Below are 144,179 nucleotides of genomic sequence, written 5' to 3'. Positions count from 1 at the left end.
AGCTATTCTGCTGCCTGGAGGAACTGGTTGACCTTCACGGAAGCAAGGGGTCGGATGGATGGTTGCCCGGAGGAGGTTTTGGTTCTTGAGTTTGTAGCATCATTGATTCAGCAGGAATACTCTTACAGTTATGTGAGGAAAACGCTGGCGGGCATTTCTTTTTTCTGCCGCCTGAAGGGTTTCCGAGCTTGCACAGCATATTTTTCAGTGCAACAGGCACTGAAGGGGTATAGGAAAGCAGTAGCTGTGGTGGATAGCAGGCGTCCTATTTCAATTGAGCTACTGGCGGATATTTGTAGGGCAACCTCTGCGGTTTGTGTATCGGATTATGAAGCATTGCTTTTCAGAACGGCCTTCGCCTTGGCCTTTTTTGGGGCGCTCCGTATTTCCGAGCTACTACCTTTATCAAAGAAGGCTGATGGCGGCCTGTTATTTGACCAGGTGGTGGTTGGCCACGCAATGATTCATATTTGGTTACACCGCTCGAAGACGGATGCTACGGGGAGAGGAGTGGGAGTTACGCTTAAGGCCCAGCATAACGGGGGAGTGTGCCCTGTGGCATTGGTCAAGCAATATTTGGGAGTACGGCCGGGAGGTAGTAGGCAACTTTTGATTCATGTGGACTCTGTCCCGCTCACGAAGTACCAATTTGATTTCATACTGCATAAATGTTTAATGTATTTGGGTTTGAAAGATTTTAAGTTCTCTTCACACTCTTTCCGGATGGGAGCAGCCTCCGAGGCGGCCAGGAAAGGGTTTTCAGATGGGGTAATAAAGAATATGGGAAGGTGGAGGTCGAATTGTTTTAAATTATATGTGAGACCTAATTTGTTTATTTAATCCTCAGGTTTGCAGCGCACAGTTTGGATTATAGGACACTCCTTCATTTATTGGGCAAGGAAGAGAGCAGCGCAACATATTTACAGTACGAATTTAGCAATGCCTCCGGAATTTAAGTTATATTGGAGAGGAATTAGAGGCCTACAGTGGTACCAGCTTTATTTTTACCTGTCCAGGTTGTTTCAGATATGGCCTCGCCCATCCATATTGATAGTTCACGCTGGGGGTAATGATTTAGGTAGTGTTAAGACTCTGGATTTATTATTTAAAATTAAGCAGGACTTGCATTTATTTTCTCTTTCGTCCCCAGGAACTGTGGTGGTTTTCTCAGAAATAGTTCCTCGTCTTCCCTGGCTGTCCTCGTCACAGAGGAAAGTTATGGAGAAGATGAGGAAAAGGGTTAATAGGGCCATGGAAAAGTTCATGCCGTCTATTGGCGGGCTATCATACCGACATGTCGATTTGGAGGGAGGTATTCAAGGTCTTTATCGCCAGGATGGAGTTCACCTGTCGGATGTCGGTATTGACATTTTTAATGTGGGACTACAGTCTTGCATAGAGAGGGCCGCGGTGGTGGGGCAGGGCTGTCCTTGATTCTCAAGCCCGGCTGGTGGGGACGTTGTTTTCAGATGGTTATTGATGTTTATTTTGCTTGAGTTGTGTAGAACTGAGCAATTACAAGTTTATTTGGTATTTGAGTATTTATACAAGCAATTAAATGTTTATGATTTCAATTATATTAAACCAATAAAGATGGCCGCAGCCTTTTCTTGCCAAAGAACTGAGTCATGGTTATTATTTAATAAGGTTAATAAGTTTTATGTGAGAATGTGGCCTACAATTCCATATATAAGGGGGCACAGTATGTGGCCACTTGTGTGGAATTTTGGCCACCCCACCTGTAAGCAGTTAAGGTTTAGATTCATAGGGTTGCTGTGGTTATTATTAGGCATTTATGTGGTTAAATTATACCTGGCTAGAGGTAACAGGTAACGGCCAATCAGTTATCAAGGAATATTCCAGTGGCTGGAGCAGAGGCTATTTAAGTTTGGTGCAGTCTGGAGTTCTTCCCTTTGCACCGAAGAGCACACCGAGGAAAGTTCCCGCCCCCCCTCCCTTGTCGCGTGCACCTTTATGTGGTCGGGTCACCCTGGTATCTCAGGGGGGACGTTGTTTTCAGATGGTTATTGATGTTTATTTTGCTTGAGTTGTGTAGAACTGAGCAATTACAAGTTTATTTGGTATTTGAGTATTTATACAAGCAATTAAATGTTTATGATTTCAATTATATTAAACCAATAAAGAGTGCCGCGGCCTTTTCTTGCCAAAGAACTGAGAGTCATGGTTATTATTTAATAAGGTTAATACGTTTTATGTGAGAATGTGGCCTACAATTCCATAGGTTGTTCAACAATAAAATTACCTTCCACAAATGGCAGCCTCCACAAGGGGATTAGAAGCAAAATCCAGCAGGAGCTAAAGAGTATAAAAGAGAAGAGAGGCACCTCTAAGGCTCCTTTTCCACTGCCGCGGCTACGAAGTCATGCTACTTCTAGCGCGACTTCATAGTGAAAGTTGCTTGCGGCATTCAGTGCGACTTGTCCCTCATTATAGAGCAGGGGTGTCAAACTCCACTTCCATCACGGGCCGCATCAGCATTATGGTTTCCCTCAAAGGGCCGGTTATATTTGTAAGATTAGATGTCCAGAGCAACCCACGCCCCCTTACACCCTTACATCACAATGCACCCCCTTACCAGAGGGTGGATCTGGGAAGAAGTGCAGGGTCTGGAGGAGAACCAGAGAAGGGCTGGAGTCAGCTTCCAGAGTCTGCTGAATGCTGAGACCAGGGGAAGCAGAGGCAAGGTGGTGTTGCTGCTGCAGAGAGGTGCAGGATCTGTAGGATCCTCTCTGATGCAGACTGCTGAAGAGGAGGGGGGCAAAGACAAGCCTTTCTGCAGCTTCACAGAGTACTGCAGGATCTGGCAAAGGAGTTCTGTCCTCTCTGCTGCCGACTACAGAGAAAAGGTGGGGGCAGAGACAAGGGGGCTGCAACAGCTGCATGAGAGGTGCGAGGGCCACATGAAATGGCCTGGGGGGCCCCATTCGGCCCGCGGGCCTTGTGTTTGACACCTGTGTTATAGAGGGAAGTCGCACTGAAGTCGGCTCAAAAGTAGTGCACAAACTACTTTTGAAGTCGCCGCAACTGAAGTCGCGGCAGTGAAAACGGGCCGAATTGAAATCAATGGCTTTTGACTTGCTGTGGGACTTGACATGTGTCAAGTCGCAAAGCAAGTCGCACTAGTGGAAACCGGCACTAAGTGTAACAATATGGTTACATTTAAATAAAAGGTACAACATTTAGCAACTCACAAGGTTGATGATTAAAAGAGGCACATCTAAGTATGCAGGCATCCGTGGTAAAGCTGTCCACATAGACCATCCTCCTCACCGCCGGCTCTCACCACTGTCAGTCTGCAATCTTGACCGGGAAGACTAACCTGCAGTAGAGTGATCTGAAAGCAAGGCTTGAATCGCTCGTGGAGCGCAACGTGGAAGGGATGATGTCGATGGCAGTGCGGAGGACGGTCTATGTGGGCAGATTTACCTAGGATGCCTGGATACTTAGATGTGCCCGTTTTAATCATCAACCATGTGAGTTGCTGAATGTTGTACCTTCATTAACCACTTACTGACTGCCCGCCGTCGATTTATGTCGGTACTTTGACGCTAAATACTGGGGTTATGGCAGCAGATAGCTGCCATAACCCCGGTATTTTTGGAAATGGCGGCAGTCCTCTTTCAGAGAAGGGTGGTCCCTACGGCAGATTCGCCGCGGGATTACCGTTATGGTGCGGCAGGAAAGGTGCACCCACTGCTTCCCGGTCGTTTTCCCCCGCTTACCGGACCGACTGGCAGCAGGGAAAATTATCCGGTCCGCGCTCCTCACAGACAGGAAGTCGAGTGAGGGAAAGATGGCCCCCACTTGACTCTTTGGTCTTGGAGGACCAGAGCGACGTCAAACGTCGTCTCCTAGCAACCGATTTAAAGAGCCAATTTTTTTTCTTTTTGACCCCAGATCTCACAATAAAGAGGTCCTGTCATGATTATTTCTATTACAAGGGATGTTTACATTGTTTTTAATAGTAATAAAAATGATCAAAAAAAATATTATTTTTTTTTTAAAAACTGTAAAAATAATAAATAAAATAAATAGGAAAATTTTTTTTAAAGTGATCTGTCCCCATTAGCTTGCGTGCAGAAGCGAAGTCCCACCCACATATGTAAACAGTGTTCAAACCACACATGTGAGGAATTGCCACGATCGTTAGAGCGAGAGCAATAATTTGAGCCCTAGACCTCCTCTATAACTCTAAGCTGGTAACCTATAGAAATTTTTAAAATATCACCTATGGGGATTTTTAGGTTTGTCGCCATTCCATGAGCGTGCGCAATTTTGAAGCATGACATTTTGGGTATCTATTTACTCGGCATAACATGATCTTTCACAATATAGAAAAAAAATTGGGCTAAATTTACGGTTTTCTTATTTTTTAATTCAAGAAGTTATTTCTCAAAAAAATTGAGTTTCGAAGACTGCTGCACAAATACGGTGTGATAAAAAATATTGCAACAATCTCCATTTAATTCTCTAGGGTCTCTGCTAAAAAAATATATATAATGTTTGGAGGTTCTAAGCAGTTTTCTAGCAAAAAAAAATGATTTTAGCTTGTAAACAACAAGTGTCAAAAATAGGCCCGGTCCTTAAGTGGTTAAATGTAACCATATTGCTACACTTAGGCCCTGTTCACACCTAAACGTATTTCAGCTCATAAAACGCTCATCTCTGAAGTCTCAAAACGCCCAACAAGCTAATTTTTAATGCCCCCTGTTCACATATGAGCGTTTTTGATGAGGCTCTTTACCAATGTGATCGGCTGTGTCCAATCACAACATTTACAACCCATACTGCACTGTTGAACGCTATGGAATCAGTTGTTCTCTAAAGGCCCGTACACACGTACCGATCGTCGGCATACAAACGTCGGTGGACGAAGGATCTGCCGATTGTACGCGTGTTAGTATGGTGCCTCCGACAGATGTCTGCGCACAATCCGCGGACAAAAGTCTTTCTTGCAAACATGAAAATATTTGTATGCCGACACCAGAACGGACGATTGTTCGCCTGTCAGTACACAATTCTGCCGACACACAGCTACAAATCCCAACACGCATGATCAAACCAAATGAGTTCCCGGAAGAATTTTCTCTAGTAAACTCAACATTTTATTCAGAAAGAACTTTCGGCTCGCGGAAGTCCAAGAAATAGGTGAAATGCGGAGCACATGCTCATCTTGATAAATGTGAGAAGAAGGAAGATGCTGCTCATAATGCCATACTTTTCTAATAAAAAGGCATGTGTTCTGTTATGATGAAGATAATGTTTGTCTATTCTATCTGTTCTATCAAATTTTAGAATTAAATAATTTGAACTCTTCACCATTATTTTTGTATTTTCACACCAAAGATCTAACTATTGATATGACCCTTTATTCTTGTATGAATTAATGTCTAAAACATATTTTTCAGGTTATGCACAATATTAAACATGTTAACAAATTCAGATAGGCCATTTTTTATTTTCAATTTTCTTTATTTTTTGGATCTCAGCAAAAAAAAAACAAAGCAAACATCAATACTTTCCGTATAACTAAACATAAAAAAGGTCCATTTGGACAAAATTAAACTAGAAACTGGCAAACAGGGGTAAAATAAATAATAGGGGGTTACAAAAATTAAAGTTGCTGGTAACTGAAATCAGGTTGCCATGAGGGCAGGTTTGGATCCTGCTGGCCATATTGCCACTGGCCATGTGGCATTTGGCGAGGTGGTGGGTGTTGTGGAGGTGGAGGTGGAGGTGGAGGGCACGGGTGCTCCTGGCATGCATGGCTGTGCTCATTAAGTATGCCGTTTTCAGCCTTTTGCAGCACATCGAGGATGATTTTTCTGGCATACTGACACTGCCTGAGGTCCACCTTATCTAAAATTTTTGCCGTCATGTTGCCGAAGGACTCATTGGCCTCCGGTTTCCGACGTAGGGCTATGGTGGCCTCCTGGATAAACTCGTCGGTGATGTCATCCACGTGCTTCCTCTTTTGCCTCCGTTTGGCAGGAGGAGGTGGTGGTGGAAATAGTTCCACAGGCTCCTCAGGCTCCGCAGGCTCCCCAGGCTCCTGGCTGCAACCTGGCTCCTCCTCAGTGACACTTCCCTGTTGATGAAATGAACAATTGATTAGAATGTTATAGTGTATATAAAAAGTCATGTTTGTTATATTATTGTGAACAAATAGCAGACTTTACATACAGTGGCATATCTAGGGTCTCCAGTGCCCTTGTTGAGGAGCTGTATTTGGCAACAACCCCCCCCCCCCCAAGATCAATGTAAAACTGTAACCCACCCCCCCAAAAAAAAATTAAAGGGCATTAAAAGTTTCTAATTTGCCCCTTGTTTGCCCAGTGTAGAGCTCTCTAGTGGGCAATCATTGTCTCAGGTGTGAAAAAGAAAGAGAGGGTTGAGAGCTAGAGAGAGGGAGAGAAAGAGGGGGTGTGAGAGAGAGAGGAGGGGGTTGCAGAGAGAGAGGGGCCTGAACTTGCAGAGGACTTGATGTAGGGCATTGAGGGTGAAGCAGTGCAGGGAAACATGAATAAGGAAGCCACCTGCCTTGCTGACCCAGAGTGAGAGACCAGAGACATGGAAGCAAGGATGGATGGATCATTTGCAGGAGCTGTTAGTTTTGTATTAAAAAAGGTTGAGCCAGAGGAATGCTGAGGCTACAGCAGTGTTTGTTAGGACCAGAGGTGTGCTGGGGATGCAGCAGTGTTTGTAAGACCAGAGGTGTGCTGGGGATGCAGTGAGAGGCAGTCTCAGTCTCCTGGTCTTTTGGCTCAGCTGCTCTCAATGTTTTACACCTGCATGAAGCTGCTCTCAATGTTTTACACCTGCATGAAGCAGCTCTCAATGTTTTACACCTGCATGAAGCTGCTCTCAATGTTTTACACCTGCATGAAGCTGCTCTCAATGTTTTACACCTGCATGAATCCGCCTGCAAACTGGGGGTTCTGGGGTGTGCAGGCTGAGTGGATTGTTAAAATAAACAATAAAACAATGCCAATGTTTTTGTGACCCACCCCCCTTGGCCTGCGCCCCTGGCGGTTGCCTGTCATGCCAACCCCTTGCTATGCCCGTTTACCTAAAGGGTCAATTATGGTTTAGCTTATAATTTTGTTACATGATTACATTTTAGCAGACAATATATTGTGAAATGCCATACCTGAGTAAAACTCTCCTCCAGGAAATCCTCATCCTGGCTTGGATCTACAGACACTGAGCCCTCTGCCGAAGTCGAAGGCAGCGTAGAAATTGACGGCCTGGATTCCATGGTGTCTGCCAGGAACCGCATGTTATCAAAGTACCACAGCCGTGGTACATATACATTCCGTGCCCCTGCTCCAGACTGGGTGGAATCTTCTATTTTTTTTAACTCCCGCCTGTAGGCAGTGCGAATACTGTTTATTTTTTTGCGGATATAATCAAAATTTGCCCCAGGACAGACGGGCTTGTAGAAGGCCACCAAATGTTCCATGGCCTGTTTTCTGAGTTTTCTATTTTTATAATCTGCGGACTTGACTTGCCACAAACAGGGCAGTTGCCTGAATTCATCAATGAAACTGATGAGAAAGTTGTGGGTGGTGAAATTGTCCACCATATTGCAGGACAGTATATGCCTGCAAGACACAAAACAACACAAAACATATTAAAATAGCATGTATTTTGGCACATAATAAAGATATTCCTAATAAAAGCTGTATAGGGCCCAAAACACACACTTTCTATTAAAAGAGTCGTACCTTTGTTTGTGGGGAAAAGTCGTGATTCGCCGCTCGATCGTGCTCCAACTCTCGATATGTCCGCTAGCGAATCGTCGGCCGAACGATCTGGCGTCCTTTAAATACAGCGCAGGCGTCAACTCCTCCTCCAGTGGCGGGCTTGTGCAGGGGTGTGTACGTGCCGAAGATCAGGCCTACATGCGACACTCACACCTGAAGCAGAGGAACAATCTTTTAATCAAGAAGAATGTCTGAAAGATCTCAGAGTTCATCAAGTGGGGGCCGAAGTGATTGGGCCACCAGAAAATCAAGGGCTACACCCATGTCAAAGCCAGAAATGGTGGAGATGGTCTCCATTTTAGAAAAAATGGATTATGATGGCAAGTTGGCTAATTACGAGCGGCCCAATGCCAGGAAAGATGGCATCATGGACAAGGTGGTGGCCTGTTTGGTCAAAAAATTCGGTGTCGAGCGATCGAAAGATCAGATTCGGAAACGGTGGTCTGACCTCAAACACCGTGAGCAGGATCAGCTTTCCCAAATCCATCGGATTTTGAAAAAAAGTAAGTTTTATTTTTTCTTTATTTTTTTAATCATGCAATATGTTTTTTATAATTTGGTGTATGTTGTATTAACATGTCTAGATTATAATGTCTATGTAAAAAGTTAGATTACTCATTTTAGTTGTCATGTCGTGATTTGATCGATCTATTGTTGATGTTTTAGTATATGACATTAAAAGTCAGGAAGCCATAGTTAAAAATATATGTATTGTGTTGCAACGAACGTTCTTTCCTGCACAAATCTTCTCAGCAAACATTCCTATTAATCACAGATTATTATTCAAACCTTTAAATAGGAGAAAAACGTAAACTCCGTGCCAAACTATGGGAAAGGAGGAGGAGAGGTCTGGCAGCTCCATCGGCAGTTGCCGAACAAGATGAGGACATGGGCACAGAAGGTGGCACAGATTCCACTAAAGGTAATTGGTTCCTATGCACTGTCAAACATTAATGTACCATATTTTTCGTAGATAACCATGTACATGTCTTCATATTTGTTACTAAAAGAGCTATCAAGCAGGGCACCATGTCCTAACAAATGTACCTCTTGTGACTTTTATGATATGGCCAATGTTTTGTATTATGTAGATGAAGACATTATTCCGGAAATAATCCTGGTGGAGCCAACAAGTGATGAGACACCAGAGCAACAAGAAGGTTGGTAGTCACAGATTTTTGTGTAGTGGGATCATAGAAATATGTGTATTTGCAATGATTGTTTAACCTTATATTCTTGTATTCCCTTACAAATTTACATTGCAGATGTTGCATCATGCCAGGATGTGGCATCCCCAGCCAGGTCAGAAGCCCGATCTCCTGGCAACTTGCCAAGCAGCATGGAAGCCAGTTCCGAAACTGTGGAGGAACCAGGACCAAGTGTCCAAGAGCCAATTGTGTGCCCACGTAGGTTTTTGCAGAATGATTTTTATCAGTGTTATTTTTAGCCTCCAATTTACAACACTAGTTCCCTATGGGAGCCTCTTTATTTGAATGGAAGTCGCACCGTAAGTCGGATCAGGATGCTCTGACTTGCGGGGCCACTTGCGTTGTGAAGATTTTTGAGGGGGAACTACACCAAAAAATTGAACAACCCACCGTGGGTGTCCCCCCAAGTTCACAACCAGGCCTTTTGTGTGTGGTATTGAGTTTGAGGGTATGCCCACAACAAAAAGACAGCGTGGGTTACCCCCAAAACCCCTACCAGACCCTTATACAAGCATGCAGCTTGTCAGGCCAGGAAAGAGAACGAGCAAGCGGACCAAACACCCCCTGGACCACAGCAGGACACATGCCCTCAACATGGGGGGGTTTTGTTGCTTTGGGCCAGGGGGCCTCTGCACCGCACACCCAAAAGCACCTTACTCCCATGTAGAGGAGGACAAGAGCCTCATCCCCACAACCCTGTCTGGTGGTTTTGGGGGGTCATGCGGCCAGGGGGTTCCTAGGACTTTGGAAGCAACCTTTAACAAAGGGTGGCCCCCAGATCCCAGACCCCAATCCCTATGTGAATGGGTATGGGGTACATAGTACCCCTACACATTAACCACATAAATGGAAGTGTATGTGAATAACGACAGGAGACGTTTATGAAATGTTCTTAAATATCTTCATCCGGTCTTCTCCACTCTGCTCTTTGGATCTTCTCCTCTCCACTCTTCTGCTGTCCAATCTTCTGCTCTTATGTTGTCTGCTCTTTTGCCCTAGGCTCTTCTTCTTCCTCCTGTCCTCCTCCGATGCTGTTGCCGTGCATTCTGCCCGTCTCTGGTCTCTGCATCTTAATATATATACATTACGACCATGCCCTCACAATGACGTCATCATGCGTTCACACCCCTAATAAATCTATAGTAAGCTCAGGAGACCGGCAGAATCATCAGCAACAGCATCGGAGGAGGACAGGAGGAAGAAGAAGAGCCTAGGGCAAAAGAGCATAAGAACAGGGTAGGTATTAACTCGAGAGGAATTTAAGATTACCTGGACACCAAATGTTTCTCTATTATTATGACCTCATGTAGGTGATTCACATTGACTCATTTTTTTTTATTTTTTACAGACCATGTTTTACATAGTTGCACATTAGCCAAATTGACCCGTGAGGCTCTACAATGCTGCGCAGACCTGGAACAAATAAAGGAGACTGCAACGGCATTACAAATCAAAATGCGCAATTTTGTGGACATGATTGGCAAATTTTAAGCCACAATTTTACTACGTTTTTAATGTTTGTATTGGGATGTTCCTGATGTTACAAATTTTTTATAATGTTTTATGGCATTTTAATTACACTCAGATGTTAAAGAGTGTACCCAAGTTTGGGAAAAGCACTTTACAACACCCTAACCCTAACCCTAACCCTGTGAATGTTTGATACTAAAACGTTTTTACATTCAACAATGTGTGTTCAATTCTTTATTAGACTTTCGTTGGGGGGTCGAGGTCTAAAGCTGTGTAAAGAAGCACTAAATGTATGATGGCTGTCCTATTCCCATATTTACATGTTAATGAAAGCATTTTGGACACTGCCATATGCGAGTTGCTGGAGGTGTCAATGAAATGTTAAAGATACCCCCAGTTTTAACGCATATCACAGTGCGATCTGACATTTCACACAGGATCGGATCACACAAGTTTGAACGATTGTGCGATCCTATCCTGATGCGGCTGAATAAATGCATCATGTGCGACTTTTGTGCGAGTGCAGTGCGAATTGAGCCATACAAACTGTATAGCTGATTTTCGCATGAACATCTGATCGCATGTAATAAAGGAGCAGTGCGCTACGATATTACATGCCATCAGATGTGCAGTGTGAATTGAGACATACACTTTGTATGGCTACATTCGCACTGAACACGCATACAAGTCGCACATGACCCTTTATTTCTGATGTATCTGGATTGGATCGCACAGTGCTTAACACTTGTGGAATACAATCCTGTGCAAAAAGTAAGTGGCGGGTCACCCTTATGCAATGCTGGAAGGCTGCAAAGTCGCAGACTTCCCGCATCGCATAAGTGTGACTCAACACTCAAGGTACTAGCAGTCCTAGGATTCAATATGGCATTGATATTGCCAGTAGCAATCAGTGTAGGGAGATCAGTGTAATCTATAGTGTATTGCTTGTTCGTTGCTCTAGTTCACTTTCCATTACCTATATATATAACACTTTGAGATGAACAATGATCAAGTTTCACATAACACTGACATATCCTAACATTGGTGGGCAGTGAGAAGGATGTCATAAATGAACACAACATAACAGGTGTAGGTACTTTGTTAATACCCTAATGTATTATATGAAATATATAGTATGGGCAACTTCTGGACAATGAACACCAATGTAAGGTGACATTAGATGAACCTTGGGTGTGACCTAGTTCTCAATGTGACAGGGTTTGTGTACATTTTGTGGGGTGCAGAAGGCCCTTGTATTTACACCACTGGCTAAAAAATAACACATGGCCATCATCACTTTGGATCAGCTGGTGAGAGACTACAGTCAAGAAACACACTGATGAATGTATTAACCCTTCCAAAGTCACACATATATAACACATGATTAACCCAAATAATTGTGTTTGGCATATGTGCCCAAATGATTATAATCCACAATACAGAATCATTGCAATTTTTGTTTAATGTGTTGAAAAATAATATATCTCTGACATTTATCTTGTGTGTCCAATCTTTAACAAGATTAATGGGTGTGTGACAGTGATTGCTGCCAGGACACAGCTCCTCTCCCCACGAAATAGTCCAGATATTCCTGGCGGATCTGACGGGCCCTGTGTGATGCCAATGCGGACCGTCCAACTTCCATTGACGGCATGGACTCCACTTGGTTAGAAGGTTGGGCCTCTCCACTTGTACCTGGCATAGCAGGGTCAGTATCCAGTTGCTGCAATACATAATTTTGTGCATTCCTGCGTAGGAAGTTGTGCAAAATGCAGCAACACAAGACCACATTATCCACTTTGTACAATGCCAGGTTTATGGACGTCAGGAATATCCGGAACCGGTTGGCCATTATCCCGAAGGCATTCTCCACAACTCTGCGAGCTCTGGACAACCGGTAGTTGTAAATCCTTTGGTCTGGGGTGAGGTTCCTCTGAGGGTAGGGCTTCATGAGATGCTCCCCAAGCGCAAAAGCCTCATCTGCGATAAACACAAAGCTCATACCCTCAACAGTTTGCTCCCTGGATGGCAGGTTCAGAGTGCCGTTCTTTAGACGACGAGCGAACTCCGTCTGATCAATAACTCCCCCATCCGAATTGCGGCCATTTTTGCCAATATCCAAAAAAATAAACTCATAGTTTGCATTAACTATGGCTAGCATGACTATACTAAAAAAACCTTTATAATTATAAAAAAATGTGCCGGAATTCGGAGGGGGGACAATGCGGACGTGCTTCCCATCAATAGCACCCCCACAATTGGGAAAATTCCACTTCTCCAGAAATTGATCAGAAATCTCCAGCCATTGCTCTGCGTTTGAAGGAAACTGTGGGGAAAAAATAAAAAAAATAAAATTAGTGCTTGAGCACATCACATTATTAATTACACACACAGTTGTCTGTTAAATGCTTATGCAACTTGCTAAAAAAATATACAACAGGAAGGCAAAGGTTTGGATATGGGGATGTAACATCTACATACATTTATTTTCAACCTCCTATTGTTCTTATATTGTAAAGGGCCATACACACTAGAAGATTCTCTGAAGACTTTTTCGTGCAGATTTACCTTTTCTATGTAGTGCAAGGGCCTACCAGATTGCATAGGATTTGAAAGTGTTTGTTGGACCTTATATTATTTGGTTTTGGTAAATCGGAAGGATAAATTGTTCTGACAATCTTCTAGTGTGTATGGCCCATTATACTCACCAGCTAGAGCTGAGATTTACAAACTACGGCCATCCAGCTGTTGCAGAACTACACATCCCATGAGGCCTTGTAATTCTCTGACATTCACAGACATGACTAGGCATGATGGAAATTGAAGTTCGTGAACAACTGGTGGGCCATAGTTTGAAGACCTCTGAACTTGAGCTTTGGTATATGCTGACTTTGAGATTTAGCATGTGGGTGGGGGATGGGTAAGTAAAACTGGGCATTTATACATCAATAAGGGCTTGTGGTCAGTGAAGGTTTTAACATCATTACATAAACATACAGAATCATAGGTGGGAATGGATGGACTGATGTATTTTAGATAAATCATTAACTAGGTACTAAAACATTGGCCAAGGAATAATTGTTTGAGGGAAAGCAATAAAATTAGATAAATTCGACATACTGTTAACAGGCAATGCGTTTAGGGACACATAGGAGAGAATGGTGGGGTGGTTAGTGGGTAATTTTACAAATGGTTAAAGATAATCTACATCTTTACTACTATGTGCATGCGGACAGAGGGTAGTTTACAAATAATGGCCTGTGTCAATTGCTGTACATCCAAAAACATCATAATTCAGGTGAAACTAGTAATACATGTAATGTAATGTAAAAAATCAAACATACCTTGATATAGTCCTTCTGCAAGACCTTGATGATGGCAGAGCAGGTCTCAGGGATGATGACTCCAAGCGCTTGGGGGGAGATGCCTGTGGTGAACTTCAGATCCTGCAGGCTTCTCCCTGTTGCAAGATACCTCAACGTCGCAATTAACCTTTGCTCAGGAGTAATTGCAAGCCGCATACAAGTATCCTGCTTCAGAATATAGGGGGACACCAGGGCAAGAAGACGGTAAAAGATGGGATCCGTCATCCTCAAATAATTCCTGAAGTCATCAGGATTATTTTCCTGGAGCTCCCTCAGCAAGGACATATGAGAAAATTGATCACGGTTAAGCAACCAATTTTTCGTCCAGGAGGTCCGCTTCTTCTTCCTATTGCTCGTACGTCGTCTCAGAGCCAAAACTCCAACACTAACGACAGCAACGGACGAATTCACGGTCGCCATAATAAATTCTCGAACGATGTCTCGGAAAATAGCGAAATGTCGTCAACCAAACAAATGCTACCGAAATCAGCGCGAGATGCCCAGAAGGGTCACGGCCAAACACTCACTTCCTCTTTTGTAGCGGCGAACGTGCGTGGAACGTAGTGACGTCATTTTCTGTCGGAAGACAAATGTCCTGGGCAAGTTTAGAGCACTTTTCAACAGACAAACAACAAACACACCAGCCGCGAACATTTGTAGGACGTTCCGTCGGCCGACGATCGGTACGTGTGTACGGGGCTTTACTCACAACAAGCAAACAGATTATAGTGTATGTAAAAATAAAGGATATGGAGGGGAATTTACCATGACTGGAACAGCCAGAATCTGGAGCAGCTGTTTATGCCAACCAATTAGCTTCTAACTTTTCAAAGCTTAACAACTACTTCACGTGGGCACCAGGGGGGCAGCGGTTTTACGGCCCGAAGTAAAACGATAAAAAAGGTTTTTAAACTTTTTTACAAATAAATATCTGAAAAATGTGGTGTGCATTTGTATTCAAACTCCTTTACTCCGATACCCCTAACTGAAATCTAGTGGAACCAATTGCCTTCAGAAGTCACCTAATTAGTAAATAGAGTTCACCTGGAATTTAATCTTAGTAAAAATACAGCTGTTCTGTGAAGCCCTTCGAGGATGTTAGAGAACCTTCTTAAGCAAACAGCATTATGAAGGCCAAGGAACACACCAGACAGGTCAGGGATAAAGTTGTGGAGAAGTTTAAAGCAGGGGTAGGTTATAAAAAAATATCTCAACCTTTGAACATCTCACGGAGCACTATTCAATCCACCATCCGATAATAGACAGTATGGCACAACTGCAAACCTACCAAGACATGGCCTTCCACCTAAACTGACAGGCCGGGCAAGGAGAGTAATAATCACAAAAGCAGCCAAGAGGCCCGTGATAACTCTGGAGGAGCTGCAGAGATCCACAACTCAGGTGGGAGAATCTGTCCACAGGACACCTATTAGTTGTGCACTTCACTGGCCTTTATGGAAGAGTGGCAGGAAGAAAGCCATAAGAAGTCCTGTTTGCAGTTTGCGAGAAGCCATGTGGGGGACACAGAAAACGTGGAAGAAGGTGCTCTGGTAAGATGAGACCAAAATGTAACTTTTTAGCCTAAATGTAAAAAGCTTGGTGTGGCGGAAAACTAACACTGCACATCACCATGAAACATGGTGGTGGCAGCATCATGTTGTGGGGATGCTTTTCTTCAGCAAGGACAGGAAAGCTGGTCAGAGTTGGTGGGAAGATGGATGGAGCCAAATACAGGCCAATCTTAGAAGAAAACCTGTTAGAGACAGTAAAAGACTTGAGACTGGAGCGAAGGTTCATCTTCCAGCAGGACAACGACTCTAAACATACAGCCAGAGTTACAATGGAATGGTTCAGATCAGAGCATATTTATGTGTTTGATTGGACCTATCAAAGTCCAGATCTAAATCCAATTGAGAATCTGTGGCAAGACTTGAAAATTGCTGTTCATAGACGCTCTCCATCCAATCTGACAGAGTTTAAGCTATTTTGCAAAGAAGGATGGGCAAAAATGTCACAATAGATGTGCAAAGCTGGTAGACATCCCCAAAAAGACTTGCAGCTGTAATTACAGTAAAAGGTAGTTCTATAAAGTATTGACTCAGGGGGGCTAAATACAAATGCACGCCACACTTTTCAGATATTTATTTGTAAAAAATTTTGAAAACCATTTATCATTTTCCTTCCACTTCATAAATTATGCGCCAATTTGTGTTGGTCTATCACATTAAATGCCAAATAAAATACATTTACTTTTCTGGTTGTAACATGACAAAATGTGGAAAATTTTAAGGGGTATGAATACTTTTTTAAGGCGCTGTATGGTATAACAATGTTGTAGCATGGACATTTCAATCTATATCATGCATGGTGACTAAAGATCACTCCCATAGCTGGAGTGTTTTAATCAGCTGCCAAATGTGTTCAGTATAAATTTGGATGAATATCAAAGTATAAACTCCGCAAATGATATTCCCCAACCAGCTGACAAATCTATTGGCACTTTTCCACTGCAAGTACCGGCTCGGCTCTACTCGACCTTGCTTGGCCCGGTTTGCTTTTCCACTGCTGGTACCGCATGGTACGGTGTTGGAACGGTTCGGTACGGTATGGTTTGCTTTTCCACTAAAGTAGTACTAAGGTTAAGTGGGTGGGATAACAACGATTCTCTGACCAATCAGTGGCTAGTAGTGACTGCATGCAAAGGATTGTGGGATATGGTACCGGGTATGGTACCTCTTGGAACCACAATCGAGGTGGTACTGTTTTTGAGAGCCGTACCGTTCGGAAATGGAAATGCAATGGAAAAGCGCTGCCGTACCGTACCGAACCGTTCCTACACCGTACCATGTGGTACCAGCAGTGGAAAAGCACAAAAGGGAGCCGAACCGTTCGGTTCCATGCAGTGGAAAAGCGCCATATGAGATTTGTATGCTGGTAAGCAAATCATACTCAAAAGTAGAGGAACTTGTAGAGGTCCAGAGGAGGAGTCATGCATCCGATGAATAAACAATAGACTGTATTTATGTAGCAGATCCACATAGACACAATGGAGTTTAAAGTCACAGCTGATTTTTGTTTCTGAAGAAGAAGTGTGACTAATTTTGCACTCTCTAGCTTTAGTAAATAAACCCCAGTGTGTGGCAACAGTCGTCCTAGGGAATGCAAAGCAACTGGTTTGAAAAATGCATCATGTAGTAAATTATAGCATATTATAGTGTATACAGTCAAAGGTAAGTTAGCAGCAGAAACAAAGCTTTTCTATAAATGTGTATGCTGAAATCAAGCAGGAAATTGCAAATATGCAGCACACAGTCTATGCTCCGATGATGACAACAAGAACGCACAGTGATATGGCATAACATTAGCAGAGAAGCCTTCCGAGATCGCTCTGTCAATTAAGGTGCTGTGCAAGCCTTTTAAAGATCCATGCATAGCAGTGCACATGAAGCAACAGATACGGTATATAAAAAGCTTAAAAATAAAATAAATACTGGGTCTGGCACTGCTAAATGTTAATCCTTACTATGACAACATACTATTGATATCATTACAAGTGTAAAAGAAAAAGAAATACACTTGTCGCTAAAAGAAAATTGTATGTGACACTGTATGTATGTGACACAGAAAAAACTGCTACACCTGCTCCATTACAAAGTGTGGCAATCACCCATACCTTATCTGAGGTATAGAAATCAAGTGTAGATTATATAAAAAAAAAATTCTAATTATGTGCTGTAATCCAGTGTAACATGAATTGCAACATGTGTACACCACTATGTAATGAAAATACTAAAAACGTCTAAAAATGTTTGAGATATATAAAGTGACAAGTGCTGACAAAGGTGCACAAACTACAAAAAGCAAATCTGTGACTATATGACAAGCAATAATATATACAAATACAAATATATAAAGTGACAGGTGCTATATTAAAGCATTCTGCGGAACTTCAAGAGTCTGTATCAAAATGAAAACAATATCATATGCAAAAAAAAAGTCTTCTAAAAATAAAGGGACAAGTGCTCTTAAAGGTGCTTCAAGTGACATAGGTGGTGCTCCACAAGCCGTGATCCCCTTACGGTTCCACACTCACCAGAGCTCAGTCCCCTCTAGGGGGGTGACAGGCCTTTCAAACCACTAGCTCCGACCGGGTTAGCCTACTCAGGATCCACAGCCAGATGTCACCTTAAATACCATAAGGGGAGCACGGCTTGTGGAGCACCACCTATGTCACGGATTTCACTTGAAGAGCACTTGTCCCTTTATTTTTAGAGGACTTTTTTTGCATATGATATTGTTTACATTTTGATACAGACTCTTGAAGTTTCGTGGAGCACTTTAATATAACACCTGTCACTTTATACATTTTGTATTTGTTAGTGCTTGTCATATATGTCACAGATTTGCTTTTTGTAGTTTGTGCACCTTTGTCAGCACTTGTCACTTTATATATCTCAAACATTTTTAGACGTTTTTTGTATTTTCATTACATAGTGGTGTACACATGTTGCAATTCATGTTACACTGGATTACAGCACATAATTTGAAATATTTTTTTTATATAATCTACACTTGATTTCTATATGTCAGATAAGGTATGGTGATACCACACCTTGTAATGGCGCAGGTGTAGCAGTTTTTTTCTGAGGGTCACATACACTTGTTGTTAAAAGATATTTTTTTTAATTTTCCTTTTACACATGTAATGATATCACTAGTATGTTGTCATAGTTAGGATTAACATCTAGCAGCGCCAGACCCAGTATTTATTTTATTTTCACTTTACTTTTCCCTAATTGGGTTAGTAATTGGGTAGGCAGCAGCTATATTTTAATTCCACATTCTATCTCCTCCTAAACTATTCCCACTACATTGCGCGGGACTTCATTTCATTACCCTGTGGTATAAAGAGCTTGCCTGGGCAGCTAACACCAAGAACAGGTCAAACAAGAGTGCAATCTAGTAACCTGAATATAGCAATTGACAGATGGAGACTTGCATACATTTTATTTTGGTGCATTTGATCACCAGAGCGAGTCAACATGAGCATACAGTACCTTTATATCGTAGCCCTATTGGTCTCTTCTGTTGTAAATCTTTCTCCCTGCCTGTCAGCATTATGTATGCTGAGCCATGTATGTGCAGCTCAGCACACATTTATGGCACTTCTCTGTTGTGACTGAGTTGATTATTTACTAAAGGAAAATCCACTGTGCACTGCAAGTGCACTTGGAAGTGCAGTTGCTGTAGACCTGAGAAGAAGATCTGAAATAAGGGGAAGCTCTGCTGATTTCTATCATCCAATTATGTGCATGCAAAAATGCTGTTTTTATTTTCCTTGCATGTCTCCCTCGAATCTACAGGGACTGCACTTCCAAGTACACTTGTAGTGCACAGTGGATTTGCCTTAAGTAAATAAACCCCTATGTGATATAATTGCACTACAGCCAAAGCGTCTGAACCTGCAAGGAAAACAGAAAAACTGCAAGCGCACATGACAGATTGGAGTGCTGACACTGCAGCTCTGGAGGGGACTGCTTGCCAGCTAAGTCTGGGCAAAGCTCCTGGGCCCATTTGTTTTTTTGAGGTTTAATTAAGTGAGGCTTTCAAAGTATATGTGCTGGATAATCTAAAGAAGAATGTACAATCAAGAGGAAATGTGTGGCCAGCAAACCTCCATTCAGATCAACATGTGTATACTCACCATTACTATTCCCCATCCAATGTTGATGGCAGTTTTGTTTCACAACCCATTCCAGCTAGCACTGTAGCGGAGTGCCCATTTACACACATGCCCTATGAACTCCCTGCCCCACATTTTCCTGGGGTCCAGGACAAACCAGAGAAGGCATGTTCCTCAGCAGTTCAGACAAGCCACACCTGAAAGCAGTCAGGCAGGTGATCTGTAGCCAGGTAAGAGGCCCTCTACTGTCTGATTCTGTGTGCTGGCAGCCAGGTAGGGGCCCAACAGCATGCAGCTTCTCCAGAAGACCCACCCACTGTGGGGATCCTGTTCCTGATTGTTACCGGATTGCTTCAGTCCCAGTGGGGTGGTCCTTTGTCCCCAGAGCTGGGATCATTTCAGCACCCGTGTTACCAGATCTACCCTAGACATCTCAGTGGAGGGCTCGGTTTAAAAAGATAATCACCAGTAGTTGACGGTTTTACTGAAGTAATGACTGTCAGCTAGACCCCTCTTGGGTGACAGAGCCTTAGGACTCTTACATTTGCATTAGCCCTCTGAAGAGTAATTTCCAGTGGACTGCTCCTTAGAAGGTGTTTGACAGGGGTTGAGGAGACGTTATGTTGCCACCTCACTGCCTGTTTTGACCTATAAAAACCCACACCACTGCACCACAATGGTGTGCACTGCATGCATTTGCAGCATGCCTATAGTCATTTAAGTGGGTCATGTTCAGCGGGCACTACTGCCCACTAACCGCAACAGAGAGATTGTTTTTGCAATAATGCAGAGCATTGTGGCATGTGTACAACCCCATCCAATGTCTTAGTGGCTTTAGAGGGAGTGGTTGAGGAAGGGGCGCTAAAATGTGGATCAACCGTGTGGTTTTTATTACCCTCAGGGCCGCCATTAGAAATCATGGGACCCCTTACAACCTACCTGAGAGGCCCTTCCAGGGAATGTAAGGGGTGGGCCCAGTACAAGTCTGGTGGACTGCACCCACGACCAGACTCATCCTGGTTCCTGCCAAACCAGAACCCCTACTGACCCAGTGGGGCCCGTTATGGGCACGTTGGCTGTTCCCCTCTATCAGCAGACCTGCCTCCCCCAACTGCAAGTGTAAATCAGGCTTTAGGGCTTGTTTAGACCAGATGCATTCAGGTGTGTGTTTTAAACACTGCAAAATCACAGTCCAAATGCATATGCAAGAAAAATGAATGTACAGTATTTCAACGAGCCTAGTGTATACTACTGCAGTGTTTTCATGTATGTTTAGAAAAAGTAGAGCGTGCTGCATGAATAAACATGAACGAATATGATCGTGTGAAAATCTCCATTTGGCTTACCAGGAATGGTATTTCCAGTCTTCCAGGACAGCTTACTTGTGAGGTGATTGGCTGCCCCTATACAGCAGGGCTTGACAAATTTGCTTTGAATCTAGGAGCCAGTTAAACAAGTTAGGAGCAAGTTTTTTTTTTTTTTTAACCTTTTGCCTACTGTTTACTTTCACCCCCTTCCTGCCCAGGCCAATGTTTAGCTTTCAGCACTGTCGCAATTTAAATGACAATTGCGCGGTCATGCAGCACTGTACCCCAATAAGATTTTTATCATTCTTTTGAGACAAATAGAGCTTTCTTCTGGTGGTGGTGGTGGTATTCAATCACCACTGGGATTTTAATTTTTTGCTAAATACGTGAAAAAAGGCTGAAAAAGGGGGGAAAAGAAAAAAAACTCTTTCCTAAACTAATTTCTGTTATAAAATTTTTCAAAAAAGTAATTTTTCTTCTTCACTAATGTGCAGTGATGGGCACTGATAGGGTGTACTGATAAGGCAGCACCAATGGGCACTGATAGGTGGCGGCACCGGCTCTCCAGTGGCAGTCAGAGCCTGTCCAGGGGGGAACCTGTGAGGTGCTGTCCAGCCCAGGGTCATTGCTGAGCCCGTTCAGAGCCGCCAGTTCCTGCTCCAAGGAGTTTCTCCGAACAGCTCGATCTAGACCAGCGCCCAGTGAGAGGGAAGAGAGATCCTCACAGGAGACACTTCCTGCCAGGGGCTCTGCTCCTCCTCTGCCCCTCCTACTACCCTACAGCCCTGCATTTGCCCTAACCCGCCCTTCACAGTCCCGCCACTCTCCTTCTTTAACTTGCCCCTCACAGCGCCGCCCTTCACTACCCCTAGCATCAGAAAACACACATGACACCTGCCAGGCTGCCCGGCAATGTTGCGCCCCTTCATGCTAGCCACTGGGGCTGACAACAGCCCAGGCACCAGGCTGCATTTTCTAGTCGCCATGGCAACCTGGCACCTGGGATTGGTCGAGCCCTGCTCTAGAGGAAACACACATCAGAAATATTTTAAAAGGCTCCTCCAATTTCTTTCACTTCAGTTGTTTGAAGTGAAAAGAAACTTCCAAAAGAAAAAACAAACATATTCCAGTAAAAAAAAAAAAAAAACATACAAAAAAGGAAAGACACTGGGATCCACACCTACATGCATACAGACCAACAATATTTAACTAAGGATTGGAATATGGGCGTTGTCCTGGAACATTCCTGAAGTACCATTACGAGCAAGTCTAACTGAGGTTTTTCCTCTTCATCTTCCAGGACAGCTTGCTTTAGAGGATAAACAAGGATTCCATATCCTAGGGAAGGACTAGGTTGGGGAGCACCTGGACTCGATAGTGCTTAACAAACGAATGCGAAGAAGACCAAACTGGCTCCTTGGATATTTGTTCCCATGAAGCTCCTGTTCTTTCAGGCCAATGATGTGGCTAATGACCCTGTAGAGCGAGCTCTAACCTGCATAGGGGGCACCTGACCTAAATATCTGTATTTCCAGAGAATCACGTGTCTAATCCATCCAGCAATGGAACTCTTGGACGCTTTTGAACCCTTCCTAGATCCACTAAAAAGAAAAAAACGTGTCATGTCACCTCCAAGTAGTGAAGCCAACATCTCCTGACATCAAGAAAATGAAATCTTTCTCTTTCTCTTTATTCTTAGAAGAATTGTAAAAGCTTGGCAAAACTACCTCTTAGGATCTTTGAAATTCTGTAGAAATCTTAGGTAAGTATAAGGGATCCAGTTTAATGAAAAACCTATCTTCTAGGATCGCAAAAAAGGGTTCTTTGCAGAACAGGGATTGCAAGTCAAAAATCCCTCAACCTGAAGTGACAGCTAATAAAAAAGGTAATGTTGAATGTCACTGATTTCAATCTAGCCTCCCCCAAGGGCTCTCTGCTTAGGGCATTGTGAACTAGAGCTAGATCCAAGGGAGGCACCTTTTCAGTTGTTCTTGGGGTACACCTGACCCTGGCTACGACAAACCTTTTTATCAAAAGGATTCTCAGCCAGCTTCTCATCTAGGAAAAACAGATAGGGCTCCGACCTGCACTTTAAGGTTACCTGTATAATAAACTTTGTCTACACTGTTTTGGAAAAAAAATATAAAATGCAGGGATTAAAAAAAAAAAAAAAAAAAAAAAGGAATCAGCTCCCATCCTACTTTGCCAGGATTTACAAATCTTACCATAAATTTTCCTGGTGACTAATTTACAGCTTGCAAAAAGGGTTTCAATTACTTTGTCAGAACAATCTCTTAGTTGAAGGATGCACCATTCAACCTTTAAGCCCTCAAATGGAAAATCCAAGGGTTTAAATCCCAAAACCGTCCCTTAACAAAAGCCATTCTTTCAATCCGGCGGTACCCAAGGAGGAGCCACTGACAGTACCTTTAAGGCAGAGAAACCAGCTCCTCTAGCGCCAGCAAGGTTCTATTTGAATTAGATTTGCCTGTTCCTGTATGTTCTTTTGAATTATTAGTGGCATCAAGACAAACGTCAAGTAGGCATATGCTAGGCTGAACGCCCATGGAAATGTTAGCGCCTCTGTCTCTAGCGCCTCCATCTCCTTTTCTAGCAAAAAGAATGCCGTCACCTTCCTGTTTGGTTTTGATGCAAAAAGATCTACTACAGGGACTTTTTTTGGTAATCTCGAAGACGTCTGTGTTTAGTTCCCAATTAGTGTTATAGATCTTTACTCGGCCCAAATAAACTGCCAGAATATTCACTGTGCCTTTGATGTGAGCCACTGTGATTGAGGAAACGGTCTTCGCTGCCCAACCTATTATCAGACAAATCAAGGATAAAAAGGCTGTCAGAGGGTGCCACCCTGTTTGTTGAGATATGCCACCACTGTGGCATTTTCTGTAAAGACCAAAACCTTCCTTGCCCGGATTGTTGGCTCCAAGGCTTCCAAGCGCTCTGCCTACAGCTAGGAATTCTCTGTAATTTTACAACTGAGCTGCCTCTTCCTGTTTCCAACTCCCCTGAGCATGCCATTCTCCCGAACGGGCTCCCTAACCCCAAAGACTGACATCAGTAGTAACTTTTACTGGCAATGCCCTGTGCCCAAGGTCTCCATATGCCTAAATGCTGAGGATGTTCCCACCAAGACAGGTCCAGAGAAATTTTATCTGGGATGGGAACCATCAGATTAATAAATTTGTTCCAGGACCTAAACAGAAAAGCCTGAAGGGACCTGGAGTGCAGCTGTGCCCAATGTACCCCTGATATTGCTACCATTGTTAGAACTAATAACTGCATGCCTTTGTGCATCAATGTTTGGGGGAATAACTTAAATGTCTGAACTGAGATTTGTTTCCTTACTTTCTCTTCCGTCAACAAAATCTTTTGCTGAACTGTGTTTATCTGGTAAACCAAAAAAAATTCAAGGAGAGGGAAGGGACCAGATTCAACTTTTCCTGGTTGACATTTCAGAGCCTGATATATTGGGACATGCAGCTATGCGTCCTGAAAGTCCTTGGTAATCATATAAGCATTCTGCAATAAAAGATTTCTCCCTGTGTAGATATTTTACATCTCAAATTTCCTGAACACCAGAAACTGGTTTAGTAATTTTAAGTTTATAATCATATGAAGTTTTCCTGAAGGTTTTTGGACCAGGAACACGTGAGAATAGAAGCCCTGTGATTTCTGCTCTTCCCGAAACGGTACAACAACTTGTTCCTTTTCGCGCTGGAAAACCAACTCTATCATTGCCCGATTTCTCTCTCGGTCTCTCAGCAGCCGCGTGAGAATAAAAAAAATTTTCATGGAGGGGGAATACTGAATTCAAACTTGTAACCCATTCTTATAATCTGTTGGACAAAGACACACCCTCCTTCACACAAGAACAGAGCTGTCAATCAGCTGGAGATCCCACCTGGAGACCGGAGCAACCAGCTGGCACGTCCTTAAGTCCAACCTTAAATCCTTGCATCTACAGAAACCCAGGACCTAACACTAACCTACAGTGGCGGCCCGTCCATGGGGGGGGAGCAGGGGCGTCGCCCCCCCCTATCTACATGCAGTGCACCGGATGCATGGATTGCAATGTTTTTTTTTTTTTTTTTTTAAGCACCTGATTAGAGCCAGAGGCTCTAATAGGCTTCGAAAAAGGGTGGGCCCGGGATGCAGAGCACTGCGCCCTGATCCCACCCAGTTGTGTGACAATAGCGAATGAATATTCGCTATTGCCACACTGATTCTCCTCCCCGCCAATCAGGAAGCGGGTTCTGAGACCTGTTTTCCAATTAGCCGAAAGGAGAAGGCATGCTATTGTCCAAGAAGAGGGGAGGAGACAGCCGTCGAGAAGGGACATGGAGGAGCCTGAGGGGGAAGCCGCCGTCTGTCATTCTGGAGGAACAAGGTAAGTAAACTGACTGACTGGCGGGCGGGCGATGTGGTGGTGCAGGCTGGAGTGATATGGGGGGGGGGGGGGGGAAGTCCGTCTCCCCCCCTCCCCTCCCACCCTGACTGATGGAGCACTAGCCACCACTGCTAACCTATCTAGCCCTGTAAAGAGGAAATCAGTATACATACCTTTTTTGAAGCCGATCGAACCCGATCCCACGCTGAGCGGTCAGCTGCAACTTCGCTGTGGAGGCGGCTGCAGAGGACACAACTGACAACAGAAGCACAATAGCAACTTTATGGGTAACATCACTCCCCATTCATTTCATAGCCATTGTCAGCTGTGTCCTCTGCAGAGCTTCCGCCACTGGAGACCGGATCGGCTTCAAGAAAGGTATGTATACTGATTTCTTCTTTCAGGACTAGATAGATTAGTGTTAGATTGTGCATGTCTATAGATGCAGGGATTTTAGTGTTAGAGTGGACTTACACTTTAAGTCTGGCTAGATCATATCAGGCTGGTCCCTTTTGCAGGTAAATATATGTAAAACAATAAAAATAAGTACCTTTACTGTTTAAAACCCAGTAATACACAGTCTCGTCCTGCTCTGCACATGCTCAGTTACTCTCCGAGTTTGTAGAGGCCGATCTGCTGACAGCTAGAAATGGGCTAAGGCGTGTTTGAGCTCCTAGTCCCAACGCACCTTCCTGATCCCGTCAGGAAGCCGACACTGCTCACCACTAATCACAAGCAGTAAAACATTTCCTGGTCCGCAGCTGCACAGACCTGGAAATGTCTCAATGCCTGTGATTAGTAATGTCCCATGTCGGCCTCCGAATGTGGGGGGGATTTGTGCAGAGAAGAGGAGTGGGAAGGTGGGGGGTTTGTGCAGAGAAGAGGACTGGGAAGGTGGGGGGTTTGTGCAGAGAAGAGGACTGGGAAGGTGGGGGGGGGGGGGAATTTGTGCAGAGAAGAGGAATGGGAAGGTGGGGGATTTGTGCAGAGAGGAGGACTGGGAAGGTGGGGGGATTTGTGCAGAGAAGAGGACTGGGAAGGTGGGGGGATTTGTGCACAGAGGAGGACTGGGAAGGTGGGGGGAGATTTGTGCAGAGAGGAGGACTGGGAAGGTGGAGGGATTTGTTTGGAGAGGAAGGCTGGGAAAGTGGGGATATTTGTGCAGAGCAAAAAGCTGGGAGAGTGAGGGAAATTTAGGTGGAGAGAATAGCAGGGAGAGTAAGGGGGATTTAGCTGAAGAGGAGGGCTGGAAAAGTGGGGGGGGATTTGTGTGGAGAGGAGGGCAGGGAGAGGAGGATTTAGCTGGAGAGGAGGGCTGGAAAAGTGGGGGGGGGGGGTTTGTGCAGAGAGGAGGGCAGGGAGAGTGAGGGGGATTTAGCTGAAGAGGAGGGCTGGAAAAGTGGGGGGGATTTGTGTGGAGAGGAGGGCAGGGAGAGGGGGATTTAGCTGGAGAGGAGGGCTGGAAAAGTGGGGGGGGGGGGGTTTGTGCAGAGAGGAGGGCAGGGAGAGTGAGGGGGATTTAGCTGAAGAGGAGGGCTGGAAAAGTGGGGGGGATTTGTGTGGAGAGGAGGGCAGGGAGAGGGGGATTTAGCTGGAGAGGAGGGCTGGAAAAGTGGGGGGGTTTGTGCAGAGAGGAGGGCAGGGAGAGTGAGGGGGATTTAGGTGGAGAGGAGGGCAGGGAAAGTAAGGGGGATTTAGCTGGAGAGGAGGGCTGGAAAAGTGGGGGGGATTTGTACGGAGAGGAGGGCAGGGAGAGTGAGGGGGATTTAGGCGGAGAGAAGGGCAGGGAGAGTGAGGGGGATTTAGGCAGAGAGGGGAGCTGGGAAAATGGGGGGATTTGTGTGGAGAGGAGGGCTGGGAAAGTGGGGGGATTTGTGCAGAGTGGAGACCTGGGAGAGTGGGAGGTTTTGTGCAGAGCGGTGAGCTGGGAAAGTGGGGGGGATTTGTGCGGAGCAAAGAGCTGGGAAAGTGGGGGGGGGTTTCAGAGAGGGGATTTTAGCAGAGAGGACAGCTGGGGTGGAAATTTGTGCAGAGGAGAACTGGGGAGGAGGGAAGCGTTGTGCAGAGGTAAGAGCTGCAAAGGGCAGAAGTCCGGTTGTGCGAAATGAGAGCTGTGGAGGGTGGGGAAACAGGGGGTGCAGAGGTGGATCATGGGGGGTGGCAAAGGTGAGAGCTGTGGATTGGGGTTAGCTTTAGATGGGGGTGCAGAAGGGAGGCAGAGATAATATGGATGAGGGTGCAGAGGTGAGTTGTGGACGGGGGGGGGGGGTGTAAGCTGTAGTTAGAGGGGTGCAGAGTTGAGATGATGATGGGTGGGGCAAAGATGAATTGTGGATAGGGGTGCAGAGTGGAGCTGTGAACAGGGGAAAGAAGAGGTGAGCTGTGGATGAGGGTTGCAGAGGCTAGGTGTGGATAGGGGACACAGAGTTAAGCAAACAGATAAGCGGAAGTGAGGATTTGATGGTTACTATTGGGGGGATACTTGAGGGGGGATACCAGGGAAATTTTCTGGGGGACAGTAAAGCATACAGAGTTAGTGACCAAGAGTATGTATTGTATGGCACAGCGTGCAGGGTCCAGTGGTGAGAATTTTGTAACACCTTGTATATTACATACTCAGAACCGCTATACTCTGTATGCTGTGCTGTATGTTACATATTAAAGGCCTCTGGATGGTACTCCTTAATGCTCTACTCGGAACAATGGCTTTTGATTACACACTCCTAAATCCTGCACTCTGTATGCTGGACTGCATATTACATACTCTTTACCACGACTATCTGTGTGCTGGGCTTTATGTTACATATTTCTGACCCCTCCACTGCACTCTGTACACAGGGCTAGATGCTCCATATTTCTGAGAACAAGGGACGCTTCGCATTCAATGTAAGTACTATCCTGTTTGCTGATTTTCTGCGCCTTGTGTGATATTCACTGCACATAACTGCACAATAAACACTTTTGAGCCCCGTGTGTTATGAAGTCCTGTACTTGTGTGTTACACATCCCTGAACCATGTGCCGCCTTGTGCGACACGCAGTTCTAAGCCTCCATTTATTATTTGGGGCCGCTGTACTGCTCTCCTCTAGGGAAGGCGTGTCAGGGGGGTGGAGTTTGGGCGTGATTGAGGGTGGGTTTGGGCGTGGTTGGGGGCAGGGATTTGGGCGTGGTTGGGGGCAGGGATTTGGGCGGGGAGAGTGAGTTCCTGCACCTATTTTCTGAGAAAAAAAGCCCTGAAAATGACAGTTAGCAATCCCGACACTCCAGAAATGTAACAGTTTCTGAAAACGTTAAACCGATGGGTTTAGGCTACATTCACACCTGAGCGTAGCGTTTTTCACGCGTTTTTTACCGCGATTTTACCGCGATTTTTGCGGCGTTTTTTACCGCGATTTTACCGCGATTTTTACCGCGATTTTTGTGCAGGCGTTTTTAGATTGAATAGAGATCAATGGAAAACGCCTGTAATCTGCCCAAAAAGAAGCTCATGTACTTTTTTGAGCGTTGGGCGTTTTTTATACAGCGTCAAAACGCTCAGATGTGAACAGGGGCCATTGAAATGAATAGGATTTGTCTTGTTGGGCGTTTTGAGAGCTGATCCTAGAGCAGAAAAACTCCCCAAAAACGCCCCAAAACGCCTACATGTGAACGGAGCCTTAAAGAGGTTGTAAACTCAGGAAAAAAAACAAACAAACAAACAAACCCTGCAAGACAAAGGCATAATGAGCTAGTATGCATTACTTACCTTAGAACGAAGCCCCGTCACGGACCCCCGGACACCGCTGCGGGCGCTGACATGATCCCACGGCGTCTCTTCCGGGTTCGGCGGCTCCGGCGATGTGATTGGCCGGAGCCGCGATGACGTCACTCCCGCGCATGCGCGCGGGAGCAATTTTCCGGCAAGCTGCCGGCAAGGGAAGCTGAAGGTCCGCCTGACCTTCAGAGTGCATGCGCCGCTCGTGCGAGCAGCTGCATGCACTGCAAATATCTCCTAAACCGTGCCGGTTTAGGAGATATTAATTGTACCTACAGGTAAGCCTTATCATAGGCTAACCTGTAGTTAAAAGTTAAAAAAATTGTGATACTACCACTTTAACCACTTGCCGACTGCCTAACGCCGATCTACGTCGGCAGTCAGCCCCTCACAGGCAAAGTGACGTAGGGCTACGTCACTAGCTTGTAAGGGTCTAGGGAGCGAGCGCGCGCCCCCGGAGGCGCGCTCCCGCGTGGTCACGGACCCCCCCCGCGCGTGTGACCAGCGGACCCGATGTCCGCCGGTCACTCGGCGATCGGCGGGGGAGAGGGAGAATGTCAGGCAGCTTGTGTAAACAAGCTGCCTGTCATTCTCCTCGCTGTAAAGACACTGATAAAACGGATCTAGTATGTAGATCCGTTGATCAGTGTCCTTACAGCTCAAGCCACAGCCAATCACAGTAGAAAGCACGCCCCTAGGGATACACACAGCCCCTCCCTTCCAAATAAAGTTAACCCCTTCACAACCAGTGTATTTTTACAGTAACAGTGCATATGTATAGCACTGATTACTGTAGAAATGTCACTGGTAACCCCAAAAGTGTCACAAATGTCAGTCAAGGGTCCGATCTGTCCGCCCCAATGTCGCAGTACCGCCAAAAAAAAATCGCAGATCGCCGCCATTACGCGTTAAAAAAAAAAACAACAAAAATGACAAAAATCTTTCCCTTTGTTAGTAAACGCGATAACTTTTGCGCAAACCAATCAAAATACGCTTTTTGCGATTTTTTTTTACCAAACATAGGTAGCATAAAACAAATTGGCCGAAAATTTTAAAAAATTTAGATTTTTACTTTTTTTTTGGGGGGAATTTCATATAAAAAAATGTGAAAAATATTGTTATTTTTGCAAAATTGACGCTCTTTTTTTGTTTATAGCGCGTGATCAAAAAATCGCACAGGTGATCAAATACCACCAAAAGAAAGCTCTGTTTGTGGGAAAAAAAGGACGCCAAATTAGTTTAGGTACAGCGTTGCACGACCGCGCAATTGTCCGTTAAAGTCACGCAGTGCCGAATCGCAAAATACCCCCTGGTCAGGAAGGGGGTAAAATCTTCCGGGGCTTAAGTGGTTAAAGAGGTTGTAAACCCTTTGTTTTTTTTGTTTTTTTTCACCCTGAAAGACAAACACATAATGAGCTAGTATGCACGCATACTAGCTCATTATGAAATACTTACCTTATAACGAGCCCCCGCCATGCCGCCCGCTTAGCTGTATGACGGACGACATTTCCAGTCGCCCGTCTTCCGGGATCGCGGCATCCGGCCATCTGATTGGCCAGAGCCGCAGTGATGTCACTCCCGTGCATGCGCGCGGGAGCCGACGGTCACGGCACGGAGTTCTGAAGGAACGGCACCAGCGGCTGTTCCTTCAGAGCGCATACGCCAGTGATGTCACTGGATGCATCTAAAGTAAATATCTCCTAAACGGTGCATGTTTAGGAGATATTTACAGTACCTATAGGTAAGCCTTATCATAGGCTTACCTATAGATACAAGTGTCAGAGGAGGGTTTGCTTCCTCTTTAATTCAGCTTTATGATTTACTGCTGTGCAGGGGCTCTGGGCTTCAGAAAAATGGCCTCCAGCAAGAAGACACAGGAGCAATGCTGGAGGCAATTGACAGCACATGCTAACTTTGGTAGCATAATTCTTAATGTGGAATGTATGTTCCTTGCTGGATAACATTATAGGTTGTTATGGGTACTGTATTCCCTGCCTGATCACCCATCCAGTCACTCTGCTCAGCCCATGTATTCGGCGCTCTTTAGTAAACACATGAGATAATTCCCGGGCCTACATGCAGTGGCGCTCTCTATCTCTCTTTATATCACATCTATATATGTATTACCTGCACACTTCATATACAAGACGTCCCCCGAGACACACCAACATCTCCCCCTCAGATACAGCGCACGGTCCTCCTAGCACCTGGCACAGCGAGCTCACTCATTGGCGCAGAAGACTGCGGGTCATCAGTTGCTTAGCGCAACAACAGCAAGTGAAAGCCGCTGCTAGGCTGTGATTGGACAGAAACATCCCACCATTCAACGCGGCCTGAAGCAGCCCATGTTATTGTTGTTATGTGAACTACTAGCCAATAGGAAGCGGGCCTTCTAGAAGCCCCCGCCCAGGCTGACTTCACTGCATGTAACTCAGAGCTAGTGAGACAAAAAGAAGAAAGCAGTCGGGAGAACTGGGCGTAGGTGAGTCGGGTGTATTGTCCTAGGCGGGGTAATGTGTTCATTATAACGGGGGGAGGAGGGCACAGCTGTCCGGGGACTACAGACCGGCCAGTGTCTCAGCCTTCCAACTATTGCCTAATAAGGCTGCTGGAGGGACAGTGAGGCGCTCTGTGACAACACACAGTGACTGGGCTGGGAACAGTCATGGTCAGCCTCTTATTAGTCCCCCCCACCATGTCCTCTGTACACCTCACATTGTATATCTCCAGGGACAAGGTGTGCTCACCTCTGGGGTCTGACCTTTCCATACACCTCAGGAACTTCGCTCCCAGACACCATTCTCACCAGAGCTAACGTGTCTTTTTTTACTCAGCATGCAATACGTGTGAGGAAAGCTTGGGCACCTTTTCAGGCATTGAGTTTAATGCATTTTGGTAAGTTTCCTAGCTGCATTTGGGATGCCATTCCTAATTAATGACGTTTTTTTCACGTGCAGAAAAGGGTGTGCTTCCGAGCGCCTTCCTAAAAAGGTGTGAACAGAGCGAAACGTGCATTTTTGCATGCATTCTGGGAACACGTAAAAAAAAAAACACGTCATGCTTGTGTTGCATTGCTTGTTAAAGTGATTGTAAAGTCTTGTTTTTTTCCCGTATAAAAATAACAAACATGTTCTACTTACCTCCTCTGTTGCAGTGGATTTGCACAGAGCAGCCTGGATCCCCCCCTCCTTGGGATCTCGTCTGTGATCCTGGCCCCTCCTCCTGGTACGTGCACCCACAGGAAGCAGCTTGCTATGGGGGCACCCAATCCCAGTCACAGCTCCTTCTGTCCATTCAGATACCAAACCCCGACCCAGTCCCCTCTCCTCATTGGCTAGCTGACTTTGACAGCAGCAGCCATTGTGTCTAAAGCCCCGTACACACGTACCGATTGTTGGCCGAACGATCGGCCGTCTTTTGTCCGGTGCTGTCCTGTCGGTTGAAAAGTGATAAAGACTGCACACGAATTTTGTCGGCCAACAACAGCCGACTGCAGAAGTGACATCATGTGATGGTTAACTTTCCGTGTGTTTTTTTTCTTCTCTGAGCATGCCCAGTCTTGCTCATCTGCTGTTTGTCGGCCGAATTCTGTACTGACTGACGAACAATCGGCCGTTCTGGTGTTGGCCAACAAAAATTTTAAAGTCTGCACGCCAGATTCTGTTCGGCCGAAAAGTCGCAGTCGGTTGTCGGAAGCATCATACTAACAAGCCGACAATCGGCCGATCGGTCAGTGGCCGAATATTTTACGGCCGACAATCGCTACATGTGTACGGGCCTTTAGCCAATCAGGAGGGAGAATCTCGGAGGGCTGAGACACTCGTGGACAGAGAGGGACCTCCGGTAAGTATTGGGGGGGCTGCTGCACACAAAAGGCTTTTTATCTGAATGCATTATCGGTGTGATTCCTGTTCAAAATTATAAGCAGTTCCCCGCACCACATAGTGTGAACCGGGGTTTAAAGCGTATTTCCACTTTTCCAGCCTAATTGGGATAACACTTAGTTTATATTTCTTACATGTTCCCATTATCATAGCAAAACTTCAAATAAATAAATACATTTCTGGTTATGTTTTTAAAGAGGAAGTAAACCCTCCCCTGCAACTTTTACCTATAGGTACTGTAAATATCTCTTAAACATGTACCGTTTAGGAGATATTTACCTTAGATGCATCCAGTGACGTCACTGGCGCATGCGCTCTGAAGGAACGGCCACTGGTGCCGTTCCTTCAGAACTCCGTGCCGTGACCGTCGCTCCCGTGCGCATGCGCGGGAGTGACGTCACCGCGGCATCCGGCCAATCAGATGGCCGGATGCCGCGATCCCGAAAGACAGGCGACTGAACATGTCGCCTGTCATACAGGTAAGCGGGCGGCACAGCGGGGGCTCATTCTAAGGTAAGTATTTCATAATGAGCTAATACTAGCTCATTATGTGTTTGTCTTTCAGGTTGCAAAAAATAAATAAAAATATTAATGGGTTTACAACCTCCTTTTTTTTTTTTTTACTTACCTAAATTCTATACATGCTGTCCCTGCCCTGTAATATTTAGGAGGGGGCTGTGGAGTGTCTAATGTAATCACCTCTGTCTCTATGGTGCTCCTGGTTCTTTATTATCTGTTGTAAACTAAATTTGAACACTGTCCTAACAAAAGGTACGATGTAACAATGAGGTATAACCCTGTGTAGGGGGAAAAGACACTATGTGGCAATACAGTAATTCTTAGAATCAGCTATGACACCTTAGAAATATCTAAAAGGTAAGATTTGTTTTAATTTTTGTAGGTATGTGTGAATGGGAACACATAAAAAACATAGTGAATGTGTTTTGTCAAATTTTACTGCAGAAGTGGAAATACCCTTTCAGCTCCCTATTTGGTATTGGCTTTGATAATGTGAGCAGATTCCCATTTGTTATTTCTGCCCAGTAAGGCACGCAGCACAGTCGGTAAAGCTTCTGCACATTGTCCTTATCGGGTAAGTGGACAGTATAAGAAGACCTGTCTTTGCTAGCCAGGCTGTAACAGGTTTGAACTTTCAGATTCCAGTGACGGTTGGGAGTGTCCTATTTGAATCTCATTGGTAGCATTGTGTGGAGAGTAGGGAGCTGTGACACGTTTATAAAGGAGGGAGAAATGACATGTCATCGCTCTTACAGGGTGATAAACTGTAACTGTCAGAGCTGTTACCTCTTTGTGGGCCTCTCTAATGAGGGTGTTTTGTATCTGTAACTCTAGACAGGTGTCCGAGTTGTTTGTCCCGGTTTCCTTGCTTTGATGGGGTTGTTTGAGGTCTAGGTTGTTTTGGAGATGTGAATTGTACTGACATACGTGTTCATGTTTCAGATGTGGATGTGTGTTGTTATAACCGCTAAGCCTATACAGAGAGGAGGAGGAAGAAGGCAGAGGCTGTTTAGTGTGTGTTTTTTTTTCCCCCATATTTGCCTATATTTTGCTTTACGGAAGTACTTTGGTTTGGTGTTTTTTTTGTCATTTTACATCCAGCTGGGAAAATAAACACTTGTAGGCTGTGTAGTAAAAGAGTTTGTTGTAAAAAGGTCATTTCTTTTGAATTATGAATATAAATATGGTATAAAAACAAATCTAGTAAGTGATCTTTTTGGTTTTTTATTGTTTGTGCTCTGTGAGTCAGCATTTCTGTGCAGTAAAGCTGCCAGAATACTAGATAAAGCTTGCTTAAGTCATTAGGGAGAGTGCAGTGTGCTGTATATAGTTTATAAAAGAGATGATTCACATATCTGCAAATGCTTATTTGACGTATTTGGTCAAGCAGCTGTTGCTGATCCTTTCTGCTGAGAGGCATAGATGCCTTTAGCTACAATAAATATTCCTGGCAAGGAGTTGGAGATGGTGAAATCATAGGAAACAAGTCTGGGTTAAAGCGGAGTTCCGGCCTCGGGGGTGAAATACCCCCAGGACAGTCAGGGTTAGTACATTCTACAATAGATAGCCTCTGTACTGTCCCGTGTCACACTTACCTTTTAGAAGAAATAATTAACTTGAAAATTTCTTCTCCAGCGCTGCCATCTCAGATCTTCCGTGTCCTCTTCTCCCAGAATGCACCGGCCCTGCTTGTCACTTCCGGTGCGGGTGTGTCATCCCTCCACAGCTTCTGGGCATGCCCAGAAGCTGTTTAGCAGGGAATGAGGCGCCCGCACTGGAACTGACGAGCGGGGCCGGTGCAGGCGCATTGATTCCTGGAAGCGATGACGTTCAGCTCCCAGGAATCAATGCACGGAGGAAGCTGCAGAGGGAGGAAGCGGAAGAAAGGGGAGTATATTTTCTTCAATAACAAGGTAAGTAAACAAAAAAAAAAAAATCGTAACTATCCATTTGTTTTTCAGGTGACCTAGAGCAGTGGTCATCAACCCTGGCCTACAGGGCACACTAACAGGCCAGGTTTGCAAGATAACTGAAATACATCCCAGGTGATATAATTTGCTGCTCAGTGATTGCAGTACTCTAGTCTGCATCTCCCCAAGGTAATACTTAAAATCTGGCCTGTTAGTGGGCCCTGAGGACCAGAGTTGAGGACCACTGACCTAGAGCAAACGGATGGCCCAAAATCAATTATGTCGATTTTGAGGCCGGAACTCCGCTTTAAGGGATGATGTTAAAGTACAGCTAAAGCCATCTAGGCTTCATGTACACTTGGCTATGATGTACCGCGGCCACAAGAAAATGCAAAATGCGGCAAAACCAATTTTATTGCGCTTTGTGTTTTACCACATCCAGCAGTCAAAATGTTCCTATCCAGAACACTATTCTTCCACGTTCAGGAGAGGGAGGTTGAGGTAGGTTGAACCTCCCCTAACTGCAGCAGCTCCTATACTCTGGTAAAAGTCTGTGTACATTGACACAGGCTTTTATAGAGTTTAGTTTAGGAGCTTTGGCAAATAAAACGCCAAACGCTCCTAAGCTCAAGTTTAGGAGTTGTAGTGTACATGAAGCCTAACATTGGCGAGAGTAGTGAATGGTTAAAGTGCATGTTACTTCAACATTTCATATTTCTGAGATGTCTGTTGCACCATGTACTTAGTGTATGAAACTTATTGTGCTTATACACTGTGTGCACAATTATTAGGCAAGTCAGTATTTTGACCAAATCCTAATTATTATGCATATTGTCCAACTCCAAGCTATATAAACTTGAATGCTTATTGGATTTAAGCATATTAAGTGATGAGTATTTGTGTACTGAAAGAGGGTGTGGCCTAAGGAGATCAACACCCTTTTTCAAGGTGTGCATAATTATTAGTTAGCTTCCTTTTCCTCAGGCAAAATTGTCCAAAAAAAGAGATTTAACTGACACTGAAAAGTCAAATATTGTAAAAAGTCTTTCAGAGATATGCAGCACTCTTGAAATTGCTAAGATATTGAGGTTTTAACCGAACCATCGCAAGAAACATGTTTAGAAAAAAAGATGCCAAATAGCTGACAAAGTTTTGAGAAGAATCAAACATGAAGCTACCAGGAACTCAGAGCCGGTTCACACTTGTGCGGATGCGCTGATCGCATGTAATTCGGAGCGCACTGCTCCTTCATTACATGCGATCTCTTGTGCGGATGCGAGTTCAGCCATACACTTTGTATGGCTGAATTCGCAGCGCATCCGCAGCAAACTCGCACATGAGGCATTTTTTGAGCCGCCTCAGAATCATATCGCACAGTGGTTCACACTTGTGCGATCCGATTCTGTGCGAACTTGCAGATCGCTCTGCGATATGCGATCAAACTGAGGGTGTCGTTAACATTTAATTGACACCCCCTGCGTATCGCATATGGCAGTGTGAACTGCCAGATGTGCGGATGCGGTGCGGGATCACGCTGCATATTCGCAGCGTTCCCGCATCGCACAAATGTGAACCGAGCCTCAGTGCTGTCATATTCCAGAACTGAAACCTACCTGGAGTACCCAGGAGTATAAGTTGTTCAGTACTCAGAGACATGGCCAAGGTATGGAAGGCTGAAACCGACCACCACTGAACAAGACACATAAGTTAAAAACGTCAAGACTGGGCTAAGAAATATCTGAAGACAGATTTTTCAAAGGTTTTATACTGTAGACTGATGAGGAGAGTGACTCTTCACGGGCCAGATGCATGTGGCCTTTGGCTGGATCAGTAACAGGCACAGCGCTCCACTTTAGCTCAGACACCAGCAAGATGGAGGTGGGGTACTAGTATGGGCTGGTATTATTAAGGATGAGCTACTTGGACCTTTTCAGGTTGAGGATGGACTCGAAATCAACTCCCAAATCTACTGGCAGTGTTTTTAAACACACATTCTTCAAGCAGTGTTACAGGAAAAAGTCTACATCTTTCCATGATATTTATGCAGTCAATGCTCCACTGCGTGTATTGAAGTAGCCAGTAAAGGCCTTAAAGATGAAAGAATAATGAAATGGTCCCTTCCTCACCTAAACCCTATTGAGAACCTGTGGGCCTTTCTTAACCACTTCTAGACCAAAAGATTTTCCCCCTTAATGACTAGGCCATTTGTTGCGATTGGGCAATGCGTTACTTTAACGGACAATTGCGCGGTCGTGCGACGCTGTCCCCAAATAATATTGATGTCCTTTTTCCCACAAATAGAGCTTTCTTTTGGTGGCATTTGATCACCTCTGCGATTTTTATTTTTTTGTGCTATAAACAAAAAAAGAGCATTTTTCACTTTCTGCTATATAACATTCCCAAAAAAAACAAATTTAAAAATCTAAATTTTAGGCCAGTTTTCTGGTACATATTTTCGGTAAAAAAAGCGCAATAAGCGATTTGATTGGTTTGCGCAAAAGTTATCGAGTCTACTAACTACGGAAAATATTTTTAATTTTTTAAAAAAAGTTTTACTAGTAATGGCGGTGTTCTGCGATTTTTAGCGGGACTGCGACATTGCGGCAGACAGATCGGACCCTTAACTGACATTAGTGACATTACTACAGTAGTGACATTACTACAGTAATCAGTGCTATAAATATGCACTGTTACTGTAATAATGACACTGGCAGGGAAGGGGTTAATACTGTGGGTTATCAAGGGGTTAACCACTTTACCACCGGAGGATTTTGCTGTCTTGCGTCCAGGCCACTTTTTGCGATTCGGCGCTGTGCGACTTTAACTGACAATTGCGCGGTCGTGCGACGCCGTACCCAAACTAAATTTACGTCCTTTTTTTCCCACAAACAGAGCTTTCTTTTGGTGGTATTTGATCACCTGTGCGCTTTTTACTTTTTGCGCTATAAACAAAAAAAGAGCGTTTATTTTGAAAAAATAACAATATTTTTAACATTTTTTTTATATGAAATTCCCCCCAAAAAAAATGTAAAAATCAAATTTTTTTTTAAAAATTTTTGGCCAATTTGTTTTCTGCTACCTATGTTTGGTAAAAAAAAATCACGATAAGCGTATTTTGATTGGTTTGCGCAAAAGTTATTGCGGTTACTAACTACGGGAAAGATTTCTAACGCGTTATGGCGGCGATCTGCGATTTTTTTTTTTTTTTTTTTTTTTTTTTTTTTTGCGGGACTGCGACATTGCGGCGGACAGATCGGACCCTTGACTGACATTTTTGACACTTTTGGGGGTACCAGTGACAATACTGTAGTAATCAGTGCTATATATATATATATGCACTGTTACTGTAAAAATGACACTGGCAGTGAAGGGGTTAATTTTATTGGAGAGGGAGGGGTTAATGTATGCCTGGTGCTTACTGACCTGTGGGGAGGGGGAGGTGACTGAGTGACAGAAGGACAGATCGGATGTTCAGCTATGCTGAACACTCCAATCTGTCAGTCCTTGTCACTTAGGAGATCCACCCGCTCTGTTTACACAGGTGGGCGGATCTCCTCACTCGATTCCCCGACGATCGGGGAAGAGCGGCGGCGATCGCCTCTGCTCCTCCCCTGGCCCGACTCCCGCTGTGACTGAAAACAGCGGTAGCGCGCCTCCGGGGGAGGAGTCCAGCGACGTAGGTCTACGTCGGTGGACGGGAACGAGCCACTGTGCCGCAGTAGCAGCACAGTGGCTGGGGGTAAAGTGGTTAAATGTGAGCCTAGGGGAGTGATTCTAACTGGGGGCATGGCTTGTGAAATGGTCATAGAGACCTGCGATCCTACATAGAAGGATCATAGTCACTCTGTGATCATTCCAGAGAGAACAACAGTCAGCTGTGTTTACAACAGCTGACCGTTCTTCTCTCTCAACGGGGAACGATCGCGGGTGTCAGGCGGCAATTGGACCCCCAGTCTCCCCGTGCATCCGAGTCCCCGCTGCCAAATGAGGGCGGAAGCGTGCCAGCGGCTGCATGCACTCGCCCCCTAGCTGCAGGTGTGCGACCGACGTATACCTACATCGGTTCGCGCAGAAGGGGCTGCCTGCCGCAGTATAACTGCGGCGGGCGGTCCTTAAGTGATTAAATGGGAGATTGAGGCCTCATGTACACTGCTGCTGATAAACTGACTTTTAGGAGCAGTTGAGTGTTTTTTTTTTTTTTTTTTTTTTTTTTTTTTCAGCAGGCCTAAACTCTGTTATCTTATCTGTCCATGTACATGAGTTTTTTTTTTTTTTTTATATAGTAGTTTAGAGGCAAAAAAAAATGCGTTCAGGACAGAGGTTTATTGGCATTTGAAACGCCAAATGATTGTAACCGCGTGCAAATAAGGCTAAACGCGGTATAAACCATTATAGGCGTTTTCGTTTATTTGCGTTTCTAATAAGGAAACATTTCTGATCATTTGCAATAGGAAAAAACAGACTTTCCGGGGGGGGGGAGATATTTTTTTTTTCTCTATCGTCCATTGACAGATGCAGCTCTTATGCTTCTTATACCATAAGGCTATGCTGCCCCCTACTGGAGTAGTACAAGGCAGTGAAAAAATGTACTGACACGCCTACAGGGGCTGTCCTTCATTGCATAACCCCCCACACACACTCTTCCACAAGCCAGTTTCTTGCTGCCTAGTGAAGGAGTAGGACCTAGGTTTCCTGCTGGGACTTCGGTCTCAGTTTTTTTTTTTTTTTTGAGAATATTGGGACATATCTCTGCCTTTGTTATCTCAGAAGGTTGCCTTTTTGGTGGCTATTACTTCTTCTCGCAGAGTGTCTGGTTTGGCGGCATTTTCCTGTCGTTCCCCTTATTTGGTCGTCCACAGAGATAAGTGGTTCTCCGACCTAATCCGTTTTATCTTCCTACGCTGGTGTCTAATTTCCATTTAAATTAAGACATTGTTTTGCCTTCACTCTGTCCTAAGCCTTAAGCATCCCAAGGAAACTGCCTTGCACTCTCTGGATGTGGTTCAGGCAATTAAGGTTTACCGGTTGGCCACAGAGTCCTTTAGGAAATCAGACTTTTTTTTTTTTTTTTTGTCCTTTGACAAAGTCCAAATGGACAAGTCTATTGACACCCGCCCCTCTGTTATGGGGATGGTTTGTGTCTTCTTTTTCACTGCTTGCTACGAAACTGGCTTGTGGCAGAGTGTGTGGGGTTATGCCTAGAAGGACAGCCACTGTAGGTGTGTCAGTGAATTTTTTCACTGCCTAGTACTACTCCTGTAGGGGGCAGAATAACCCTATGGTATAAGAAGCCTAAGAGCTGCATCTGTCAATGGACTTCAGAGAAAAGGATTTTATGGTAACTTCTTACAAAAATCCAGTTTTCCTGCATTGTAGGCTTTTGGGAGGGTATAGTGATCACTTACAACCTGTTATCTGCAAAAAATGCTTCCAAACTAAAACGTTTATGAACACCGGTAAACCCGGCATATAAAAGTGGTAGAATTGAATGTCCTTTACTAGCTGTCAAGCTCCAGCATTCAGAAAAGGTTTTCCAATGTCCACCTTACGGTGAAGGAAAACAGTACACCTCTCTGAACAGTGTCTGGGAGACTGAGGTTGCTGCTGCACAAAAAGTTGATCATCAACAGATCAAGAAACTGACAGACTCTACGAATGGAAGGCTTATACTGGTATTGAAAGAAGAGTGTCTTTATTGGTCACTGTTGTGTTTTTTTTTTTTTTTTTTTTTTTTTTAAATGTTTATTTGTAAATTTTGAGTTTGCTTATTATTCTCACTTTAACAGATGAAAATATTTTAGTTTTTAATTCAGTTGCATAATAAATCTGCACCCTAATCGTTGCCCAATATTTGTGCACACAGATATTGTCCTAAGAAAGCCAAAACTTCCCTTTTTACTTTCTTAAATAGTCAGGTTTGAGGTTTATAAATCTTTTAGATTGGCCGAGAGCACTGTAGTTGAAAGCACTGCTCTTTGTATTGCTTCCCCTCTGCTTTTTTTTTTTTTTTAATTTCAAACTGATCATGCTAGACATGGATGCTCATTCATCCCAGCATGGTCAGTGTTTTTCTTTGCGTTCTACTTGGGAGCACAACCTACCTATAACCCATTATGCAGATTGGACAAAAATGCAGTAATGCCTTGTGCATTATCGTTAGCTCTTTATTAACCCCTTCCCACCGACAGTACACTTATATGCGGCTTCACTGTACTGGGCTTTTCTTTGTGGAGCCGCATGTCTGTTTTTCGCGCTGGGAGCGCGCTCCCAGCACAGAGACTGGAGTTTAAGTGGGATCCCCGGGTCCTGTACTAACAATTGGGAGCTCCCAGTTCCCAGTCACCTAATCGCTATGATAGCCTCTGATTGGCTATCACAGTGATCAGTCACTGTGAAGCCCGTCCCTTTTAATCTCTGTGAATGGAGAGGATACATTGTATCTCTCTCTCTTTATGCAGAGAGAGATAAACAGATAACAATGTGTTTAAGTGCCGGTTCACACTAGGGCGACCTGGTCGCCTCACAGGTCGCTGCAGGTCGCCTCCCATAGGGAAGCTGCGGACCCGTTCTAATAGGAGCGACACAAGTCGCTCCGACCTAGAAAAAGGGTCCGGAGCTTCTTTTGGGCGACTCGGAGGCGACCGCCATAGACTTCAATGTTATGAAGTCCGTGGCGGCCGCTCCGAGGTAGCGTCGCTGCAGTGTGAACCGGCGCTAAAAAAATATATATAAAAAACAAAGAAGCGGGAAAATTTATTTTGGGTTGGTCTTTGGTGGTAGGTTATGGTACATTTAAAAAAAAAATGAATACAGTAAACCCCCCTCCATCGCGGGGGTTACATTCCGGACCCACCCGTGAAAAGTGAAAATCTGTGAAATAGAAAGACCCTATTTAAATACACTCTAGGCATGTTTTTATAACTTTCACTGTACTTTTAAAAACATTTTAAGGTCTTTAAACACACTTTTAAAACAATAGAAACACATTTAAACACCTAAAAGATACTAAGAGACAGAGCAAGAGCTATGGAAAACACAAAAATATTTAATTAGCAATGATTTAATTAGTAAAATAATATTAATAGGTCTACAGAAAAAAAAAAAACGCAATATACCGGGACCACAAAAACTGAACCGCGATATAACGGGGGTTTACTGTATATTTTGTTTACTATTTTGGTCCAGTTATTTTCTTCAAAAATCATCAGGGGAATGTCCATTACCATTTACTACCAGATGAAAGTCTGGTATAATCCTAGCACATGTTAAAATTGTGTTTAGGCATTAACATTTTGTTTTGCCCTTTAGGCCTCTTTCACACGAACGATCCGTTCAGATCCGCCTGTCAGTTTTTTAGGCGGACCTGATCGGATCCTCCATGCATCCCTATTGGGCAGCGGATGTCAGCGGAGACATGTCCGCTGACACCCGCTACCATCCGATTCGGATCCTGTCCGTGAAATCCAGACAGATGGAAACCCTATTTTCCATCCGTCCATCCCCGATCGGATGAGAACGGACAGGCGGTCTGTTCTCATCCGATTCCCCCACAGAGAGCAGCGGGGATCTGACACCTTCGTCTCCGTACACAGAGCAGAGACGGAGCTGTCATCCCCCTGCTCAGCAGGGATCAGCGGATCAATCCCCCCCCCCCCCGCTGAGCAGCATGGAGTCCGCCAACGGAGGTGTACTGTGTGAAAGGAGCCTTAGGCATGAAAGAGTTAAAAGATATCATATGAATTCGACTCTCAAACCAAAGTAGAATGATAGCGTATCAAAATTACAGAGTCCAGAAGTATGCCCTCGCACCTCATGGGATTGTGCGGATGACAAAACCAACTGACCCTTTTCAGGGGTCTGGCCCCCTTCCTTAGAGCAATGACACCCCCTGCACCGCTAATGACTGGAAAGATGTGTACTGCTGTTTCTCTGTCTCCTGCTGACACTCCCCCCTGCAGTCTCCTCCCCTCACCTCTTTAAAGTGGCATTAAACTTAAAGTGGAGTTCCACCCTATTTTTATACTTACCTCCATCTTCTCGCTCCGGGTCACCTGAAAAAGAAATGGATAATCGCATATTTTTTTTTTTTTTACTTACCTCGTAGCGAACAAAATATACTTACCTTACTTCCTTCTTCCTCCTTCCTCGGCCGCGGCCCGTCGTCACTTCCTGGCTCTGCAATGATTCCTGGGAGCTGGACGTCATAGCTCCCAGGAATCATTGCGCCTGCACCGGCCCCGACGTCAGTTCCGGGTCGCGCGCGTCATCCCCTTCTAAACAGCTTCTGGGCATGCCCAGAAGCTGTGGAGGGGTGACGCGCGCGACCCGGAAGTGACGTCGGGGCCGGCGCAGAGCATCGTGGGACCACAGAAGGCGGAAGAAGACGCCGAAGAGGACGCGCTGGCTTCAAGCTGCCCACATCTGAGATGGCAGCGCTGGACAAGACGTTTGCAAGGTAAGTATTTCGTCTTGCAGGTAAGTGCAACCCGGGACAGATCAGAGGCTAGCCATTGTGGAATGCACTAGCCCTGACTGTCCCGGGGGTATTAAAAAAAAAAAAAAACCAAATCCAGGGTGGAACTCCGCTTTAAATGCAAACCTTTTTTTTTTTTTTTTTTTTTTTTTTTGCATCGTACCAATTCTTAAATGTGATGGCTGTGTATGTTTTCTTGACAGGGGTCCTTTGAATTGTTAACTTTTATTTATTTATGTAAAACCTTTATCCCAAAAGGAAAAAAATCAGTTTGCTGTAACTGCTTAAAAAGTGTAAACTGGAGATTGGTTTCAGTTTGTTAGTGTATCTAAATCTACCCCCTGTGATCCAGAGTGGGGGCACTCTTAATGCAAGAGATGTGTTAATGGGCAGATCAGAAGTTGAAAACAGAGAGTAAAAGCCTAAAAAAAAGAAAATGAATGCAGGCATCACATAAGATTTTGTAAGTTTCAATATTATAATAAATGTTTGCTTTTGGGTTTATTCCTGCATTAGGTTCCTTTTGCAGCTGAGAGCGTAGGTCATGTGATCACCACCTAAAAAGATGAAAAAATGTATTTATAATTTGATATACATACCGGTATATGCATTTCTATTTTAAACTGAATGGGTTGTTTTACAAGGTGAGGGTTCACATATACTTTAAACTCCAAACAAACCGAGAGGGTGATACAGACTGCAATAATGAAAACAAAAATGAATAGTTGAAGGAAAAAGAGCGCCACACCAAAACTGTATCCGTCCAAAGGTCTTTTATTGTAATTTCTCTGTCGCTCATTGACAGACGTAGTCTTCTTGATTCACAAGAACTGGGTTATGGTGTCTCCGCAGGAGTAGGACTAGGCAGAAAAGAAAAAACGTTCTGGCTCCACCCTAGGGGCAGTCCCAGAGGGTATATCCTCCCTCTCTCTGCTACAAGGCATCAGTTTTTTTCTGTCTAGTCAGGAGTAAGGACCTAAGTTCCTTGCTGGGATCTCTGGTCCTGGCAAGATTTTTTTTTTTTAGAAAAAATATTTTTTAGGTAGTTTTTCTCCAGTGTTTTTTCCTGTGAGATCTTCAAGCAAATACGCCGGACAGGGCGACACTAGTGGTCACCCCAGCCGGCCTACGAGCGCGCGCAGACCATTGCATTGCGCTTGGTCGGCCGCGACACATTCAAGTAAGTATGCGGGGCCAGGCGACGGGCTGGATGTTGAGATCCAGTGGTCACCCCGGTTTCTGCCTACGAGCGCGTGCAGACCAGAGCTCCGCGCTGGGTCGGCCGCGACGGAGTCCCATTGGAGGGACTGACCTTGCGAGTTAAAAGTCTCGCTTGGACGCCAGGAACCAGAGAGTCGAGGCGTCCGGAATGGTCCACAACCCCCCACCCCGGTGGAGAGGGTATTGTGAAGAGAGGGTGCCTGTCGGTTCGGTATGGTGAGTAAACGTTCCCTTTTTTCCTCGTTATGAGGCAGTATGAATTATGGGCCCCTCCATACATGGTCAGTATCTGTCTGACACTAAAAGTCCCCCTTGTAAATACAGCATGTGTTTGGTGGGAAGTGGACTTGGTTTGAGAGCTAACACTCTACCCAGCAGACTGTAGTATTACAGCAGACATAGGAGGTATAATCCTACCTTAATTGTAGTGTACCTCCTGCAGAACCGCCATTTAGCAGAGATGCAGGTGGATGTGCTGGGAAAAACGATTTCGGCAGTCCGCCGCCATTTTGCCGTAGACCGGGTGCATGAATGTCCTCAGGTCACGCCGGCCGCCATGTTTTTGGAGTCTATTGTCTCCTGTATGGGGACGGCCATGTTTGATGAGCCCAGCTACCTCGTGGAGAGCTGGGAACGCCGGAAGGCGTACACAGGGGGCGGAGCCACGTCCTTCTACCCGGGAAAACTAACACAGCTCTTTCCAGTCTGTAAAAGACAGACGCTGACTGCAGTTGGTTGGAAACTTCTCTGCATCGGGTGGTGAGCCTTGAGGGTCCCTCTCTCTCTCTGTGGGGATCGAGAAGCAGGTACTCTGAGGGGCGCTATTGCGCTAGGGGGATACACATAAAAAAAAAAAGAGGTATTTTTTATTTAAAAAAAAAAAAAAAAGTTTTTGTTTTTTCTGGCAGAGGTGTCCTGAATTAACATGGACCCTGCCACTCATGTATCTCCACCGGATCCCCTCGAGGTGTCTGCAGGATCCTCCAGCACCCCTCTGACGGTTGAATCTTGTCAGCTATTATGGAAACTTTTGTGTCCCGGGTGGAAGTGGCTTGTCAGGGACAGGGCGCAAGAAAGCGACCCCCGCCTAACCCCTTATTATCTGAAACTTCGGATTCAGAATCTGAGCCTATTTCTGCAGTTGCAGGTACTTCATCTGGGATTAGTGTCTCGGGTACTGTCTCTTCAGACAGTGAGGAGGATGTTTCGGCATCAGCCATAGCCCGAGAGGAAGCGTTGGTAAACGCACTCATTGTATCTGTTCAAGAAACCTTAAGATTACAGGGTATTCCGTTGGAAATAGCTGAAACTGAAATCCCCTTTGGGACTAAAAAATGCATCAAAGTAGCGAAGGTTTTTCCATTGCCCAAATGTTTTGGCAATCCAATCAAAGAAGAATGGAGTCTGCCAAAACGCACTTCTGCTATTTCTAAACGCATTAACAGGCGTTCTCCGTTTGAGGAAACCCTCATTAAGAAATGGACAGAACCACCTGTGGTGGATTCACCAATTGCTAGATTGAATAAAGCCACGGTTATTCCTTTAGAAGACGCTCCGTCTTTTAAAGATCCAGTGGATCGGATAGAAGCTATGTCTCGCACCATGTTTTCCTTGATTGGATCAGCTTTCAGACCAATAATTGCTATTGGACTGGTTTCGCAGACTGTAACTGAATGGACCAAGTGGTTGCGCCGGGACTTAGAAGAAGTCCCTCAGGCGGTATCAGATTTGTTGGAACAAATGATACAGGGGTTACAGTTTGTGTGTGATGCGGCGTTAGACGCCACTCCATTATTGGCGCGAGCATCAGTTTCAGCAGTGGTTCTCAGGCGTACACTGTGGCTAAAAGGGTGGTTAGCCGACCAAGGTTCCAAAAAAGCATTGGCTAATATCCCCTTTTTAGGAGAGCGTCTATTTGGAGCCAACTTAGACGAGATCATTAAGGATCTCACGGGAGGAAAGAGCACCTTTTTACCGCAAAATGTTAAAGGTAAAGGACCTCGTCAAAGATGAGGGCCTTCTTTCTCTGCTCACAAAAAGTTTTTTCGTCCCGCGGGTGAAAAAATTAAGTCCTCCAAAGCTCCTTCAGGAGGCTTCAGGGGACGTTGGTCGGGCAAGCAAAAGCCCGCCCCCTCCAGACCTGAAGATAGATCGTCCAAAGCCTGAAGGTGCGCTCCCACCCATAACTGGGGTGGGGGGACGTCTTCGCCGGTTCCCGGATCCATGGCTTTCCAGAATCCCGGACAAGTGGGTTTGCGAAGTCATAAGGTCAGGGTACAAGATCGAGTTTCGATCTCTCCCACCGGCGCGATTCTTCCCTTCCAATACCCGACTATCCCCGGATCGTCTAGAAGATCTGCGGAGAGCAGTCACGGATTTACTACAACAAGGAATGGTAGTCCACGTTCCTTGGACAGAACGTTTTCAGGGGTTTTATTCAAACCTATTTACAATACCCAGGAAAGAGGGCAAAGTGCGTCCAATTCTGGACTTAAGGGCACTCAATTCCTTTCTCAACATAAGAAAATTCAAGATGGAATCCATTCGCACAGTAGCAGCCTTCCTGCATCCAGGGGATGTCCTAGCGTCCATAGACATCAAGGACGCCTATCTTCACATTCCCATTTTCGCAGGACATCAGCGGTTTCTACGCTTTTCCGTAGAAGAGAACCACTATCAGTTTGTGGCATTACCTTTCGGTCTCGCCACGGCTCCTCGGGTCTTCACGAAGGTGTTGGCCCCAATGCTGGCACTACTGCGCCAAAGAGGCATATCGATTCTAGGTTACCTAGACGATCGCCTGCTTCATGCAGAGTCTCCTCAGACCCTGCTACAAAACATAGAAATTACTATAATTTCTTTACAGGAATTCGGGTGGCTGGTGAACCAGCAAAAGTCTTTTCTGGTTCCCACCCAGAGGCTCGAATATCTGGCTCTAATTCTAGACACAATCAGGACAAGAGTTTTCCTTCCGGTAGGGAAACTCCGGAAGATTCAATCAGCAGTCCAGTTGTTACTATCCAACAGCTGGTCTTCTCTTCGAACTTGCATGAGGGTTCTGGGGTTGATGGTGGCTTCCTTCGAAGCAGTCCCATTTGCCCAGTCCCATACCCGAATTCTTCAGCAAGCGATTCTTCTCAGATGGAATCGGAATCAGGAATCCCTGGACAATCGGATCCGATTGAGCAAACAGACCAGAGAGTCTCTGGTCTGGTGGCTTCGGTCTCCGATGCTCAGCCAGGGAAAGTCATTTCTGCCAATGTATTGGATGATAGTGAACACGGATGCCAGTCTATCCGGATGGGGAGGAATTCTCGGTCAGTTATCTGTCCAGGGACTTTGGTCCCTGGAAGAATCCAGGTTGCCGATAAATGTATTTGAACTGAGAGCGATCAGACTTTGTCTGATTCACTGGGCCGAGCAGCTCCAGGGCAGCCCGGTTCGGATCCAGTCGGACAACGCCACGGCCGTGGCTTATGTCAATCACCAGGGGGGCACCAAGAGTGTCCGAGCGGCCAAGGAAGTGGCTTGCATTCTTCGCTGGGCGGAACGATTTGTTCCAGCGATCTCTGCGGTGTTCATTCAGGGGGTGGAAAATTGGCAGGCAGATTATCTCAGCCGTCAGACTCTGGATCAGGGGGAATGGTCCCTCCATCCAGAAGTTTTCCACCAGTTGTGCCTACGTTGGGGCACCCCGGATGTGGATCTGTTGGCATCACGATTCAACAGGAAAGTACAGAGATTCGTGGCTCGCTCCCGCGATCCTCTAGCAGAGACCGCAGACGCACTGATCGCCCCGTGGGGGCAATACCAGCTAATGTATGCCTTCCCTCCTCTCGGGTTACTGCCAAGACTTCTTCGCAGGATAGAGGAGGAAGGAATTCCAGTAATCCTGGTAGCTCCGGACTGGCCTCGCCGAGCGTGGTACGCCGACTTGGTCAGACTGGTGGCGGACGTCCCGTGGAGACTTCCTCTCAGGGAGGACCTACTGTCTCAGGGACCGATCTTCCATCCTGCTTTACGATCGCTGGCTTTAACGGCCTGGCTATTGAGACCCAGGTGCTGAAGGACAAGGGATTGTCAGCTTCAGTTATTCCTACTCTAGTTAAAGCAAGGAAAGCGACTTCCAGAAAGATTTATCATCGCACATGGAAGTCCTACATTGCATGGTGTGAACCTCTGGGGTTCCGTCCACGGTCTTATTCGGTTAGTCGAATATTAGCTTTTCTGCAACAAGGGGTTGAGCAGAAACTGGCCTTGAGTACTATCAAGGGTCAGGTCTCAGCATTAGCTATCTTCTTTCAGAAGCCTTTGGCTACTCATTCCTTGGTGCGGAATTTCATCCAGGGGGTGCGACATCTGGCTCCCCCAGTGCGCGCGCCGTTACCACCCTGGGATCTTAATTTAGTATTGTCGGTTCTTCAGAAACCTCCCTTTGAAGATATTAGGGAGATTCCTCTACCTACGTTGTCCCAGAAGGTGGCCTTCTTGGTGGCTATCACTTCTGCACGCAGGGTGTCAGAACTGGCCGCATTATCCTGTTGTTCCCCAGATCTGGTGGTTCATAGGGATAAGGTTGTTCTTCAGCCAAATCCATCCTTCCTTCCTAAGGTGGTTTCAAAGTTTCATTGAATGAGGACAGTGTATTGTCCTTCCTATGTCCTTAGCCCAATCATCCTCGAGATGCATGGCATTCCTTGAATGTAGTTCGGGCGATCAGGATATATTTGAATACTACGGATTCAATTTGTAAGACGGATTCACTGTTTGTGATCACGGATGGCCCTAAGAAGGGGTTGCCTGTTCTGCTGCGACCATCTTTAGATGGATCAGACAGACGGTGGTATAGGCTTATATTATCTAAGGGTCGGGATCCCCCATTCCCTGTTAAGGCGCATTCTACTCGGGCGCTTAGAGTTTCCTGGACCTTCCGCCATCAGGCGTCAGTGGTTCAGGTTTTCAAGGCGACTGTTTAGTCGTCGGTTCATACCTTTACAATATTGTATAAGGTTTATGTGATGGCATCGTCAGATGCCTCTTCTAGCCGCAAGGTTCCTGCAGGCCACTGTTTGAGGAGACTGTTGGTCTACCTCGAGGATTTGTAGGGTAGGTCTCATCTGTTTACTCGATGAGTCCTTTGATACTTCTGGTTGGCTCCGGTTGGGCCTTCTAGATTGGATTTTGATTTCTGTCAATCTCACCCCTCATTTGTGGCACTGCTTCTGGATGTCCCAGTTCTTGTGAATCAAGAAGACTACGTCTGTCAATGAGCGACAGAGAAAATCGGATTTTTGTAAGATCTTACCGTAAAATCCTTTTCTCTTAGCTCATTGACAGACGTAGTACCCGCCCCTCTATCATTGAGTTGGGTTGGGTTAAATTCTCTGTTGCTGCTTTGTGACAGAACTGATGCCTTGTAGCAGAGAGAGGGAGGATATACCCTCTGGGACTGCCCCTAGGGTGGAGCCAGAACGTTTTTTCTTTTCTGCCTAGTCCTACTCCTGCGGAGACAACATAACCCAGTTCTTGTGAATCAAGAAGACTACGTCTGTCAATGAGCTAAGAGAAAAGGATTTTACGGTAAGATCTTACAAAAATCCGATTTTTTTCCTTCACATAAGCTAGGAAAAGCAAACCAAATCATTGCAAACGTCAGTTTTCATCAGTTATGCCTCTGGTGATTCTTAAGCCTAGTATAGCACACACGGGCCAAAAGTCGGGCGGCAAAAGCCGGTTCAATAGAAACTGGCCGACATTCGGCTCTTATGTACTGGAGTCGGTCCGTCAGAAGCCAGTTTGGTCGGCTTCTGTTGAAGGGGCATGACTGAAAAAGGTCTACGGATCTGCTTCCGATCAGCGATCTCAACCAATAGCTAAGAGCGCTGACTGGAGTGTTCTGGTGGGGGTGGGGGAAGGAAAGAAGGGAAAAAAACTACTGGTGTGTACTAGGCTTTATAGACAGTAGTGGACATTGAAAATGCAGAAATGATCTGACTGCTCTCTTGCACATCTCCCTATCTGAATACAATAACATAGCAGGAGAGATCCCTGCATCTCACATTGCTGTCAGATTTATTTTGTTCAACTCGCTGCTTAAATAAATAAAAAAAGTGTATATTCAGCTTATAGAGGGATTTTCCTCATGTTGGAAAGACCACTTTCTATTGAGTCTACAGGACAGGAAGAAAAGGGAAATCTTTCTGAGACACAGATAAGAAAAAAAAAAAAAAAAAAAAACTGACAGTGTTTGAACTCTCCCCAACTCTATCCAAACTAAAAAAAAAATGAGTTGGCTTTAGATTAACTGTTTGCTGCCCCACAGAGATATACTGCGCCAGGGCGGCTCGGCTGCATATAATGACCTAGATCTACGTGAACGCGGGAGGAGCGGGCACGATCGCCGCCGGCCTTCCGCAATTTTCCTCTAGTCCAGAAGAGCGGCCTGCCTATGTAAGCAAAGCAGGCGGCTCTTCTGTCACACAGGCACAGAGAGATCCTGTGTTTCAGCTAAGCCCACAATTAGTAAGCACAAATAGGCAAACAGTTAACCCTTTGATCACCCCTAGTATTAACCCCTTCCCTGCCGTCAGTGTCCTACAGTAACAGTGCATATTAAAGTGTCAAAAATGTCAGGGGTCCGATTGTCCGCCGCAATGTCACAGTCCCGCTAAAACTTGCTGATCGCCGCCATTACTAAAAAAAAAAAAACGCTATAACTTTTGCGCAAACCAATTAAAATACGCTTTTTGGGATTTTTTTTTTTTACCAAAAATATGTAACAGAATACAAATTGGCCTAAACTGATAAAAAAAAAAATTATTGGGAATGTTTTATAGTAGAAAGTAAAAAAATATTGTTTTTTTTTTTTTTTTTTTAAAAATTGTCGCTCTTTTTTTTGTTTATAGCGCAAAACCGAAAAATCGCAAAGGTGATCAAATACCACCAAAAGAAAGCTCTATTTGTGGGAAAGGACATCAATTGTATTTGGGTATAGTGTCGCACGACCGTGCAATTGTTAAAGTAACGCAGGGCCAAATCGCAAAAAGTGGCCTGGTCATTAAGGGGGTAAAACCTTCCGGAGCTGAAGTGGTTAAAGTCAGAGACTGTAGATATGATGTGGGAAAGAGTGCGAGGCCGCACACTGCCATAGGAGGTAGTCAGAGGCAGTGTGCAGGCGACTCTGCAGGAGGTGGCCATAAACAGCAGGAGACAGTTAAGGCCCCTTTCACACATACGGTCCGTTCAGTTCATCAGTTCAGACACGTCAAAATGTATCCGTTTTTCATCCGTTTTTTTTTTTTTTTTTACATCCACTACCAATGCAAAAACAGATGAAAAATACGGCATTCATCCATTCCAAAAAACGGACATTGACGGAAGCGGATGTTAACGGATGATCATCCGTTTTTACATAGAGATGCATTGATGTCCGTTTTTCATCCATCCATCATTTGATTTCGGAATAGAAGCTGAAATCTGGATAAAATAAAAGCTTTAATTTAAATATATTCCTCAATAGCCACAGATTATATAAATCCACTTTGTGTGCATTAAATACCTTTGCAAACCCAGATATTACCTTGTGAAAGTAGCAGTGACCCCAACATTGTGCTGTACATAGCCTGTGCACTGATCAGAGCTGTGGGAGGGACCAGCAGGCCCACCCACTACATGCTGCCTGCAGACAACTATAGGAAGTGGTGGATACAAGTCCAGTCACTCAAGTCTGCACAAGGAGAGAGCAGCAGTGACCAGTCTTTATTACAGGAAACTCCTGCCCAGAGGCAAATTCTTACTTTTTACTGCACAGATCTGGAAGAAATAAGCACACAAAGATTCAAGTAAATCCGGCCGCAGACTAAGCGATTTTCTTTCCTGCAACCACTGACTGGGTTGATAAGGGGGGAATCCCTCCCATGGAGGCAGAGCCATTGTGTTCTTCTGGCGGGCAGTGGGGGAAAGCCATCTCTGCCAGGAGAACACTGATTATTGCTAGCGGCTATAACAGCTAATCTCATGTAAAATCCAGCAGGCTGGTTGTACCTAAGTTGATCAGTTCAGCTTTGAAATGGACACAGAACGTTTTGGACTTATTTACAGTTATATCTGTCTCTCTGCTGAACTAGTTGACTTATGAGATCACTCTCCTACCTTCTTGCCACGATTACAATATTACTGGACCTGCTCCAGTCCTGAGTCAGTGACAGGCATGTCACCTGTATCACCCAGGCATTAGCAGCTGATGGGTGGTTTCAATGCCCATTGTTCCAGGGGACCTGATGTTGCAAATTGGCAATTGCAGCTAGGAGCACTGGTGACAACACTCAGTGCAAGCAAGTATGGCAGTGCCACATATAAACCACTTCCTGTACAAATTATGTTCAATATATGGCTTCTAGCTCTGGGGCACGCATCGGGTACTCTCTGACTACTGTGTGCCTTGGACACAGCGCATCACATCGGCCCTTTACCATGTAATCGCTGTGTTCAATCACAGATATAATGTAAACTCAACAGGTCTTTGCATTTAAACATCTCTCTTCCCTCACACAGAGACCGCGTTTGAGGGAAGGAGAGCTGAGTCTGTGAGGGGAGCAGTGAGTACAGTGTTTTACAGTGCTACGCAGTGTCTTGATCATCAGTGCACATTATCCGTGCCGCCTCATCAGTGCAGCCTCAACAGGCTTAGGCTGGGTTCACACTGGTGCGATGTTAGACATCACATGTGATTCGCACCACACTGCTGTGCAGATTACATGCAATGTCTGTGTGATGGGAATTCATCCATACACATTGTATGGCTGAATTTGCATCTTATTTGCACCAAAATGGTGCAGGACCCTTTTTTTTTTTTTTGGTGTGCACTGGAATTGGATAGCATGGGTGTTTACACTCATGTGATACGATTTCTGCACCATTTGGCAGTTTGCACTGCGATCTGTGAACCAATATGGGATCATTAACTTTGCATTGACACCTGCAGCAGTTCGCAGATGTCCGTGTGAACTGCCGGCAGGTGACATCCAATGCAGGAACCTGCGCTGGAATCATGCTGGTTCCTGCATTGCATATATGTGTACTTTAATTGTAAAGCTTTATCTTTATGACAGAAGGATTTACATCCCAGCATAATTCCAGCTAAACTGTCCTTATTCAGGTTATATTTACCGTGGACTTTGGTCAGAAAAACACAACTATCTTAGCATACTTGGCTTGTCTGGGTTAATGTCAGGCTGGCAGTTGTTCTGCACTTAAAAATATCTGTGCCCCGATATCTGATAGCCAGAGCAAATGTACCCAATAACTGCCTGCTGCTGAATGTATAACTACAATGTATAAATAGTTCCTGTGTGTACACAAATGGGAGGTGGTGCTGCTGCCCATTTTTGGTTTTGTAAAGGCAGTAATTACTGTATTACCTGTTGAATTAGTACTAAATGCTCAGTGTTTTTACTATAATCACTTTGCTACCAAAGCTGTTTTTGTACACGTTAAAATACACATTTTAGGCCTGAATATTAACCACCGCAAACTTTCAGTGGGCTGTAAAAGTAATGAAATAGCTTTAAAGCCACCCTAAATCACTTCAACTTGAAAGCCCATCACACGCTGATCAAATTTAAATACAGTCCCTGCCTGGAGCGTTTTTAAAATCCTAGTCTAGCAGCTGCTGTTTCTAAATGGTGCTGGTAGAAAGTGGTTAATGTATTCACTGCATTAAAGCGGAGTTCCACCCAAAAGTGGAACTTCTGCTTTAAGGACTCCTGACTCCCTGACATGCCACATTTGGCATGCCATTTTTTTTGGGGAGGGAGCGGGTACCTAGATTTGACAGATTTCTCCTCTCCCCCTCCCTCCCTGCAATATTCTGGGACATGTCACAGGTCCCAGAAGATTGCCTGGCCATTCATGACGCGCAGTGCCCACCTGGCTGTGAAGCCGCAAGCTGTCCCAGCCGGGTGCCCACACTAGTGATGCCAGCGCCACCAAGAGGAGAGGGAGAGGATCAAGGCTCCAGCCTGCCGCTTCGCTGGATTCTGGGACAGCTGCTGACTTTTAATAAACATAAATATGGTTGGAACTCCACTTTAAGGTTAAAAATGCCCCAGTGCTTGTGCTACCAACCTTTTGTCCCCAAACACCTGCCTGATGTCCTGTCCTGTCACTTCTGCCAGGTTCTCCATGATCCACACTGTTTCCCCATACTTCCTGGTTGAAGAGGGGAGGTGAGGATAAGGGGTTGATAGGCTCATGCATCTGTCAGGAGTTAAGAATAGGGAGCAGGAGGTTGCTTGCCGGGCACTTTGTGTTTCAGTGGATGCAGTCTGCATCGGATGGGAGAAAGCATGCACTGGTGTCGCCTTTCCAGTTAGCTAGGCAAATGAGACACCTGCAAATAGGGGTGGAGGGAATGGTTCATGGGCTGGCCAGGCAACCAGGAAATTTTTTTTTTTTTTTTTTTTTTAAGGAAGCTGACTCTTCATTATATGTATTCCTAGACTTCTTGAACTTACCCTCACAGACCACTTTATTAGGTACACCTTGCTAGTACGGGGTTGGACTCCCTTTTGCCTTCAGGACTTAGTTCTTCATGGCATAGATTTAACCAGGTGTTGAAAACCTTCCTCGGAGATATTGGTCCATATTGACATGAAAAAAATATAAAAATGAAGGAACACTATCATTGTTTAACCACTTAAGCCCCAGAAGATTTTACCCCCTTCCTGACCAGGGGGTATTTTGCGATTCGGCACTGCGTGACTTTAACAGACAATTGCGCGGTCGTGCGACGCTGTATCTAAACAAATTTGGCGTCCTTTTTTTCCCACAAACAGAGCTTTCTTTTGGTGGTATTTGATCACCTGTGCGATTTTTTTTTTTTTTTTTTTTTTTTTTTTTTTATATCACGCGCTATAAACAAAAAAAGAGCGTAAATTTTGCACAAATAGCAATATTTTTCATGTTTTTTTTATATGAAATTCCCCCAAACAAAATGTAAAAATCAAAATTTTTTAACATTTTCGCCCAATTTGTTTTATGCTACCTATGTTTGGTAAAAAAATCGCAAAAAGCGTATTTTGATTGGTTTGCGCAAAAGTTATTGTGTTTACTAACAAAGGGAAAGATTTTTGTCATTTTTGTTTTTGTTTTTTTTTTTAACGCGTAATGGCGGCGATCTGCGATTTTTTTTTTTTTTTTTTTTTTTTTTTTTTTTTTTTTTTTTTTTTTGCGGGACTGCGACATTGCGGCGGACAGATCGGACCCTTGACTGACATTTTTGCCACTTTTGGGGTTACCAGTGACATTTCTACAGTAATCAGTGCTATACATATGCACTGTTACTGTAAAAATACACTGGCAGTGAAGGGGTTAACTTTTTTGAAAGGGAGGGGCTATGTGTGTCCCTAGGGGCGTGCTTTCTACTGTGATTGGCTGTGGCTTCAGATGTATGAACAGTGATCAACGGTTCTACATAGTAGAACCGTATGATCATCCTTCATACACAGGGGAGAATGACAGGCAGCTTGTTTACACAAGCCGCCTGACTTTCTCCCTCTCCCCCGCCGATCGCAGAGTGACCGGCGGACATCGAGTCCGCCGGTCACACGCGCGGGGGGGTCCGTGACCACGCGGGAGCGCGCCCGCTCCCTAGACCCTCACAAGCTAGTGACGTAGCCCTACGTCACTTTGCCTGTGAGGGGCTGACCGCCGACGTAGATAGTCGTGCGGCGGTCGGCAAGTGGTTAATTGTTACAAAGAATTTAACAGAATATGTAAAAAGGAAATCAAGGACTCAAAAATTCAAAATGAACGACCGATTGCAAAAGGTAGGACAAACCCCAAAAAATTCTTCAAATATATTAGTAGTAAAAAAGGTTAGGTCTGAGCATGTAGGGCCTTTACAAAATAATCAGGAGTGGCTGGGGACAAAGAGAAGGCAAATTTATTAAATAATTTTCAGCTCTGAATATACAAAGGAGCATGAGCGCACGACTATAATGGGGATGGTACTGACACAGCCCCAAATGATCCACAATGGCTCAAAAGTGATATGGTCGAGATATATTTAGACAGACTAATGCCCCGTACACACGTGCAGATTATCTGAAGACTTTTGTCTGCAGATTTACCAAAACCATATAATATGAAGTCAAACCTAAACACTTTCAATTTGTATGCAATCCGGCAGGCCCTTGCACTACATAGAAAAGGTAAATCTGAAGACAAAAGTCTTCAGATAATCTGCATGTGTGTACGGGGCATAAAGCCCCGTACACACGCACAGATTGTTGGCCAACTGATCGGCCAACTTTTGTCCAGTGTTGTTTGTTGGTTGAAATGTGCTCTAGACTTGCACTGGACTTTTGTTGGCCAACAAAAACCAACTTCAGAAGTGATCTCATGTTCTGGTTGACTTTCAGTGTGATTTTTCTTCTCTGAGCATGCCCAGTCTTGCTCATCTGATGTTTGTCTGCCGAAATCTGTACTGACTGAGGAACAATCGGCCGTTCTTTGTTGGCCAACAAAAATTTTATAGCAGGCACACCAGATTTTTTTCGGCCGAAAATTCGCAGTTGGTTGTCGGAAGCATCATACTAACAAGCCGAAAATCGGCAGATCGGACGTTGGCCAACAATTTACGGCCAGCAATCTGTGTGTGTGTATGGGGCTTAAGGGTGGATAAAGCGCCTCCACCCACTCATCCTAAAAGAATTGAGCGCTGTAATTTCAAAGCCTTTGTTTCTAATTTTTAGGGACTTGTTAAGGACTGGAATAGTACCACTGGATTGGCGTAGGGCCAATGTGCTGCCTATATTTAAAAAGGGATCAAAGTCTTTACCAAGTAACTATAGAACTGTTAGTTTAACTTCTATAGTCGGGAAGATACTGGAGTGTTTAATAAAAGACCACATAGATGAGTTGTTGCTGGAAAAAAATATTTTATGCCACAGACAGCACGGATTCATGAAAGACAGAAGTTGTCAAACAAACTTGATTTCTTTTTAAGAGGAGGTTAGTAAACATTGGACAGATGGGTGGCTGTGGATGTAGTATACTTGGATTTTGCTAAAGCGTTCCCCACACACGGCTAATGTGTAAGGGAAATATCAGCTTGTAAATGGATACAAAATTGGCTAAAAGATAGAATTCAGAGAGTAGTGGTTAATGATTCTTACTCTGAATGGTCTAAGGTTATCAGTGGTGTACCCCAAGGTTCAGTGGTGGGACTCTTACTTTTTAATATCTTTATAAAACATATAGGGTCTGGGATTAAAAGTAGCATTTCAGTCTTTGCAGATGACACCAAGCTTTGCAGTGGAATAACTTCCTTACAGGATGTCTTCAATTTACAAGCTGACCTCAATGCACTGTTTCATTGGGCAATTATGTGGCAAATGAGGTTTAATGTGGATAAATGTAAAGTTATGCATTTGGGGGCTAAGAATATGCATGCATCATACATACTGGGTGGAGTAGAACTGGGGGAATCCATAGCGTAGAAGAATTTGGGTGTTCTGGTAGATCCTAAGCTTAATCACTTCCATACAGGGCAATTGCACCCCCTTCCTGCCCAGACCAATTTTCAGCTTTCAGCCCTCTCACACTTTGAATAATTACTCAGCCATGCAACGCTGTATCCAATCAAATCTTTTATCATTTTTTTCAAACAAATAGAGCTTTCTTTTGGTGGCATTTAATCATCACTGGGTTTTTTATTTTTTGCGATATAAGTGAAAAGAGTGAAAATTTTGAAAAAAAAAAAAAAAAAAACTTGTTGTTTTAGTTTCTATTATAAAAGTTTGCAAATAAGTAATTTTTTTTTTTTTTCATAAATTTGGGACAAAATTTATACTGCTACCAATCTTTGGTAAAAAATAACCCAAAATAGTGTATTATTTAGTCTGAGTGAAAGTTAGAGTCTACGAACTATGGTGCCAATCATTGAAAATTGATCACACCTAATCACATCTGATGTGCCGACGGCCTATCTCATTTCTTGAGGCCCTGAAATATCAGGACAGTACAAATACCCCCCAAATGACCCCTTTTTGGAAAATAGACATTCCAGGGTATTTAGTAAGAGGCATGGTGAGTTTTTTAAAGTTGTAATTTTTTCCCACACTTTTTTGGAAAATTGGGAAATTATTATTATTTTTGGGTTATTTTTTTACACAAAATTGTCATAACAGGTTATTTCTCCCACACAGTATATGCATACTTGCAATTACAACCCAAAATACATTCTGCTACTCCTCCTGAGTATGGCAATACCACATTGGTGAGACTTTTACACAGCCTGGCCACACACACAGGCCCAATATGCAAGGAGCACCGTCGGGTGTTCTGCGAGCATAAATTAGACATATAATTTCCTAAAGACCTATCACACTTTTGAAGGCCCTGGAGCTCCAGGACAATGGAATTACCCACAAAATTACCCCATTTTGGAAAGCACACACCCCAACGTATATTCTATGAGGCATATGAGTTTTTGAACATGTCATTTTTTTTCCACAAGTTTTTTTTTTTTTTTTTAAATGTGTAAAGAAAATGAAAACATATTTCTTTTACACAAAGTTGTCAATTTATAAGATATTTCTAACACATAGCATGTACATAGCAAAAATTACCCCCCATAATACATTCTGCTACTCCTGAGTATGGCGATACCACATATGTGAGACTTTGTCACAGCATAGCCACATACAGAGACCCAACATGCAAGGAGCACCGTCAGGTGTTCTAGGAACATAAATTGCACATAATTTCATTACAACCAATCGCACTTTGAAGGCCCTGGAGCACAAGGTCAATGGAAACCTGAATAAACACCCCAACACCTAATCTAGGAGGCATGGGCTGCAGACAGGTACTCAGGTATTCTGATGGGCTGCAGACAGGTACTCAGGTATTCTGATGGGCTGCAGACAGGTACTCAGGTATTCTGATGGGCTGCAGACAGGTACTCAGGTATTCTGATGGGCTGCAGACAGGTACTCAGGTATTCTGATGGGCTGCAGACAGGTACTCGGGTACAGTGATAGGCTTTAGAGGGTACTCTGATGGGCTTCAGGGAGGTACTTGGGTATTCTGATGGGCTAGAGACAGGTACTCGGTATTCTGATGGGCTAGAGACAGGTACTCTGTAATCTGATGGGCTGCAGATAGGTACTCGGGTACTCTGGGCTGGAGACAGGTACTCGGGTACTATGATGGGCTGGAGACAGATATAGAGCAGCGGGAATGGGCGAAGATTAAGGGGGGATATGATCAACATGTATAAAACCAAAAGGGGTCCATATAGTGAACTTGGTGTTGAGTTGTTCACTTTAAGGTCAACACAGAGGACAAGAGGGCACTCTTTACGTCTAGAGGAAAACAGATTTTGTCTTCAAATACGGAAAGGTTTCTTCACCGTAAGAGCTGTGAAAATGTGGAATAGACTCCCTCCAGAGGTGGTTCTGGCCAGCTCACTAGATTGCTTTAAAAAAGGCTTGGATTCTTTCCTGGGTGTACTTAATATAAGTGGGTACTAATATTTATTCGTAAAGTTGATCCAGGGAATATCTGATTGCTTCTCGGGGAATCGGGAAGTAGTTTTTTCCCCTGCTGCAGCAAATTGGATCATGCTTTGCTGGGTTTTTGGCCTTCCCCTGGATCAACTGTGAGTATAGGATTATGTATATGGGATTGTATGGTTGGGTTTTCATTACTGTTTTTTTTTTTTTTTGTTATTGGTTGAGCCAGATGGACTTGTCTTTTTTCAACCTGACTAACTATGTAACTATATATACTCAATTCAAAACTGATAATGGAGAAAAGACATGCACATCTGTGCAGTGCTTCTGCTTTTTCATCTAAGCCTTGCTGTACCGCTGCACCAGTTTACTCCACTCCATAGTGTCAGCAATCTGGTGATCTGGGACAGTCTTAGCTCATGTATTTGCAAAGAGGTATTTCAAAACACACCCACAAAAGGTTCCTTTTTCTCTGTCATAGGCTAATGTTCTGATGTTCATTTAAGAAATGGAGAGTAAAGCTGGCCATACATGGGTCAAAACTCAGTTCAGTAGGAATCGGCTGAATTTCGATCCATGTATGGCTGTTCCCGTTCATAAAGAGTAACTCTATCAATCGGCTTGTTGGTAAATATTTGCTTGATCAACGCATGCAGCCTATTGGCTGCCGCATGGATCAGTCTATTCTGATGGAGAGGGAGTCCCGCTGTCAGAATATAAAGACATAGTAGGGAGGATTCCTGCATACTTAGCAGATATGTGGATGGGGAAATCGGTTCAGTTTTTTTTCAGTCAGGTGATTGAACAAAAACAACTGAAACATGTATGCGCAGCTTAAGTTAAACAGTATGGGCTTCAGGGTACAGACCCATCCTTCACACATATGGCAATTTCTCTGAAATCTGGCTGCCTTGTAAAAGAGAGCTTCCTCCCATGTGACAGTGCCCAGGCACCACTCTCCAGTCATTTTGCATTTTTTAAGTAGTAGTAAAGTCTGTATTTAAACTTGTACCCTTGGTAAGCTTAGAATCAAGCTTCTCTTTAGGGACAGTGAATATCTCCTAAATGTGCACTGTTCAGAAGATATTCATGACGTCACGTGTGCATGCACAGTGACTCTCTGCAATTAGGGCATACAGTATGCCGTACAATGCATAGCTCTGTTCCGCGGCTCCCGCGAGCATGACTACATTACGATTTTTGTCAAAGACCTGCAGGGGGCCCATTTTATTTTCTTTTTTGGCAGTTTACTACTGCGTTAAGTCAACAGAGGCATAACCTGCCCCCTCCACTAATGATTTTGATCACTGCTTAAGTGTCAGTTCACACTAGAGCGATGTCAGACATCGCATGTGATTTGCACTGCTCTGCAAATTGCATGCTTTGTCTGCGCCTTGCAAATTCAGCCATACAAATTGTATGGCTGAATTTGCATCGCATTCAGACCTAAGTCACGCAGGACCCTTTTTTGGTCTGCAATAGAATGAATGGGTGTTCACACCTTTGCGATCCGATTCCTGTACAAATTGACAGTTCGCACTGCGATATGCAAACTAATCTGGGGGTGTCGTTAACTTTGTATTGACACCCCAGCAGTTCGCATATGGCAGTGTCAACTGCCTGCAAGTCGGGTTCGATGCAGGAACCCGCAGTGGATTCACAGGGTTCCCGCATTGCACCAGTGTGCACCGGCACTAACACAGATGGTGTAATCGGGGCAGAGTCTAGGTAAAGTAATACCTTCCTGGTGATTGCTTACACCTCCAGTAATGTCGTACATGGTGTGATGGAGTAGATAACAAATATGGCATAAGAAAGTGCTACATTATTCAGAACTGACAGCTTTTGCGCTGTTTGAAGAACAAAGTTGCCTGAGTCTATGGGGTTGATTTACTGAGAATGGAGAGTGAAAAATATGGTGCAGCTGAGTGGTAGCCAGACAGTTAACTTCAACTTGTTCAAGTAAGCTTTGAAAAAACAACAAAAAAAAACTGGAAGCTGATTGGTTTCTACGCACAGCTTTTGCACTTTCCAATTTAAGTAAATCGTCCCCTGTGTCTGCCTTAATTTGGAATGTTATATGGTTAATTGGTGAAGTTTTCAGTATATCATGACAGTTCTGGTTTAATTGAAACCAGTTCAGGTTTTGTGTGGTGTGACAATACTCTTTATACAACCCACATTTTGTATTTACTTTCATTGCCGAGTAAAGGTAAATATAATGAGCTTAGGCAAACAAAAAATGAAAGCTGATAACTGTAATGATACACATGTAGTCAGACTTGTTTTTGTTGTACTCTGTATACTCGTCTCTGTGTACAATATCTTTACCTAGAGTACAAAGACAACTAGGAGACCTCAGGCAAAGCCTTCAGACAAATGTATGTAACTAGCCCTTCCCAGCAGTAAAAGAAAATAAGCTCTTAGCAAACAACCTGGGACAAAAGGTGAAAGAACTTTAGGTAAAAGTAATGGTTATATTGCAGGCATGTAATTGCTGCAATAAAAGTAATGCATTAGCCTTTGCTAAACCAGAACCCTAGCCCATGGACAGTATTGTTTCTTCTTACTGGACCTCATCATCGCATGTAAAAATGGTATTTAGCTAGTATTCCCTTTTGGATTGGGTTACATGTTGAGAGCTTGTTTCCTCACAGTACTGTCTCTGTTTATTTGATAAAAGGAAAACTCTAATAGGGTCAGTTTTCTCTTAACCTCCTTAGCGGTATTCCCGAGTGTGGCTCGGGGTTAACTTTCAGTACCAAAAGCGGTAACCCCAAGCCACACTCGGGATTACCCCAGAATGTTACTCACCTTCCCTGTGATTCCCCCGCTGTCCTCCCGGCATCCCCACACACTCTCCCTGCTCTGTGCACGGCCGATTGCCGGCACTTGCCTTCCGGTTTCCTTCCCTGCGAGCGTTGCGACGCAGGGGGGTGGAACCATGGCAAATTCAAAAGTTTAAATACACAAATGACATGATACAAAGCTGTGATCCTAACGGATTACACTGTATCATGCCATTTCAGCACAGGATTGCACCTGGTGACTTTTCCAGTGCCCTGCCTGTGCTTTTCCAGTACTTTGTGCCTGGAAATTTTTGAACTTCCGGTTCCCTTCCCTGCGAGCGTTGCAACACAGGTGGGTGAAACGGGCGGCAATTTCAAAAACGTAAATACATTAATTGAGAATGACCATGGTGTCCAAAAAGCGTTCTTTTTGTGCAAAAGCGCTTTTAGACTAACTGGAAAACAGCAACAGCTAAAAGTGCTTTTGCGCAAAAAGAACGCTTTTTGGACACCATGGTCATTCTCAATTAATGTATTTACGTTTTTGAAATTGCCGCCCGTTTCACCCACCTGTGTTGCAACGCTCGCAGGGAAGGGAACCGGAAGACAGATGACGGCATCGGCCAGGAGGACGGCGGGGATCATAGGGGAAGGTGAGTTTTTAAATATAAAACAACAGATTTCCATGCAAAAGAATGTACCGCTTTTAGCACAGAAATCTGAACATAATCAGACCGCCAGGGAGGTTAATCTAACAATGCATAACAGAGGATTCACAGAGCACTATGCATTAACTTAAGCACCATTACAGCAGAGTTGCTTTCTTTCAGCCACATTTGTCTGATTGACCTCCATGCTCCTGCATGAACAAATATTCATCCATAGTTAAAGCACATTGGAACAATCATTTTGACATCATATGATTCAATTGCAAAAAAAAAAACCCACAAGGAGAAGGTTTATAGACCTAATTTGCAGTGTCCAGATTGGAAACCCTGTAAGATGGGTTTAAAATTGATAGCCTCATTCAAGCCTAGTGGGTGGGTGGCCTAAAGGTATAATATCCACTGTAGTTCTTTCTCCAATAAGGTCTTATTAAGATCCTCAACTCTAGGATTGGGGTGAATCTAATCGAGCGCTAAAAATCTAACAATAGGGGGAGTGTCCAGATGTACCAGGCACTGTGTCTGCCAAGTGGTAAATCAGGATTTTGTTAGTGCAGTTAATGTGTCTGCTAATTCTTTTTCTGAATTCGAGTTTTGTCTTACCGACCATAAAAGCACCCACAATTGCAGGAAAGGAGGTATACAACCCCAGTGGATCTACAGTTGACAAAATGCCTTGCTTTGAACTGCTCCCCATTAGGTAAGACAATAGATTTCCTAGTATCCAGAAATTTGCATTGATTGCAATCCCCGCAGGTAAAGATCCCTAGGAATTTACAACTGTCCTTTCTGTTTGGTCTGAATTCACTATGGACCAACTTGTCCCTGAGTGAGGGGGCTCGTCTAAATGTGACAAGGGGTTGTGAGGGTACAAATTGAGATAAGGAAGGATCTATTTCAAGAAGATGCCAATATCTGCTAAGGATTTGTTTATATTGTTCATGTTGGGTTGTGTACTGGGTTATAACCCTAGTTTTATTGTCTTTGTTGTCCTACTTTTTTGAAAAGAGTAATTCACACCGAGATTGTGACTTTGCTTTCTTATAGGCTCTCTTAAGGGTCCTCATTGAAAACCTTTTTTTGAGGAGTCTAGTTTTTATAATATTAGCCTCAAATTGGAATAAGCTATCGGTAGAGCAGTTTCGTCGAGCACGAATGTATTGCCCATATGGGATGGATGCAATAAGTGGTGTGGGGTGAAAGCTGGATGCTTGAAGTATTGTATTGCTAGCTATTGGTTTTCTATAGAGCTGGGTATGTAATTGACCATCATTGGCCCTCTGAACAGTGACATCCAGAAAGGTGATGGAAGTAGCGCTGTGTGACATAGTGAATTTCAAATTGAATGGATTGTCCCTATTGATGAATTCAAGGGAATGCATCCAATAAGGGAAGGGGGCCATCCCACAGCATGAAGATGTCGTTAGGGCGTGGCATATGTACATCGATGCATCATCATCTGAAAATAGTGTCTATTCCCACTCCCCCAGGTACAGGTTTGCATAAGTGGGGGCACAACAGGTCCCCATAGCAACACCCTGTACCCGGAGGTAGTGGGAACCCATAAATGAGAAGAAATTGTGTCTAAGGACAAAGTCAATAGAATCTAATACAAAGTAGTTAAAGAGACAGTCATATTGGCTCTTTTGTGACCGCACATGTTGGACAGCCGCTATCCCCCTGTCATGAGGAGTTGTCTAAGATAACAACATTGCCACCTTTGTCAGATGGTTTAATGGAAATTAATTGGTTGTTCATGAGAGAGTGTAATGCCTGCAAATCATCATGTGTGAGATTAGTTGTGGGCATTAGAAAGATTTTTAATTTGTTGTATATCATGGGGAAACTAGTTTCAAAAAATGTATACACATTGGTATTGGAGCTGGGGGGGGGATAGGTGGATTTCTTTTTGTATTCAATGGGAAGTAATGGAGATGTATTGTCCAGTGACATGATTTTCAACCTCCGCCAAGATGGTATCTAGGTCAATGGAATCAATTAAACTACCAGGCTCATTTTCTTCCAATAGAGCGGTTAATTGATCAATCGCCTCTAAATATTTTTTGAGTATATACAAAAGTATCATCATGTTGTTTTTTAGAAAATGAGCTCTTTAACAAGGTATTTCTAACAAACCAGTGCGTGTCTTTGATTAGTTGAAATTTGTTTGTTCGTGCCGTAGGGAAAAATGTTAATCCCTTGGAAAGGATTTGTTTTTCTGCTTGTGTGAGATTTTGTGAAGATAAATTAACTACCTTCATTACATTTTGGGTGAATGTGTTTGGTGTTTTCTTGGTGAATGGTTTGATGCTCTTTTGGTGCAGGGGTGGTTTGTTTTTGTGTTTTGATCTTTGTTTAAAAAATATTTCTGTGAAATAGATGCAGAGTGTGCATTAGGCTAAGTTTACATGTAGGTGATTTGGGGAGTTTTTCTGCTCTAGAATTAGCTCAAAAAACGCCCAACAAGACAAATCCTATTCATTTCAATGGCCCCTGTTCACATCTGAGTGTTTTGACATTTTAAGCAAAGCGGCCAACGCTCAAGAAAGTACAGGAGCTTCTTTTTGGGCAAATTACAGGCGTTTTTATTTTTTCCATTGGTCACTAGTCAACCTAAAAATGCCTGAAAAAATGCCTGAAAAAACGCCTAAAAAACGCCTGTAAATATCAACGCCAAGATGTGAACGTAGCCTTAGAGCCACTTGTACCTGAATGTTGTGAACTTCTCTTGTTATGATGTAAATCCTGACCGTATGTTTTAAAGTTTTTCTGTCTGGTGGCTGAGGATGAGACAGTGTTGTCTGTATTTTAGATTGTAAGCTTTAACGAGCAGGGCCCTCTAGTTCCTCCTGTTTTGAACTGTATTGTAACTGTATTGTCTTCCCTCACATTGTAAAGCAAACTGTTGGCGCTATATAAATCCTGTATAATAATAACAATAATTCAAAGTGATTTCTGCTGTGTCACACATTAATTTCACAGAGCCTGCCTTATGAACTACAGAGATGCTGAGAGGAGTTTTAGGAGAAATCGCTGCTTGCAGGCAGCAAGGTACCATGGGATATGTAGTCCTTAAAAATTGGACTTAAACAGCAGAGGAGAAACTGTGAAGCATACAGACAATCCAGCAGACAGGCAGCACTCACAACATGAAAGGCGATTTTTCAAGGAAGCTTACATCGGGTTGTCAAGAATAACGGTTATTTGTGCTGATATTATAACATAAAAGTGTTTGTTGTGACCATATAACTACTTTAACCCTTGGGGGGGGGGTCCTGGGCATAGTTCGACCTCCGGGCATAGTTCACCCTCTGGGCATAGTTCACCCTCCTTGGTCCTGTTAGTTTGTGTAGTGGGAGTGCTCCTAACCATGCCTGGGAACTCCTAAAACTTACCATTTGGAAGAGGTGGTCCAGTATAGTTGCTTCAGTGTGAGTGCAAACCATGACTTATGCCCCGTACACACGTGCAGATTATCTGAAGACTTTTGTCTGCAGACTTACCAAAACCATATAATATGAGGTCAAACCTAAACACTTTCAATTTGTATGCAATCCGGCAGGCCCTTGCACTACATAGAAAAGGTAAGTCTGCAGACAAAAGTCTTCAGATAATCTGCACGTGTGTACGGGGCATTAGACCCAGGACTTCTCCATAGATCGTTGTTGTCTGCTTGGCATAAGTGTGCCCGGGAACATTTGCTTATAGCTGAATGTACAGACCAAGTAGTTTGGCTTTAAAGGTACTACCCAATATATTTCATGCTAAATTCTTCTAAATTTTTATTTTTGCATGGTTTCAGCATATGCAAAAAAAAAAAAAATTAAAAAAATCTATGCCTGGGATTCAGCTTTACTTTTGTAGGATGAAAAATATATTCAAAATAATGGAATAGTGTCTTGAACACTAGAAACAATAACAAGTCAGGTGATGGTGCAGATGTTAGGTGAGTTATATTCCCTCCAGTGTAATTCCTGTTACTTCCATAAATAGCTGGATGATCTCACCATCCCTAGTGACAGGACTGGCTGACTTAGTACATTAGCTCATGGTGATTACGTTGCCCTTTCTGATGATCTTGGAAAATCTGCTGTTTGTAAATCTCACTCAATTTTATGTTTGTTTTTTTTTTGCTCTCTTTGTTTAAAAATGAAACTGTAAAATACAAATTTGTGTTTGTTATGTACTGAAAATAGATCCCATCTTGTGTTGATTATAAATATTAGTCATTCTGGTTGGAGAGAGATTTATATCAGACATTAGCATAGTTCATCAGTCTGACCAACAGAAAAAGTGTGTCATATGAGATCTTGTGCTTGTTCTTCCTCCTCTGAAGAATAACAAGGACATTCTTACATTCTACCACTAGAAAAGATGTGTCTGATCACTGTACAAGTGATTAAAACTCCTATTGATATAGGAAGAACAGCAATCTCTATGTGGGAAGGGCACAGCTTTGCATATATACTGTAGTTTATCAGTGTGCCCATTTGTATCTGTTTAAATACTCCCGCTTAGAAAAAAGCGTTACACAGTCATGGCCAAAAATATTGGCACCATTGCACTTCTGTTGGATAATGCACCACTTCGCCCAGAAATTGTTGCAATTACAAATGTTTAGGCATTCTCATGTTTATTTCTTTTGTTTGTATTGGTATGACACTAAAATCCAAATCTGACACATTCCATGCAAAACTCCAAAAATGGACTGGACAAAATGATTGGCGCCTTCACTTTATTATTTGGTAGCACACACCAGGTTTTCCAGATTGGAAGGGTTACTTTTACCAACTGATTTTCTGAGATCTCTCCACAGGTTCTCTATGGGATTTAGATCTGGACTCATTGCTGGGCCAGTTCAGTACTCTCCAGCGCTTTGTCCTAAACTATATCTGGGTGCTTTTTGACATGTGCTTTGGGTCATTGTCCTGCTGTAAGGCCCATGACCTCTGACGGAGACCCAACTTCCTGACATTGGGCCCTACATTGCACCCCAGAATTCTTTGGTAGTCTTCAGATTTCAGAAAGCCATGCCCACAGGCAAGACACCCAGTGCCTGAAGAAGCGAAGCAACCCCAAAACATCAGTGAACCGCCACGATGTTTGACTGTCAGGACTGTATTCTTTTCTTTAATTTCTTCCCACCCAGCCACTGTACATAAACGGCTGGGGGGGGGCTTTTCATGGTTCTGAGTGGACATACAGGAACGTCCCTCAGAACGAGTGCTCGCAGCGCGCCCCAAACCTTGTGATGGCTGTGTTTACAGGACACAGCCAAGACGGGATTGGAATATGGGTGCTGTGATTGGCCCTCCCTATAACATGTGTCCAATTACAGCCTTCACATTGTAAACAGAGATTCCCCCCCACCATACACAGTACCCCAGGCACCACTGTCCCTGCCCCTCATAAACATCTGTACCAGTGCACAAAACATCTATCAGTCCCCCATCACCGCTGTACTAGTGCACAAAACATCTGTCAGTGTCCCAGCACCTCTATGCCCGTGCACAAAACCTCTGCAATAGTGCACCATTGTGACATCAACATCTGTCTGTGCCTGCCGGTGGCCGATCAACATCTGTCAGTGGTCAAGTGCACAAAAACATCTGTCAATGTACCAGGGTCCCACCAATAAATAAAACATTTAAAGCTCCCCCCTGCTCGAGTGCAAAGGCGAACGCACATGTTGGTTCCATACGCATACGTAAACAGCGATGGCACCACACCTGAGGTATCGCCGCAAACATCAGAGCTAGAGCAATAATTCTAGCACCAGACTTCCTGTGCATCTCTAAACTGGTAACCAATAAAGGCTTATGAAACAACGCCTATGGAGATTTTCAAATACTGCAGTTTTGCTCCATCTCACAAACGTGCGCAATTTTAAAACGTGATATGTTTTGTATCTGTTTACTCGGCGCAACAACATATTTTATAGATTACCAAAAATTTTGGTATTATATTGCCTCTTTCTGCATTGAAATTCATTAAAATATATTTATGATTTAGTGTGTAGAATTGAATTAGAAAAACTGCTGCGCAAATACAGTGTGACATAAAAATTAGCAGAACCCACCATTTTATTCTCTAGGGCAGGGCTATGCAAACTGTGGCCCTCCAGCTGTTGCAGGACTAAAAGTCCCATGAGGCATAGCAAGATTCTGACAGCCACAAGCATGACACCGAGGCAGAGGCATGATGGGACTTGTAGTTTTGCAACAGCTGGAGGGCCACAGTTTGCAAATCTCTGCTCTAGGGCCTCTGCTACAAAAATATATAATGTTTGGGGGTTCTAAGTGATTTTCTAGCAAAAATACTGATTTTTACTTGTACACAAAAAGTGTCAGAAGAAGGCCTGGTCTTAAAGTGGATAATGCCTAAAGGTGCTACAGTACATGGTTGTTGTGCTTCTCTATGTGGCAAGGCTGTGAAAGTCTCACATGTGGTATCGCCATACTCAGGATGAGTAGCAGAATGTGTTTTGGGGTGTAGTTGCAAGTTATGCCTATGTAGTGTGTGGAAAAAAAAACTTCATATGACATTTTTGTTTAAAAAAAATAATTTCTTAATTTTCCAAAGAATTGTGGGGAAAAATTACAACTTCAAAAACTTGTCATGCCTCTTACTAAATATCTTGGACTGTCTACCTTCCAAAAAGAGGTAATTTGGGGAATATTTGTACTGTCTTCACATGTTGGGGCCACAAGAAATGAGATAGGCCATCAGAACTTCAGGTGTGATCAATTTTTAATGATTGGTACCATAGCTTGTGAACTCTAAGGGCTCTTTCACACACTCCGTCCGTTGGACGGAGTCCGTTTTTCTCAGCGGGGGATCAAGCCGCCGATCCCCCGCTGAGCAGCAGGAGGACAGCTGTGTCTCCGCGCTGTGTGTTACATTAGTATACTAGGAGAGCCCATGAAACATGCAAGGGACCATTCAGAATGGGTCCAATGTGCCACTTCCAAAGATTCAGCAAATTCACATATATTATGTAACAGTAAATACAACTATTCTAAGTTTTCCTTCCAGTTAAACTTGCATTGATTTCAAAACATGGAACAGATCAGAGCATATGTGTGCCTTTTTGATTAGAAAATGGTTGCCGGACAAGTTAACAAATTAAATGCACCTCCTATATGTCACTGTTTTCTGTACCCTTCACTTTATGACTGGTTCAGGAATCCCTAATGAGTGCAAAATCTCATTGATAAGTGGAAATGCGCCTCTTATCACAGTGAATTAAAAACTGTCTGCATTGCCCCATATCCACCAATCAAATCGAAAACTGACACAGAAAATATAATTGATTGCCATAGTGTATTGCAGACTTTTTCAACCGGGGTCCCTTGAGGTTTCTTTAGGAGTGCCTTGGCAAAATGACTAAAAATTGCCCAAAGATGTATACAAGCCAGCAGGTAGATCAAGCCTTTCTTTTAGTTACACAAAGCCAAAGTTTTCATTATGCACCATTGCAACCTTCCAGCCACCAGAATCCTAACAATCAGTGACCTCATCAGTGTTGATAAGAAGGGTGTTGATTTGCCTGCACAGCATACTTGTTTGACCCTCTCCGCCAACTCTGGGGTAACATCTAGTAAATAATGGAGAGAAACTGAGGGAGAGGAGAAACACTGGAATAGTAGTCGGTACTAGTGTGCAAAATATTCTATATTTGCTTTTTAAGAACAAATCGCCTCTAATGTTGGACACCTACGTGTGCCAATGCTGCTGCATTATGTAAAACTATTACAATAGTTGTATACATTTTAGAATGGGGTGCCTTGAGACTGTCCATAATGTTTAAGGGTGCCTTGACTGAAAATAGGTTGCGAAACACTGGTGTTTTGCATACAGTTCCTAATATAGGTACTTTGATAAATAAGGCCCAGTATTTGCCCTCAATTTAATATATTGTTGTTTTGCAATCGAAGGGCCTGGCACTAAGATAACCCACAGAAAAAGCCTCATTTTCTTTTACTCTGTAAATTCTGGTAGTAACATTGAGGCTTAGGTTCAATTTTATGGGTTTAGGTATAAAAAAAAATGCAGTTATTGCAATTCTTCGGGCTGCACCAGTCAATGCATCTGTGATCTGTGTGAGTTTTAGTGATGTTTCTAAAATCTTAAACCTCGAAAGCCTAAGGACTTCCTCCTTCTGCAATAATAGAACATAATGAAGCAAGCAGCTGTGTTCCAAAATATGATTTCTTTCCAATGCTACCATTGTGATGTACTGTATATGTATCCTTTTACTTTACTCTTAGGGCTCTTTCACACTGCCGCTCCGTGTGAGAGCTCCGCTGCGGTCCTTTTTTTTTTTTTTTTTTTCCACGGAGCGGATGACATTTCTGTCATCCGCTCCGTATGCCCGCATATTATCCCATCCGTTTGCGGATGATATGCGGACATAATGTAAGTCTATAGGCATTGCGGATGTCAGCGGATGACACCGCTGACATCCGATTTTCCTTCCTTTCCGTTTTTTGAACGGAACAAAAATAGGGTTCTGTTCAGTTCCAAAAAAAGGAACAGAACTGACAGGAAGAAAATCGGATGTCAGCGGATGGTATTCCGCTGACATTCGCAATGCCATAGACTTACATTATGTCCGCAAATCATCCGCAAAAAAATAGGATGATTTGTGGACATACAGAGCGCCCGTGTGAAAGGGCCCTTATACTAGTGAATCATACTTGGGTCTTTTATATGCAACTAATTTTCCTATGATTTGATTGACTGATATAAAACACTGACCATACTGCCTACTGTATACAGAATTATATACAATATTATGTACAGTAGAAGTAATTCAGTTTGAATGCAGTTAGGCCATTTAAAATTATCTTTGCCCATTGTAACCACAGATATTTGGGTTGGGAGACAGTGCAGACACCTTAGGGATGACTGCATATCATATAAAATACAATACAATTACATTAGACATGTTGTAGTCTGATTTTGACATTTATCGGGCTGTTCAGATGTTTTTTTTCTATTATTTATTTACAGTTATATCTTATGTTTTGGCATCAAGTGTGAATTTTCTTAATAATCTTTATAAATGTACAAAACGGCACATTCCTGCTTCTATTTATAAACCCAAACACTTGAAAATATACATTTATGAAAACATATAAATAATAACTTTGCTTCTGTGACTTTAATGTAAGCTTCAATCAAAGCAGACATTAGTTTAAGTAAAAAAATGTGGTGAAAAGTAGTGATCGACCAATATCGTTTTTTTAATGCCGATTTCAATATTTTGGTCATCGGATATTTTCGGACATTTTAAAAAAAAATTATTTATTATTTTTTTCACAGGTACTGTTGTGGGGGGATTTGGGTGTCTAAAAGACCCCAAACCCCGCCTCTGCACTTAAAAGTAGGGATCGGCCGATATATTGGGGGCTGATATGCACTTTCCCTGATATATCAGAATCTGCCCCTGAGGTTACCAATATTACTGATATTTCGGGAAAGTGCTGTGCCGGAGTGATGCCTGCACAGCTAGAGGCATCACCCCGGTACCGGCATCCATAGTCGACGGTCAGCTGTCTTGTAATGACAACTGGTGCGACTGAGAAGCCGCTCGGCTGTTATTACAAGGAGCGGGAGGGGACATCCCCCGCCTAACCGCCGCCTTCCGCGGCTCGCCCAGGTCTCCGTACCACCGGGAGATCCGGGCATCCTACCTGCACGGCCGCCGAAGAGAAGACCCGATCAAAGCCGCATTCGGCTCTCCATGTAAAAAACCCAGAAGGGATGTCATGAAATCACTTCCAGGTACTCGGCGGCAAATAAAAAAAAAACTTGGCGTTTTGAATACTTTTAAGTGCAGAGGAGGGGTTTTGGGTCTTTTAGACCCCCAGATCTCTCCACCAGAGTACCTCTGAAAAAAAAAAAATAAATACAATTTTTTTTAAATGTCCGAAAATATCGGCCTATACCGATATCCGATTACCAAAATATTGGTATCGGCAATAAAAAAGATATTGGTCGATCACTACTTAAAAGCATTCAAAATGCCAGGTAGGATGCCCGGGTCTCCCGGTGGGACGGGAGACCCGGGCGAGCTGCGGAAGGGGGGAGACCTCCCCTCCCGCTCCTTTTTAATGAAACCTGAGTGGCTTCTCAGCCGCATCGGTTGTCAATACAAGACAGCCGACCATCAGCTATGGACGCCGGTACCAGGGTGATGTCTCTAGCTGCAGGCATCACTCCGGTACAGCACTTTCCCAAAATATTGGCAATATCGGTAACCTCAGGGGCCGATTCTGATATATCGGGCAAAGTGCATATCGGCCCCCGATATATCGGTGTTGCCGATAATCGGTCAATCCATAGTGAAAAGGTTGTATACAAACTCTATCAGGTTACAACCTCTATCCGGTTTACAATGCTATCTGGTTTGCTGGAGCTCTACCTAAATGCTGCAAGATTACATGTGCATTTGTTTAAAATGAGCATGAATGATGTTTCTAAAACTTCTATTATAACACATAAACCTGATTTGTTTTGACAGCCTTGAAAACTGAGAAAGCAGAATGGCAGATAATCAGAATGGAGTACATGCAGGAGGCGACAGTATGGATGCTGGAACGCATTCGTCCAGCCAGCAGTAAGTGGTGACCAATGTGCTTGTTACACATTCCTTTCATTGCATTACAATAGTGGTGGTAAAATCTTGTATATGCTTCCATAAATTGATCATCAAAGTCTAATTAAAACCATACATGAAGTAATTTCATACATTTCAGTGTTTTGCACTAGTCAGGAAAGATTCCCATAAGGTGTGTTTTAAAAAGTCAGTTTGATGTGATATAAATGTCATGGCACCATAAAGTCCGCCTATTTACTTTTGATGTCATAATGGTGCAAAACCTTTCACTGCCTTATTTGGGGCACAGGTGAGAAATATATTTCTCTTTCGTTCATTGACGGACACAGCTCCTGATCTTTATAATTATTGGGTTATACTGCCCCCTACAGGAGTAGGACACTAGGCAGAAAAAGAAACTGGCTACGCCTATGGGCAGTCCTAGGGGGGGCACACTTCCTCTCCCTGCTATAGGTACTTTTTATTTATTTTTTTTCTGCCTAGTCAGGTGTAAGGACCTAGTTTCTTGCTGGAATCTCTGGTCCTGGCAATTTATTTCCTTTTAGATCGAAATTTCTCTATCGTTTATTGACGGACGCAGTGCTCTCTGATCCATATCAGTAGGGTTATACTGCCCCCTACAGGAGTAGGACACTAGGCAGAAAAAAGTTCTGGCTACGCCTATGGGCAGTCCCGGAGGGTACACCCTCTCTCTTCCTGCATAGGATGTCAGTTTTAATCTGCTAGTCAGGAGTAAGGACCTATTTACTTGCTGGGATCTTTGGTCCTGGCATGGAAGTAATTTATTTTAGCTAGTCCTTTTCTTTTTCTTTTTCTCTGGAACGTTTTTCCTGTTTGGATCTTCAAGCAATTATGCCGGGCTGGGCGACAGACTGGACCCCCATATCCAGTGGTCACCCCAGTCTGGCCTTAGCTCTGCGCTGGGTCGGCCGCGACATAATCCCACTGGACGGGGACTGGCCCTGCGAGTTAAACATCCAGGACGCATGCGACAGGGTCTAGGCTTATGTCGCAGCGTTCTCATTTGGCCGGCAGCCCCCCTACTCCAGTGGCGTGGAGTCCTGTCATGAAATGGCGCCTGCCTGTGTGTTCCCGGTATGGTGAGTAAACGTCACCCCCCCCCCCCCCCCCGCCTTCTTCCCTGGCAGATTTTGGGGTGGAAACGGGGCCCTCTCTCTGGGATGGTCAGACCCTCACACTCCTTGGTTTCCCTCTGTCCTGTTGTGACCCCCCCCCCCTCCCGTGCTCCCATGTGGGGGACTGTTTTGGTCCTACCTGAGGCTGGGGCCTGGTGTGCAGGCCGCATGGGGGGCCGGGGGTGCGGCGCTCAGTCACTGGTGTGGGGGGGGGGGCCTCGGTCTCGCCCTCCAGGGCTGGATGAGGTAGTAGGGCTGGCTTGGGGTCTCCGTGGGGGGTCCGATTGCCGCGCTGGCCGTCATTTTGTTGTAGCCTTGTCTGCAGTTATGGTGGCCATCTTGGGGGGTGGTTTTCGTCCATTTTGTGGTGGATTTTCTGCTGTAAAGGCCGGTGGGAGCGCCTGGAGGTGTTCTTTGGCTGGAAGGAACCCCTCCCCCTCATCCCGGGCAGCTTCCTGTTTTCTCTGGGACAGTGAGTTACTGAGGGTGGTCTCTCTCTCTTTGGGAGGGTTAGTTAGAGCATGCCTGACCTTCGGGGGGCGCTGTGGGGCCGCTTCTTTTGGAAAAAAAAAAAAGTAATTTTTTTGCAAATTTTGCTGGCGGGTTCCGTATGGACCCTGCAGGCTTTGTATACCCACCTGACCCCCTCACGGAGGCCACAGGGCCTGCCGGATCTCCACTGTCCATCATTGCATTTTTGGCGGTTCGGAAAGCTTTTGGGCCCGGGTGGAGGGGGGAGGTGCGCTGAAACGTTTCCCCCACCTGCCCCTGCCTCCTCTGATGTTTCGGATCCTGAGTCTGACGTGGGCCTCCTTGCCGGGTCTGGTACCTCGTGACCTGTCTCCTCGGGTGATGAGGACGACTTTTCACCTCCCCTGCCACGCATGTTACAGGTGTTGGTGGATGCACTGGTTGTTCGGTGCGTGACACCCTGCGATTTGGAGGACGCAGTGGCGGCTGTGCCTAGGGCGCAGGTAGCGTCTGGCACTCACATGCCATAGTTTGTTTTGCTAGCAGGCTCATGTAGGATGGGACCGTCTGAGATGTTCCCCTGGGGTGTCTAAGCGCCTGCTAGACGTTACCCTTTTGTGGAGTCTCTGGTACGGTGGACTGTTCCACCCATGGTGGACGTGCGGTCTCTAGTTTGCATTGGCCTACTGTTATTCTGGTAGAGGTATCCCCGTCCTTTAAGGACTTGGGGATAGCATGGCGTCGGCTGTGGCTCGCGATCTGTACTCCCTGGTGGGTCTGCACTGGGAACAGTGTTCTTGATTGCCCTTGCCACGCAGACTCTGCCTGTTGGGCGGAGTTCCAACGCCGTGACCTGGTGAGGGGCAAGTCCCTCCTGCCCTAGGGAAGCTGTTGTACCAACTGGTGCAGGAGCTGCGATTTTGTTTTCGATGCCGTGCTGGACTCCTTTTCTTGGGCGGTTATCCGGCGTATACTTGACCGAAGTGTTGGTCTGCGGATCAAATTTCTAAGAAGAACTTTCAGGGGGATCGCCTGTTTGGCGTTGCCCATGGGGACATTATACAAGGGTCTCGCGGGGGGGAAGAGTGCTGTCTTCCACAGGCTACCAAGGGTACGGGCCCTCGTCGGGGATGTGATCCCTTCCTTTGGGCTCACCGCGGTTCCTATGTCCCTCAGGGACAGTCGATGTGGCGAAGTCCTTCAAGACTTCCTCTGGTGGTTCCAAACGACCCTAGTCTGGACAAGAGATCGTTTTTTTTTCCAGACCTGTGGACGAGGCCTAAGTGGCCTGAAGGTGCGTCCTCACCCGTCTATGGGGTGGGGGGTTGTCCTTGCCGGTTCTCGGACCTAAGGCTGGCCTGGATCCCAGGCAGCTGGGCTCAGGGGGGTCATGCGGTCCAGTTGCACGATCGGGTTTCAATCCGTTTTTTCCGGTGTGTGCATCAGGGGGATTCCTGGCCTCCATAGATGCCTACCTTCATGTCCCGTTGTGTTCAGGACACCAAGGGGTTCTCCGTTTTTGCTGTGGGGAAGGATCTCTATCGTTTGTGGCGTATCCCTTGTTCTCGCTTCCGCTACTCGGGTCTTCACAATGGTGTTGGCTCCGGTCCTGTCACTGTAGCGGCAGCAGGGCATATCGGTTTGGGGTTCCTGGCTGATCTGCTTCTCCTTGTGGAGTCCCCTACGGTGCTGCCAAACAAATTTGGAAATCACCACGAGAACTCTGGAGGAGTCTGGGTGGGTTCTGAACCTTCAGAAGTCATCCCTGGTCCCTTCCATGAGACTGGACTATCTGGGCCTGACTTTGGACTCGCCCTCAGTCAGGGTGTTTTCACGGTATTCACTATTGCCCTAGTGTCGCAAACTCTTACCGATTGGGCTAAGCTTTTACGCCAGCGTCCGCCAGCTCCCCCCTGCCTTTGCTGAAGTGGCGGACCAGCTGGTCCAGGGGCTGCAGTTTATCTGTGATGCCTCTTTGGATGCGGCTCCCCTGGTGGCTCGGCTCTCTGTTTTGGCAGTGGTTCTTTAGCGTGTCTTTTGGTCTGCAGACCAGACTTCTAAAAAGGCCTCAGAAGTTTTTTTTTCGTCGCTCAGGGTGGACTGAAAAGGGCTCGGAGCCTTTCAGGGCCTCCCTCTGGAGGATCCAAACAAACCTGGTCTGGCAAGCAAAGAGCAGGCTTCTCCAGACAAGACAAGGAGCCCTCACCCGTATCAGGGGTGGGGGGTCGTATTTGTTGGTTTCCGGACCAGTGGACTTCCCTGGTACAAGACGAGTGGGTCCACAAATCGTAGATTGCGGGTGATTTGGCCGAATGTCAGAGCGGAGGAATGCCTGAGTGCCTGCCGCACTGTATTTCGTATGATGATGTATGCTGTTTTGCTGTTCTGCTCCTGATCGTCTGTATTAAAGTAAGAGGCTTTTTAAACCCTTAATAAAGTCAATGTTATGACGGTATTACACTATGGTTTTTTTGCCTTGCTTTACTTTCCATGAGATGATTGCTCTTCTACAAGAGGATCTGGGATTCCTAAGTGGAGATCTTGTCCATCTACCTCCAGAGGCCAGTGTGTGGGATTAATGCTGTGTTTACACAGCTCTCAGGTGAGAGGCTGGTTTGGAAGGTGGAGGATCTTTCACTATTTGAGCACCTTTGTGGATTGATTTACAGCACAGTGCACTTTTTGGGTTAATTTCTATTGGATGGACTTTGCCCTTTTTTATGATCATAGGAGCCATCATTCATCAATTTTTATTGTGTATTGATTATTTATATATGGACTTTTAGACTATTTATCATATCCTTATTTATATGTAGCGCTGCACCATATTGCTCATACTGTTTTCTACTGGTGTTGGTTTTTTATACCTGGGTGTTCAGCAGCTTTGACCTTTTTAGTTATTGCTTACGCCGATATAACCATTGTTTACATTTGTTAAACAGAAATTGGCCTTGAGTACCCTTAAGGACCAGGTCTCTGCTTTGGCGGTCTTCCAACAACCCTTGGCCACACACTCCCTGGTGCATAACTTTCTTTAGGGTGTCCGATATTTGGTTCCCCCAGTGCAGTCTCCGTTGCCACCTTGGGACCTCAATTTGTTGCTTTCAGTCCTCCAGAAGCCTCCCTTTGAGAATCTTTGGGAGATTCCCTTGCTTAAGTTGTCTCAGAAGGTGGCTGCTTTTGGTGGCTATCACCACTGCGCGCAGGGTGTCGGAACTGGCGGCATTATCCTTCACCTTACTTCAAGATTCACAGAGATAAGGTGGTTCTTTTCCCCTGTCCGTCGTTCCTTCCAAAGGCTGTCTCTGATTTTATTTTTGAATGAAGACGTGTTGCCTTCCCTGTGTCCCAGGCCGAAACATCCAAAAGAAATTGCCTTGCATGCCTTGAATGTGGTTCGGGCAATTCGGGTGTACCCGGCAGCTACGGAGTCTTTTAATAAGTCAGACTCACTATTTGTGCTCGTGAATGGACCTCGGAAAGGCTTGTCCTCTTTCTCTGCAACCTTTACCAGATGGATCAGACAGATGGTTATTTAGGCCTTTTCCATCAGGGGTCAGCTTCCTCTTTTCTGTGTCAAGGCTCACCCTACTCGGCCACTTAGTGCCTCCTGGGCCTTCCATCATCATGCGTCAGTGACACATGTTTTCAGGGCTGCCACCTGGTCGTCGGTGCACACTTTCACAAAATTCTATAAATTGAATGTGTTGGCATCTGCTGATGCTTCTATTGGCCGCAAGGTTTTGCAGGCTGCTGTTTAGAGGACTTGATCCTCTCTGAAGATGTATTGTTTTTTTGAGGTGGGCTCCAGTTATTTTGGTTGAGCTCCTGTTGCCTGGTTGGCTACTGTTCAGCCTTAGCCTTGGGAATTTTTTTGCTGTTCCCACCACTCATGTTTAACACTGCTTTGGGACTTCCCAATGGTTATGAAGATCAAGAGCTGTGTCCAACAATGAACGAAAGAGTAAACGGGGATTTTTGACTTGCCATAAAATCCATTTCTCTGATGTTCATTGATGGACACAGCACCCCCCCCCCCCAGTGGAGTTGTAATTCTTCTGACACTGCTTCAAACAACTGAGTACCTATAGCAGAGAGAGGAAGTATACCCCCCCCCAGGACTGCCCATAGGCGTAGCCAGATTGTTTTTCTGCCTAGTGTCCTTCTCCTGTAGGGGACAGTATAACCCAATGGTTAAGAAGATCAAGAGCTGTGTCCGTCAATGTACATCAAAGAAATAGATTTTATGGTAAGTCAAAAATCAATTTTTTTCTGTTCAAGCATATTTGTATACATGACATTCAGGCTGCATAATATTTTGATATTGATATTTTAGACTTTCATACATGCTATTGGGTTTCGGTGCCAGAAAACAGGGCTGTAAAGTTAGCTACATACAGTTTACACAGTGCTTTTAGGGGGTGCATCTGTGCATATTTTTCATTAGGGCTAGCTTGGTCCAAACAAATTAAAGTCAGAAGAAAGCTGGAGTTAGTCTTTAACTAAGAAAGAAATCATGCATGCAGCTCTGGGATTTCCTATTAGAGTTTACAGCATGATTTACAAACTCAGTGACCTGTATAATCCTTGCAAGAAATGGTAATTGTGAAATAAAGATTTTACATAAAGAATAAATATGTTTTCTCTATCGTTAATTGAAGGACACAGCATAATTCATCATGGATGTGTTTGATGCTGCCACCTACAGGAGCAGGTCACTAGGTGCAACTTAAATTAAAAGCACTCCAAAGGGGTGGCCCTCTGGTGGCCAAACCTCTCAGCTGCAATACAAGAATTAGTTTTTCTAGCATCCTCCTCAGAAGTAGGATTACAACCCTATGATAGAATGCTTCCTTCTTAGTGCCCCTCTCCTTGGCACATCGGGTATCTGAGCCTCTGGCTTTTCCCCGTAACAGCATTTTTTTTCTGATCATGATGGCTCTTCATCCTATGCTGTCCATTTTATGCCTACAGTGGTTTTGGCTTTTCATTTAAGGAAGGATTTCATCCTTCTTAGTTGTGCCCTTGTTTTTCTCATCCTCGGGAAGTGACTCTTAATTACCTTGCTGTGATCAGGGCCTTTAGAGTCTACCTCTCTGCTACGGCCTCTATTTGGCAGTCTGCTGCCCTGTTCATCATTCCAGAGGTCCCTGGTCATGATCTAGCTGCCACGTCTTCTCTTTCGGATGTATTTGTACACCAGTGATCCAGGCCTAGGCGTTGTTCTCAGGGCAAGAAGCTCTTCTTTCTTTTTCTTGCACAGTCTACCAAAGTTCTCCTGGGCATTTCATCTTTCTACTTATGTTTTTTTCAGAGTTGTGATGCGGATGCTGGTCGTCTACCCCGAAAGTTACAAGTTTTAAGCTGCTTTCACACTGCTCTGTAGCAAAATCTTGGTAAAAACACGTATAAACTTTTCCAGTGTATTTCAGGTGTGTTTTCTGGTTGTCTGCCCCTGTAAAAAATGTGACTCAAACGCACCAAAAAGGCAAACGCTTACATTATTGGTTCGTTTTTGATGTGCATTTGCGGCCTTCTACGTTAATTTCAATGGGGAGCTGCGTTTGGAAAACCACACTAAAGAGGCAGCATATTAGACTTTTGAAAATGCACCGCACCCATAGCTCAGTGGTATGGAGCGTTCCAAAGGATTTAAAGGGAAACATTTTTCTTTGCAAAGTAAAAATGCAGGAAAAATGCAGCAGTTTAAAAGGGCCCTTTATAAGGTTTTCGTAGCGGCTTCAGTGGATGTCAGCTTGGCCGGGAAGTTTTGCAGGCAGCAGTTTGTGTTCTGCCTGGGGTCGGTTCTATGTTGTTTTTTTGTTTGTGAACCCATCCCTCTTTTGCTGTCTTTCTGGCACTACATTGGGCCGTCTCATGCATGATAAATAAAGCTGTGTCCTTCAATGAATGATAGAGCATATTGGATTTTTGTACTTGGAGTAAAAACCTATTCTCTGAGTTCATTAAAGGACACAGCACCAGCCCAGTTTCTTTTAAGCTGCTTCTGTGTTTTTGTCCTAAAACGGCTGGGTACTAACTGATTCTTGTGTTGCAGCTGGGGGGTTTAGTCACCACCAGAGGGCCTCCCCTTAAGCATGTTTTATTTAAAATTTTACCTAGTGCCCTGCTCCTGTGATAAATTTAAGCTGTGTCCTTCAATGAACTCAGAGAAAAGGGTTTTACTGTAATGGCAAAAATCCAATTTTTGCTGCAGAATTTGATAAAGGCAATATTTCTATATGTGAGAATAGATCTGCTGTGCATATGGCTTTTCACTGCCATGTATCCTAGAAATGCAGCACATCCACTTTACATTAGAATAGACATTGGAGGCTTTTCGGACATTCAGGCACAGTCTGCCGATCTACAACTGAGCATACACATACAGTGGGTACGGAAAGTATTCATACCCCCTTAAATTTTTCACTCTTTGTTATATTGCAGCCATTTGCTAAAATCATTTAGGTTCATTCTTCTTCCTCATGAATGTACACATAGCACCCCATACTGACAGAAAAACACAGAATTGTTGACATTGTTGCAGATTTATTAAAAAAGAAAAACTGAAATATCACATGGTCCTAAGTATTCAGACCCTTTGCTGTGACACTCATATATTTAACTCAGGTGCTTTCCATTTCTTCTGATCATCCTTGAGATGGTTCTACACCTTCATTTGAGTCCAGCTGTGTTTGATTATACTGATTGGACTTGATTAGGAAAGCCACACACCTGTCTATATAAGACCTTCCAGATCACAATGCATGTCAGAGCAAATGAGAATCATGAGGTCAAAGGAACTGCCTGAAGAGCTCAGAGACAGAATTGTGGCAAGGCACAGATCTGGCCAAGGTTACAAAAAGATTTCTGCTGCACTTAAGGTTCCTAAGAGCACAGTGGCCTCCATAATCCTCAAATGGAAGACGTTTGGGACGACCAGAACCCTTCCTAGAGCTGGCCGTCCGGCCAAACTGAGCTAACGGGGGAGAAGAGCCTTGATGAGAGAGGTAAAGAAGAACCCAAAGATCACTGTGGCTGAGCTCCAGAGATGCAGTGAGGAGATGGGAGAAAGTTGTAGAAAGTCAACCATCACTGCAGCCCTCCACCAGTCGGGGCTTTACGGCAGAATGGCCCGACGGAAGCCTCTCCTCAGTGTAAGACACATGAAAGCTTTCATAAAGTTTGCTAAAAAACACCTGAAGGACTCCAAGATGGTGAGAAATAAGATTCTCTGGTCTAATGAGACCAAAATAGAACTTTTGGCCTTAATTCTAAGCGGTATGTGTGGAGAAAACCAGGCACTGCTCATCACCTGTCCAATACAGTCCCAACAGTGAAGCATGGTGGTGGCAGCATCATGCTGTGGGGGTGTTTTTCAGCTGCAGGGACAGGACGACTGGTTGCAATCGAGGGAAAGATGAATGCGGCCAAGTACAGGGATATCCTGGACAAAAACCTTCTCCAGAGTGCTCTGGACCTCAGACTGGGCCGAAGGTTTACCTTCCAACAAGACAATGACCCTAAGCACACAGCTAAAATAACGAAGGAGTGGCTTCACAACAACTCCATGACTGTTCTTGAATGGCCCAGCCAGAGCCCTGACTTAAACCCAATTGAGCATCTCTGGAGAGACCTAAAAAATGGCTGTCCACCAACGTTTACCATCCAACCTGACAGAACAGGAGAGGATCTGCAAGGAGGAATGGCAGAGGATCCCCAAATCCAGGTGTGAAAGACTTGTTGCATCTTTCCCAAAAAGACTCCAGGCTGTATTAGATCAAAAGGGGGCTTCTACTAAATACTGAGCAAAGGGTCTGAATACTTAGGACCATGTGATATTTCAGTTTTTCTTTTTTAATAAATCTGCAACAATGTCAACAATTCTGTGTTTTTCTGTCAGTATGGGGTGCTATGTGTACATTCATGAGGAAGAAGAATGAACCTAAATGATTTTAGCAAATTGCTGCAATATAACAGAGTGAAAAATTTAAGGGGGTCTGAATACTTTCCGTACCCACTGTATATGCCAGGGGAAGTATTAGCTAAATGCTTGTGGCTCTGCTTATAATGAGGAACAATAGCCTACTGGATACTAAAGGTTAGAAGATATTCTGAAGCAAGAATCCCCCATAGCAAAAGAAGGATGGACTATATTTTTCTAAATAGAATCTTTGGTGTGCTCATATACTACACTTTTTTTTTTTTTTCTTTCCTAGAATTTATTTGAAAGGTGGCGCAGCAAAGGAAATGGAATCAAAGTTTAATCATCTCTTCCAATACAGAACAGATTACCCAGAGATGGGGTTGTGTGTAATTGTTAATAACAAGAATTTCCACCCATCCACAAGTAAGAGTGTGTACAGTTTGTGTATCTGTCTTCTAGCACTTTTTGTATTTGGTAAATTAGGTTGTTTCTCCTTTTTTTTTTTTTTAAGGAATGGGAATGCGGAATGGAACTGATTTAGATGCCCAAAAATTACAGCATACATTTAAAAGTTTGGGTTACAAAGTGCAGGTTTACAATGATCTGAAGTGCTCTGCCATCTTCGAACTTTTGAAAAAAGGTAAGTACTGTCCACCACAGTCACTATGATAATTACTTTCTGAATCATTTCAGGACCGTGGACTGACATTTTTTTTTCTACATAAATAGAATGTTTTACTCCTAATTCCAGTGTTGGGAAACTTGTGAATATTCAGCTACCATATTGAAACTGGAAGTTGTTCTATGACAAGAGTGCTAGATTGGCAAATCCTGCTTCAGAATAATACTTTGCAGGGATTGTCACCTTAGTGGAAAAAGTATATTAAAATGTACTTGCCATATTGATCTGCATTTTGTGTAGTTCGCTTGTTTTGTGTATAATTAATAAAAAGACTCCCTTCTTCTATGCCATCTCTATTTCTACCCATGTGTAGCTCACACAGGGCTAGGGCCAGTGATCATCTGCATATTGTTACAACATACTTCACTACCACATCCTGCCTGTAATGTAAACTCAGACTACTTTCACCAATCCTTCTTAGAGCTCTAGATTTTGATGTGCTTTTCAATATAATAAACTCTTAGCATAAAAGATTTGTTATCAGCCTTTCATTTTTTTAAAAAATTAAGTGTTGATATTTGTTTTTTGCAGTGGCTGAGGATGACCACAGCAAAAGAAGTTCATTTGTTTGTGCACTTTTGAGCCACGGTGAGGACGGCTTGTTATATGGAGTAGATGACGCCATGCCTATTAAACGGCTCACATCACTTTTCCGAGGTGACCGATGCAAGACCTTGGTGGGCAAACCCAAATTATTCTTTATTCAGGTACTTTGCTTTTAATATTTACAGTTCTCTTGTCAAACTGCTTCTGCTAGGCTTTATTTATTCTGTAATTTTTTTGTATAGGTAGAGATGAAAAATATTCTGATCCATGGTTTTGAGTTATGTACTAACAGGCAAAACCATCTCAAATGGCATCTGGCCTTGGTAATTCCTTGGGTTACATTCAGGCTGACATGTGCCTTCTCTTCCTTCAACTGCTGCGAAGGATAGAGATAGAAAGTGTTTCGGTGATCCTGATTGCACTGAACTGGCCCAAAAGAAGGTGGTGCACAGGCATACTTAGACTCTTTTTGTGAACGAGCCTTGGCTTCTTCCAAACAAATCAGATTGGCAGGCACATGGCCCCCTTCACCCTGCTTTTCAGTCACATATAGTAAAGGCATGGCTGTTAAAACCCAAGTCCTGGAGGGAAATTGTATCTGACTTAGTCTGTTTCTTGAGTACCCTTAACCACCTCAATACTGGCATACGTATGTGTGTGTATTATCTCACAGAACACCCCTCACATTTCTGTAAATATTTTATTATATCTTTTCATGTGACAACACTGAAGAAATGACGCTTTGCTACAATGTAAAGTAGTGAGTGTACAGCTTGTATAACAGTGGAAATTTGCTGTCCCCTCAAAATAACTCAACACACAGCCATCAGTGTCTAAACCGCTGGCAACAAATGTGAAAATGTCCAAACCGCTGGCAACAAATGTGAAAATGTCCAAATTGGGCCCAATTAGCTATTTTCCCTCCCCGGTGTCATGTGACTCGTTAGTGTTACAAGGTCTCAGCTGTGAATGGGGAGTAGGTGTGTTAAATTGGGTGTTATCGCTCTTACTCTCTTACTGGTCTAAAATGATGAAAAAATTCGATTTTTAAATTTTTTTTATTGGGAATGCTATTTAGCAGAATGTGAATTTATTTATTTATTTTTTTCAGAATGTCGCTCTTTTTTTAGTTTATAGCGCAAAAAAAAAAAAAAAAAAAATCACACAGGTGAGCAAATACTGCCAAAAGAAAGCTCTATTTGTGGGGGAAAAAAGGACATCAATTTTATTTGGGTATAGCGGCGCACAACCGCACAATTGTCCCTTAAATGAACGCAGTGCCGAATCGCAAAAAAATGGCCTGGTCATTAAGGGAGTAAAACCTTCCGGGGCTGAAGTGGTTGACAGGACAGGTTCCACTCAGAGCAGGCTTTGCCATGGTCGACCATAGAAGTTGAGTGCACATGCTCAGCGTCCTATCCAGCGGTTGTTGTCTTTGGGAAAACGACGTATAAGTGCTACCACCTACAGAGGTTGAAGGGGTGGGGGGTCATCCTGTCAGTGCTCAGACCATACGCCGCACACTGCATCAAATTGGTCTACATGGCTGTTGTCCCAGAAGGAAGCCTCTTCTAAAGATGATGCACAAGAAAGCCCGCAAAGAGGTTGCTGAAGACAAGCAGACTAAGGGCATGGATTACTGGAACCATGCCCTGTGGTTTGATGAGACCAAGATAAACTTATTTGGTTCAGATGGTATCAAGCGTGTGTGGCGGCAACCAGGTGAGGAGTACAAAGACAAGTATGTCTTGCCTACAGTCAAGCATGGTGGTGGGAGTGTCATGGTCTGGGACTGCATAAGTGCTGCCCGCACTGGGAAGCTACAGATCATTGAGGGAACCATGAATTCCAGCATGTACTGTGACATACTGAAGAAGAGCATGATCCCTTCACTTTGGAGAATGGGCTATAGGGCAGTATTCCAACATAACGACCCCAAGCACACCTCCAAGACGACCACTGCCTTGCTAAAGAAGCTGAGGGTAAAGTTGATGGACTTTCCAAGCATGTCTCAAGACCTAAACCCTATTGAGCATCTGTGGGGCATCCTCAAACGAAAGGTGGAGGAGCGCAAGGTCTCTCACATCCACCAGCTCCGTGATGTCATGGAGGAGTGGAAGAGGACTCCAGTAGCAACCTGTGAAGCTCTGGTGAACTCCATGCTAAAGAGGGTTAAGGCAGTGCTGGAAAATAATGGTGGCCCCACAAAATATTGACAATTTGGGCCCAATTTGGACGTTCCCACTTAGGGGTGTACTCACTTTTGTTGCCAGAGGTTTAGACTAGGGATCGACCGCTTATCGGCAAGGCCGATATGCACTTTCCCCGATATATTGGAATTGGCCCCGGAGGTTACCGATATTGCTGATATTGTCGTGACGTCCTTGCGTATGTTGAGCAACAAACCTCCACGCACTGGGACAGCTTCTGCCTTCTTAGGCTGCCAGGAAAAGCAGCAGCAGTGTGCAACACGTGCACAAACAATGTAAGCATGGGATCAATAACTGCAAAAAACAAAAATACGTCAAGTCTTTGGGCCCATCTAAGAGTTCATTATGTTGAATTATATCATGCAGCACAGAAAAAACAAAATGAATCACAAGGTGAAACATCACTCTCCTAGGCAACAAAAACGGATATGTTTCAGAAAAAAAAACAGGTGGCTAAAATCGGATGGAAGATCCCAACTGCTGTACAGAGTAATCACAGAGATGATGGTCACTGATAACTAGCCATTTACAATGGTGTCTGACTCTGGATTTAAGTGGTTGATGTCCATAGTTGAGCCAAGGTACACACTGAAGAGTGACAAGTATTATCGAACCAAAATGCTGGGAAAGATTCACCAAAAGGTCGTTGAGAAAGTAAAGGCTATGCTGAAACCAGAGAATGCTGGCAACTCACTCTCATTCACTACTGACTGCTGGTCAGGACAAACAGAATCACTAATGAGTCTTACATGCCATTTCATTGACAGCAGATGGACAAGAAGGCATTTGGTGTTGAATACAAAAGTGATGCAAAGATCCCACGCTGGAGAGTACATTAGAGAAAGGATCCTCTAGGCATGCTAGAAGAATGGGGAATCACCAAAGACCGAGTGATGCTTGCGCTTTTTTTTATTGTTAGGTAAAAATAATATATTGCACTTAAAATATAGGTTTAAAAATGCCTAAAATTGTGTGCATAGGCCGGGACACACACAATAAGCAGTCCTTCCCGGACTCGTGGGAATCGGTGACATCTGCGCGTCGCTCTGTCCTATGCGTTTCATCATATGTTGACGTCCAGGGGCACTGCGACACGCTGAGTCACTGCTTAATATACTTTACACATAAACTGCGCTTCGTTCTGAGCCTCGGATGGCCCCAGCAAGACCCGAATGTTCAGCTAGATTATGACCAGGCCTCACTTACAATTAGGCCTCACTTACAATTAGTAAGAGGAGGGGTTAAGTAATTCCAACTTCCTCTTACTAATTGTAAGTGAGGATAAGTCATGATCTAGGTAAACATTTGGGCCTTGTTGGGGTCATCTGAGGCTCAGAACGCATGGTTTACGTGTAAAATATATTAAGCGGTGCCCCTGGATGATGTCAATGTGTGATGAAATGCACACTGTGCAGCGACGTGCTGACATCGCTGATTCCCACGAGTTGCAGAAGGATGGGTTGTGTGTATGCGCGTGTGTGTGGCAGCTTACGCAACCAATTTTAGGCGTTTTTATAGTGTAAGTGCAACATATTTTTACCTAACAATAAAAATTTACAAGTTACACTATGTGTAGCTTTTATATTTTGGGTAGACATCCATGACACTCAGCTGAGGAGTGTGAGGAGTTGTGTTGGAAGACCCATGTGGATGGTTTAAAAGGCCCTGGCTTGGTTTGGAGCCATAAGCGCTTGTGACCTTTTGTAATGAGAGGGTCATAAGATCCGGTAAGGGAGTTTTTCACTCATTTGTGGCGTTGTTCACATACAGGATCACTCTTCAAGGTGGCGGATGGTGGTGACACTTGACTGGATTATACAACATTTGCTAGACTTTTTATGTTCGAAACGCATTATTTGGATCATCACATTTGCTGTGGACTTTTATGCATGATTTAGCGCAGCTAAAATAAGTATTTTTTTCTTTCTTGTAAAGAGCCTTTTCTTGTATTGCACAGGGACAGAGTAGTCTTGAGACCCAAACTTTGTTCTATGCCTATGGTTTCCTTTCCTTTTGACCTTAATGAGGATATTCGCTTCCCTTTCCTCTGTCCTGCTCCAAACCTCGCCAAGGCAATTTCCCTACACTGCTTAGATGTTGCCAGTGCGGTTAGGTTCTACCTGATAGCCATGGATGCTGTTGGCAAAACTGACTTTTTGCCTTACCTGTAGGCTCTTGTAGAGGACACTTTGTCTCTCGATTTACCATTGCCAGGTTGACCAGACAACTTATTTCCAGGGCCTATACTCTTAAGGAAAAGAAAAACAGTTTTCTTATCAGAGCCCATTCCACTATATCTGTTGGTGTTTTGGGCCTTTCAGCATTGAGCATCTGTATCCTAAATTTGGAAGGCCACCACTCGGTACCTGTTCACTCGTTCTCCAGGTTTTACCAGGTGGATTTTTAGGCCTCGGCTGATGCGAGCTTCGGATATAGGGTGCTTCGAACTGTCATCTGTGTGTCTTCGGGTTTATTAGCCCTTGATTTTGTGAATCGTTTAGCAGTTCTGTTTGCTATGTTGTTGCCGAGCCCTCATTTTATTGCTTTGGGGCGTCTTATGGTCTATGAATATAAGCCCTGTATCCTGTACTGTATGACTAGGATAATGGGATATTTGACTTGCTGTATGTATATTCTTTATCTTGGAGTACATTACAGGGCATAGGTCCCTCCCCTCTCTTTTCTGGTCACTCCTTTTTAAATGCATAAAAATTAAAGTCTCAGTGAGTGGTTGAGTTATATGAGCATATATTAGGAGTGGCCATAGCAAGTTTTTTGCCAGGGTCCAATCACCCAAAAGTAGTGTGCGCATAACCCATGGTTTCTAAATACAGGTCCTGGTCTCCAAGATAACAAATTTACAGGTAAGTCGAAATTCCTATTTTTTTTTTTTACAACAAAGTGATTTGAGACCATATTATTTGACAGAGGGTAACAAAAACTTAGTGGTGCACCATTAAAACTTTATATATTTAGAATGTTTCAAATTGATTATCAATATGAATTCCTAAATAATAGGTCCTTTGTTTTCATAAAGGCTTGCAGGGGAACAGAGCTTGACTCGGGAGTGGAGACAGACAGTGGAAGCGGATCACAAGAAGAAACGCACAGGATCCCAGTTGAAGCAGATTTCCTATATGCCTTTTCTACAGTCCCTGGTATGCTAGGAAACCTACACTATGTTAAAGGGAGGTCACAATTTATATAAGAGGTGTCATTAGAGAAAGTACTGTTTACACAAATAACTTATTGCTTCCCAACAGGGACACATTTTAGAACATCTCTCAATTTTACTAATTCTAGAGGCTGTTCATATCTAGAATCAAATTGGACATCCTCCTCCTGAAAACTATAGGTTTACTGGGTATAGAAAAGAATCCCCCCCCTCCCCCCACCTAAAAAAAAAAAAAAAAATCACATTTCTCTATCATCCATTGACGGACGCAGTTCCTGATGTATATCAGTAGGGTTATACTGCCCCCTACAGGAGTAGGACACTAGGCAGAAAAAAGTTCTGGCTACGGCTGTGGGCAGTCCTGGAGGGTACACCCTCTCTCTTTCTGCATAGGATGTCCATTTTAATCTGCCTAGTCAGGAGTAAGGACCTAGTTCCTTGCAAGGATCTTTGGTCCTGGCATGAAAGTGTTTCTTTTTATGTAGATAGTTCTTTATTGGCTAGCTTTTTCTTCTCCCGATTTTTTTTTTTTTTCCCTGTGAGATCTATATGCAACTATGTCGGATCTGGGCGACAGGCTGGATGTTTAGATCCAGTGGTCAACCCAGCCGGCCAACGAGCGCGCGTAGGCCTTAGCTCCGCGCTGGGTTGGCCGCAACATAGTCCCACTGGACAGACTGGCCCCGCGAGTTTAACGTCTCGCAAGGTTGCACAGGACAGGGTCTAGGCCTGTGTCACAGCGTTCCTGTTTGGCCGACAGCCCCCCCACTTCGGTGGAGAGGGGTTCTATCAGGAGATGGCACCCAGCTGTTCTTGGTATGGTGAGTAAATGTTCCCCCCTCTTCCCCTGGTGGATTTTGAGGTGGACGCAGGCCCCTCTTTTGGACGGTCGGACCCTCACAATCCCGGGTTCCCCTCGGTCCTGTCACGCACCCCCCCCCCCCCCCCCCCACCGACAGGGATGGAAAAACGTGTGGAGGGTTGGGGGGTTTTCTACCAGTCACTCCAGAGCCCACCTTCCAATCGATCCCGTTCAGGAGGCTGGGGGGTCCCCAGTAGCTCCGCAGGCCGCCATTTTCTTGTAGCCCATGTGTTCTGCATGAAGCACCGACCATCTTGGTACACCCGGCGTCCTTTTTCAGTGTTATTTTCTAATATGAATCACTGAATGGGAGTTCCTGGAGGCGTTTTTTTTGTGGGTGGAGCCCCTCCCTTTACCGTGATGCTGATCTTCAGATCTCCATTTTTGGATCAAGATCGCTGCTGACACGTGCTGTGCAGAGGTTCTGGGCCTCCTGGTGCATCTTTGGTGTAGGGTGGTGAGTCTGGGGGGTCTCTCTCTGCTGGGGGTCTCCAGTGCACTCTGCCTGACCTCTTCGGGGCGCTGTAGCATGGTGGGACGTTTTTAAAAAAAAAAAAAAAATTCAACTTTTTGCTGATCGGTTCCCCTGGTTCAACATGGACCCTGCAGATCATGTGTCCCCACCTGACTCCCTCAGGGAGGCAGCAGGGCCCTCCAGATCCCAACTGTCAATAGATGCACTTTCGGCAGTCCTGGAATAGTTTGTGTTCCGGGTAGAGGTGGCCTTTAAAGGGTGAGGTGCTAAATAATGCCCTCCGCCTACCCCTGCCTCATCTGATGTCTCAGATTCTGAGTCTGACTCAGCCACCGCAGAGGCGAGTTTCCCTGTCAGGTCCGCTACCTCACGCCACGCAAGACAAGGCGCTGGTGGACGCACTGGTTGTATCTGTGCGTGACCCTTAAAATGGAGGACGCAGTTGCCACTGTGACTTAGGCGCAGGTTACGTTTGGCACTCACAAGCCATCCAGAGCGGCAAAGGTTTTTCCCTTTCCCGCGTATTTTGACACCATGCTCAAAAAAGAATGGGACCACCCAAAGCATTCCCCTGGGTTGCCTAAGCGGATTGCTAGACACTATCCCTTTGAGAAGTCCCTTGTAAAAAAGTGGACCCTCCAGTCTCAAGACTGAATAAAGCTACCATGATCCCAGTGGAGGATTCCCCATCCTTTAAGAACCCGGCGGATAGGAAGGCGGAGTCTGTGGCCCGCAATATGTACTCCATGGCGGGGTCTGCACTAAGAACTGTGTTTACGGTTGCCCTTGTCTCGCAAACATTAACTGAATGGGCTAAGTTACTACACCGTGACCTGGAGGGGAAACGTCTCCCTCCTGCCTTTGAGGAGCTGTTGGACCAACTGGTGCAGGGGCTGCAATTAGTTTGCGATGACGTGCTGGATACTGCTCCCATTTTGGGCCGACTGTCGGTTTCGGCAGTGGTCCTCTGGCGTATACTTTGGCTGAAGTGCTGGTCTGCGGATCAGACTTCAAAGCAGGCCTTGACTGATCTACCGTTTCAAGATCGCCTGTTTTGGGGCTACCCTGGATGACCTTATCAAAGGTTTCACAGGGGGTAAAAGTAACTCTCTCCCGCAGGCTAACAAGGATAAGGACCCTCATCGCAGATGGGGTCCCTCCTTTTCATCACACAAGAAGTTTTTTCGTCCCTCTGGGCCCTTCAAGATTCCCTCGGACGGTTCCAAGCAACCCTAGTCTGGCAAACCGAAATCTAGTTTCTCCAGACCCGAGGACAAGGCCACTTCAGCCTGAAGGTGCGCCCTCACCCATATCTGGCGTGGGGGGGGCGTCTTTGCCGGTTCCTGGACCTGTGGCTATCCCAGATACCAGACAAATGGGTTCAAGAGGTCATACTGTCTGGTTACAAGATCAAGTTTTGATCCGTCCTGCCAGTGAGATTTTTCCCTTCCAATGTGAGACTTTCCCCTGATCGCTTGCTGACGCTCTCTGGGGCAGCACAGGACCTGGTACAACAGGGAGTAATAGTTCCGGTTCCGTGTGCGGAATGTTTTCAGGGCTTTTATTCAAACCTGTCTCACGGTTCCCAGGAAGGAAGGCAAGGTGCGCCCAATCCTGGACCTGAAAGCGCTGAATTGCTTCGTGCGAGTTCAAAAATTCAAGATGAATCTGTTCGCACGGTGGTGGCCCCCCTACATCGGGAATTTCATGGCCTCCATAGACATCCAAAGATGCCTACCTTCACATCCAAATCTGTGCAGGACACCAACAATGTCTCCGTTTTGCAGTGGGAGAGGATCACTATCAGTTTGTGGCGTTACCCTTTGGTCTCACCTCTGCTTCTCGGGTCTTCACAAAGGTGTTGGCTCCGGTCCTGGCACTGTTACCGCGGGCAGGGGATATCGGTCCTGAGTTACCTGAAAGATATGCTTCTATGTGCGGAATCTCCCACGATGTTGGTGACAAATCTGGAAATCATCATGTGAAGTCTGGAGGAGTTCGGGTGGATTCTGAACCTTCAGAAGTTGTCCCTAGTCCCTTCCATGGGACTGGACTACCTGGACCTGACTTTGGACTCAGCCAGGGTGCTTCTTCCTCTGGAAAAACTCCAGACTGCAGTTCAATTGTTGCTGTCCAGCAAATGGTCATCCCTTCGGACCTGTATGAGAGTCCTGGGACCGATTGTGTCGTCCTTCGAGGCGGTCCCCTTCGCTCAATTCCACACGAGGATCCTCCAGAAGGAAATCCTTCTCAAATGGAACAAGAATCCAAATTCCCTGAACAATCGGATCCAGCTGAGCCAGGTGACCAGGGAGTCCCTTATCTGGCGGCTTCAGTCCCCGATGCTCAAGCAAGGGAAATCCTTCCTCCCTATATATTGGACAATTGTCACCACAGATGCCAGTCTGTCTGGGTCGGGAGGGGTTCTCGGCAGGTTGTCTGCTTAAGGAGTCTGGGCCCTGGAGGAATCCAGGTTACCGATCAATGTTCTGGAGCTGAGAGCAATCCGGCTTTGCCTAGTCCACTGGACTGAGCACCTGCATGGTTGTCCAGTGCGCATTCAATCGGACAGTGCCATGGCCATGGCTTATGTCAATCACCAAGGGGGAACCAGAAGTGTCCTTGCAGCCTTGAAAGTGGCAGGCATCCTTCGATGGGTGGAACGCTTTGTGCCAGCTCTCTCTGCTGTTCACATTCCAGGAGTGGAAAATTGTCAGGCAGATTACCTCAGTCGACAGGCCTTGGATGCAGGGGAGTGGTCCCTCCATCCGGAGGTGTTCCAGCAATTGTGCTTTCGTTGGGGCACTCCAGATGTAGATCTGTAGGCGTCTTGGGTCAACAGAAAAGTGCAGTGGTTTGTGGCCCGCTCCCGGAAACCTCTGGCAGACGCGCTGGTGGACCCGTTGGGTCAGTATCATCTGATGTATGCCTTTCCTCTCAAGTTGCTGCCAATACTTTTTTGCAGGATCAAGGCTGAAGGGATTCCGGTCATTCTTGCGGCCTCGCCGAGCTTGGTACGCCGACCTGGTCAGGCTAGTCACAGATGCTCCTTGGAGACTTCCTCTCAGGGAGGATTTACTGTCTCAGGGGCCAATCTTCCTCCTGCTTTACGGTCGCTGGCTTTGACAGCTTGGCTGTTGAAAGCCAGTTGCTGAAGGACAGGGGATTGTCTGCTTCAGTGATTCCCACTCTGCTTAGAGCGAGGAAAGCAACTTCTAGAAAGATCTATCATTGTACGTGGAAGTCGTACATTGCGTGGTGTGAGTCTCTTGGGGCTCCCCCTCGCTCTTACTCAGTGGCTCGGATCTTGGCTTTCCTTCAACGAGGTGTTGATCAAAAGTTGGCCTTGAGTACTAGCAAGGGTCACGTTTCGGCCTTGGCAATTTTTTTCAAAGGCCATTATCCACCCATTCCCTGGTGCGTAACTTCATCCAGGGGGTGCGACACTTGATACCTCCAGTGCGTCCTTTGTTGCCACCTTGGGACCTTAATTTGGTACTGTCGGTTCTTCAGAAACCTTCTTTTGAAAGTGTTCGGGAGATTCCTCTGCTTACCTTATCCCAGAAGGTGGCCTTCTTGGTGGCTATTACTTCTGCGTGCAGGGTGTCGGAACTGGTGGCGTTGTCCTGCCCTCTCTATCTGGGGGTTCACAGGGATAAGGTGGTACTTCGTCCGGATCCGTCCTTCCTTCCGAAGGTGGTTTCCAGTTTTCACTTAAATGAGGACATCGCGTTACCCTCTGTGTCCTAAGCCAAAACATCCTAAGGAATTTTGCGCTGCATACTCTGGATGTGGTTTGTGCAATCAGAATGTACTTGGTGACTACTGAGTCTTTTCGGAGGTCTAATTTGCTCTTTGTACTCACGGATGATCCAAAGAAAGGGCTGCCTGCATCTGCTGCAACTATTTTCAGATGGATCAGACAGACACAGGTGCAGGCTTATTCAATTAAGGGTCAGGTTTCTCCTTTCCCTGTTAATGTTAAGGCGCATTCTACTTGGGCGCTTAATGCTTCCCGGGCTTTTCGCCATCAGGCATCTGTGCTTCAGGTTTGCAAGGCAGCAACCTGGTCGTCTGTTCATACCTTAACAAAATTTTATAAGGTGGATGTGCTGGCATCTCCAGATGCCTCTTGTGGCCGCAAAGTTTTGCAGGCTGCTGTTTTAAGGGGGCTTCTTAGCCTTCCTATAGGTTGTTTAATGTTTTTTTCAGGTGGACCTCATCTTGTTGTTCTGATGAGTCCTATGTTGCCTGGTTGGCTATGTTTAGCCTTAGGGACTTATTTTTCTGCTGTTCCCACCCCTCATTTTATGGCACTGCTTTGGGACATCCCTACTGATATGAAGATCAGAGACTGCGTCCGTCAATGAACGATAGAGAGAATTGGATTTTTGTCTTACCATAAAATCCTTTTCTCTGAAGTTCATTGACGACGCAGTACCCGCACCTCCTATTTTAATTTGGGTTGGTATTATTTTTCTCTGACACTGCTTTGATACAAAACGGACATCCTATAGCAGGAAGAGAGAGGGTATACCACCGGGATTGCCCAAAGGCGTAGCCAGAACTTTTTTTCTCCCTAGTGTCCTGCTCCTGTAGGGGGCAGCATAACCGTACTGATATGGAGATCAGAGACGGCGTCCGCCAATGAACTTCAGAGAAAAGGATTTTACAGTAGGACAAAAATCCAATTTTTGTTGTTTGCAGCCTGAAATGAAAACATACAGTTTTTGTTTTAGCCAGTGCAACTTATAACATCCAAGTGAAAGATATAAAACCAACATATGGAAAAAAGATCAGCCTGCTTGTATCAGTATTTTGTTGGACCACCTTTTGCTTTAATTGCAGCCTTTTAGTCTGTTGGGACATATGTCTACTAACTTTGCACATCTGGACTTTGCAATATTTGCCCACTCCTCTTTGCAGAACTGCTCAAGTCCAGTTAAATTGGATGGTGAACATTTGTGGACTGCAGTCTTTAACTCATTCAACTCTGACTAAGCCATGCAAGAACATTTGCCTTTTTCTTCTTCAACCACTGTGTGGTCAATTGTTCTGTTTGCTTTGGGTCATTATTATGTTGGAAGGTAAACCTTCTTCCCATTGACAACTTTTTGGCAAAAGGCAGCAGATTTTTCCTTTTAGGAATTTGACAGTATTTTGCCCCATTCGTTTTTTTTTTTTTTCTATCCTGACAGGTGCTCCAGTCCCTGCTGCAGAGAAACACCCCCATAACCGGATATTACAACCTCCATGCTTTACTGTAGGAATGGTGTTATTTGGATGGTGAGCTGTATTGGATTTCTGACAGACATATGGTTTGGTGTTGAGGCCAAATAATAAAATTTTAGTCTCGTTCTGACCACTTTAAATGCACCTTAAAGATTCTAAGGTCACCTGGAAAAAGTTGTTATGGTCAGATGAGAATAAAACTGAATTATTTGGCTTCAACACCAAACCATGTCTGGCAACAGCTCACCATCCAAAAAACACCATTCCTACAGTAAAGCATGAAGGTAGTATTATCCTGTTATGGGAGTGTTTCTCTGCGACAGGGACTGGAGCACTTGTCAGGATAGAAGGAAAAATGGATGGGGCAAAATACTGTGATTATAAAATGAAAAAATAAATTGGTTCAACAAAATACTGACAGGAGGGTAATCCTTTTTCCAACTCTGTAATCGTTTTCAAATTTTTTCTAACATGTTAGGGTTATATCTTTCACTTGCATGTTATAAGGTGCACTAGTAAATACAGCTGGATAAAACAAAAACGGTTTTGGTCTTTATTTCAGGCTGCAACGCAACTAAATATGATTTTTTTAAGGGGGAATAGATTCCAGTTCCTAGAGCTGGACATACAGTGCTTTGAAAAAGTATTCATACCCTTAAGGGTTGTATCTTTCACTTGCATGTTATAAGGTGCACTAGTAAATACAGCTGGATAAAACAAAAACTGTTTTGGTCTTCATTTCAGGCTGCAAAGCAACAAAATATGATTATTTTAAAGTGGGGATAGATTCCAGTTCCTACAGCTGGACATAAAGTGCTTTGAAAAAGTATTCATACCCCTTAAAATTTTCCACGTCATGTTACACCAAAAAAAACGTAAATTGTCCACGTCATGTTACACCAGAAACGTAAATGTATTTTATTAGGATTTTATGTGATAGACCAACACAAAGAGGCACATAATTGTGAAGTCAATGGAAAGTGATAAATGGTTTTCAAATTTTTTTTACAAATATCGATCTGAAAAGTGTGGAGTGAATTTGTATTCTGCCCCAAGAGTTAATACTTTGTAGATCCACCTTTCGCTGCAATTACAGCTGAAAGTCTTTTTGGGTATGCCTCTACCAGCTTTGCACATCTAGAGAATGACATTTTTGGCCATTCCTCTTTGCAAAATAGCTCAAGCTCTATCAGATTGGATGGAGAGTGTCTGTGAACGGCAATTTTCAAGTCTTGCCACAGATTCTCAATTAGGTTTAGGTCTGGACTTTGACAGGGCCATTCTAACACATGAATTTGCTTTGATCTAAACCATTGCATTGTAGCTCTGGCTGTATGTTTAGGGTCATTGTCCTGCTGGAAGGTGCCGCCCCTTCGTTGTCCTGCTGGAAGGTGCCGCCCCAGTCTCAAGTCTTTTGCAGACTAACAGACTTTCTTCTAAGATTGCCCTGTATTTGGCTCTATCCATCTTCCCATTAACTCTGACCAGCTTCCCTGTCCATGTTTCACAGTGAGAATGGTGTGTTCAGGGTGATGTGCAATGTTAGTTTTCCACCATACATAGCGTTTTGCTTTTAGGCCAAAAAATTACGTTTTGATCTCATTTGACCAGGGCACCTTCTTCCACGTGTCTGCTGTGTCCCCCACATGGCTTCTCACAAACTTCAAACAGGACTTCTTATGCCTTTCTTTCAACAATGGCTTTCTTCTTGCCACTCTTTCATAAAGGTCAGATTTGTGGAGTGCACAACTAATAGTTGTCCTGTGGACAGATTCTCCCACCTGAGCTGTGGATCTCTGCAGCTCCTCCAGAGTTACCATGGTCCTCTTGGCTGCTTCTTTGATTAATGCTCTCCTTGCTCGGCCTGTCAGTTTAGGTGGACAGCCATGCCTTGGTAGGTTTGCTTTGCAGTTGTGCCATTTCTATTATCGGATGGTGGATTGAACAGTGCACTGTGAGATGTTCCAAGGTTGAGATATTTTTTTGTAACTTAACCCTGCTTTAACCACTTTACCACCGGAGGATTTTGCTGTCTTCCGTCCAGGCCACTTTTTGCGATTCGGCGCTGTGCGACTTCAACTGACAATTGCGCGGTCGTGCGACACCGTACCCAAACGAAATTTACGTCCTTTTTTTCCCACAAACAGAGCTTTCTTTTGGTGGTATTTGATCACCTGTGCGATTTTTTTTTTTTTTTTTTTTTTTTTTTTTTTTTTTTGTTTTTTTTTTTTTGTTTATAGCGCAAAAAGTAAAAAAGAGCGTTTATTTTGAAAAAATAACAATATTTTTAACATTTTTTTTATATGAAATTCCCCCCCAAAAAGATGTAAAAACCAATTTTTTTAAAAATTTTTGGCCAATTTGTTTTCCGCTACCTATGTTTGGTAAAAAAAATCGCAATAAGCGTATTTTGATTGGTTTGCGCAAAAGTTATTGCGTTTACTAACAAAGGGAAAGATTTCTGTCATTTTTGATTTTTTTTTTTTTTTTTTAACGCGTAATGGCGGCGATCTGCGATTTTTTTTTTTTTTTTTTTTTTTTTTTTTTTTTTTTTTTTTTCCGGGACTGCGACATTGCGGCGGACAGATCAGACCCTTGACTGACATTTTTGACACTTTTGGGGGTACCAGTGACATTACTGCAGTAATCAGTGCTATATATATATGCACTGTTACTGTAAAAATGACACTGGCAGGGAAGGGGTTAATTTTATTGGAGAGGGAGGGGTTAATGTATGCCTGGTGCTTACTGACGTGTGGGGGGGGAGGTGACTGAGTGAGTCATGGACAGATCGGATGTCCAGCTATGCTGAACAGTCCGATCTGTCACTCCCTGTCACTATGGAGATCCGCCCGCTGTGTTTACACACAGCGGGCGGATCTCCAGACTCGATCCCCGACGATCGGGTAAGAGCAGCGGCGATCACCGCTGCTCCTCCCCTGGCCCGACTCCCGCTGTGAATGAAAACAGCGGGAGCGAGCCTCCGGCGGCGCGCAAGCGCCGCCCAGAAGGGGGAGTGTCTGACGACGTAGTACTACGTCGTCAGACGATAACGAGCCACTCTGCCGCAGTAATATTACTGTGAGCAGTCGTAAAGTGGTTAAACTTCTCCACAACTTTATCCCTGACCTGTCTGGTGTGTTTCTTGGCCTTCATGATGCTGTTTGTTCACTAAGGTTCTCTAACAAATCTCTAATGGCTTCACCGAACAGCTGCATTTATACTGAGATTAAATTACACACATGTGGTCTCTATTTACTAATTCGTTTACTTCTAAAGACAATTGGTTCCACTAGATTTTAGTTAGGAGTATCAGAGTAAAGGGGGCTGAATACAAATGCACGCCACACTTTTCAGATATGTATTTGTAAAAAATGTTGAAAACCATTTATCATTTTCCTTTAACTTCACAATTATGTGCCACTTTATGCTTGTATATCACATTAAATTCCAATAAAATACATTTATGTTTTTGGTTGTAACATGAAAACGTGAAAAATTTAAAGGGGTATGAATGAATACTTTTTCAAGGCACTGTATGTGCTGGGAGATTTCATTAATATGACCACTTCATGCACAGAGCTCATGGCTGCTAGGACACCAGCATTCACTGACTTTATAGCAACCAATGACTCATCCACAGCCCCAATCAGCTGTCGGCTGAGAGACTCCCTAGCCGACAACTGAATGTAAACAATAGGGTATGGATGCGCGCTTATGTCATTACCCAGATATGGCAGTGACTATATTTGGACAATGATATCAACAGTAGCACCCTACATACACACAGTGTTAACGAACAGAGGACACCTCACTCCCCTCATCTACTGCTACTACTTTCACCACCCTGCACCCCCTGCAATGAGCCTGATCCTTCACTGGTGGCAGTGTCAGTGCTCTACAGGTACTTGGCACCAGTGTACACCCAGCACCTTCATTGTGCGCCTCTTTACACACACTCCACTCTGCCTCCAGCACCTACCCAGCCTACAACAAAGCATCCGCTCCAGAGTGCTCTGTACACCCTTATGTCTGCTGCACATCTGGTGCCATACCTCACCAGCATCCCCACCTCTTTGTTTACTTTTAGCTGTTGGTGTAGGAATCTCCAAACTGGCAGCTGAATAGGTCCAGGGATGAGTAATCTGTTGCTATGATGCCGTCAGTTGCACAGACGAAAGTGTCCAAGCTACCAAGGGGTTGGCCATGCAGTAAGAATGGAGTACCTCTTTATAAATGCCACTATCTATTGCCTAGGTGATATTGGGTAAGCAGAGGATTTTTGTAAGGTTTAATATTTAGTTACTATATAGATTATGATTACAGTCAACTTCTGGGAATAAGCCCTGTTTATTCTTTCTAGGGTACTACTCTTGGAGAAACACAGTAAATGGCTCCTGGTTCATCCAGTCTCTTTGTGAAATGCTAAAATTGCATCGCCGACAACTTGAACTTATCCAGATTCTCACATGCGTAAATCACATGGTGGCTTTGGAATTTGAATCCTCTTCAAATCAAATAGACTTTCACGCAAAGAAACAGATCCCCTGTGTTGTGTCCATGCTCACAAAAGCATTCTATTTTCCATAAGAGGAACCTGCTGCCACTTGAATGATACAGTACTTGGTATACAATTCACTCCTTCATTCCGTACAGAGGATGCATGAACAGGAAGGTTTCACACAGACTGTTGGGCATTGACCCTGCTCCTGTAACCAGGTCTGATGATAAATATTAGCAGAAAGAAGAAAACTGAATGCAGTTTGAGGTTCATTGAGGGGCTAATATACAATAACAGGAACAGAATAAAGGTAGCTGGAATGGGATTGGTTGTCTCAACCACGCCTTTTCTTTTTGCTCCAGTTTTTATATATAAGCCCATTGGTTTTATCATTTCTGTTAGTGTAGGTTCTTTTTTCAGACAGTGACACTGTATAAGACTGCTTGTGATCTAGTTTTTTTACTCCTAATTGCATGCAACTCGGATAGCATGTTTTGTCACGTGTTTGGTATAAAAAAAAAAAAAAAAAAAAACATGTCATTAAGTTTAATGTATTTTCTACAGTTTAGCCTTGGTATTAAATCTTCTAAAGCCAGAATGCTTTGTGAAATCAGGGAATGTAAATTTAACTATCCATTCATACTTGACCGTTGAAGACATACCTAAAAAGCCTTGGTATACCAGCTACTTGAAATAGTAAAAATGTAAAAAAGAAAAACACTTCTAGTAGGATTTGTTATGTGGTGTATGTTATGCTCAAGTGGAATGAAGTTATTAGTAAATTGGTTGTATTGTATTATAATTACACTGATATTCATTTTCTAAACAAAAAAAAAATAGTACATGGGTTTTTTTAGAGGTACAATAAAAGAAGCAAGAGTCTGGTGTGAAATGTCAGTAAATGAAAGGGAAAAGGGACAGTATGCTCCAGGTAGAAGGGGGGTGCATTGACTGTAAGGCATTGATTTATATAATGACAAATAAGATAAGTACATATTCATTAAACAGTGGGGTGCTTGTGTGGCATTTGAACAGTAGGGGAACCCATAAATAATTGTCACTACAAGGAATCCAAGTCCTAAAATTCAGGGTGATAAAAATGGAGGTAGACATATTAGTTTTGGAATGTATAGGACTGTAGTAAATATTAAGCCTCCATTCAATCTAAATAGGAACATAAATTCAGCAGAATGATGCTTTATGAATATAGACAATAACAAAATCCTAGGAACAATTGTCATGATTAATGAACACCGTGACTGTACATTTTAGTGCTGGGAAAACTAATTGAGCTCTCAGTTTGTAGTTAGTTAGAGCTAATATTAGATATGATATTAATCCCTCTGTCTTGGACAAAATACTTTTTTATTTCCTGTTTGCTGTGGTTACACGACTGCTTTTTTCGCTTTCTCAATGTGCATGGCAACCTATATAGGTGGGCAGAAGCGAGCTCTGGAATGCTCCCAGCTATAACATAGCAGATGTGCAAATGACCTGCCTCTTCTTTAGATGTAGAGAAAAGGGTGGCAAATTTGCAGCTTTGTAACTCTTTTGTAGGAGGTTGCCAGCAAACAAATTTACTTGCAAGACTACCAGGTATAAAAGAGAATACACAAGGAGATGGCACATGTTGATTAACCACTTCCGCTCTGGAAGGTTTTATCCCCTTAATGACCAGGCCATTTCTTGCGATTCGGCACTGTGTTGCTATAACTGACAATTGCGCGGTCATGCGACGCTGTACCCAAATACAACTGATGTCCTTTTTTCCCCACAAATAGAACTTTCTTTTGGTGGTATTTGATCACCTCTGCGGTTTTAGATTTTGCGCTATAAACAAAAAAAAAAAGCGACAATTTTGAAAAAAAAACACTTTTTTTACTTTCTGCTATAAAACAGCCCTAAAAATAAAATTTAAAATTCGATTTTTTTTTTTTTTTTCATTTTAGGCCAATTTGTATTATGCTACATACTTTTGGTTAAAAAAAAAAAATCCCAAAAAGCGTATATTAATTGGTTTGCGCAAAAGTTATAGCGTTTACAAACTACGGGATAGATTTATGGACTTATTTATAAAAAATTTTGTTACTAATGCGGCGACATTGCGGCGGACAGATCAGACACCTAACTGACATTTTTTGGGAACCAGTGACATTAATACAGTTATCAGTGCTAAATAATATGCACTGTTACTGTATAAATGACACTGGCATGGAAGGGTTTAACACTAGGGGTGATTAAAGGGTTAAATGTGTTCCCTTTTGTGCTTACGAACTGTGTGGGGGGATGGGTTGCACAGAAGCAGGGAGAGATCAGTGATTCAGCTTGGCTGAATCACACAATCTTTCCTGCATCTGACAGAAGACCTGCCTGCTTTGTTTACATAAGCAGGCGGCTCTTCGGTCATTCTAGCTGAAGATCGCAGGAGGCCGACGGCGATCGAGCCCGCTCCTCCCACGGTCTGGCTCCCTCTGTGATTAGACACGCACTGCCGATTCCATGTGCACATAATCACATCGATCTATGTGATTATGCACAGCCAAGCCGCCCTGCCGTAGTGAATCTGCGTGGGGCCGTCCGCAAGTGGTTAAAAGTTGAAAGGTTTTACAAACACATAGTAACACTTTTTTTTTTTTTTTTTAATGTTATGCTTGTTAACTAAAGCTTCAGTTTAAAAAAAATAAATCTGTCCCTATCTAAGCTAGAACTCCTCAATCCCTCACTTTCCTTTCTGTCAAAATGGTTGTAAACCTCAGTCATGGAATTTGAGCAAAGCACATATATCTGTAGTGTTTGCTTGTCTATCTCAAAGCTTTGTCGTTTCTCGTGGTGATTTGTTCCTCTGTTGCAGATAAATAAGCAAAACCTATGTAGGATGATTTGTTTCATCTCTGTGTATCATCTGAGGCTGTTCACTTCACTGGGTATATGTGAGAGTTTACATCCACTTTAAGATGGTCTTTTTTACTGTTTACATTCAGTGCTGTTCATGCCTGCACAGGTAACTCCCCATAAAGAAGAGTGGCTGTGCTCCTACATTAGAGATTCTTTACCCTGCTTTAGCAATGCACAGTATACTGGCACATAATAGAAAAACGCTCAATGCTTTACCATGCCACTTCACAGCAGTGGGTAGCATATTTACAGAAGCTCCCCTCACTTCTGGCACCGTTTCTCCTTCAATCATAAGATGACCAGTGATGCATTTGTGTGTGCGCAGTGGAGTTGCATCATCCTGGCACAAGGCCTCACTCACGTTCAGCATCTGGTAGATGCTAAGAATGAACCATTTACTGAGCATGTGTTGCTGTTATGCTAGGAAAAGAAAATTGTTAGCAAAAAGGGAAAGGAGTTTTTGACAGAAAAGGCATGCGAATTTCTTCTAACAAAAAAAAAAAAAAAAAAAACTGCATTCTAACAGGTTTTTTTTCCAGGTTACCATCCCATTTTAGGAAAAAGTAATTTTTTAGTATCCAAACCATCATCCTCCTTTCTAAGTGCTCATAGCTCACTAGGTCAAAAATCTGTTTTATGATATGCATAATGTTGATGGGACTCTCTTAAAGGGAAACTCCAGTCAAAAATGAAATTTTTCCTATTAATAGTATGTAAAAATATCTTTATAATTGATAATATTCATTTTCTGGCTAGCTGCTTGTGTAGCTTAGAAAGTCTTATCTAAACTAGACAATCCACTTCTTCCCGTTCTTCACCGACAACGGTATCTCCCTATCCAAATTTGCTAACAATCTCTGGATCAAAGTTGCATCAAAGTAGTGCCGGTACCTTTGCAACGTCGTTGATTTACAAAGTCACATAGATGGGATCAATTGCCATAAAAATCAATGGGCTGTGACTTGTCATTCGACTTTGTGTGTCCAAATTCACACTAATGGAAACGGAGCTTCACTATTGCGATTTAGAGTGCGACTTTGATCCAACTGTACACTCTCTGGATCAGTCACATCAAAAGTTGCACTATTTCAAACAGGGCTTTAGTCTAGGTTTCCATTATTGCGATTTAGAGTGCGACTTTGAGTGCAGCTTTGATCCAACTTTACACTCTGGATCAAAGTCACATCAAAGTCACTTGATTCAAAGTTGCTGATTTTCAAAGTCACATAGATGGGGATAGGTGCCATTGAAATCAATGGGCTGTGACTTATCATGCAACTTTGTGTGTCCAAAGTCGCATGACAAGTCACACTAGTGGAAACGGAGCTTTAGTCTACGTAATTGCTATTGCGATTTAGAGTGCAACTTTTAGTGCAGCTTTGATCCAACTTTACACTCTGGATCAAAGTCGCATCAAAAGTTGCATCAAAGTAGTGCCGGTACCTTTTCAAGGTTGCTGATTTTCAAAGTTGCATAGATGGGAACGTGTGCCATTGATTAGTCGCCCTAGTTGAAACGTAGACTTAGTGTGGTTGCCTGTACTATGATTATTAGAGACTGTGAGCTGAGACCCCCGAGCACTTCCAGCTACACTGACTGTTCCCTGCCAGGGCCCCCCGTCCTGCCTGGATCTGTCCTTGAGGCCTCGTGGTGCTGCCATTTTGTTGTGTTTCTATGCACAGCGGTTATGTTTGTGTCATTTTGCTGTGGTTTGGTATTGAAAATAGCGGCAGCCATGACAGTGGAGCCATGTGGGTGGCGATTTCGGCGGTGTCAGTCCCCCCATCATCCCCTGGTACTGACTCATGGATCCTTTCACTTCCTGATCGCCGTGCGTGTAGTGCAGATTATCAAGGTGAAGAGTACTTTTCTTCCGCAGGCTACTAAGGGCAAGGAACCTCGTCCTAGACGTGGGCCTTCCTTTTTTCATCCCTCAGGGTCTACTGACAAGGGCTCGAAGCCTTTCAGCGCCTCCTATGGAGGATCCAAACGAACCTGGTCTGGCAAGCTGATAGCGGGCTTGTCCAGACGTCTTCGCTGGTTTCCAGACCCGTGGACTTCCCTGGTGCAAGACAAGTGGGTCCACAAAGTCATTTAGTCCGTCTACAAGATCGAGTTTCGCTCTTGTCCCCCGGCAAGATTGTTTCCTTCCAACTTGCGCCTGTCCCCAGACTGCTTACAGGGCCTGTTTGGGGTGGTATAAGACCTGTTACATCAAGGGGTGATTGTCCCGATTCTGACTTCAGAACGTTATCAGGGTTTTTACTCAAACCTGTGTACAGTTCCCAGGAAGGAAAGGCAAGGCGTGTCCAATCCTGGACCTCAAGGCGCTGAACTGCTTTGTGCGGGTGCAGAAGTTAATTACTGAGGCTTACCTTCACATTCCAATATGTGCCAGTCACCAGCGCTTCCTCCGCTTTGCCATGGGAGAAGAGCATTATCAGTTTGTGGGGTTACCCTTTGGTCTCACCTCTACTCCTCGGATCTTCACAAAAGTGTTTACCCCGGTGCTAGCATTGTAACACCAACCGGGGATCGTGGTACTGGGCTACTTGAACGACCTCCTTCTGTGAGCGGAGTCTTCTACTGCTCTGGTGGAAATCTCCATACGAACTTTGAGGGACTTCAGCTGGATTCTGAATTTTCAGAAGTCGGCTCTGGGTTTTTTCCACAAAGCTGAACTATCTGGACCTGACTCTGGAGCCTTAGACAGAGTGCTCCTTCCTCTGGACAAACTCCAGAAATGCCACGGCGGTGGCTTATGTCAATCACCAAGGGGGCACAAGAAGTGTCCTGGCGGCTCTGGAGATAGCCGGCATTCTAAGGTGGACAGAACAGTTAGTTCCAGCCCTCTATGCCGTACACTTTGCCGGGGTGGAAAACTGACAGGTGGATTACCTCAGTCGGGACTCGGCAGGCGTTAGACCAAGGGGAGTGGTTCCTTCATTCAGAGGTGTTTCATCAACTGTGTCTCCGGTGGGGCACCCCCAAGATGGATCTGTTGGCATCTCGGCTCAACCGAAAGGTGCAGAGGTTTGTGGCTCGGTCAAGGGATCCTCTGGTGGACGCTACAGACGTGCTGGTGGCCCTGTGGGGTCAGTATCATCTGATTTTACACCTTCCCTCCTCCCCTCCTCTCAAGCTTCTGCCAAGACTTCTAAGCAGGATCAAGGCAGAAGGGATTCCGGTCACCTTAGTGGCTCCGGACTGGCTGGTCGCCAACATTCCTTGGAAGCTTCCTCTCAGGGCGGATCTGCTGTCCCAAGGACCAATCTTCCATCCTGCTTTACAGTCGCTTGCTTTAACGGCTTGGCTGTTGAACGCCAGGTGCTAGAGGATAGAGGTTTATCTGAGTCTGTGATTCCTACCCTGTTGAAAGCTAGGAAATCTACTTCTAGGAAGACTACCATTGTTCACAGAAGACGTACATTGCGTGGTGTGACTCTCTTGGGGTTCAACCTTGCTCCTTCTCAGTGGCTCGGATCATGACCTTCCTTCAACGGGGATTGAACAGAAATTGGCCTTGAGTACCATCAAGGGCCAAGTGTGGGCTTTGGCGGTCGTCTTCCAACGACCTTAGACAACACTCATTTTGGTGCTTTCGGTCCTCCAGAAGCCTCCTTTTGAGAACCTTGGGTGTTTCCTCCGCTTACGCTGTCTCAGAAGGTGACTTTACCTGATGATTCACATGAATAAGGTAGTTCTTCGCCCCTGTCTGTTGTTCCTCCGGAAGATTGTCTCTGATTATCATTTGAATAAAATACGTGTTGCCTTCCCTGTGTCAAAGGCCTAAACACCTGAAGGAAATTGGAAAGGAAGGGATTGGACTTTGTAGGCACCAGTATTAAAATTGTATATTTTATTAAAGAATTCACAAAAACATATAAGACAAAATACACAGAGGAAAAAGATAAAAAAGGCCAACATACAATGTACATATAATGCAATAAGGCGACAAAGCCTCAAAACAGTATACAAATCGCATAGCCTATTACTTTACTCCCCCCCCTCTGTGCGCCTGGACATCCTGCGACCTAGGAGCGCACATACATAATATTTTACCTGAAGGAAATTGCCTTGCATGCCTTGGATGTGGTCCAGGCACTTAGGGTGTACCTGGCAGCTACGGAGTCTTTCAAGAAGTTAGACTCTCTCTTTGTGTTCATGCATGGACCTCGTAAAGGGTTGTCTGCTCCCTCTGTGACCATTTCCAGATAGATCAGACAGACAGTGATTCAGGCGTATTCCATCAGGGCACAGGTTCCTCCTTTCCCTGTCAAGGCGCACTCTACTAGGGTGCTTAGTGCCTCCTGGGTTTTCCGTCATCAGGCGTCAGTGATGCAGGTTTGCAAGGTGGCCAACTGGCGGTCGGTGCACACTTTCACAAAGTAAGTAGATGTGTTGGCATCTGCGGATGCTTCTCTTGGCCGCAAGGGTTTGCAGGCTGCTGTTTAAAATGACCTGATCCTCTTTGAGGGTGTATTGTTTTTTTTTTTTTCAGGTGGGCTCCAGTTGATTTGGTTGAGCTCCTGTTTACCTGGTTGGCTATAGTTTAGCCTTGCGAATTTCTTTTCGCTGTCCCCACCTCTCATGTTTGACACTGCTTTGGCACTTCCCAATGGTTAAGAATATCAGAAGCTGTGTCCTTTAATGAACGAAAGAGAAAATGGGATTTTTTACTTACCGTAAAATCTATTTCTCTGGTGTTCGTTGATGGACACAGCACCCACCCCTCTGTGGAGTTGTAATTCTCCTGACACTGCTTCCCATTTTTTGTGGCTGTTTTTTTATCTGATTCCTCACTGTGCTGCATTGATTGTCTAGAATTTTGTCGGCTTCACGTCTGATTATAGGGCACTTGATCAACTTAAACTGAACTGTGGCCATAAAAAGGGAGCTTCACAGGATTTTATTCTTCACAAGCAAACATTTCCATGTGTATAACCAGTATGTCCACTACATCATAACTCAAAGGCCAGTCACATGTGATTTTTCCCAGCATTGTGACCATTTACAAAATGGCACATAGTGCCCATACCTGCTGCTATGGTTGCTTATATTGGATCTTGCTGTCGAGTCCCTGATTTCAAATATGCCATTGTGTTTGCAAATCAAATATGCCATCGTGTTTGCAAATCAAGAGTTAAAGGAGCTACTGCAAGTCAAAAAATGTGTAGGGTCACTATGATGTAATTCCTCTGTCATTTAATCAAAAGCTTCCATTACCACATACAGTAGATTGTGAGTAGTTATGAATTATATCCATGAAAAATGCAATTAACATTCAGTAGCATAATAAATGATTCACTCTTTCCCTGTGCATGAATTGGCTGAATGCTACAAAATACCACAAATATCCAATAGGCATGTTCTTTTAAATATAACCCTCCCCCAACTAAAGGGAAACTATGATATTATTGTTAAGGAAATATTTTTATTGTAGAGCTTAGCTGAATTAATTTCTCTGACTTTCACATTTTTACTTGTTCATTAATATGTTGCATATACAAATGGAATAGATAGAATGCCTAACCGTTTAATCAGAACAGCTGCGGATATAACAGGGCAAGCCACACAGCATTTGTTTTCAGAGCCGGTTCACACTGGGGCGACTTGTCAGGCGACCTGGTCGCCTGACAAGTCGCCGCGGGTCGCCTGCCATAGATTAGCACAGGACCCGTTCTAATAGGAGCGACACAAGTCGCTCCGACTTAGAAAAAGGGTCCTGTACTACTTCGGGGCGACCTGCATTGACTTCAATGATATAAAGTCCGTGCCGGCCGCTCCGAGGTCGCGGTGCGAGCTTCACAGGTCGCCCCGGCAAGTCGGGTCACGCCTGTGTGAACCGGCGCTAAATCTCACAGTATTTAAAAAAGGCAAAACATTTTCTTTTCATTTTGGATAGAGTAATCTGACTCCTGTCAGATGATTATTATTTTTTTTTTTTTGCCATCTGTGTCCCATTTTGGAGGTTTACCTCCACGTCCTATCCCACATCCAAACAGGAAGTGAGAGGAAATCCCTGCAAATTAGGGGAATTCCTTGGGGACACCCAGCTCATCAGGGCTAGTGTCCACATTGGAAAATTTCTCCTTTTTTACTTTTCTGTGGGACATCCCAAAATTTGGGAATTTTTATACACTCACTTTTAATGATAATGGTAAACAGGATAAATAGAGAGTTTAAGACTCGATTCACACTAGCGCGACTTGTCGGCCTGACAAGTCGCGCTCCCTTGCGGTCCATTGACTCCTACAGAACCTGTTCTAATAGGAGCGACACAAGTCGCTCCGACTTAGAAAAAGGGTCCTGTACTACTTAGGGGCAACCTCGGAGCGACTTGCATAGACTTCCATTATGTGGAGTCCATGCAAGTCACTCGGAAGTCGTGGTGCATGGGAATGCACAAGTCGCCCCCGAAGTAGTACAGAGTCGTGCCGCCCCAGTGTGAACCGAGCCTAAATCTCCATAATGGGTACATAGAAAAGACAAAAAAAAAAAAACCTGACAGGTGTTGTAATCCACCCCCACTCTATCCAAAACTAAAAAGGTTTTGTCTTTAGTTATACTTTAACGTTGACAATACACAATCTGATTGAACAATCTCCTTGATATTTGCCAACAACTTTGTAACGTAATGGCCTATCTACTGGGTATAAATTAAAAGGATTGTTTAGCCAGCGTACTATGTTTTTGTACAGAGATTGTACAATGAGATTGTAATGGATTTGCAAAAGAGAAATACCAAATGTAAAGCACAATCATTGTACTGCATTGCTAAACACAAAGCACAAAATGCACATATGTTAAATAAATATGTCTGCCCAATGTACATTTTTCTTCAGCCAGCAGGTGGCGTCCTTGACATATGCCAGTTTGTGAACAAATGGGTTTCTATTAAGTAGTAGCAAATTTTCTTACATATGCTCCAGGAAAGGGAAATCTCGCTGTAACATTTTATAAATGTTATCTATTCATTTTAAGCTTTGTTTAAAAGTTCTGAGCACCTATAATAAATTCAGTTTGCCAAGCTTAATGCCTTATACGTGTATGGAAATCAAATGTTCCAAGTGAAAATAAAGACTTGCTTGACAAATCTTGTGCTGTACTATATAAACTTTATGGTGGAGAGAAATAATCACATAACGCTGTTGAATTTAACTCAATTTTTCATTTTTTTTTTTTTTCTTTCAGTGTTTTTGGATTTTAGAGTGGTGTTATTATTGAACTAGACCAGGGGTATGCAAACTGTGGCCCTCCAGCTGTTGCAGAACTACAAGTCCCATGAGGCATAGCAAGACTCTGACAGCCACAAGCATGACACCCAGAGGCAGAGACATGATGGGACTCGTAGTTTTTCAACAGCTGAAGGGCCACAGTTCGCATATCCCTGAACTAGACTAATACATAAATAAGAGATAATTTTCTCTGCATTGTACAAGCATCCATGAACATTCAGTTATGGCAACATATTATTTATCATATTGTATATGAAACCTATAAAATGCATGCCTGTTTATGAGCAGGGAATTACTGGGAGTGGGAACATTTTCTGCTGTGAAGTAATTTTGTTAATTTCTAATGTAAACTAAAAAATGCAGTTAGTTGTGTGTACTTATAAAATTGAGCCCTCAAAGTTGGAGGTGGAGAAGATTGGGCATAGATGATAACGGAGAATGGTCAACAGTGGACATGGACAAAAAAATTGAGAATGGACAGAGAAGTGTGGCCATGGAGGAGAGGAGGAAAATGACCGGAGAGAACAGTGAGCATGGATTGAAGAGTGGGAGAAGGCAAGGAAAGTGAATATATGTACGGCACAGTGGTGTAGTGGTTAGCACTTTCACCTAGCAGCAAGAGGGTCGCTGGTTCAAATCCCAACCACGACACTACCTGCCTGGAGTTTGCATGTTCTCCCTGTGCCTGCGTTTCCTTCGGGCACTCCGGTTTCCTCTCGCACTCCAAAGACATGCTGGTAGGTTAATTGGATCCTGTATAAAAAAAAAAATTGGCCCTACTGTGTATGTATGTGAGTTAGGGACCTTAGATTGTAAGCTCTTTGAGGGCAGGGACTGATGTGAATGTGCAATGTATATGTAAGGCGCTGCGTAAATTGACAGCGCTATATAAGTACCTGAAATAATAATATGTGGAAGAGAGGTAACATGACCGGAGAAGAGAGTAGGCAGGGATGCAATAGGAAAATGAGGAAAACAGGAGAGTGGGCATGGATGAAAAAGGAATAGAATGGCCAAAGAAGACTGTAGAGAAAGAGAATGGCCAAAGAGAGTAAAGTGGATGTTTATGGAAGAGGGGGGAATGACCAGAGAACAGTGTAAACTGGGATGGAAACTGGGAATGATCAAAGAGGAGAGTAGGTATGGATGGAAGCGGTGGAGAAAATGTGGCATATCAATTACAGCATACTGTAACATTTTTAGGCAACCCTTGGCACCTTTGCTTAACACTGCTGTTACTGGCAATATATAGGGCAGCTCAGGTTCACTGTAATGCTTAACCTAAACTTAACACTTAACCATCTCCCTGCCTTAGAAAATGAATATCCTGAAATGTAATTTTTGGCAAAATTTGCTGGTGGGTTCCGTATGGACTCTGCAGGCCATATTTCCCCACCCGACCCCCTCACGGAGGCCGCAGGGCCTTCTGGATCTCCACTCTCCATCAATGCATTTTCAGCAGTTCGGGAAGCATTTGGGTGCGGGTGGAGGTGGGAGGTGCGCTGAAATGTTTCCCCAACTACTCCTGCTTCATCTGATGTCTTGGATTCTGAGTCTGACTCAGTCGCCGCAGACATGGGCCTCCCTGCCTGATCTGGTAACTCGCGCCCTGTCTCCTTGGATAATGAGGATGACATTTCTACCTCCCCTGCCTCGCATTATACAGGCGCTGGTGGATTCACTGATTGTTTCTGTGCGTGACACCCTGCAATTTGGAGGACGCATCGGCGGCTGCGCCTGGGGCGCAGGTAGCATCTGCCACTCAAATGCCATCCGGAGCAGCCTATTTTGCTAGCGTGCTTATGTAGGATGGGACCGTCTGAGATGTTCCCCTGGGGTGTCTAAGCGGCTGCTAGACGTTACCCTTTTGACTAGTCTCTGGAACAGTGGACTGTTCCGCCTATGGTGGATGTATGGTCTCTAGGATGAATAGGACTACCGTTGTTCTGGTGGAGGAATCCCCGTCCTTTAAGGACTTGGGGGATAGGATGGCGCAGGCTATGGCCCACAATCTGTTCTCCCTGGCGGGGTCTGCACTGGGAACAGTGTTCTTGATTGCCCTTGCCACACAGACTCTGCCTGATAAGCAGAGTTCCAATGCTGTGACTTGGTGAGGGACAAGTCCCTCCTGCCCTGGGGGAGCTGTTGGACCAGCTGGCACAACGGCTGCAATTTGTTTGCGATGCCGCGATGGACACGGCTCCTTTTCTCTCAGGTCACCTGTCAGTTTTGACTGGTTATCCGGCGTATACTTGGCTGAAGTGTTGGTCTGTGGATCAAACTTCTAAGAAGGCCTTAACGGATCTCCCCTGCCTTTCTTCCATGGGCTAACAAGGGTAAGGGCCTTCGTCGCGGACGGGGGTCCCTCCCTTTCGGCTCACAACAGTTTCTTCGTTCCCCGGGGACAGTAGATGTGGCAAAGACTGGCGATCCGAAATCTGTCTTTTCTAGACCTGCGGACAAGGCCTGCTAGGCCTGATGGTGCATCCTCACTCATCTGTGTTTTCTCCGGTGAGGTTTTCTCTTCCGATGTACGGCTGTCCCCGGATCGCTTGCGGGCACTCTGTGGGGCAGTTCAGGCTGTGGTTCAACAAGCTGGACCTTATCGCCCTTTGATGGTTCCGTGCGTATCAAAACTTCCAGGCGGTATCGATTCGCAAGATGGTGGCTTCCCTACATCAGGGGGATTCCTGGCCTCCATAGACATCAAGATGCCTACAGTGCCTTGCGAAAGTATTCGGCCCCCTTGAACTTTGCAACCTTTTGCCACATTTCAGGCTTCAAACATAAAGATATAAAACTGTAATTTGTTGTGAAGAATCAACAACAAATGGGACACAATCATGAAGTGGAACGAAATTTATTGGATATTTCAAACTTCTTTAACAAATTAAAAAACTGAAAAATTGGGCGTGCGAAATTATTCAGGCCCCTTAAGTTAATACTTTTTAGCGCCACCTTTTGCTACGATTACAGCTGTAAGTCGCTTGGGGTATGTCTCTATCAGTTTTGCGCATCGAGAGACTGAAATTTTTGCCCATTCCTCCTTGCAAAACAGCTCGAGCACAGTGAGGTTGGATGTAGAGCGTTTGTGAACAGCAGTTTTTAGTTCTTTCCACAGATTCTCGATTGGATTCAAGTCTGGACTTTGACTTGGCCATTGTAACACCTGGATATGTTTATTTGTGAATCATTCCATTGTAGATTTTGCTTAATGTTTTGGATCATTGTCTTGTTGGAAGACAAATCTCCGTCCCAGTCTCTCAGGTCTTTTGCAGACTCCATCAGGTTTTCTTCCAGAATGGTCCTGTATTTGGCTCCATCCATCTTCCCATCAATTTTAACCATCTTCCCTGTCCCTGCTGAAGAAAAGCAGGCCCAAACCATGATGCTGCCACCACCATGTTTGACAGTGGGGATGGTGTGTTCAGGGTGATGAGCTGTGTTGCTTTTACGCCAAACATAACGTTTTGCATTGTTGCCAAAAATTTCGGTTTTGGTTTCATCTGACCAGAGCACCTTCTTCCACATGTTTGGTGTGTCTCCCAGGTGGCTTGTGGAAAACTTTAAACGACACTTTTTATGGATATCTTTAAGAAATGGCTTTCTTCTTGCCACTCTTCCATAAAGGCCAGATTTGTGCAGTATACGACTGATTGTTGTCCTATGGACAGAGTCTCCCACCTCAGCTGTAGATCTCTGCAGTTCATCCAGAGTGATCATGGGCCTCTTGGCTGCATCTCTGATCAGTCTTCTCCTTGTATGAGCTGAAAGTTTAGAGGGACGGCCAGGTCTTCGTAGATTTGCAGTGGTCTGATACTCCTTCCATTTCAATATTATCGCTTGCACAGTGCTCCTTGGGATGTTTAAAGCTTGGGAAATCTTTTTGTATCCAAATCCGGCTTTAAACTTCTCCACAACAGTATCTCGGACCTGCCTGGTGTGTTCCTTGTTCTTCATGATGCTCTCTGCGCTTTAAACGGACCTCTGAGACTATCACAGTGCAGGTGCATTTATACGGAGACTTGATTACACACAGGTGGATTCTATTTATCATCATTAGTCATTTAGGTCAACATTGGATCATTCAGAGATCCTCACTGAACTTCTGGAGAGAGTTTGCTGCACTGAAAGTAAAGGGGCTGAATAATTTTGCACGCCCAATTTTTCAGTTTTTTATTTAACAAAGTTTGAAATATCTAATAAATTTCGTTCCACTTCATGATTGTGTCCCACTTGTTGATTCTTCACAAAAAATTACAGTTTTATATCTTTATGTTTGAAGCCTGAAATGTGGCAGAAGGTCGCACAGTTCAAGGGGGCCGAATACTTTTGCAAGGCACTGTACCTTCACATCCCGTTGTTTTCAGGATGCCAACAGGTTCTCTGTTTTTTCCGTGGGGCAGGATCTCTTATCGGTTTGTGGCATTACCCCTGGGTCTGGCTTCTGCTACTCGGGTCTTCACGAGGTGTTGGCTCCGGTCCTGGTGTTGTTGCAGCAGCGGGGCATATCGGTCCAAGTTTCCTGGCCGATCTGCTTCTCCGTGTGGAGTCCCCTACCGTGCTGACAAACAAATTTTGGAAGTCACCATGAGAACTCTGGAGGAGGGTGGGTGGGTTCTAAACCTTCAGAAGTCATCCCTGGTCCCTTCCGTGAGACTCGACTATCTAGGCCTGACTTTGGACTCGTCCTCAGTCAGGGGGGTTCTCCCTCTGGGGAAAAAACTCTTGAAACTTTAGACTGCTGTTCAATTGTTCCTGTCCAGCACATTGTCATCCCTTCGGACCTGCATGCCAGTGCTGGGACTGATGGTGTCTTTTGAGACGGTCCTTTTTGCTCAATCCCTCTCGTGGATCCCCCAGAAGGCAATCCTTCTCGAATGGGACTAGAATACAACTCTCTGGACTTTTGGATCTGGCTGAGCCGGCTGACCAGGAAGTCTTCTCTGGAATCCTTCCTCCCCTTTTTACTGAACGATTGTCACCGCGGTTACGAGCCTGTCTGGGTGGGGAGGATTCCTCCGCAGGTTCTCTGCTTTGGGAATATGGTCCCTGGAGTATCCAGGTTACCAATCAATGTCCTGGAGCCGAGAGCGAGCCAGCTTTGCCTAGTTCACTGGATCGGGCACATACAGCTGTCCAGTGCACATATTCAATCGACTACGCCTTGTTCCAGCTCTCTCTGCTGTTCCCTTTTCAGGTTTGAAAAATTGGCAGGCGGATTGCCTCGATTGTCAGGGCTTGGATGCAGGGGAAAGGTCCCTTATCCGGATGTGTTCCAGCAGTTGTGCCTTCGTTGGGGCACTCCAGACGTGGACCTGTTGGCGTCGCATCTACTGGATAGTGCAGAGGTTTGTGGCCCGCTCCTGGGAGCGATGGTGGCACCATGGGTTCTGTCATAGGCAGAACATTCGTTAAGTTCAAACATTGTCTGCTTCGGTGATTCCCACCCTGCTTAACCGCTTGCCGCCCGCCCATATGAGGGCGGAGCGGTGCGACCATTATCCTGGGTCGCCGTCATATGACGGCGGCACTTTAAGCAGGGCAGGCGCGCGATCGCGTGCGTGCCGCCCTGCACTGCCGGTGTCGGGGTGTCCCCGGGACACCCCCCGTCACCGGCAGGGGGGAAACAGCCAATGGGCGTGGCTGTTTCCCACGTGATCGGCTGTGTTCCAATGACACAGCCGATCACAATGGAGGCGCCCGGGAGATGACCGCGCGTGCGCGATCGGGAGCGCGCAGCGCGGTCATGTCGGTGGCACTGTGTTCCGTAGGAACACAGCTGTCACCGGCAGTAGTAAACAGTCACCGACAGTGACTGTTTACTATGTGATCGGCTGTGAATCCATTCACAGCCGATCACAAAATGTAAACAAAGAGCAGTAACTTACTGTTACTAGCTCTTCTCTCCTCATACAGTTTCCAGTGTGAGGAGAGCAGAGCTAGAAATAGTGAGTTACTGCTCTGTACACATGTCACAAAGTAAAAGCACAAAAATAAAGGTTCCCACACCGTCCTCAGCCCCCCCCCAATGTCACCTGTCACCCAACAGTCACCTCATCAGTGCCCAGAAATTGACACCCATAACGTTCACATGTGAGCGCAGCGATCGCGGGCAGAATCACCGCGATTCTGCCCGCGATCTGTAAATCATTGCAAATCGCGGGACGCCTGTGCGTTGCCCGTGATTTGCAATAGCACCCCAAACGCTGTGCGATGTTGCTGCCATTTCCGGTAACATTGCGCAAACAACGCATGACGCCCAAAAAAGGTACAAGAGTTTATTTGGGGCGTCATGCGTTGTTTGCGCGATGTTACCGCGATTCGGCAGGCGGAAATCGCAGCAACATCGTACAGCGTTTGGGGTGCTATTGCAAATCACGGGCAACACACAGGCGCCCCGCGATTTGCAATGATTTCTGGATCGCGGGCAGAATCGCAGTGATTCTGCCCGCGATCGCTACGCTCACATGTGAACGTAGCCTAAAGTTCACCGGTCACCAGAGACTGCCATCAGTACCACCGTGCACCATCGCCTGTCACCTGTCACCCATCAGTGACCATCGCCTGTCACCCCATCAATCACCGTCACCTGTCACCCCATCAGTCATCGTCATCTGTCACCCTATCAATCATCGTCACTTGACACCCCATCAGTGATTGTCATCTGTCACCCCATCAATCATCGTCACCTGTCACCTCATCAATCATCGTCACCTGTCACCTCATCAATCATCATCACCTGTCACCTCATCAATCATCGTCACCTGTCACCCCATCAGTCATCGTCACCTGTCACCCCATCAGTCATCGTCACCTGTCACCCCATCAGTCATTGTCACCTGTCACCCCATCAGTCATTGTCACCTGTCACCCCATCAGTCATCGTCACCTGTTTGCCATATACATGCAATCACTTACTGACCGCCTAACGACTATATGCGTCGGCCATTAAAAGCTAAATACTGGGGTTATGGATAGCTGCCATAACCCCGGTATTTTTTTGAAACGGCGGGCGGTCGGCTTTCAGATAAGGGTGGTCCCAGTGGCGGATTCGCAGCGGAATTACCCTTACGGTGCAGGGGAAGAGGTGCCCCCCCCCCCCCTCCTGCCGCGTCCCAGACGTTTTCCCAGCTTACCGGACCCGCCGGCAGCGGGGAAAACTATCTGGTCCCGGATCCTCAGAGACAGGAAGTCGAGTGAGGGCAAGATGGCCCTCACTCAACTCTATGGTCTTGGAGGACCGGAGCTACGTCAAAAGACGTTGCCTAGCAACCGGTTTAAAGGGCCGCTTTTTTTTTCTTTTCTTTTTTTCCTCTTTCAACAATTTTTTTTTTTTTTTTCTTTTTTAGTGTAGTTGTGAGGTGTGAGGTCTTTTTGACCCCAGATCTCACAATAAAGAGGACCTGTCATGCTTATTTCTATTACTAGGGATGTTTACATTCCTTGTAATAGGAATAAAAATGATCAAAACATTTTTTTTTTTTTTAAACTGTGTAAAAATAAAAAAATAATAAATAAAATAAATAGGAAAAAAAATAAAAAATTAAAGCGCCCTGTCCCCGTTAGCTCGCGCGCAGAAGCAAACGCATACGCAAGTCCCGCCCACATATGTAAACGGTGTTCAAACCATACATGTGAGGTATCGCCGCGATCGTTAGAGCGAGAGCAATAATTTGAGCCCTAGACCTCCTCTGTAACTCTAAGCTAGTAACCTGCATAAATTTTTAAAATGTTGCCTATGGGGATTTTTAAGTGCCAATGTTTGGCGCCATTCTGTGAGTATGCGCAATTTTGAAGCATGACATGTTGGGTATCTAATTACTCGGCGTAACATTATCTTTCACATTGTGGAAAAAAATTGGGCTAAATTTACTGTTTTCTTATTTTTTTGTTCAAAAAAGTGAATTTTTTTCAAAAAAATCGCATTTGGAAGACTGCTGCGCAAATATGGTGTGATAAAAAATATTGCAACGATCTCCATTTTATTCTCTAGGGTCTCTGCTAAAAAAAATACTCCTGCTTCATCTGATGTCTTGGATTCTGAGTCTGACTCAGTCGCCGCAGACATGGGCCTCCCTGCCTGATCTGGTAACTCGCGCCCTGTCTCCTTGGATAATGAGGATGACATTTCTACCTCCCCTGCCTCGCATTATACAGGCGCTGGTGGATTCACTGATTGTTTCTGTGCGTGACACCCTGCAATTTGGAGGACGCATCGGCGGCTGCGCCTGGGGCGCAGGTAGCATCTGCCACTCAAATGCCATCCGGAGCAGCCTATTTTGCTAGCGTGCTTATGTAGGATGGGACCGTCTGAGATGTTCCCCTGGGGTGTCTAAGCGGCTGCTAGACGTTACCCTTTTGACTAGTCTCTGGAACAGTGGACTGTTCCGCCTATGGTGGATGTATGGTCTCTAGGATGAATAGGACTACCGTTGTTCTGGTGGAGGAATCCCCGTCCTTTAAGGACTTGGGGGATAGGATGGCGCAGGCTATGGCCCACAATCTGTTCTCCCTGGCGGGGTCTGCACTGGGAACAGTGTTCTTGATTGCCCTTGCCACACAGACTCTGCCTGATAAGCAGAGTTCCAATGCTGTGACTTGGTGAGGGACAAGTCCCTCCTGCCCTGGGGGAGCTGTTGGACCAGCTGGCACAACGGCTGCAATTTGTTTGCGATGCCGCGATGGACACGGCTCCTTTTCTCTCAGGTCACCTGTCAGTTTTGACTGGTTATCCGGCGTATACTTGGCTGAAGTGTTGGTCTGTGGATCAAACTTCTAAGAAGGCCTTAACGGATCTCCCCTGCCTTTCTTCCATGGGCTAACAAGGGTAAGGGCCTTCGTCGCGGACGGGGGTCCCTCCCTTTCGGCTCACAACAGTTTCTTCGTTCCCCGGGGACAGTAGATGTGGCAAAGACTGGCGATCCGAAATCTGTCTTTTCTAGACCTGCGGACAAGGCCTGCTAGGCCTGATGGTGCATCCTCACTCATCTGTGTTTTCTCCGGTGAGGTTTTCTCTTCCGATGTACGGCTGTCCCCGGATCGCTTGCGGGCACTCTGTGGGGCAGTTCAGGCTGTGGTTCAACAAGCTGGACCTTATCGCCCTTTGATGGTTCCGTGCGTATCAAAACTTCCAGGCGGTATCGATTCGCAAGATGGTGGCTTCCCTACATCAGGGGGATTCCTGGCCTCCATAGACATCAAGATGCCTACAGTGCCTTGCGAAAGTAATCGGCCCCCTTGAACTTTGCAACCTTTTGCCACATTTCAGGCTTCAAACATAAAGATATAAAACTGTAATTTGTTGTGAAGAATCAACAACAAATGGGACACAATCATGAAGTGGAACGAAATTTATTGGATATTTCAAACTTCTTTAACAAATTAAAAAACTGAAAAATTGGGCGTGCGAAATTATTCAGGCCCCTTAAGTTAATACTTTTTAGCGCCACCTTTTGCTACGATTACAGCTGTAAGTCGCTTGGGGTATGTCTCTATCAGTTTTGCGCATCGAGAGACTGAAATTTTTGCCCATTCCTCCTTGCAAAACAGCTCGAGCACAGTGAGGTTGGATGTAGAGCGTTTGTGAACAGCAGTTTTTAGTTCTTTCCACAGATTCTCGATTGGATTCAAGTCTGGACTTTGACTTGGCCATTGTAACACCTGGATATGTTTATTTGTGAATCATTCCATTGTAGATTTTGCTTAATGTTTTGGATCATTGTCTTGTTGGAAGACAAATCTCCGTCCCAGTCTCTCAGGTCTTTTGCAGACTCCATCAGGTTTTCTTCCAGAATGGTCCTGTATTTGGCTCCATCCATCTTCCCATCAATTTTAACCATCTTCCCTGTCCCTGCTGAAGAAAAGCAGGCCCAAACCATGATGCTGCCACCACCATGTTTGACAGTGGGGATGGTGTGTTCAGGGTGATGAGCTGTGTTGCTTTTACGCCAAACATAACGTTTTGCATTGTTGCCAAAAATTTCGGTTTTGGTTTCATCTGACCAGAGCACCTTCTTCCACATGTTTGGTGTGTCTCCCAGGTGGCTTGTGGAAAACTTTAAACGACACTTTTTATGGATATCTTTAAGAAATGGCTTTCTTCTTGCCACTCTTCCATAAAGGCCAGATTTGTGCAGTATACGACTGATTGTTGTCCTATGGACAGAGTCTCCCACCTCAGCTGTAGATCTCTGCAGTTCATCCAGAGTGATCATGGGCCTCTTGGCTGCATCTCTGATCAGTCTTCTCCTTGTATGATCTGAAAGTTTAGAGGGACGGCCAGGTCTTCGTAGATTTGCAGTGGTCTGATACTCCTTCCATTTCAATATTATCGCTTGCACAGTGCTCCTTGGGATGTTTAAAGCTTGGGAAATCTTTTTGTATCCAAATCCGGCTTTAAACTTCTCCACAACAACAGTATCTCGGACCTGCCTGGTGTGTTCCTTGTTCTTCATGATGCTCTCTGCGCTTTAAACGGACCTCTGAGACTATCACAGTGCAGGTGCATTTATACGGAGACTTGATTACACACAGGTGGATTCTATTTATCATCATTAGTCATTTAGGTCAACATTGGATCATTCAGAGATCCTCACTGAACTTCTGGAGAGAGTTTGCTGCACTGAAAGTAAAGGGGCTGAATAATTTTGCACGCCCAATTTTTCAGTTTTTTATTTAACAAAGTTTGAAATATCTAATAAATTTCGTTCCACTTCATGATTGTGTCCCACTTGTTGATTCTTCACAAAAAATTACAGTTTTATATCTTTATGTTTGAAGCCTGAAATGTGGCAGAAGGTCGCACAGTTCAAGGGGGCCGAATACTTTTGCAAGGCACTGTACCTTCACATCCCGTTGTTTTCAGGATGCCAACAGGTTCTCTGTTTTTTCCGTGGGGCAGGATCTCTTATCGGTTTGTGGCATTACCCCTGGGTCTGGCTTCTGCTACTCGGGTCTTCACGAGGTGTTGGCTCCGGTCCTGGTGTTGTTGCAGCAGCGGGGCATATCGGTCCAAGTTTCCTGGCCGATCTGCTTCTCCGTGTGGAGTCCCCTACCGTGCTGACAAACAAATTTTGGAAGTCACCATGAGAACTCTGGAGGAGGGTGGGTGGGTTCTAAACCTTCAGAAGTCATCCCTGGTCCCTTCCGTGAGACTCGACTATCTAGGCCTGACTTTGGACTCGTCCTCAGTCAGGGGGGTTCTCCCTCTGGGGAAAAAACTCTTGAAACTTTAGACTGCTGTTCAATTGTTCCTGTCCAGCACATTGTCATCCCTTCGGACCTGCATGCCAGTGCTGGGACTGATGGTGTCTTTTGAGACGGTCCTTTTTGCTCAATCCCTCTCGTGGATCCCCCAGAAGGCAATCCTTCTCGAATGGGACTAGAATACAACTCTCTGGACTTTTGGATCTGGCTGAGCCGGCTGACCAGGAAGTCTTCTCTGGAATCCTTCCTCCCCTTTTTACTGAACGATTGTCACCGCGGTTACGAGCCTGTCTGGGTGGGGAGGATTCCTCCGCAGGTTCTCTGCTTTGGGAATATGGTCCCTGGAGTATCCAGGTTACCAATCAATGTCCTGGAGCCGAGAGCGAGCCAGCTTTGCCTAGTTCACTGGATCGGGCACATACAGCTGTCCAGTGCACATATTCAATCGACTACGCCTTGTTCCAGCTCTCTCTGCTGTTCCCTTTTCAGGTTTGAAAAATTGGCAGGCGGATTGCCTCGATTGTCAGGGCTTGGATGCAGGGGAAAGGTCCCTTATCCGGATGTGTTCCAGCAGTTGTGCCTTCGTTGGGGCACTCCAGACGTGGACCTGTTGGCGTCGCATCTACTGGATAGTGCAGAGGTTTGTGGCCCGCTCCTGGGAGCGATGGTGGCACCATGGGTTCTGTCATAGGCAGAACATTCGTTAAGTTCAAACATTGTCTGCTTCGGTGATTCCCACCCTGCTTAACCGCTTGCCGCCCGCCCATATGAGGGCGGAGCGGTGCGACCATTATCCTGGGCCGCCGTCATATGACGGCGGCACTTTAAGCAGGGCAGGCGCGCGATCGCGTGCGTGCCGCCCTGCACTGCCGGTGTCGGGGTGTCCCCGGGACACCCCCCGTCACCGGCAGGGGGGAAACAGCCAATGGGCGTGGCTGTTTCCCACGTGATCGGCTGTGTTCCAATGACACAGCCGATCACAATGGAGGCGCCCGGGAGATGACCGCGCATGCGCGATCGGGAGCGCGCAGCGCGGTCATGTCGGTGGCACTGTGTTCCGTAGGAACACAGCTGTCACCGGCAGTAGTAAACAGTCACCGACAGTGACTGTTTACTATGTGATCGGCTGTGAATCCATTCACAGCCGATCACAAAATGTAAACAAAGAGCAGTAACTTACTGTTACTAGCTCTTCTCTCCTCATACAGTTTCCAGTGTGAGGAGAGCAGAGCTAGAAATAGTGAGTTACTGCTCTGTACACATGTCACAAAGTAAAAGCACAAAAATAAAGGTTCCCACACCGTCCTCAGCCCCCCCCCAATGTCACCTGTCACCCAACAGTCACCTCATCAGTGCCCAGAAATTGACACCCATAACGTTCACATGTGAGCGCAGCGATCGCGGGCAGAATCACCGCGATTCTGCCCGCGATCTGTAAATCATTGCAAATCGCGGGACGCCTGTGCGTTGCCCGTGATTTGCAATAGCACCCCAAACGCTGTGCGATGTTGCTGCCATTTCCGGTAACATCGCGCAAACAACGCATGACGCCCAAAAAAGGTACAAGAGTTTATTTGGGGCGTCATGCGTTGTTTGCGCGATGTTACCGCGATTCGGCAGGCGGAAATCGCAGCAACATCGTACAGCGTTTGGGGTGCTATTGCAAATCACGGGCAACACACAGGCGCCCCGCGATTTGCAATGATTTCTGGATCGCGGGCAGAATCGCAGTGATTCTGCCCGCGATCGCTACGCTCACATGTGAACGTAGCCTAAAGTTCACCGGTCACCAGAGACTGCCATCAGTACCACCGTGCACCATCGCCTGTCACCTGTCACCCATCAGTGACCATCGCCCGTCACCTGTCACCCCATCAATCACCGTCACCTGTCACCCCATCAGTCATCGTCATCTGTCACCCTATCAATCATCGTCACTTGACACCCCATCAGTGATTGTCATCTGTCACCCCATCAATCATCGTCACCTGTCACCTCATCAATCATCGTCACCTGTCACCTCATCAATCATCATCACCTGTCACCTCATCAATCATCGTCACCTGTCACCCCATCAGTCATTGTCACCTGTCACCCCATCAGTCATTGTCACCTGTCACCCCATCAGTCATTGTCACCTGTCACCCCATCAGTCATCGTCACCTGTTTGCCATACACATGCAATCACTTACTGACCGCCTAACGACTATATGCGTCGGCCATTAAAAGCTAAATACTGGGGTTATGGATAGCTGCCATAACCCCGGTATTTTTTTGAAACGGCGGGCGGTCGGCTTTCAGATAAGGGTGGTCCCAGTGGCGGATTCGCATCGGAATTACCCTTACGGTGCAGGGGAAGAGGTGCCCCCCCCCCCTCCTGCCGCGTCCCAGACGTTTTCCCAGCTTACCGGACCCACCGGCAGCGGGGAAAACTATCTGGTCCCGGATCCTCAGAGACAGGAAGTCGAGTGAGGGCAAGATGGCCCTCACTCAACTCTATGGTCTTGGAGGACCGGAGCTACGTCAAAAGACGTTGCCTAGCAACCGGTTTAAAGGGCCGCTTTTTTTTTTCTTTTCTTTTTTTCCTCTTTCAACAATTTTTTTTTTTTTTTTCTTTTTTAGTGTAGTTGTGAGGTGTGAGGTCTTTTTGACCCCAGATCTCACAATAAAGAGGACCTGTCATGCTTATTTCTATTACTAGGGATGTTTACATTCCTTGTAATAGGAATAAAAATGATCAAAACATTTTTTTTTTTTTTAAACTGTGTAAAAATAAAAAAATAATAAATAAAATAAATAGGAAAAAAAATAAAAAATTAAAGCGCCCTGTCCCCGTTAGCTCGCGCGCAGAAGCAAACGCATACGCAAGTCCCGCCCACATATGTAAACGGTGTTCAAACCATACATGTGAGGTATCGCCGCGATCGTTAGAGCGAGAGCAATAATTTGAGCCCTAGACCTCCTCTGTAACTCTAAGCTAGTAACCTGCATAAATTTTTAAAATGTTGCCTATGGGGATTTTTAAGTACCAATGTTTGGCGCCATTCTGTGAGTATGCGCAATTTTGAAGCATGACATGTTGGGTATCTAATTACTCGGCGTAACATTATCTTTCACATTATGGAAAAAAATTGGGCTAAATTTACTGTTTTCTTATTTTTTTGTTCAAAAAAGTGAATTTTTTTCAAAAAAATCGCATTTGGAAGACTGCTGCGCAAATATGGTGTGATAAAAAATATTGCAACGATCTCCATTTTATTCTCTAGGGTCTCTGCTAAAAAAAATATATAATGTTTGGGGGTTCCAAGTAGTTTTCTAGCAAAAAAAATGATTTTAGCTTGTAAACACCAAGTGTCAAAAATAGGCCCAGTCTTAAAGTGGATAAATGGACAACTTTGTGTAAAGCGCTACTTGGATGTTAGGCCTATGTATGTGGCCAGGCTGTGAAAAAGTGTTACACATGTGGTATCGTCATACTCAGGAGGAATAGCGGAATGTATTTTGGGGTGCAATTTTTGCTATGTACATGCTATGTGTTAGAAATATTGCATAAATGGACAGCTTTGTGTAAAAAAAATGTGTTTTCATTTTCTTTCCACATTTTCCAAAAAACTTGTGGAAAAAAATAACATATTCAAAAGACTCATTATGCCTCAAAAATTATACGTTGGGCTGTTTGCTTTCCAAAATGGGGTCATTTTATGGGGGTTTCCATTGTCCTGGTGCTCCAGGGCCTTCAAAAGTGCGATAGGTTGTCAGGAAATTATATGTGTAATTTGTGCTCCTAGAATGCCGGACGCTGCTACTTGGATGTTAGGCCTCTGTATGTGGCCAGGCTGTGAAAAAGTCTCACACATGTGGTATCGCCATACTCAGGAGGAGTAGTAGAATGTGTTTTGGGGTGTAGTTGCAAGTATACATGTGCTGTGTGAGAGAAATAACCTGTTAATACGTCAATTTGTAAAAAAAAAAATCTTCATTTTGCAAAGCATTGTGGGAAAAAATTACAACTTCAAAAAACTCACCGTGCCCCTTATTAAATACCTTGGAATGTCTACTTTCCAAAAAGGGGTCATTTGGGGGGTATTTGTACTTTCCTGACTTTTTAGTGTCTCAAGAAATGAGATAGGCCTTCAGTACATCAGGTGTGATCATGTGTGATCAATTTTCAATGATTCACACCATAGCTTGTGGACTCTATAACTTTCATAAAGACCAAATAATATACACTTGGGTTATTTTTACCAAAGATAAGTAGCAGTATAAATGTTGGCCAAAATTTGTGAAGAAAAATGACTAATTTGCAAAATTTTATGACAAAAACAAAGAAAAATTTGTTTTTTCACTATATTTTCAGTCTTTTTTTATTTATAGCACAAAAAATAAAAAACCCAGTATTGATCAAATACCATCAAAAGAAAGCTCTATTTGTGTGAAAAAAAGGACACAATTTTTGTATGGGTACAGTGTTGCATGACTGAGTAATTCTCAGTCAAAGTGTGAGAGCGCTGAAAGCTGAAAATCGGTCTGGGCAGGAAGGGGGTGAAAGTGCACTGTAGGCAAGTGGTTAAGGTGTGAGAAGAGACTTCTAGGATGACTTTTTTTTCATATGATAAAGTCGTATATCGCGTGGTGTGAGTCTCTTTGGGTTCCCCCTTGCTCTTACTCGGTGGTCCCGATCTTGGCTTCTTTCGATGAGGAGTTGCTCACAAGTTGGCCTTGAGTACTGTCGAGGGTCAGGTTTCGGCTTTGGGAATTTTCTTCTAAAGGCCGCCCATTCCCTGGTGCGTAACTTCTTCCAGGGGGTGCGACACTTGCTAGTTCCGGTACGACCTCTGTCACCGACTGGGTCCCTAGATGGTGCAAGTCGGTTCTTCCAGAACCTCCTTTTTGCAAGTACTTGAGGGTATCCCCTGCCTACCTTTTACAGAAGGTGGCCTTCTGGTTGCTGTCACTCTGCGTGCAGGGTGTCGGCACTGGCGACATTGTCCTGTCCTTGCTATATGTTGGTTCATGGAGACAAGTGGTACTTTGTCCGGATCCGTCCTTCTAAGGGTGTTTGCTAGTGTTCACTTGAACAAGGACATTGTATTACCATCTTGTGTCCTAAGCCCTTACATCCTGCGGAATGTGCATTGCATTCTCTGGATAGAGTTCGGACACTCAAGGTGTACTTGGCGACTACTGAGTCTTTTCGTAAGTCAGGCTCGCTCTTTTTTTACTTACGGATGGCCCGTGAACAGGACTGCCTGCGTCAGCTGGCTTAGACAGACGGTGGTGCAGGCTTAGTCAATCAAGGGTCAGGTCCTGCCTTTCCCCTTTTCGGCGCGTTTTACATTGGCGCTTAGTGCTTTCTGGGCTTTTTCGCCATACTGGCATCTGTGCTCCAGATGTCGGCTACCTGGTAGTCTGTTCACACCTTTGCCAAATTTTATAAGGTTGATGTGCTGGCATCTGCAGATGCCTCTTTTGGCTGCAAAGTTTTTTGCTGGCTGCTGTCTGGAGGGCTTTTGGCCTTCCTTGAGGGTGTTTACTCTTTGTTTTAGGTGGGCCTCTTCTTTTGTTCTGCTGAGTCCTATGTTGCCTGGTTGCCTATGTTTAGTCGTGGGGACTTGTTCTTTTCTGCTGTTCCCACCCAAAGAAAGAACTGCGTCCGTCAATGAACGATAGAGAAAACTGGATTTTTGAATTTCCGGGAAATCCTTTTCGCTTAAAGCGGTTGTAAACCCTATAACAAAAAAAGTAAAAAAAAAAAACCTGCAAGACAAAGGCATAATGAGCTAGTATGCATCGCATACTAGCCCATTATGTGTAACTTACCTTAAAACGAAGCCCCGACACGGAGCCCCGGACATCGCTGCGGGCGCTGCCATGATCCCTCGTCGTCTCTTCCGGGTTCGACGGCTCCGGCGCGCTGATTGGCCGAAAGAGACGGCTCCGGCGCGATGATTGGCCGGAGCCGCGATGACGTCATGTTTCCGGCAAGCTCCCGGCAACTTAATTGAAGGTCCCCCCGGACCTTCAGAGCGCATCGCGCGAGTGGCTGCATGCACTGTAAATATCTCCTAAACCGTGCCGGTTTAGGAGATATTATTTGTACCTACAGGTAAGCCTTATTATAGGCTTACCTATAGGTAAAAGTGTCAAAAAGCGGGATACTACCGCTTTAAGTTCATTGACGGATACAGTACCTGCCCCTCTATTTTGAGTTGGGTTGGTGTTACTTTCTGACACTGCTTTAAATCAAAACTGACATCCTATGCAGGAAGAGAGGATGTACCCTCCGGGACTGCCCATAGGCGTAGCCAGAACTTTTTTTCTGCCTAGTGTCCTACTCCTGTAGGGGGCAGTATAACCTACTGCTATGGATCACAGAGAACTGCATCCGTCAATGAACTTAAGAGAAAAGTATTTTACGGTAAGTAAAAAATCTAGTTTTTACTTGCCAGTAACCACTATCCTGGCACCGATTACAGAGTCACTTTGAGGGTAAAAGTGTTGAACCCTGATTTGCCTCCATCAGCTGTTTTATTCCTGTCACATATTCCACCTCACTTACTTCAGCCCGAAGGCATAGAAGGAAGCTGCTGTATACCTTGTGAGGCCTCGCACAGCCTTGGTCCAGGCCCAGTCCCTAGGAGGGTTCTGTTACACTGTGGGTGCTAATGTTAGGGACCATGCTGCTTGAAATGATAGAGCATACTGCCATTCCACCCCCTCCGACAGAACCTCCGTAACTGGTTGGCATTGCCTCCTCTCCCAAGCTGGCTGCTTGTCCTTCCCTTATTTCTCTCCATCTCACCCCTGAGGTGAGCATGAAGATTTACACAATGTTCCCCATTCCCACTCACTGTCAGAGCACACTTTTATTCTCTTCACAAGTAATTCAGAACAGATTTTTGATACTAAAACAAAACTTTTTTACTTTAATAAAATGGTGTTTTTATTAGAACAAATTTCTTTGCATCTCCACATTACATGTCTACAACAGTTACACTTGCTAGGAAACTCCTTTTTCCCATCTGTACACTACTTGCTGGACTTAGGGTAGGCTGTAGTGCTCATACCTTTTTGGCTCGTGGTAGCTCCCAACCATTATGGACAAGACTCCAACTAAACTGTGCTGCTGCAGGATCTCGCTATGGGATGACCCCACTCTAGGTGCGATCTCCAGTTATGCGGCCTTTTTAGGTCCTATGACTAACCAAACCCTGGCCCCTCTTGCTATACAGTATATATTCCCACTATAGGAAGCACCACTGGCCAAAAAGGGCAGACACACCACAGCACAATAACTCCTGAGTCACCTGACATTAACCCATTAGTAAAGATCACAGTTGAGGTTTTAAGCATCTGCCTACAAGCCCACTGTTTACATAAATGCAGAGAGCTCTTTTGAGAGGAATACTGATGCAAGGTGCTGTGATGTTTTTAATAAGCAATATACAGCAACCTACAAGCCAAGGTCACATCACTGGATCTGAAATAAGGTATGGAATAATAAAGAATTGTTTTTTTTTTTTTTTTTTGTTTTTTTTAATGTGATTAGATCCCTAGCCACACTCTTCTTTTTTTCCTCTCCAACCTCACTTCTTTTTTTTTTTTTTTTTTGACCCATAGGGCTGGGTAGAGTCTTGGAATGGTTCATCTTTAGGCTACATTCACACCTGAGTGTAGCGTTTTCACGCGATTTTTGTGCAGGCGTTTTTAGATTGAATAGACACCAATGGAAAACGCCTGTAATCTGCCCAAAAAGAAGCTCATGTACTTTTTTGAGCATTGGGCGTTTTGCTCACAGCGTCAAAATGCTCAGATGTGAACAGGGACCATTGAAATGAATAGGATTTGTCTTGTTGGGCGTGTTGGGAGATAATCCTAGAGCAGAAAAACTCCCCAAAAACGCCCCAAAACGCCTACATGTGAACGGAGCCTTAAGCCCCGTACACACGTACCGATCGTCGGCCGAACGATCGGCCGTCTTTTGTCCGAGGTCTGTCTTGTCTGTTGAAAAGTGCAAAAGACTGCACACGAATTTTGTCGGCCAACAACAGCCGACTGCAGAAGTGATGTCATGTGATGGTTAACTTTCCTTGTCTTTTTTCTTTTCTGAGCATGCCCAGTCTTGCAAATCTGCTGTCTGTCGGCCGAAATCTGTACTGACTGGCCAACAATCGGCCGTTCTGGTGTTGGCCAACAAAAATTTTAATGCTTGCACGACAGATTCTGTTCGGCCAAAAATGCGCTGTCGGCTGTCGGAAGCATCATACTAACAAGCCTACAATCGGCCGATCGGTCGTCGGCCGAATCTTTACGGCCAACAATCGGTACGTGTGTACGGGCCTTAAGTCTCTGATACCACCACTTCCTCAAGCCTTCCTCAAGGAACCAGAAAGGCAAAATATAATCTGATTAAATTTTTGCTTTAAGCATCCAAATAAAATGATGGAGACTGCAAACAATTCACTGGTTCATGGCTGTGATACTTTAACTTCTGGAGTTTGTACAAAATGAGATAAAAAAGCAACATTAAAACAGACCAAAATATTCCAAACCTACATGTTTTATACTATGTCCAAGCTAAATTCTGAAATAGTCCAATTACATTTATGAAGAAAATAATAAAATAAAAAAAAATAAAAAAACACACAAATGCTTCTTTTACCACAACTTTTCCATTATAGTGGCTTTTGAAATATAATCTAAAATATTACTAAAAATATAATATATAACATTCCCCAAAAAAAATGTAAAAATCAAAAATGTTCAGCCTTTTAGGCCAATTTTTATTCTGCTACAAATTTTTGGTAAAATAAAAGCTCCGCAATAAGCGTATTTTGATTGGTTTGTGCAAAAGTAATCGCGTCTACAAACTAGGATAAAGATTTAAGTCATTTATATTTATTTTTATTTATTTTCATTTTTTACTAGTAATGGTGGTGATCTACAGTTTTTAGCGGGACTGCGACATTGCGGCAGACAGGTTGAACCCCTAACTGGCATTTTTGACACTTTTGGGGGGACCAGTGATATTACTACAGTAATCGGTGCTAAAAATATGTACTGTTACTGTAATAATGACATTGGCAGGAAAGGGGCTAACACAGTGGTGATCAAAGGGTTAAGTGTGAGCCTAGGGGAGTGTTTTCTAACTGTATGGGGGGAATGGGCTTGTGAAATGACCACAGAGTCCTGTGATCCTATACAGAAGGATCACGTGTGCTATGTGATCATTTTAGAGAGAAGAACGGTCAGCTTTGTTTACAACAGCTAACCGTTCTTCTCTCTCAGTGGGGAGCAATCGCGGGTGGCGGGCGGCAATCAGTGCCGCCAGCCCCATGCATTGGCATCCCCGCTGCCTAGTGGGGGCAGGAGTGCACCCTCAGCAACGCAGGCTCACCCCCCTGCACCACACGCGTGACCGACGTAGGGCTATCTCGGTTCGTGCAGGAGAGCCAGCCTGCCGCAGTAAATGTGCAGCGGCCAGTCGGGAAGCTGTTAAATAATCTCCCATTTACTGCATATGACTTTCTAAATGGTTTGTCTTAACCCTCTAACTGCCACTTTTGTCAGAGAGCTTGATTTGTTGAAAAAAAACAAACTTACTGGCTGGATCACCAAGTGAAAAGAAAGAAAGAAGAAAAAAGATTTAAAAAAACAAATACAGCCACCACATCTAAGTTTTAAAAAGCTGCAACATCTTATTCATTATATATATACTATGTTATTATTATTATTAACCACTTCCTTACCGAGTCATGTAAAATGACGTCGGCAAAGTGGTTGTCTAGATCCGGGCCGCCGTCATATGACGTCGGCCCGTTCTAGCTGCTACTGCGCGCCCCCGGCGGCGCGCAGCGGCGCGATCAGGGATGAGGCTCGTCCCTCGGACATAGCCCATCACTGATCAAGGTAAACAGCCAATAGAAATTGGCTGTTTACCACGTGATCGGCTGTGTCAATCACAGCCGATCACATGAGCGGCTCCAGCACGAGCCGCTCGTTCTCTCTGCAATGCGCGCCCCCGGGGGCGCGCAGAGCAGCGATCGGGGACGAGGCTCGTCCCTCGGACAGAGTCGATCCCCGATCTAGGTAAAGAGCCAATGAAATTGGCTCTTTACCACGTGACCGGCTGTGTCCAATCACAGCCGGTCACAAATGTCAACAGAGAACACGGTAACTAGCTGTCACCGTGTTCTCCTCCTCACACACTGATCCTGTGTGAGGAGGAGATTGTGGTAACAGCTAGTTACCAACTACAGTGCACCCCAACCACACTGATTGCCCCCCCCCCCCCAATAAAGAGCACCTGTCACTAGCCCATCAAAGTACCCGAGTATCTGTCATCAGGTACTCAGATGACAGGTACTCGGGTACTCTGATGGGCTGGTGACAGGTATTCGGGTACTCTGATGACAGGTACTCGGGTACTCTGATGACGGATACTCTGATGACAGGTACTCGGGTACTCTGACGGGTACTCGGGTACTCTGATGACGGGTACTCGGGTACTCTGATGACAGGTACTCGGGTACTCTGATGACAGGTACTCGGGTACTCTGATGACAGGTACTCGAGTACTCTGATGATGGGTACTCGGGTACTCTGATGACGGGTACTCGGGTACTCTGACAGGTACTCGGGTACTCTGATGACAGGTACTCGGGTACTCTGATGACGGGTACTCGGGTACTCTGATGACGGGGACTCGGGTACTCTGATGACAGGTACTCGGGTACTCTGATGACAGGTACTCGGGTACTTTGAGTACCTGTCAACGGAGTACCCGTCATCAGAGTACCTGAGTACCTGTCACCTACCCATCAGAGTACCCGAGTACCTTCCACCTGCTCATCAGAGTACCTGACGCCTGAAGTACCCAAGTACTTGCCGCCTGCTCATCAGTACCCATCACTACTCATCAGTACTCATCAGTACCTATCACGTATCAGTACTGATCATCAGTACCCATCAGTACAGTATCACCTATCACCTATCAGTCAGTGAGTACTACTCATCAGTACCTATCACCTGCCTGTCACCTGCCCATCAGAGTACCCGAGTACCTGTCACCTGCCTATCGGAGTACCCGAGTACCTGCCACCTGCTCATCAGTACCAGAGTACCTGTCACCTGCCCAACAAAGTACCCGAGTACCTGTCACCCTTCATACAGCCACCATGTCCAAGTCCAAAAAGGTTTATATACGTCGTCCGTTTAAACCTAAATACCGGTGTTATGGCAGCAGATAGCTGCCATAACCCTGGTATTTTTTTAAACGGTGGACGGTTGGCTTTCCGATAAGGGTGGTCCCAGCGGCGGATTCGCCGTGGGATCACCCTTCCGGGATGGCGGAAGAGGCGCCCCCCCCCCCCTCCCGACGCGTTCCGGTCCTTTTCCCCGCTTACCGGACCCGCCGGCAGCGGGGAAAACGATCCGGTCCCGAATCCTCACAGACAGGATGTCGAATGAGGGCAAGCTTGCCCTCACTTGACTCTATGGTCTTGGAGGACCGGAGCTACGGAAAATGTTGTTGCCTAGCAACCGGTTTAAAGGTCCTTTTTTTTTTTTTTTTCATTTTATATTATAATTATTATTATTTTTTTTTTTCTATCTTTTAGTGTACTTGTGAGATCTGAGGACTTTTTGACCCCAGATCTCACAAAAAAGAGGTCCTGTCGTGCCTATTTCTATTACGAGGAATATTTACATTTCTTTTAATAGAAATAAAAATGATCAATTTTTTTTTTTTTTTTTTAAACGGTGTAAAAATAAAAAATAATAAATAAAATAAATAGTAAAAAAAAAAAAAAAAAAAATTAAAGCGCCCTGTCCCCGTTAGCTCGCGCGCAGAAGCGAATGCATACAGAAACCCCGCCCACATATGTAAACGGTGTTCAAACCACACATGTGAGGTATCGCCGCGATCGTTAGAGCAAGGGGAATAATTTGAGCCCTAGACCTCCTCTGTAACTCAAAGATGGCAACCTGTAGAAATTTTTAAATTGTCGCCTATGGGGATTTTTAAGTACCAAAGTTTGTCACCATTCCGTGAGCGTGCGCAATTTTGAAACATGACATGTTGGGTATCTATTTACTCGGCGTAACATTATCTTTCACATTATGGAAAACAATTGGGCTAACTTTACTGGTTTCTTATTTTTTAATTAAAAAAAGTGAATTTTTTCCAAAAAAATTGCGTTTGGAAGAACGCTACGCAAATACGGTGTGATAAAAAATAGTGCAATAATCTCCATTTTATTCTCTAGGGTCTCTGCTAAAAAAAAATATATAATGTTTGGGGGTTCTAAGCAGTTTTCTAGCAAAACAACTGATTTTAGCTTGTAAACACCAAATGTCAAAAATAGGCCTAGGCAAGTGGCTAGGATGCATGATGATGCTCCTTGGATGTTCGGCCCCTCTATATGGCTAGGCTGTGAAAAAGTCTCACACATGTGGTATTGCCATACTCAGGAGGAGTGGCAGAATGTATTTTGGGGTGTCATTTTTGCTGTGTACATGCTATGTGTTAGGAATATCCTATAAATTGACAACTTTGTGTAAAAAAAAAAAGTTTTCATTTTTTTCCCACATTTTCCAAAAACCTGTGGAAAAAAATGATATGTTCAAACGACCCATAATGCCTCATAGAATATACGTTTGGAGTGTTTGCTTTCCAAAATGGGGTCATTTTGTGGACTTTTCCATTGTATTGGTGCTCTAGGGCCTTGAAAAGTGTGATAGGTAGTAAGAAAGTTTTATGTGTATTTATGCTCCTAGAACGCCTGAATGTGCTTCTTGGACGTGGAGTCTCTTTTTGTGGCCAGGCTGTGTAAAAGTCTCACACATGTGGTATCGCCATACTTGGAAGGAGTAGCAGAATGTATTTTTGGGTGTAATTTTTGCTGTGTACATGCTATGTGTTAGAAATAGCTTATAAATTGACAACTTTGTGGGAAAAAAAAGAAAAAAAAATTTTTTTCTTCATTTTCCCAAGAATTGTGGGAAAAAATTACAACTTCAAAAAACTCACCATGCCTCTTACTAAATACCTTGGACTGTCTACTTTACAAAAAGGGGTCATTTGGTCGGTATTTGTACTGTCCTGACATTTCAGGGCCTCAAGAAAGGAGATAGGCAGTCAGTACATCTGGTGTGATCAATTTTCAGTAATTGGTACCATAGCTTCTAGACTCAATAACTTTCACACAGACTAAATAATATACACTAATTTGGGTTAATTTTACCAGAGACATGTAGCAGTATACATTTTGGCCCAAATGTATGAAGAAAAATTTATTTTTTGCAAAATTTCATAATTGAAACTAAAAAAAAGTGTTTTTTTTTCAAAATTTTTGCTCTTTTTTTGCATATATCACGAAAAAAAAAAACCCCAGTTGTGATCAAATACCACCAAAAGAAAGCTCTATTTGTGTGAAAAAAATGATAAAAATTTTGTTTGGTTATAGTGTAGCATGACTGAGCAATTGTCATTCAAAGTGTGAGAGTGCTGAAAGCTGAAAATTGGTCTGGGCAGGAAGGGTGTCTAACTGCTCTGTATGGAAGCGGTTAATATTAAGAAAAAGTAGAATTATACTTATTATTATTATGGACTAATAAAGCTTCCTATGGGGGCACATGTGCAGGCTCGATTTCGAGCCGCGCTGCTTGCATCCATAGACACAGACAGCGTGGCCCAGCAACACCCCCCCCCCCCCCCCCGGTTTTCTCCTCACTGAACACTGAATTTGACTGACAGCAGTGGGAGCTAATGGCTCTGCCTCTCAGCCCCTGAAATGTTCACAGAGCGCCTGGTCATTTCACAAGCCCCTCCCCCACAGTTAGTAAACACGCCCCTAGGCTCACATTTAACCATTTGATCACCCACTAGGTTAACCCCTTCCCTGTCAGTGCCATTATTACAGTAATGGTGCATATTTTTAGCACTGATTACTGTAGCGATGTCACTGGTCCCCCTAAAAGTGTCAAAAAGGTCAGTTAGGAGTCCAATCTGTCCACCGCAATGTCGCAGTTCCGCTAAAAATCGCAGATCGCCGCCATTACTAGTAAAAAAATTAAAAATAAATAAAAATGGCATAAATCTTTCCGCTAGTTTGTAGACACGATAACTTTTTCTCAAACCAATCAAAATACACTTATTGCAATTTTTTTTTACCAAAAATATGTAGCAGAATACAAATTGGCCTAAAAGGATGAAAACATTTAATTTTAAAGTTTGTTATATAGCAGAATGTAAAAATATATATTTTTTTTCAGAATTATCGCTTTTTTTTTGTATATAGCGCAAAAAATAAAAATTGCACAGGTGATCAAATACCACCAAAACAAAAGCTCTATTTGTGCGAAAAAAAGGACATAAATTATTTGGGTATAGCGTCGCACAACCGCGCAATTTTCCGTTAAAGTAACGCAGTGCCGAATCGCAAAAAATGGCCTGGTCATTAAGGGGGCAAATCATTCCGGTCCAGAATTGGTTAAAGATTCCTCATCAACTGGCAACACATAAATAATGCTATCACAATAGGTTGAACCACAGCCCAGGTTATGTACGTTCAATTGGAACATTTCAGACCAATGAAAACCTTCCTGCTGCTAGTAAACTAGTGGAAATATCTCAGTATAGTGTCAGAATTTGCACCTTAGGAATAAAATGCTACTCATCGCTCTTGAGTCTGTGCCTTTTAATCACATTAAAGAACAACTCGGGGCTAATTTATAAAGCAGAATTCAACTTGAAATCACTTTAGGCTTCATATACACTAGCAGCTCCTAAATTTGAGTTTAGGAGTTTTTGGCATTTTTTCCCAAAGCTTTTAAACTCAACTCCATAAAAGCCTACAGTATCTCACAAAAGTGAGTACACCCCTCATATGTTTGTAAATATTTTATTATATCTTTTCTTGTGACAACACTGAAGAAATTACACTTTTCTACAATGTAAAGTAGTGAGTGTACAGCTTGTATAATAGTGTAAATTGCTGTCCCCTCAAAATAACCAATTAGCCATTTTCCCTCCCCAGTGTCATGTGACTCGTTAGTGTTACAAGGTCTCTGCTGTGAATGGGGAGCAGGTGTGGTAAATTTGGTGTTATTGCTCTCACTCTCTCGTACTGGTCACTGGAAGTTCAACATGGCACCTCATGGTAAAGAACTCTGAGGATATGACAAAAAGAATTGTTGCTCTACATAAAGATGGCCTAGGCTAAAAGAAGATTGCCAAGACCCTGGAACTGAGCTACAGCGGTTTAACAGGACAGGTTCCACTCAGTACAGGCCTCCCCATGGTCGACCAAAGAAGTTGAGTGCATGTGCTCAGCGTCATATCCACAGGTTGTCTTTGGGAAATAGACGTATGAGTGCTGCCAGCATTGCTGCAGAGGTTTAGGGGGTGGGGGGGACAGCCTGTCAGTGCTCAGACCATACCCTGCACACTGCATCAAATTGGTCTGCATGTCTGTCATCCCAGAAGGAAGCCTCTTCTAAAGATGATGCACAAGAAAGCCCACAAACAGTTTGCTGAAGACAAACAGACTAAAGCCCCGTACACACATGCAGATCGTCGTCATACAAACGTCGGCGGACGAAAGATCTGCCGATTGTATGCGTGTTAGTATGGTGCCTCCGACAGATGTCTGCACACAATCCGCGGACAAGAGTCTTTCTTGCAAACATGAAAATTTTTGTCTGCAGACACCAGAACGGACGATTGTTCGCCTGTCAGTACAGAAATCAGCCAACAGACCGCAGATTTGCAAGACTGGGCATGCTCAGAAAATAAAAAACACAGGGAAAGTTAACCATTACATGACATCACTTCTGCAGTCAGCTGAAGTCTGCGGACAAAATTCTTGTGCTGTCCTTGTGCTGTCTTTGCACTTTTCAACAGACACCGACATCCCGGGGAGAAAAGACGAACATTTGTATGACGACGATCTGCGTGTGTGTACGGGGCTTAAGGATATGGATTAATGGAACCATGTCCTGTAGTCTGATGAGACCAAGATAAACTTACTTGGTTCAGATGGTGTCAAGCATGTGCGGCCGCAACCAGGTGAGGAGTACAAAGACAAGTGTGTCTTGCCTACAGTCAAGCATGGTGGTGGGAGTGTCATGGTCTGGGGCTGCATGAGTGCTGCTGGCACTGGGGAGCTACAGTTCATTGAGGGAACCATGAATGCCAACATGTACTGTGACATACTGAAGCAGAGCATGATCTCCTCCCTTCGGAGACTGGACCACAGGGCAGTATTCCAACATGATAACAACCCCAAACACACCTCCAAGCTTGGACATTACCCAGCAGGTGCTGGCAGGGGCCAGCAGAGAGGAGGGTGGAGACATGGGGATGCAGGCGCTGGAGGTAGGCAGTTGGGTGACAGTTAGAAGGAGGGGAAGAGTGCTAGGGAGGCCAGTCCTGAGTTGGTACACCCAAACAAATATGCCAAGTTGCACGATGATGGGGATATCAGCTCAGGGGTGGCAATGCTGGAGCAGGCACCCTACCCTAGCTGCCAGGCGAGAGGCAGCTCCAGGAAGGAGGGGGCAGAGATTCAGGAAAGGTTAGACAGGTAGTGGTAGTAAGGGACACAATTATCAAGAGGACAGAGAGGGCAATCTGTCAAAATGATTGTGGTCGCCGAACAGTATGTTCTTTACCGGGCGCTCGAGTTCGGCACATCACGGATTGAGTGGACAGATTATTGGGCGGGGCGGGGCTGGGGAGGACCCAGCGGTCATGGTGCATGTAGGCACAAATGAAAAAGTGAGAGGAAGGTGGAGGATACTAAAAAATTATTTCAGGGACTTAGGGAATAGATTAAGGAAAAGGACCTCTAAGGTGGGTTTCCCTGAAATACTGCCTGTACCTTGAGCCACACCACACCAGAGAGGTTAGGGAACTGGTGGCTGAGGAACTGGTGTAGGAAGGAGGGGTTTGGTCGGCTACCGGCTCTTTAGTAAGGACGGGCTGCACCTCAATGGGGATGATACAGATCTATTGGGGAGAAAGATGGCCACAAAGTTGGAGGGGCTTTTACACTAGGTGTTGGAGGAGAGGGCTCAGAGGTAGAGTCGGTTAGTAGGGAGCAAAGAATAGAAGGAGTTTATAGGGGTTAGCAGTGACAATATAACCAAAATGACAACTGGGGGGGGGGGGATGTATGGACAAACCGCAATCCAATTAGGAATAAACCTAAGGATAAATCACTATCCACTCCTATAGCACTAAGGGGGATAGACGCAAATGCCAGGAGTCTAGCTAACAAAATGGATGAATTGGAACTGTTGTTAGTACTTAAGGAGGACATAGATCTTGTGGGAATAACAGAAACTAGGTTTGACCCCTCACATGACTGGCTGGCCAATATTCAAGGGTATTCTGTGTATCGGAAGGACAGGGAAGGAAAAAGAGGGGGAGGGGTATGCTTCTATGTCAAAAATAATGTAAGGGTGGTAGAGAGGAGTGACATTATGGAAGGAACAAGTGCGGAGGTGGAATCCGTGTGGGTAGAACTCCATAGGGAAGAAATATGGGGGGGAAGTAATAGTAGGGGTATGTTATAGGCCGCCCAACCAAAGGGAGAGGAGGTAAAGCTGGAATTTTTATCGCTGTTGGGAAATGTAGCAAAGCTGGGGCAAGTCATCATATTGGGGGACTTCAATTATACCGACATTGACTGGGAAGAGGGGGACTGCACACTCACTTGAGGCCCATTGTTTCATGAATGTGTTACAGGACAACTAGATGTCTCAGTTGGTGGTCTCTCCTACTAGACATAATGCATTGCTAGATCTCTTAATTACGAATGACCCAGATCTAATCACAGATGTTGGAGTCTGGGACAACTTGGGTTCTAGCGATCACAAGATGATCACATTTAGCGTAAATCTAAAGATAGCAATGCAAGAGGGGAAAATAAGAACCCTAAACTTCAGAAGGGCAAACTTTCCTCAACTGTGCTCAATAATAGAGAAAATAAATTGGGATCAAACCCCCAGGAACACTGAACACCGAGGAAAAATGGGAATGCTTTAGGAACATATTAAACAAAAGTATCTCACAGTGCATTCCAACGGGAAACACATTTTGAAGAGCCAAGGTCAAACCAGGGTGGCTAAACCATTATGTAAAAAAGCTTATTGGAGTAAAAAAATGGCACATTGCACACATAGTTAACGATGATGGGAGGATATTTACAGAGAACACAGAGAAGGCAACTGTACTAAATACTTTCTTCTCCTCAGTTTTTACACAGGAAAAAGAGGGGTATACTGACCATGACTGTATGATTAGCAGCACATCTCAGGACTTGCTGCTATGGCTAACGGAGGGTGAAATCAAGAAAAGGCTCAATAACATTAACACAAATAAATCACCAGGACCGGATGGCGTGCACCCGAGAGTACTCAAAGAACTTAGTAGGGGGGGGGGGGGGTTTGGGACTTTAAATGAGGCGTGTGATTGGAAATGACCATAAAAAATTGTACATAAGAGTATGTGCATACACGTCCAAACAAGGAACATGAAAGGGTACACATGTAATCTGATTTATTGTGTATGCACAATAGTAACATCATAATTACAATATTGACATGCAATAGATCCCAATAACATAGCATATCAAAACAAGTACATATCATAATGGGTATAAAATAGATTATAAAACGTATCATAACAAAGTAGTAGATACTCCATAGTAATTGCATCATGTATGCTCTACGCGTTTCGTGTATTTCTAACACTTCCTCAGGAGCTGGTGCAATGGGTTCACTATGAAAAAGGGGGAAATATAATGGAAGTCACAATGCATGTAACAATATGAACACCCAATTGAAATTATGTTATTTTGTATGAAATTGCTTACAATCGAGTAAGAGCTGTTGTCTCAAGGGATCCGCCATGGAAGGGCCTCCATACCGTCTGCCCCGGGAGCTGAGGGAGCAGTACCAGGCACGCATGGGGGTGAACACAGAGTTTGCAGTAAAATAATCTAGGTAATAGGAGGAATCACAAGCGTCTCAAAACGTACCTAGATTCTTTTACTGCAAACTCTTTGTTCACCCCCATGCGTGCCTGGTACTGCTCCCTCAGCTCCCGGAGGAAGTGTTAGAAATACACGAAACGCGTAGAGCATACATGATGCAATTACTATGGAGTATCTACTACTTTGTTATGATATGTTTTATAATCTATTTTATACCCATTATGATATGTACTTGTTTTGATATGCTATGTTATTGGGATCTATTGCATGTCAATATTGTAATTATGATGTTACTATTGTGCATACACAATAAATCAGATTACATGTGTACCCTTTCATGTTCCTTGTTTGGACGTGTATGCACATACACTCTTATGTACAAATTTTATGGTCATTTCCAATCACACGCCTCATTTAAAGTCCCAACCCCCCCCCCCCTTGTTCATATTGATATTAGGGATGGAGATACATTTTTGTAACCTCATTTAAAGTCCCGACCTTTCTGCTCGGGACTCCCCCCCAGAGCTCCGTGCTTTTTTCACAAAGAACTTAGTAGGGTTATATCTAGACTGTTGTTCCTGATCTTTGCAAATAGTATTTTGAAAGGAGCTGTACCAGGTGAGTGGAGGAAAGCCAATGTGATACCAATATTCAAAAAAGGACAGAGGCATATCCCAGGAAACTATAGCCCAGTCAGCTTGATGTCAATAGTATGAAAAATTACTGGAAGGGATAATAAGGGACTATATTCAAGAATTTGCTAAGGACAACAGTATCATCAGTAGTAATCAGCACGGGTTTACAAAAGGACGTTCTTGTCAAACCAATCTATTAACATTTTACGAGGAGGTGAGCTGTGAGCTAGATAGGGGGAGACCTGTGCATGAGGTGTATCTGGATTTTGCTAAGGCATTCGATACAGTTCCCCACAAACATTTAATATACAAACTAAGGTCTGCAGGCATCGACCACAAGCTTTGTTCTTGGATAGAAAACTGGTTACAGAGGTGTGTCCAAAGGGTGGTGATAAATAACATGTACTCAGACTGGTCTGGAGTGGTAAGTGGGGTCCCCCAAGGCTCAGTCCTGGGACCAATTTTGTTCAATTTATTCATAAATAACATTGAGGACGGGATCATTAGCTTAATCTCAGTTTTTGCGGAAGACACAAAAATAGGCAGGGCAATAACTTCTCATCAAGATCTAGAAATCTTACATAATGACCTGAACAAAATAAAAGAGTGGGTAACTACATGGCAAATGAGGTTTAATGTGGAGAAATGTAAGGTATTAAACTTGGCGACTAAAAACATGAACGCAAAATACGCTTTAGGGGGGAATCAAGAATGGAGAAAGATCTGGGAGTCTTAGTAGAAGATAGACTAAGCAATAGCATGCAATGTCAAGCTGCAGCTGTCAAAGCCGGCAGAATATTAGCATGCATAAGGAAGGGGATTTATTCCAGAGATAAAGCTAAAATCCTACTACTTTACAAAACCATGGTCCAGCCACATTTGGAGTACTCTGTCCACTTCTGGTCGCTAATCCTCAGAAAGAGAGTCCAGAGAAGGGCAACTAAACTGATCAGGGGATTGGAGGGCCTTAATTATGAGGAGCGTTTGCAAGCGCTTGATTTATTCTCCCTGGAGAAGAGACGCCTGAGAGGGGACATGATAGCGATTTACAAATACCTCAATGGTGATCTCAGCATAGGAAAAAAAAATATTTAGTCTTAAGGAGTGTAAGAGGACACGTGGCCACACAATGAGAATACAGGAGAGGCAGTTTAACCTTATGCTACGTAAGGGTTTTTTTTACTGTACGGGCAAAAAGATTGTGGAACTCTCTTCCATAAATGGTGGTAACTGCAGGGAATATAGCTACTTTTAAAATACTCTTGGACGTGCATCTCAAAGATCACAACATTCAGGGTTATGGGAAATGAATATGTACACACATACCTACACAGGTTGAACTGGGTGGACTATTGTCTTTATTCAACCTCAACTACTATGTAACTATTTAACTATGATAT

The 144,179-nt window shown here is 44.5% G+C and overlaps 1 protein-coding gene across 1 annotated transcript; it reads left to right on the top strand.

Annotated features, from left to right (window-relative positions):
• The first annotated feature begins 31,332 nt into the window (after positions 1-31,332).
• On the top strand, positions 31,333-102,198 carry CASP3 (caspase 3). The gene is made up of 7 exons (XM_082267387.1): positions 31,333-31,461; positions 74,490-74,585; positions 84,412-84,542; positions 84,631-84,759; positions 85,333-85,508; positions 90,595-90,715; positions 101,665-102,198. Exons 2-7 carry the CDS (start codon positions 74,512-74,514, stop codon positions 101,889-101,891), a joined length of 858 nt encoding a protein of 285 aa, XP_082123513.1. The 5' UTR covers positions 31,333-31,461; positions 74,490-74,511; the 3' UTR covers positions 101,892-102,198.
• The last annotated feature ends 41,981 nt before the right edge of the window (positions 102,199-144,179 follow it).

The sequence above is a fragment of the Pelophylax lessonae genome, assembly GCF_965119305.1.
Source record: "Pelophylax lessonae genome assembly, chromosome: 1".
Taxonomy (NCBI): domain Eukaryota; kingdom Metazoa; phylum Chordata; class Amphibia; order Anura; family Ranidae; genus Pelophylax; species Pelophylax lessonae.
This window is presented reverse-complemented; position numbering and strand designations above follow the sequence as displayed.

Bases quoted from the DNA above. Each gene is read 5' to 3' on its own strand.
- CASP3 (XM_082267387.1), top strand. From the start codon at position 74,512: ATGGCAGATAATCAGAATGGAGTACATGCAGGAGGCGACAGTATGGAT. The intron at 84,543-84,630 runs GTAAGAGTGTGT...TTTTTTTTTAAG, and splicing joins GAATTTCCACCCATCCACAA to GAATGGGAATGCGGAATGGA. The intron at 90,716-101,664 runs GTATGCTAGGAA...TATTCTTTCTAG, and splicing joins TGCCTTTTCTACAGTCCCTG to GGTACTACTCTTGGAGAAAC.